Source organism: Vipera berus (genome assembly GCF_964194415.1).
Source record: "Vipera berus genome assembly, chromosome: 5".
NCBI classification, from domain to species: Eukaryota; Metazoa; Chordata; class Lepidosauria; order Squamata; family Viperidae; genus Vipera; species Vipera berus.
Genome location: NC_138207.1, coordinates 4302839 through 4444295, shown reverse-complemented (window position 1 = coordinate 4444295; position 141457 = coordinate 4302839). Strand labels below are relative to the sequence as shown.

The following is a 141457-nucleotide window of genomic DNA, read 5'->3' as shown; positions in this document are numbered from 1 at the left end:
ACGAACACTTTTGGGACCCCTGTTAAATTGTTTTAATTTGGGCGTCCTCCTTGCGAAATCTCCATAAATAAGTCTAGAAATGCACAAACATCTTCTTGGGGGCATTAATTCCAAATCTTAGATTCCAACTTAATTTCACCATCGGTCAGGTCAGTCTTTCCGGCCCGGCTTTTTTTGGTTTTGCACACAACGGCCCGCCCAAAGTTTCCGGCACCTGAATGAGTGTTTCTCTCTTCAGACCCCTGGATACGTCCTCCTTCGACATGTAGGCTTCAAATATCTTCTTCCGCGTGCGAGTGGCTTTGCTCCAGTTCTTCCTCTCTCCCGGGGTGGAGGAAGCAGCATAAGGGGCTCCTGAAAGCAAAGTCACCATCAATGGCCTTCTCGCTTGTAACAGTCAAAGAGAATGACTTTACAAAGCTTAAGTAGGCAATGGGTGTTTTCTCCCTTTAGGGTTTTTTTTTTAAAACAACAACAACAACAACAAGAACAACACCATTGAAATTATGTGGAGGATTCCCTGAATATGAATTATGGTGAAGATTAACGAGTCAGCAGAAGGTACAGATTATTCCCCACAGCAAAGAGAAGCAGAGACGGTCAAACCGATCCTTTTATCCAAAGAAGAGACTATATATCTCAACCCTGCTTCAGTTCCGGATTTTGTGCTTGTAATGAAAAAGATAAAAAAAATGAAACCCTGATTCCGTTTCTGCTAATTAGACAGGTTTATGGTGACAGAAGTGTGGTGTGAAAGCAAAAAGTTGTGCTTGGAAGGTTGTCATCTTCTGCTGTGCTAAAGGGAGCCAGAACTTTTCTTTGCCCTTCCCCTTCTTCTACGTTTCGATTACTTTCTTGGATTTCTCTTTGTATTTTGTATTTTGACAAACCAATAAAACTATTATTAAAAAACAAAAAAAGAAGGCAATTCAGACATCGCGCCTGAAGGCAAGACAAGAAACAACGGATGGAAACTCATCAAGGAGAGAAGCAACCTAGAACTAAGGAGGAATTTCCTGACAGTGAGAACAATTAACCGGTGGAACTCCTTGCCCCCAGAAGCTGTGAGTGCTCCAACACTGGAAGTCTTTAAGAAGAGACTGGACAGCCATTTGACTGAAATGGTGTAGGGTTTCCTGCCTGAGCAGGGGGCTGGACTAGATGACCTCCAAGGTCCCTTCCAGCTCTATTCTGATTGATTGATTGTGACTCACAACATGCCCAATTTTATAACCCTTTTTTGCCACGGTTGTTAAGCAAATCACCGCCGTTCTAAAGCGAGTCATGTGGTCATTAAATAAATCCAGCTTCCCATATCGACTTTCCTTGTCGGAAGCCAGCTGGAGAAGGCCGCGAATGGCGATCAGATGATCTTCCAGAAGTCAACTTTTAGCCCAAAGGTGCTTTTTTTCAGGAGGCAACTGGACTTTCTTGTTTTCCTTTGAAGACGTTTCGCTTCTCAACCCAGAAGCTTCTTCAGCTCTGACTGAATGGTGAGGAATGGGAGGATTTCTACTCCTTGCAGACAGCTGGTCATTTGCATCCTTTTAGAGAGGAGTTGAGTCTATTTGGAGGTTTACCTGTGTCCTCAGGATCACCTGAGTAGTGCAAAGGTGTGTGGAGCCTTCTTAGCTGCAGGACGTTTTCTGCCCAGAGTAGAATTAGAATTAGAATTAGAATTAGAATTAGAATTAGAATTAGAATTAGAATTAGAATTAGAATTAGAATTAGAATTAGAATTAGAATTAGAATTATTAGAATTAGAATTAGAATTAGAATTACATGGCTACATGGCTTAGGCCCGGGATATTTGCAGGACCGTCTGCTGCCAGGAACGACTGCCCATCGCCCTGTGCGCTCACACAGGGAGGGCCTCCTCAGGGTGCCGTCGGCCAGACAATGTCGGCCGACGACCCCCAGGGGGAGGGCCTTCTCTGTGGGGGCACCTGCCCTGTGGAATCAGCTCCCCCGGGGAGCTCCGGATGTTCCCCCGGATCTCCGTTCCTTTCGTCGCGACCTTAAAACATGGTTTTTTCAGCAGGCCGACCTGGACTGATGATAATGGGGTTTTAATTATGATTTTAAATGTTTTTATTGGTTTTAGTGGGACTTCGACATAATTTAATTCTTTTTTAATATTTGTATTTATTGTATTTTATTGTTGTTAGCCGCCCTGAGTCCTTCGGGAGATAGGGCGGCATACAAGTCTCATTATAAATAAATAAATAAATAAATAAATAAATAAATAAATAAATAAATAAATAAATAAATAAATAAGAATTAATTAGAATTAGAATTAGAATTAGAATTAGAATTAGAATTAGAACAGAATAGAACCTTGGAGGTCTTCTAGTCCAGCCCCCTGCTTAAAGCAGGAGAACCTATACCGCCACAGACAGGTGATTGTCTAGTCTCTTCTTAAAAATTTCCAGTGATGGAGCGCTCAAGATTTCTTGTGGCAAGCGGTTCCACTGGTTGATTGTCCTCACTGTCAGGAAGTTTCTCCTTAATTCCAGGTTGCTTCTCCCTTTGGTCAGTTTCCAACCATTGTTTCTCGTCCTTCCCTCTGGTGCTCTGGTGAACAACCTGCCCCCCCACTCTGCCTTGTGGCAGCCCCTGAGATATTGGAATGCTGCTATCATGTCTCCCCTATTTCTTCTTTTCTTTAGACTAGCCCAGGGGTAGGCAACCTTGGCTCTTTTATGACTAGTGGACTTCAACTCCCAGAATTCCTGAGCCAGCTATGCCAGCTATGCTATGCTGGCTCAGGAATTCTGGGAGTTGAAGTCCACTAGTCATAATAAATGAGCCAAGGTTGCCTACCCCTGGACTAGCCAAACCCAAGTCCCGTAGCCGTTCCGTTCAATCCTTCCCTTCCCCACCATCCAGTCAGAGCTGAAGAAGCTGCTTGGATGAGAAGGGAAACATCCTCCAAGAAAAAGAGGAAAATCCAGTTGCCTCCTGAAAAAGAAAAAAAAAAGCACCTTTGGGACAATCGTGATTGGGATGACTGAGAATCCCCGCCAACTTTTAATTGGGGTTCTAACACGTCTCTTGCATTGTAAAAATGAAGGCTAATGAATAGCAGGCAACCTTGGGGTTCCACGCTTAACAAAGCCGAGCGACGTTTTCTTCAAAGCACCCCGACACGGAGAGAAACGTTCCAGAAAGGGACCCTCCGTGTGCCGGAGACATCCGACAGCTGCTTTTCCGAGGGCATAAAATGCGGAATTAGCGTCAGGGAACAATGGAAGGCCTCCCAGCCCTGAGGGGGCCGGTGGGGCCACGGAAGATCAGAGAAGGACAAGGAGTCCAGCAGCTGAGGAGAACCTTCAGCCAAAGCCGCAAAGCTGGCAGCCGAGCGCGAGGAGACAGGTGCGAACGGATCACCTCTCTGAGAAGGCGCCTGGGTCCAACTTATGAGTCAGGCTGACACCGGCTGGGCGGAAAGCTAGAACGCCGGCCTAGATCCACCTGGATCCGAGGCCTTCTGGGCCCTCTTCCTCCACTTCCCGGCGGTGTTAATAGACAGCCGAAGAAGGCAATGTGGGACAATTCAGTTATTTAAAAAAAGATTAAAACATTATTTTAATTTTTGTCATTCACTTTCCATTCGGCCCCTTCTTTGCCGTTCTTTCTTCAACGATTCTATTCTACTATTCAATATCAGTGTCCCGTGGCAAGTTGTCCCGTGGCAAATTTTCCTGTGGCGAGTTCCCCCGTGGTGAGTTGTTCTGTGGCAATGGTGAGTTGTTCCGTGGTGAGTTTTCCCGTGGCAACTTATCCCGTGGCAAGTTTTCCCATGCTGAGTTTTCCCATGGTGAGCTGTTCCGTGGTGAGTTGCCCTGTGGCAAATTGTCCCGTGGCATGTTTTTCTATGCTGAATGGTGAGTTGTTCCATGGCAAGTTTTCCCGTGGCAAGTTTTCTCGTGGCGAGTTTTCCCATGGTGAGTTGTTCTGTGACGAGTTTTCTCATGGCAAGTTATCCCGTGGCAAGTTTTCCCATGCCGAGTTGTTCCGTGGCGCGTTTTCTTGTGGCGAGTTGTCCTGTGGCAAATTGTCCCATGGCAAGTTTTTCTATGCTGAATTTTCCCACGGTGAGTTGTTCCGTGGCATGTTTTCCCCTAATGAGTTGTTCTGTGGCGAGTTTTCCCGTGGCACGTTGTCCCACGGTGAGTTGCCTGTGGCAAGTTGTCACAGACCCTCAAGGGTCTGTGAAATGACGGCTGTATTTGGTACATCTAGCCAGCCACGCTCCATAATTAACTGCAGTTTGGGTAATTGGGTTTAATTCTGGTGGTTGAGTTCATTTTGTGTGTTTTTTTTTAAAAAAAAATCTTAAGTTATTAAGATGTTAAGCTGCGCCAGTCGAATAAAACAGCAGAATTCAAAAGGCAAAGTTAGAAACGTAAATTGCACAATCCAGCATAGCTGTACTAAACAACCCTAACTCCATCTCATCTTTTATTAGTGTCTGCCATTTTTAAAAAAAAAAAAGTGCTGCGTGGATCCTACCTTTAGAAGTTCCTTGATGTCGGAAGTTCATCCTGCAATCGGAGCTGCTGGCAGTGACAACCTGAGATTCGGACAGTTGTCGCCTCCTGTCCACGTGTGGCGGGGCTCGGGTTGATTCAGAGTTGTTCCTGGCCCTGGCCGAACCTCGCTTGTCTGCATGGGGAAGAATCGAAACACAACATTTTTCAGTCTCAAGCAGACGAGCAGGAAAGTCTCTTCTTGAAATAATAATAATAATAATAATAATAATAATAATAATAATAATAATAATAATAATATTACTACGAAACACAAAACTGGGATACCCCATCTCAAGCCAGCATGGCAAGATAAACCATCTACTATACATGGATGACTTAAAACTGTATGTGAAAAACCACACTGAACTTGAATCAATACTCAACGCAGTTCAACTATTTAGTAGCAACATCAGAATGGACTTTGGACTTGGAAAATGTGCTATGTTATCCATGCAACGAGGAAAAATGGGAAAAATAGAAGGAATAGAAATGGGAAACGGAAGTGTTATGAAAGCACTAGCAAAGGATGATGGTTACAAATACCCAGGCATATCGGAAGCAGATAACATCTTGAATGGAAAAGTCAAAGAGTCAACACAAAAGGAATACATCAGGAGAGTCCGCAAAATACTAAAATCAAAGCTGAATGCTGGAAATATAATTAAAGCCATTAATACATGGGCAGTCCCAGTGATACGCTACCCAGCTGGAATTATCAACTGGACATTGGCCGAATTGGAAGACCTAGACTGGAAAACGCATAAACTTTTGAACATGCACCATGTTTTACATCCACAAAGTGACATCGACAGACTGTACCTGCCCAGAAGAATAGGGGGCAGAGGGCTACTGCAAACCCACCAAACTGTAGAAGAAGAAAAACGAAGTTTGAATGTCTATGTGAATCAAAGTACAGAAAAATTGCTGCAGGCTGTGAAAACAGAGAGCATTATCAAAATAACAGAAACCAAGGCAGAATATAAGGAAAAATGGCTGGATGATAGATTAAATAGATGGAAAACCAAAGCTTTGCATGGACAACATTTGAAAAACATTGAAGGAAAATGTGATAACAACTTGACATGGGCATGGCTTAAGATGGGAACCATCAAGAAAGAAACAGAAGGCTTAATACTGGCTGCTCAAGAACAAGCACCACAAACTGACACCATGAAAGCGAAGATACAAAAATCTACTGACAATCCAAATTGCCGACTTTGCAACGACAAAGTTGAAACTGTTTCACAGTTAATATGTGAGTGCAGCAAAATCGCGCAAACTGATTACAAAGCTAGACATGACCGAGTTGCTAAACTAATCCACTGGGCATTGTGTAAAAAATACGACTTGCCTGTGTCCGAAAAGTCATGGGAACATAGGGTGGAAAAAGTTGTGGAGAATGAGAGGGTGAAGATCTTGTGGGACTTCCGAATACAGACAGATTGCCATGTGGAACACAACACGCCAGATATCGCAGTCGTAGAGAACCGAAGCGTACAGCTGATTGATATCGCTGTACCAGGAGATGCCAGAGTCGAAGAAAAAGAACTGGAAAAAATTATGAAATACCGCGACCTGGCCATCGAAACTGCGCGACTATGGATAAAACGCGTAACAGTCATCGGGGCACTGGGAACCATGTCCAAAAACTTTGCAAAACACATCAAGAAATTGCAGCTTCCTGCAATAACCCCAGCAAAGCTACAAAAAACTGTGCTACTCGGAGCATCTTACATTTTAAGGAGATACCTGGTTGATACCTAGGATGCTGGCAGCAACCCGTGTCAACCATCAGCGCCAGTCAGTTTGAGTGTTCAGTTCATGTTTTATGAATGGAGGAGGAGGAGGAGGAGGAAGACGAGGACGAGGAGGAGGAGGAGGAGAAGGAGAAGGAGAAGGAGAAGAAGAAGAAGAAGAAGAAGAAGAAGAAGAAGAAGAAGAAGAAGAAGAAGAAGAAGAAGAAGAAGAAGAAGAAGAAGAAGAAGAAGAAGAAGAAGAAGAAGAAGAAGAAGAACAACAACAACAACAACAACAACAACAACAACAACAACAACAACAACAACAACATCTTTTCATCCATTACAGGAGGTTCTGCTTCGGGGTGATGCTGAGTTCAGAACGTTTGAAAACTATTGCAGGTTAACAGAGTAAAATGCCCATTTATTTTGGTACATTTCTATCCCTTTAAAATTGCAGATAATCACGCAAAGAATATAAATCCTTCCATTCCCCACCGGTCAGTTGGAACCAAAAAAGCTTCTTGGATGAGAGTGGTAGGCGTGAGCTTAAAGGGACTCCAGAAGACAATAAGAGGACAGGAAGGCCTGGAGGAACATCATCCATGGGGTCGCCAGGGGTCAGACACAACTTCGCCACTAACAACTACAAAGCAGCCATCCCGATTACCGCAGCCCAGATTGGATAGGCAGTCCTCGATTTACAACCATTGAAAGTTACAGCAGCACTGAAAACAGTAGCTTTTAACCGGACCTCGCACTTACAACCACTGCAGCATCCCCATGGCCATGTCATCAAATGTGGACCCTTGGCAACTGGCATGTATTTACAATGGGGGCAGTGTCCCAGAATCATGTGATGGCCATTTGCAACCTTCTCAGATGGTTTCTGATATAAGCAAAGTCAGTGTGTGTGTGTGTGTGTATGGGGGGGAGACGGATTCCCTTAATGACTGTGTGATTCACTTAAGTTAAGTTTAAGTTTATTAGATTTATATACCGCCCTTTTCCCGTAGGACTCAGGGCGGTTTACAAGGTGTTTAAAACATCAATACAATAAAAAAATTAAAAACAATTAAAATAAATTAAATGACCGCTTAATGACCACTGCAGTGATTCGCTTAACAACTATTGCAAAAGAGGCTGTAAAATCGGGCACGCCTCGTTTAGCAAATTCTGCTCCCAACTGTGGTGGTAAGTTAAGGGTTTTCTGTAGGTCAGACTTAACCGTTCAACCATGCAGTGTCAGCCGTGCCACACACAAGCAGGGAGCTTTGTTGGGTGTGCTTCGCACAACTGTACCTCTCTGGTATTGGGAGGTACCCGAATCTTGATAGCTAATTACACCCAAGATGCGTTCAGGAGTATCCCTGTCACCAACTCTCATTCTTCTCGGCACACCCTGGATTTCCATACCTTCACGTGCTAAATAACTGCCACACCTGGAATACTGCGGACAATTTTGGGCACCTTATCATAAAAAAGATGTTGAGAGTTTGGAAAAACTTCAGAGAAGAGCTAACTAAGACGATCCAAGGCCTGGAGACCAAAACATACGAAGAACGGCTGCAGGACTTGGGTTTGGTGAGTTTAAAGGAAAGAAGAAATAGGGGAGACATGATAGCAGTGTTCCAGTATTTGAGGGGCTGCCACAAAGAAGAGGGGGGGTGTCCAAATATTTTCCAAAGCACCAGAGGGCAGGACGAGAAACAATGGTTGGAAACTGACCAAAGGGAGAAGCAACCTGGAATTATGGAGAAACTTCCCGACAGTGAGGACAATTAACCAGTGGAACCGCTTGCCACCAGAAATCTTGAGCGCTCCATCACTGGAAATTTTTAAGAAGAGACTAGACAATCACCTGTCTGTGGCGGCATAGGTTCTCCTGCTTGAGCAGGGGGCTGGACTAGAAGACCTCCAAGGTCCCCTCCAGCTCCTATCCTATGCTCTATTTTCTAATACTCAGAGCAAAATCCAGAAAGCTGAGAGGGAGGCCCAAGAATTAGAAACCCAGCCACTGAATTCACTAGCAAATTAAAAATCTGATAAACTGATTATTACAATAAAAAGACACCAGGGACAAGATGCAAACATTATAAAGATGCTGAGACTCTGGCAAGAGTGCAGAGAAGAGCAACAGAGAGGATTAGGGGACTGGAAGCTAAAACATACGAAGAGCAGTCTCAGGAATTGGGAAGGTCTGGTCTAGTGAAGAGAAGGACAAGGGGAGACATGATAGCAGGGCTCCCATATTTGAGGGGCTCCTAAAAAGGCGAGGGGATCAACCTATTCTCCAAAGCGCCTGAAGGCAGGACGAGAAGCAGCAGATGGAAAGTCATTTAAGGAGAGAAGCAACCTGGAACTAAGGAGGAATTTCTTAACAGTGAGAACAATTAACCGGTGGAACAACCTGCCTCCAGAAGTTGTGGGTGCTTCAACACTGGAGGCTTTCAAGAAGAGACTGGACAGCCATTTGTCTCCAATGGTATAGGGCAGCGGTCTTCAAACTTGGCCCTTTTATGACTTGTGGACTTCAACTCCCAGAATTCCTCAGCCAGGCACGCCAAGCACGCCTGGCCGAGGAATTCTGGGAGTTGAAGTCCACAAGTCATAAAAGGGCCGAGTTTGAAGACCCCTGGTATAGGGTTTCCTGCCTGCGCAGGGGGTTGGACTAGATGACCTCCAAGGTCCCCTCCAGCTCTATACTGATTGATTGATTGATTGATTGGATGGATTGACTGATTGACATGATAGCAGTATTCTAGTATTTGAGGGGCTGCCCGAAAGAAGGGGGGGGTCAACCTATTCCCCAAAGAACCAGAAGGCAGGACAAGAAGCAACGGATGGAAACTGATCAAGGAGGGAAGCAACCTGGAACTAAGGAGAAACTTCCTAACGGTGAGGACAATCAACCAGTGGAACCGCTTGCCTCCAGAAATTGTAGGTGGTCAAACACTGGAGGTTTTTAAGAAGAGACTGGACAGCCACCAATCTGAAAGGGTACAGGATCTCCTGCTTGAGCAGCGGGTTACTAGAAGACCTCCAAGGTCCCCCCCCAACTCTATTGTTCTGCTGTAAAGGCATTTGGTAATAAACACAACAAATCCCAGGATCCTATCACAGTTCCAACAGAGGAAGAGGAGGGGTGGGAGCTTACAAACCTACCCATCCACCCCTGATATGTTCTCCGTCAGGAAGCCCACCGTTGTTGTTGTTGTTTTTTTAAGCCCACCGTTTTTTAACAGCCAATTCTCAACTGCTGATGAAAAGCGTTCGTTTTCTCTGCCCCTCCCCTTCCTGATTCTATCTGGGAGGGGTCTCTGTCCTCCCAGCAATTACACACACACACACACACACACACACACACACACACACACAAACAGGGCTTCAATGGCAAGCCAAGCGACCAGATTCCAGATGGCTATAAGCTCAAAGCACACACGTCCCCAAATTGTCGGACGTAATTTTGTGTTTTTTTTTAAGAAACAATTCTGAAAAGGATTTTTTTTTAAAAAAATAGATTTTGAACAGCTGGAGAAAGGCGACTTTAGATTTTTCTCCCATTTTTTCTAGCCAGGAGGATCGGAAATAGTTGAATTTTCTCATTCATTCATTCATTCATTCATTCATTCATTCATTCATAAATAAAATCCCACCCTGTTGGGGTCTAGCCAGAACCCACCCAAGAGAGTAGCTGTCAGAACTTGGAAATTCGAATCTGGGCCATAAGTACCTTTTATGGCAGGGATGGGTTATTGTAATCTTAAATGGCCACTAAGCGAATCGTCGTAAGTTGACGGCTTACCTGTAATATATTCTGAAACTGAGACTGCACAGACTGACAGCCGTTCGTTTCGTGACCGTTCAAATTTGCGACGGCACTGAAAAGAAGCAACCTGCCTCCGCGTTTCACACTTACGACGGTTGCGAGCGTCCCCGTGGTCAAAATTCAGACGCTGGGCAACTGACTCGGATTTACGACAGTTGCAGTGTTCCCGGGGGAGCGGGGGGAATGACGTGATCCCCTTTTGCGACATTAGGACACGCAAAATCAATGGGGGGGGGAGCCAGATTCACTTAACAACCGTGTTACTAACTGAACAATTGCAGCGACTCGTTTAACACCCGTGGCAAGCCGGGGGGGGGGGAGGGGGGATAGAGTGGGACAAAACTTAAGAACTGTGGCAAGAAATGTCGTAAAACGGGGCAAACCCCACTTAAGAACCACCTTGCTCAGCAACAGAAATTTGGGGCTGGGTCGTAAGTCGAGGACCACCCGTAATCCACTCTGCTCATTGTGAGTAATTCTCTCCTCAGAATTAGTGAGGCCTTTCTCAGCATTTACCTGAACACCTTTTTTTTTACTTTATTAAATTTATTATTTAAAACATTGGACACGGTACAAACGGACTGACATACCTTCTTGTCTACAATATTCATATATATATATATATATATATGTACACATAAAATACACTTAAAATACAAATCAATTAAATATAATACAATACTTAGAACAATCTTTTTTCCCCCGGCTCCAAAGATGGCGGACGTGCTGGGGAGAGCTCCGTAAGCCCCCAACGGTAAGGCGCCCCCCAGGAGCCCCCAGGGATGTCTCTGGACCCCTGTGGTGGGGTCAGAGACTTGGGCTATTGAGTTGGGCAATGTGCCGCCCGCTGCCCCCCCGGACCAGCTGTAGGGGCACCGGGCCATCTCCGGCCCGCCCCCTGGGCCGTTGGCGGCCGTTGTGAGTGGGTACCAGCGTCCCCTCGGCCTGCCCTTGAAGAATCGCCGCAGCGGAACCGGCCCTTGAACAAATTGCCGCAGATCAGCTGTGCGGCGGAATCAGCCCCTGAACAAAGCGCCGATCAGCTGTGCGGCGGAATCGGCCCTTGAACAGATCGCCGCAGATCAGCTGTGCGGCGGAATCGGCCCCCTGAACAAAGCGCCGATCAGCTGTGCGGCGGAATCGGCCCCTGAACAAAGCGCCGATCAGCTGTGCAGTGGAATCGGCCCTTGAACGTATCGCCGCGGATCAGCTGTGCGGCGGAATCGGCCCTTAACAATTCGCCGCAGATCAGCTGTGCGGCGGAATCGATCTTGAACATATTGCCGCGGATCAGCTGCGCGGAGGAAGCGGCCCTTAACAAATCGCCGCAGATCAGCTGGGAATCGGCCCTAACAATTCACCGCAGATCAGCTGTGCGGCGGAATCGGCGCGGATCAGCTGTATGGCGGAAACGGCGGCAGCGAGGGCAACGGCGTCGGTGACAGCTTCTCCGGCCCCCGATCGAGCCGCGGGCCAGCTGATCAGTGAAGACACCATCGACGATGATGGCGACGGCGGCAACATCGACAACAGCATCCCCGAGCTCCTGGGACGCGGCATGGTCCGCCTTCTTCGAGGCGCGTGGAACGGAGGCAGCGACATGGGACTCCCGTACCTCTGGGAGGCCGAGCTCTGGACGGTCCCCAACCAACAGGGGCCTATGGAGCTGCGGCCCCGGTCGACCACTTTTTACCACGAACCTTCGACGGTAGCATTAATAGACGCGGCGTGGCCTCTCCGGCCCGCACCCTGGGAGCCGACGGTGTCTCCGTGCCGATCCTCAACCAAAAAGACGCCACGATCCAGCTGATCAGTGGAGACAGCGGCGACTGGACCACCGAAGCCGTCATCACCTTGCCTCTACCAACTCTCAACCTCCCTGCCCACTCTCTCCCCACAGGACATGATGGGCCTGGGTGCAAGCCACGGTGGCAGAGTGGCTTGACCTTACACCTGCAGCCCCATAGAGGTGAGAGCTCTATGGGGTATGCTTCACCCAGAGTGGGTTCTGGACCACCCCCGGAAACAGAGTCACAACCCATCGTGAGAGGATGGGGAGTGGCCTGCTTCTGGGGTTCACCCAGCCAAGTGGCAGTGGCTGGGTGACGGTCAGATACCCACCCACCCGACTCGACCCTCCTGCCAATTCTCCATCCAGGGGGCTGCCTTCCCAAAAACCCTTGTAACTCTATGCTACTCCAATATTCCAGCACAGACCTACACGCCCTCAGGGGTTCCCCCCTCTCCTGGGTGCGACCCGCCTATACTACATCCAATCTCGATGACGGGCCAGACCATTGGGCCTCTGAGAGATGGCCGGGCAGGGTCAGGGGCCTCCAGCATAAGTCCAACAAGAGGCCCCTGGTTAAGTTCCTAGTTAAGTTCTTTGTCGGGTTAGGGAGGGGGGCGGGAAAAGACTATGGTTGTTCGGTGAAGGGGGCCCTTCCAACTACCATAGCGCAGGCCGGGCCTACGACCGTTCACGAAGGTGAGGAACGTGGGCCAGTCGCCGACAAAGCCCAGTGGCGAGCTGACGAACAACCAATTCCCAGGATGGTGGGGAACGGCAGAAGGTGCACAAGCAGAGGGCCGTATCGACACCGGGAGGGTCATCTCCGCTCTGTACAAGCGGTGAGACGCTCCGACCCTCTGTACTTCCCCCGAGGACCCGGGAGCGAAGATGTGCAGCCTCCTAAGCTCAGGCTGGTCTACCTAAATGCCAGGTCCGTTGCTAACAAGGCTCACCTTGTTCGTGACCTAGTGGAGAGCGAGCATGCGGACCTGGCTTGCATCACGGAAACCTGGCTGGGCCCAGAGGGTGGTGTTCCTCTGGTTGACCTCTGCCCACCAGGTTTCCAGGTGCTGCACCAGCCTCGGGCTCATGGGAGGGGCGGGGGAGTGGCAGTTATCATCAGGGAATCCCTTAGCCCGCGAGAGACCACCGTCCCTCAGATGGTCGGGTGTGAGTCTCTCCTACTGAGATACGGCCCAGGGGCACAGTTGGGCCTGCTGCTGGCGTACCTACCACCTAATCGTGCAGCGGCGGCCCTGCCCGAGCTACTCGATGCCCTCTCAGGGTTGGTGGTTGAATTCCCAAGACTCATGGTCTTGGGCGACTTTAATCTACCGTCCCTGGGAGGATCGTCCGAACTGGCTCGGGAGTTCATGGCTTCCATGGCGGCCATGGACCTGTCGCAAATAATTTCTGGACCGACTCATGAGAGAGGCCACACCCCAGACTTGGTGTTCTTGTCTGGACGGTGGCGTGATGATATCGGTGGGGGTACCACAACTGTTACGCCCCTGTCATGGACCGATCACCACCTCCTGCGGCTAGACTTCCCCCTTGCCACCCCCCACCGTGGGTGCACGGTGCCAGTCAGATGGTACCGCCCTAGGCGCCTAATGGACCCTGATAAGTTCCAGGCAGCGCTTAGGGACACGCATGCACTCCCTGCTCACAGCTCGGCGGATACCTTAGTGGAAGCCTGGGAAAAGGCAGCCACGGAGGCTCTGGACCGAGTTGTACCCTTGCGGCCTCTGACCCGGCGCAGATCCCAGCGAGCCCCATGGTTCACCGAGGAGCTCCGGGAGATGAAGCGTCGGAGACGGGGCCTAGAGAGCCGTTGGAGATCCAGTCGATCCGAATCCGACCGATTGCGACTAAGAATCCTCACCAGGTCTTATCTCGCTGCGATAAGGGTGGCAAAATCCAACTATTTTTCCACCCTCATCGCGTCCGCAGATAATCGCCCGGCTGCCTTGTTCAGGGTGACTCGCTCCCTATTAAACCAAGAGGTGAGGGAGGAACCCTTGCAGGGTCGAGCCGAGGAATTCGGTCAATATCTGCTGGATAAAATTGCTCGGATTCGAACTGGCCTGGACTCCAACTGGGCTGAGATGGAAGAACAAGACATGGACAGTCTTGTCGACGTCATCTGGGAAGAATTTGATCCTGTAACTCCTAAGGAAGTGGACAGGATTATGAGAAGGTTGAGCTCCTCCACATGCTTACTGGACCCGTGCCCTTCCTGGCTGGCCTATGCAGCTCGAGAGGGGACACGAGGCTGGTTCCTAGCGGTCATCTCTGCTTCTCTGAGTGAGGGTCACTTCCCCACCGCCTTGAAGGAGGCGGTGGTGAGACCTCTCCTCAAGAAGCCCACCTTGGACCCATCCTCTTTGAATAACTTTCGTCCAGTCTCCAATCTTCGCTTCCTTGCGAAGGTTGTTGAGAGCGTGGTGGCGCACCAACTTCCTCAGATCTTGGATGAAGCGGTTTATCTAGACCCGTACCAATCGGGTTTCAGGCCGGGCTACAGCACGGAGACGGCACTGGTCGCTCTGATGAATGATCTCTGGAGAGCCCGGGACAGGGGCCATTCCTCTGTCCTTGTCTTATTAGACCTCTCGGCGGCTTTCGATACCATCGACCATGGTATCTTGCTGCGACGCCTCAGGGGACTGGGAGTGGGAGGCACGGTTCTGCGTTGGTTCTCCTCCTTTCTCCAGGGTCGCTCGCAGTCGGTGCTGACAGAGGGACAGAGGTCGACCCCGAGGCCTCTCGCTTGCGGAGTCCCTCAGGGGTCGGTCCTCTCGCCTCTCCTGTTCAACATCTACATGAAACCGCTGGGTGAGATCATTCGCAGTTTTGGAGTAGGGTACCATCAGTATGCTGATGACACCCAGCTTTTTATCTCAACTCCAAACAATATCAGTGATGCCCTAGACGTGATGTCCCGCTGCCTGAAAGCGGTCCGGGAATGGATGGGGAGGAACAGGCTTCAACTGAACCCGGACAAGACTGAATGGCTGTACGTTCCGGCAAGCCAGGATATTCAGAACGTCCCATTGCTTAACATCGGGGACAAGTTACTACCCCCTGTTGATAGGGCCCGCAACCTGGGTGTCCTCCTAGACTCGCAGCTCTCCCTAGAAGACCACATAGGAGCTGTGACCAAGGGGGCCTTCTCCCGGGTTCGACTAGTTCGCCAACTACGGCCTTATCTGGACCTGGATTCCTTACGTACAGTCACCCATGCCCTTGTGACCTCTCGCCTAGACTATTGTAACGCTCTCTACATGGGGCTGCCCTTGAGATCCACTCGGAAGCTTCAACTGGTGCAAAGTGCAGCGGCACGGACACTCTTGGGAGCCTCCCGATACTCCCATATCACACCTCTCCTCTGTGCGCTGCACTGGCTTCCGGTTGCCTTCCGTGTGAAGTTCAAGGTGCTAACAATGACATACAAAGCCCTACATGGCATGGGTCCGGACTACCTACGGGAGCACCTTCTGCCAATGTCAGCACCCCACCGTCCTGTGCGCTCCCACAGAGATGGCCTCCTCAGGGTGCCACCGCTCAAGGAATGTCGGCTGGTGGCCCCCAGGGGGAGGGCATTCTCAGTGGGTGCGCCAGCCCTCTGGAACAGCTTACCAACCGAAATCCGGATGGCCCCTGACCTCCGTACCTTCCAACGCGACTTAAAAACTTTCCTGTTCCAGCAGTCCGGCCTGGCATGATAGCGTTAATTGGGGTCCCAGTTTGTTTTCACTATTGTTTTTATTATTTTTATTGTTCATCTGTATACCTTCCTTCCTCTGTACACCGCCCCGAGTCCCTCGGGAGAAGGGCGGTTTATAAAAACTAATAAATAAATAAATAAATAAATAAATCAACCAATCTATAAGTTCTAATAGAGACCTTCCTTTTGTTCCCGCCAATGATAAAATTTATTCCAAATTTTGTAGTAACCTGATTGGTCTTTATTTTTAATTTCCAAAGTTAATGTGAACACCTTTCAATGGGGCTGAACTGCTGAATCTTCAACTGAGGCAGCTCAAAGCGGGCGATAACTTAAACGTGATCCAGCTGTGTGCAGCAGCCGCCAAAAAAGCCAATACAATCCTGGGTTCTATAAACACGCGACATATTAGGACCACTTTACAAAACCTTAGTAAGGCCACACCTGGAGCACGGCATCCAGTTTTGGTCCACACATTACAAAAAAGATGTTGAGACTTTTTTTTAAATAAAAAAAAGTGCAAAGAAGAGCAATTAAGATGATTAAAGGCCTGGAGACTAAAACATATGAAGAACGGCTGCAGGATATGGGAATGGCCATTCTAGAGAAAAGAAGGAATGCTCCAACACACTGGAAGTTTTTAAGAAGAGACTGGACAGCCATTTGTCTGAAATGGTATAGGGTTTCCTGCCCGAGCAAGGGGTTGGACTAGATGACCTCCAAGGTCCCTTCCAACTTCACCATCATCATCATCATCATCATTATTATGGACTAGGGGGGACATAATAGCAGTCTTCCAGTATTTGAGGGGCTTCCACAAAGAGGAGGGTTTCCTGCCTGAGCAGGGGGTTGGACTAGATGACCTCCAGGGTCCCTTCCAACTTTACTATTGTGATTATGATTAGGGGGTCAACTTATTTTCCAAAACACCAGGAGGCAAGACAAGAAACAACGGATGGAAAAACTAATCAAGGAGAGAAAGCAACCTGGAATTAAGGAGAAACTTCCTGACAACGAGGACAATTTAACCAGTGGAACGACTTGCCACCAGAAGCTGTGGCTGCTCCATCACTGGAGGTTTTTACAAAGAGACTAGACCGTCACTTGTCCTGAAATGGTCAAGCATCTCATGCTTCAGCAGTGGGCTGGACTAGAAGACCTCCAAGGACCCTTCCAGCTCTATTCTGATTCTGATTCTGAAAATGCAAAGCCACAACATTGTGTGACCGGATTGCTCACTGACCCCAATTCCGGTGGGCCAGACACATATTCCCGGAAAAAACCTTTAAACTTTTAATTTTCAGCCTTCAACCTGACACGCAGCTCCATCAAGTGCTTCCACCCTGAGACACACCAGGAGCCAAAGTCTGGGAGAGAAAGGAAAAGTTGTTGTTGTTTTTTTGTGTGTCAGCATTCACAACCTTGACATTGAAACCTGGGTTGTTTTTAGGTGTCAATGAACTTTCGGTGTGTTTGCGCTGTGGTTGTTTACGTCTTCAAAATAGGTCTCCAAGGAAAGAGGAACCACACAAGGCCACTAATAGTGGTATCTGATTTCTCGGGTAACAAATTGCCCCACCTTTCACAAAGTTGTACTTCCACGGTGTTGAGTCACAACCTTGAATTGTTCCTTTCGATTCCAAGCAATTCTTGTTGGATTTTATTTCTTTCTTTCTTTCTTTTTTAAAGGGCAGTTTCTCACTGTTTAGTACAGGGGTGTCCAACCCCCGATCAGTGGACCGGTACCGGGCCGTGGCATGCCAGCAACTGGTCCGCACAAACAAGCAAAGGCCCATCCGCGGGATGCAGGCAGCACACAAAACCACGCACTCTCCGGTCCACGGAAAAACCTCTCTCCACGGAACTGGTACCTGGGGCCCAAAAGGTTGGGGGAACCTCTGGTTGAGTAAGCTTCCTATCAAAATGCTCCCCATCCACTTCTTACCAAGGCCAGCCCGTAACTACAGATAGTCCTCGACTTACGACCGTAACGTACGACATTTCTGCTGCTAAGCGAGACAGTTTTTAAGTGAGATTTGGGGGGGGGGCTATTTTACAGCCTCTCTTGCCACAGTTGACAAGAGAATCGCTGCAGTTGTTAAGTTGACAATACGGTTGTTAAGTGAATCCGGCTACTCCACCGACTTTGCTTGTCAGAAGGTCGCAAAAGGGGATGACGTGACCCCCCCGGGCACACTGCGACTGTCATAAATATGAGTCGGTTACCAAGTATTAGCAGCGCTTTATGAAACCCTAGCGAGGCCACACCTGGAATACTGCAGCCTGTTTTGGTTGACCATATCACAAAAAAGATGTTGAGAGCTTGGAAAAAGTTCAGAGAAGAGCAACTAAGATGATCCAAGGCCTGGAGACTAAAACATAGGAAGAACGGCTGCAGAATTTGGGTTTGGCTAGTCTAAAGGAAAGAAGGAACAGGGGAGACACGATAGCAACCTTCCAGAATTTGAGGGGCTGCCACAAAGAGGGGGTCATGTTATTCTCCAAAGCACCAGAGAGGGGAGGAACTGACCAAAGAGAGAAGCAACCTGGAATTAAAATTAAAATTAAATTAAATTAAGGAGAAACTTCCTGACAGTGAGGACAATTAACCAGTGGAACAGCCTGCCACCAGAAATCGTGGGCGCTGCATCACTGGAGATTTTTAAGAAGAGACTGGACAGTCACTTGTCTGAGATGGTATAGGTTCTCCTGCTTGAGGAGGGGGCTGGAATAGAAGACCTCCAAGGTCCCTGAACTTCGATCATGTGACCATGGGGACGCTGCAAGTGTGAAAAATGATCATAAGTCGCTTTTTTTCAAGTGCCGCTATAACTTTGAGCCGTCACTAAACGAATGGCTGTAAGGACTACCTGTATGGATGCAGCCAAAGGTCCAGGTAGTCCTCGACTTACGACCGCCACTGAGCCCCACATTTTTCTTGCCAAGTTTAAACATTTGTTAAATGAACTTTGCCCCATTTTACGACTTTCTGAGCCACAGTTGTGAAGTGAAACACGGCAGTTGTTCCGTTAGTCACACGGTTGTTAAGTGAATCCGGCGGCTTCCCCATTGACTTTGCTTGTCAGAAGGTCACAAAGGGGGACGCCGCAGCGGACATAAGTACGAGTCAGTGGCCAAGCGTCCGAATTTTGATCCGAGGACCAAGGGGAGGCTGCAACGTTTGTACATGCGAGGATTGGTCACACGTCACTTTCTTCAGGGCCGTTGGAACTTCGGTCACTAAATGAACCGTTCTAAGCCGAGGACTACCTGTGTATTGGATCCCTCCACGTTTCCCCCCCCCAAAAAAATTCCCAATTTGCCATGGATGTAAAAGGGGTATCCACGGTTCTTTATTCCCTAGTTCAGTGTTTTTTGCAACCTGAGGTAAATTTTAAGAGTCCTGGACTTCAACATGCTGGCCAGTGGAATTCTGGGAGTTGAAGTCCACGCCTCTGAAAAGATGCCCAGGCTGAGAAAAAACGCTGCCGTAGCCCGGAGAACAGACAATTTGCTTTCGATGCCTGACGTAACCTGTTCTCCTTAAATGGCAAAAGAAATGAAAACGTAGTTATTAGTTCCCCTTCGAAATTAAAAGGCATCAGTTGGGTTTGAGTGATGTCCCAAGCAGACTGTTTAATTAGCACATCCCAGATGTTTTCAATTTCATAAGCGGTTGCTCGGCTTCTTTGGATGCAGGAAAGGACTCACTAAGGGTGTGTTGTTTTCGTCGTGCACAGTGCGCACAATAAAAGCGGAGAAGGGAAAGCCAGAGAGAATTTGCCCCAGGAGGGAAGGAAGAAGATAAGAGCCAAGATCGGTAAAAGGTCAAAGAAATACAAAATCACAGCTCCATGTTGCTGCCATTGCAGCTGCTAACATTATCAAGAAGCTTCAGGAACGTGGGATGGGAGCCAACCTCGCTGGGCCACGAAAGTTAAAAAAAAACGGACTCCAGATTGAGCGGGGTGGGGTGGGGGGGGGAAGACTTCAAAGAGGGAAACTTCCAAACAGATCCTAGCTCAGATCAAGATACAACAATATCAGGTCACCCCATTCGTTGCTATCTGGCAAAAAGTAGCCTCCGTGGTAGAAGATCCAAGAAGATTCCACTTCTGGAAGCCAAAAAAAAACAACAACCCAAAAACCCAGAGTTTGCCAAAAAAAAAAAAGAGTATCTTTTAGCAAGGGGTGGCTGGGGAATTCTGGGAGTTGAAGTCCGCCCGTCTTCAAGCTGCCCAGACTGAGAAACATACCTATACCGGTAGATATTGTAGGCCAGGGGTCTTCAAACTTGGGCCCTTTGATGACTTCTGGACTTCAACTCCCAGAATTCCTCAGCCATCAAGATGTTATGGGCGCTCCATCACTGGAGGTTTTTAAGAAGAGACTGGATAGCCACTTGGCTCTTTTATGACGCGTGGACTTCAACTCCCAGAATTCCTGAGCTAGCCTGGCTCCACGCGTCATAAAAGAGCCAAGGTTGCCTACCCGACTTTAGGGTCTCCTGTTTGAGCAGGGGTTGGACTAGATGGCCTCCAAGGTCCCTTCCAACTTTTTATTATAAAACTTGTATTCATTAAACATGAAACTCAGTCAACTGAACATTCAAACTGACTGGCACTAATGGTTGACACGGGTTGCTGCCAGCATCCTAGGTATCAACCAGGTATCTCCTTAAATAATAATAATAATAATAATAATAATAATAATAATAATAATAATAATAATAATAATAATAATAATAATAATCAGGGCTTTTTTTCTCATAGAATGCTCAGAACGGAGTTCCGGCACCTTTTTTGGATGGAACCTTGTAGGGTAGGCAAAACGGGTTGTATGACATGTGTGAGTTCCGGCACCTTTTTCTTTTACAAAAAAAGTACTGATTATTATTATTATTATTATTATTATTATTATTATTATTATTATTATTATTATTATTATTGCCATTCAAAAATAATTGGATAATTATTACCTTCCCTTAATAACTGGATAGTAATTCCTTCCCTTTATTTGCTATTTCTGTTTTTTTCCTTTGTATTGTATATATATTACATAAAAGAAAATAAATATCAATTATTCCTTTGATATGACATTATTGTTGTTTTGTCGTTTGTTGTTGGTTATTATTGCTATTATTATACAAGCTACCTTGTCCAACTCTTGAAACTGGAGGGAACTAATTATTAGCCTGTCAGGAATTACAGGTACAATATATAAATTTTAAAACTGCTGCTCAGGCTGTTACCTCCACCAATTATGGTGATTATTGAGGGCGATGTAAGGAGCCGTTCATTTAATAATTAAAAATGCCTCCGCAGATGATTAAAAGGCACCTGTGGTTAATTGGAACTCTTTCCAAATGAGTCACCACGTTAAGTCCTTGGTAGCATCTTGACCAATGTCTCTTTAAAGAGGGGGGGGGGGGGTCATGTTGTTCACCAGAGCACCAGAGGGCAAGACAAGAAACAATAGTTGGAAACTCATCAAGGAGAGAAGCAACCTGGAACTAAGGAGAAACTTCCTGACAGTTAGAACAATTGACCAGTGGAACAGCTTGCCACCAGAAATCGTGGGCGCTCCCATCAGTGGAGGTTTTTAAGAAGAGATTCGACAGTCATCTGTCTGAGATGGTATAGAGTCTCCTGCTTGAGCAGGGGGCTGGACTAGAAGACCTCCAAGATCCCTTCCAGCTTCTGTTCTGTTCTGTTCTGTTCTATTGTCTGTTTTCTATTCTATTCTATTCTAGCATCCTCAACAGCTTGGCCGCTGGTTCATACTTATGACAACTGCAGCGTCCCGGGGTCACGTGATCGCCATTTGTCACCTTCCCAGCCAGCTTCCAGCAAGCAAAGTCAATTGGGGGGGAGGGGAATGCCAGATTCGCTTAACGACCGCACGATTCACTTCACGGCAGCGGCGATTCCGCTTAACGGCGAGAGTCACGTGTCTCCCCTTTTGCGGCCTCCTGACGCGCAAAGTCCACGGGGGAGGCCAGGTTCCCTTAGCGCCCCCCCCCGGTTCCCAACTGAACGACTGCAACGATTCGCTTAACGACCGGGGCGAGGAAATGGCGCAAAACTCACTCAACCGCTGTGGAAACCTGGGGATTGAATTGTGGTCGTTAAGTCAAGGACCCCCTTTTTTTGCAGCCAAGCGAGCCCGCGCCGGGGTGCCTTAACGCTTTCAGAAGACCACCACCACCACCCCCTTGAGCCTCTGCGCCCGACTGCCCGACGGGGTGAACCTCAGCCAGATTCGCAAGAGCCAAAGATGCTGTTCATTATTTGGCAGCCGGAGGAGGGAGATTTGGCCCCAAAAGCCGTTTAGTAGCAGGAGGGCTAAACGTTTATCCAAATAATCTCTGGGCCTCTGGCAGGGCTGCAACCTCTGCATTGGCAGGGAAGGAGGGATGGAGGCCCACCAGCAGTTCGGCCGGACTCTCCGTGAACCGGCTCCACCCAGCTGCTGACCCCCAGGCCACCTCTTCTCCCTGCCTCCAAAGCCTCTTCCTTTCCCTTCTGTCAAGAGATGTTGATCCAGCTGCCACACATCTGCCACCCCCTGCTTGCTGCAAGACACCGTAAACGGGGGGGGGGTGTTTCCCCCCCCTCCTTCTACTCCGGGCAGGCGGAAGGGAAGGCCCGCTGGGCTATAAAAAGATCCAGAGATGTTTTAGAACAGACTGCAGAGGGGGGGGTGTTGGAATTGGTGTTTTTTTTAAAAAAAGGAAAGGAAAGGAATAACACGGTTAAAAGATATTGTTTCTTTGCTAGCTTTGGACAAGTGGTGGTGGTGGGGGAAACTGCGGGCAGCTTTTGAGCAACTTTGAGAGAAAGCAAGCAGACAAGACGGGGCGGCATCCCAAAGGGGCTTTTTCAAAAGGCCGCTTTTTCAAACGTCCTTGAAGACGTTTCACTTCTCACCCAAGAAGCTTCTTCAGTTCTAACTGAATGGTGGTGGAGGATGGAAGGATTTATATGCTTTGCAGTCATCTGGTCTTTGGTACTCTCTCTGAGGGTTGTGGAGGCCACCTGGAGGTTTATCTATGCCCTCGGGGTCACCTGAATAGTGCAATGGGTTGTTGCATAGATAAGCTTCCAAGTGGCCTCAACGATTCTCAGAGGGAGTGCCAACGACCAGATGGCTGCGAGGAAAATGAATAGGAGAGGAGAGGAGAGGAATAGAATAAGGAAAAGAATAAGGAATAGAATAGAGTAGAATAGAATAGAACAGGGAATAGAATGGAATAGAGTAGAGTAGAGTAGAGTAGAGTAGAGTAGAGTAGAGTAGAGTAGAGTAGAGTAGAGTAGAGTAGAGTGGAATGGAATGGAATAGAATAAGGAATAGAATGAATAGAATAAGGAGTAGAGTAGAGTAGAGTAGAATAAGGAATAGAATAGAATAAGGAATAGAATGGAGTAGAGTAGAGTAGAGTAGAGTAGAGTAGAGTAGAGTAGAGTAGAGTGGAATGGAATGGAATAGAATAAGGAATAGAATGAATAGAATAAGGAGTAGAGTAGAGTAGAGTAGAATAAGGAATAGAATAGAATAAGGAATAGAATGGAATAGAGTAGAGTAGAGTAGAGTAGAGTAGAGTAGAGTAGAGTAGAGTAGAGTAGAGTAGAGTAGAGTAGAGTAGAATGGAATGGAATAGAATAAGGAATAGAATGAATAGAATAAGGAGTAGAGTAGAGTAGAATAAGGAATAGAATAGAATAAGGAATAGAATGGAGTAGAGTAGAGTAGAGTAGAGTAGAGTAGAGTAGAGTAGAGTGGAATGGAATGGAATAGAATAAGGAATAGAATAGAATAGAATAGAATAGAATAGAATAGAATAGAATAGAATAGAATAGAATAGAATAGAATAGAATAGAATAGAATAGAATAGAATAGAATAAAATAGAATAGAATAGAATAGAATAGAATAGAATAGAATAGAATAGTGAACAGAATAAGGAACAGAACAGAATAAGGAACAGAACAGAACAGAACAGCATAGAATAGAATAAAGAATGGAATGGAATAGTTGGAAGAGACCTTGGAGATCATCTTCTAGTCCAGGGGTGTCAAACTCACAATGTCACGTGACGTGTCATGACGTATCACGACTTTTTTTGCCACTGCCGGGAATGGGGTCGGCGCAATTTCTTTATCATGCATCCAGCCTGCGAGTCTAGTTGGACTGTTCTAGTCCAACCCCCTGCTCAGGCAGGAGACCCTACACCATTTCAGACAAATGGCCGTCCAGTCTCTTCTTAAAGACTTCCAGTGTTGGAGCATTCACCGCTTCTGGAGGCAAGGAGTTCCACTGGTTCATTGTTCTCACCGTCAGGATGTTTCTCCTTCGTTCTAGGTTGCTTCTCCCCTTGATTCGTTTCCATCCATTCTTTCTGGTCCTGCCCTCAGGACAAATACTTCCATTCTCCTCAACATTCAGTCAAAACTGAAGAAGCTTCCTGGATGAGAAGTGAAAGGTCTTCAAGGAAAAACAAAGCCCAGTTGCCCTTTGAAAAAGCACTTTGGGGACAACCACCGCCTGGATGACTGAGAATCTCCATACACAGATGAGGTGTCAGACCGACTGATGGATGGATCTGGCCGCAGGTGAAATCAGCCTTTCCATAGGGACAAAAGTCAGAGAAGGGAAAGGAGGTGTCAATCAGCTCCAGAGGACCGGCCATTTTCATGTACACTGTGAGCTTCTGCATCGGAGACAAATTCCTTGTGTGTTTAATCACACTTGGCAAAATAAAGCTATTCTAATTATTCTATTCTATCCTATTCTCTCTTCTATTATTATTCTATTCTATTCTATTCCTTTTCTCTATTCTATTCTATTCTATTCTGTAATTCAATTCTATTCTATTCTTTATTCTATTCTATACTATTCTCTATTCTATTCTGTAATTCTAATCTATTCTCTATTCTATTCTATTCTAATTATTCTATTCTATTCCTTTTCTCTTTTCTATTCTATTCCATTCTATTCTATATTCTATACTATTCTATATACTATTCTCTATTCTATTCTATTCTGTAATTCTAATCTATTCTATTCTATTTTAATTATTCTATTCTAATTATTCTATTCTATTCTATTCTATTCTATTCTATTCTATTCCTTTTCTCTTTTCTATTCTATTCCATTCCATTCCATTCCATTCTTTATTCTATTCTATTCTACACTATTCTCTATTCTATTCTATTCTGTAATTCTATTCTATTCTATTCTATTCTATTCTATTCTATTCTATTCTGTTCTGTTCTGTTCTGTTCGGTTCTGTTCTGTTCTCCATTCCATGCTATATTCTGTATTATAGATAGATAGCTGGACAGACAGGCAGACAGAATTATCATTAATAATAATAATAATAATAATTTTATTTATATACCGCCCTTCTCCCGAAGGACTCAGGGCGGTGAACAGGGCAAGTATATAAAAATACAAAAATACAAAAGTTAAAAAAGAATTAAATACAGTGCCCAAACTAAAAGAGTAAATACATATATTAAAAAACAACAATAAAATCCCAAACCCATCCCCCCATCAGGCCAGGCCGGCTTGTTAACCTTCTCATCGTCTCTACTACCGCCTTTGTTGGTATCATATTATAGTAGTTATCACTCCGTTGCTTGGTGTGTACCCTGAGACCTCCCTTGTCTGTCCAATCACCCTTGGCCAAATAAAGTATTCTATTCCATTCTTTAGCTACCTGGGAAGCACCGGAGGCAACGGAGCAAACTAAAGATTCATCCACCTCACACCTGGGTTAATCTGCGCAGGTGACTCCCCAACAGAAAGACACAAAACATGAGGTTGTTCCACCCATCGCAAGGTGGACTTGTAAAACCCAAACTGCGCCTCCACACATTTCGACCGGCTGCGGACTCAAAGGAGAAGCAAATGTCGTGAATTGAGGGGGGGGAGGGGGGGCTGCTCTGATGCACTTGCATGGGGCATGTCCCGTGCAAAGGTTTCTGGGTCCCTGTCCTTATTTGACCTTGCATTTGGGGACAAATTCAAGTGAGAGGCGATTCCCGGGCAGTCCCTGGACTTAAAACCACAGCTGGACCCAAAATTTCTGCTGCTAAGCGAGACGGTTCTCGAGCGAGCTTTGCCCCCTATTTTGTTCCCCTTTCTTCCCGCCGTTGTTAAAACCAATCGCTGCGGTTGTTAAGCGAATCTCGGAGTTGCTAAAGCGAGTCTGGCTTCCCCCGCTGACTTTGCCTGTCGGAAGCTGGCCGGGAAGTTGGCAAACGGGGATCACCTGACTCCGAGACGGGGCAACTGTCGTTAAGTACACGCCAGTTGCCGAGGGTCCAAATTTTGATCGCGTGACGGCGGGCACGCTCCAACGGTCGCCAGTGTGGAAAACGGCTTGTTTGTCGCTGCCGTCGTAACTTCGAAGGTAAGTGGAAGATGTGGTGGAAATCACATCCCAGAATTTGGCAGCTGTGAGGGACCGTATGGGAAAATCAAACCAAGTCGAAAGAGGGGCTGTTCGCTCGGAAGCCAACGGATCCTGAGATCCCACCCTCTTTGGCTCTTGATGCTCCTCGGACTAGAATTAAATGCCACCTTAATTTTATGAAAGTCAAGGCGGCCGTATGTACTATTCTCACCCCGTATTCTTCCCCACTGCAAATCCCGCAATCTCTTTCACCGGAGAAGATACACAACTGTGGTTGTTGGCAGGGCTAAACGTAAGAGCAGGCACTTGCCGGCCACTTTGAGAGGCTTCCTAGCCAAGAAAATAAGTTTGAACGTGGAGAAAAGCAAAGTCTTACATTTAGGCAGGAAAAATTAAAAGGCGAAACTACAGATCGGGCGAGATCTGTAGTCCTTGGAGTCCCAGTGGACGATCACTTGACTACGAGCCAGCCCTGTGCAGCAGCCGCCAAAAAAGCTAATACAATCCCGGGTTGTATAAACATAGAATCAAGATCACACGGAGTTATAAGTACCGCTTGACAAAACCCTAGTCAGGCCAGGCCTGGGACACTGCAGCCAATTTTGGTCACCGTATCACAAAAAAGATGTTGAGACTTTGGGAAAAGTACAAAGAAGGGCAGCTAAGAAGGTTAAGGGCCCGGAGACAAAGACACAGTATGAAGAATGGTTGAGGAATTCGGTATGACCAGTCTAAAGAAAAGAAGGACTGGGGGCTGGGGGGGGGGGAGAAAAGATAGCAGTGTTCCAGGATCTGAGGGGCTGCCACAAAGAAGAGGAGGGGTCAGGTTGTTCACCAGAGCACCAGAGGGAAGGATGAGAAACAACAGATGGAAACTGACCAAAGAGAGAAGCAACCTGGAATTCAGGAGAAACTTCCAGACAGTGAGGACAATTAACCAGTGGAACAGCTTGCCACCAGAAATCGTGGGCGCTCCATCACTGGAGGTTTTTAAGAAGAGGCTAGAGAGTCATTTGCCAGAGGTGGTATAGGTTCTCCTGCTTGAGTTGGGGGCTGGACTAGAAGACCTCCAAGGTCCCTTCCAGCTCTATTCTATTCTATTCTATTCTATTATTATTATTTATTCCTCTATTCTACTCTATTAATATTATTCTATTCTATTCTATTCTATTCTAATCATTTATTCCTCTATTCTATTAATATTATTCTATTATCATTTATTCCTCCATTCTATTCTATTAATATTATTCTATTCTATTCTATTCTATTCTATTCTATTCTAGTCCATTATCCTATTATATTATTCTATTCTATCTCCGAGTCTCACAATTTTTCATAAGCAGGTCTGGATTGAGGACAGATTCCTCCTGGAGCACTGATGATATAACCAAGATGGGTAATGAAAATGTTTTCTCGGTTGCAAGAAAACCACCAAGTTCAACAACAACCAAGGACCCCACAGTAAGTTTTTAGATCCCGCCGGAAGGAGCGAAGGTCGGGGGCCATCCGGAGCTCAACCAGCAAGCGGTTCCACAGGTCTGGCGCGCCCACCCGCCCGAAAGTGGTCAACTCTGGCAACCTTTCTCTCCCCTGCTTTGTTTTGTGTTTTTTTTTGCTTGACACTGGCTTTGCCAATCTGGTAGATGTAGTCCTCAACTTATGGAGCCAATCTCAATTGCAGTCGTAAGTCAGGAACTACTTGAATATACAAACAGGCAGCAAACCCAACTTCCTACTAGCACTGATGGTGTTACCTAGTTGGGCAATGAAATGTCTGCAGAAAAACCACCAAGATCAAAGAGCATCAAGGATCCCATAGTACTCCTCCTCCTCCTCCTCCTCCTCCCTTCCACCACTGATGATGTTACCTAGTTGGGTCATGAAATGTCTGCAAGAAAACCACCCAGCTCAGAGAGCACCAAGGACCCCACATTCCTCCTCCTCCTCCTCCTCCTCCCATTCCCTTCTAGCACTGATGGCGTTACCCAGCTGGGTAACAAAACGTCTGCAAGAAAACCACCCAGCTCAGAGAGCACCAAGGACTGCACAGTTCAACCCCGAGCTACAAATAGCCTCTTCTATTAGATTCCTCTCAATCGCCCAGCTGGAAGAGTTGCTAAGACCCTCGGTGCTGCGCAGCCGTTAAGCAAACCTCACGGCACAATCACAGCAACAATGGTGGGTCCCCAACTAGGCTCTGGAAAGCCAGGGCTTCTCACCCAAACCAATAAATCTTGGCAGCCGCTCGAGACGCCATCAACTCACCACAGATCTGCCAAGGCGATGCGGAAGGCAGCTCCAGGCTTGGTGGTCCTGCCGGCGGACAGACGCCGCTGCCATCCATGGGAGCCAAAGGGCTGCTGCCTTTGTCTTTCCAAAGCTCCACTTTGCTTCTGTCTCCAGAGCTGGGGGTCTTCTGCGGCGGTCTGGACAACACCTCCTGCCCGCCCTCTTGGTGAAGCTTGGTTCTCAAGAAGCCTAATGGATCTGCAGGTCGATTAGGAAGGACCTCCTCTTCTGCTGCTGCTGCTGCTGTCGCCTCCTCCTCCTCTTCCTCCTCCTCTTCCTCCTCCTCCTCCTCCTCCTCTTCCTCCTCTCTCTTCCCAGCACCAGGAGTTCCTTGGCGGGGCTGCTGCCCGCTGACCGTAGGCTCCTCTTTGCTGCTTCGCAGCCCCTCAAAGTTTCTCAGCTCCGGCTGGAGGAACTGCAAGGTTCCAGCGGGTGGTCCCCGGGCTGGCTTCGTGCCGTTCTTCCCCGGGGTTTCTCTCCCGGGTCCCCTTTTTGGAGACGGCTCCACCTCGGGACCCAAGTCCTGGAAGAGGTTCCCCTCCAGCTGCAGCTTCTGGGCGATGTGGTTCAGGTAGGAGCGGAAGCGGCCACTGTGGTGCTTCTGCACAAGCCTGGCGTAAGCGTTCTTGTACGGCCTGCCGGGCCCGTCTTTGCCGGGATGGGCAGCGGGGCTGTGGACACCCCCGTGCGGCTCCATACTCCCAAGACACTACTGGCTGAAAAGGAGCACAAATATAAAGAGACGCTATACATCGTTCACCCTACATGAGTTCGACTCTCGTCCTGACCTGCCGACAAACCGTTACGGGGAGTCCTCAACTTACGGCCACCGTTGAGCCCAACTCCAGGGCTAAGCAAGACCGGCGTGAAAGGGAGGGTTGCTCCATTTAAACAACTTTTCTGAATCAGTGCAGTTGTTAAGCTACGGACGCGGCTGTTAAGCGGTCCTGGCTTCCCCTCTCCCCCCCCCCCCGCCCTTTACGTTGCTTGTCAGAAGGTCGCAAAAGGGGAATCAGGTGACCCCGGGGACATTGGAACCGTCATAAATAGGAGTCAGTTGACAAGCATCTGAATTTGGACCACGGGACCAGAGGCAGGCCGCAGCGGTCGTAAGTGTGGAAAAACGGTCCTAAGTCACTTTTTTGGCAGTGCCGTTGTAAACGGTCACAGGACCCACCGTTGTAAATCGAGGACTAAGTCCATTCGTTCTTTAGTTTTGCTATATAAGCTCAAAGGAGATGCGGTGCTAAATGCAGAGGAACAACCTTAAGGCTGTGTCAGTTTTAAGATGTGTGGACTAGGGCAGGGGTCCCCAAACCCCAGTCTGTGGACCGGTACCGGGCTGCAGCATACCAGCAACCGGTCCACACAAACAAGCAAAGCCCCATCCACGGGATGCAGGCAGCACACAAAATCATGCACTCTCCAGGTAATCTATCTATCTATCTATCTATCTATCTATCTATCTATCTATCTATCTATCTATAGATAGATACAGCACGGAGACGGCATTGGTCGCGCTGATGAATGATCTCTGGCGGTCTCGGGACAGGGGTTGTTCCTCTGTCCTAGTCCTATTAGATCTCTCAGCGGCTTTTGATACCATCGACCATGGTATCTTGCTGCGACGTCTCAGGGGGGTGGGAGTGGGGGGCACTGTTTTGCAGTGGTTCTCCTCCTACCTCTTGGGCCGTTCGCAGTCGGTGTTGACAGGAGGGCAGAGGTCCGCCCCGAGGTCTCTCGTTTGTGGAGTTCCTCAGGGGTCGGTCCTCTCTCCCCTCCTGTTCAATATCTATATGAAGCCGCTGGGTGAGATCATTCGTGGTTTTGGGGTGGGGTATCATCAGTACGCCGATGATACCCAACTTTTTCTCTCCACCCCAAACCAACTCAGTGATGCCCTCAACGTGATGTCCCGTTGCCTGGAGGCGGTTCGGGTTTGGATGGGGAGAAACAGGCTCCGACTCAATCCTGCCAAGACTGAGTGGCTGTGCGTACAGGCATCTCGAGTGAACCACTCTTCTCCATCTTTAATGATGGGGGGTGAGGTGTTACCCCCCGTCGATAGGGCTCATAACTTGGACGTCCTCCTGGATTCACGGCTCAGCCTTGAAGATCATATAGGAGCCGTGACCAGGGGGGCTTTTGCCCAGGTTCGCCTGGTGCGCCAGTTGCGGCCCTATCTGGACCGAGATGCCTTGCGCACGGTCACTCATGCGCTCGTGACCTCCCGGTTAGACTACTGCAATGCTCTCTACATGGGGCTGCCCTTGAGGACCACTCGGAGGCTTCAACTGATGCAGAATGCAGCCGCGCGAGTTGTGATGGGGGTCTCCCGATACTCCCATGTAACGCCTCTACTCCGCGAGCTGCATTGGCTCCCGGTTGCCCTCCGGGTGAGATTCAAGGTGCTGGTGATGACCTATAAAGTCCTAAATGGCTTGGGTCCGGGATATCTGAGGGAACACCTGCTGCCGGCATCAAGTTCCCTTCGTCCTGTGCGCTCCCACAGGGTGGGTTTTCTCAGGGTGCCGCCGGCAAGGGATTGCCGGCGGGTAACACCCAGGGAGAGGGCCTTCTCTGGAACCAGTTACCCGTAGAGCTTAGGACTGCCCCTGATTTTCGTTCGTTCCGCCGGGACCTGAAGACCTGGCTCTTTGAGCTTTCCGGCCAGGACTGAGGATTTTTTAATTTTTTTTAACTTATTGTAATTGGGTTTTTAATCAGAGATATACGGGTTTTAGATTTTAATCAAGGAAAATTTAATCTATTTTAATTGCTATTAATTTTTGTATTGTAATGTTGTTTGAATTGCCTTGTGAACCGCCCTGGGTCCTACGGGAGAAGGGCGGTATATAAGTTTAATAAATATAAATATAAATATATAGATGATCATTTCACTATGAGCCAGCAGTGTGCAGCAGCAACCAAAAAAGCTAATACAGTCCTGGGTTGTATGAACAGAGGCATACAATCAAGATCATGTGAAGTAATATTACCGCTTTACAAAGCCCTAGTAAGGCCACACCTGGAATACTGCAGCCAATTTTGGTCACCACATCACAAAAATGTTGAGAGTTTGGAAAAAAAATTCAGAGAAGAGCAACTGAGATGATCCAAGGCCTGGAGACCAAAACATACGAAGAACGGCTGCAGGACTTGGGTTTGGTTAGTCTAAAGAATAGAAGGAACAGGGGAGACATGATAGCAGTTATACCAGTATCTGAGGGGCTGCCACAAGGCACAGGGGGGCAGGTTGTTCACCAAAGCACCAGAGAGAAGGATGAGAAACAATGGATGGAAGCTGATCAAAGAGAGAAGCAACCTGGAATTAAGGAGAAACTTCCTGACGGTGAGGACAATCAACCAGTGGAACAGCTTGCCACCGGAAATCGTGGGCGCTCCATCACTGGAGATTTTCAAGAAGAAACTGGACATTCACCTGTCTGGGGCAGTATAGGTTCTCCTGCTTGAGCAGGGGGCTGGACTAGAAGACCTCCAAGGTCCCTTCCAGCTCCATTCCATTCCATTCCATCCATCCATCCATCTATTCATTTTATTTTTTTATTTTTTTATTTTTTTTATTTTTAATTCCATTTATATCCCGCCCTTCTCCGAAGACTCAGGGCGGCTTACAAGCTTAGCAGTAGCCTTCATTCTATATATATGCCTGCTTATTAGGGCTCCCCCCCCCCAAGCGGCATTATTACAAAGTCAGCTTATTGCCCCCAACAATCTGGGTCCTCATTTTACCTACCTCGGAAGGATGGAAGGCTGAGTCAACCTTGAGCCTGGTGGGACTCGAACCTGCACTAATTGCAGGCAGCTGGTCTTACCTAAGGAGGCATTAGCCCACTGCTCCACCAAGGCTCATACTAATAGGAATAAAATACAGGCCTTCCTAAAAAGTAAAATTGATAACCATTTACCAGGGGCAGGACAACTGAAGTCCAGCTTTCAGCCTTTTGGGGTTATATTTTAATGACTGGTGAGCATTTTTGCTTTCAACTCCACACACTATTCTCTTTATAATGAGACAGAAGAAGTCTCAGTTTCCCTTTGTTATGATATGCTTGAAGCCGGTCTCAGGAATATTATGCTAGTGCCATCAGATAACAAAAGTCGTATCATGCATCCTGTAACAAACAACTGGCTCCTAGTCTACGTGCATAAAATTGTCCCATTTGCAGGCAGTCCCCGACTTACAACAGTTCATTTAGTGACCATTCAAGGTTACAACTTCGCTGAAAACAGTGGCTTACGGCTGTTTTTCCACACTTACAACCGTCGCAGCATTCCCCAGGGTCACGTGATCAAAACTCAAGACAGTTGGCAACTGACTCACATTTATGACAGTCACAGTGTTTCCCGGGGTCCTGTGATCCCCTTTTGCGACTTTCTGACAAGCAAAGCTCTGTGGGTTAAAACAGAATAGCTTAACAGCTGTGTGTCTGCAATCATTCGCTTAACAACGGTGTCAAGAAAGGTCATAAGATGAGGCAAAACTCACTTAACAAATGTCTTGCTTAGCAACAGAAATTTTGGCTCCATTGTGGTCGTTAAGTCGAGGACTATCTATATTTTCATCAACCTTGGGTCGTTTATGAACAAACAAACCATAGTCACGTACTAAAGCGTTAGACTGCAGCACAACTCATTTTTATATTGCTAATTTACTGCAGTATAAATGGAGGATCTAATTATAAAGGAATTTATCATTACTTTTTCTAGTTCTTTGCGAAAGTATTCCTTTTACTTTACAATCTGAGTGTCAACAGAATTGCCTTATTTTATTTATACCTTTCTTGCCACAGTTGTTAAGCAAATCATTTAGTGACACGGTTGCTAAGTGAAGCTGGCTTCCCCATTGAACTTTGCATGTCACAAGGTCACAAAAACAAATCATATGACCCCCGGGACACTGCAACTGTCATAAATACAAGTCAGTTGCCAAGCGTCTGAATTTTGATCACATGGAGATGGTGAGTTCTAGTTCCACCTCAGCCATGAAAGCCAGCTGGGTGTCTTTGGGCCAGTTACCAGGAGACAGTGAGTTCTAGTTCCACCTTAGGCAGGAAAGCCAGCTGGGTGACTATGGGCCAATCACCAGGAGATGGTGAGTTCCAGTTCCATCTTAGCCATGAAAGCCGGCTGGGTGTCTTTGGGCCAGTTACCAGGAGACAGTGAGTTCTAGTTCCACCTTAGGCAGGAAAGCCAGCTGGGTGACTATGGGCCAATCACCAGGAGATGGTGAGTTCCAGTTCCATCTTAGCCATGAAAGCCGGCTGGGTGTCTTTGGGCCAGTTACCAGGAGACAGTGAGTTCTAGTTCCACCTTAGGCAGGAAAGCCAGCTGGGTGACTTTGGGCCAGTCCCTCTCTCTTAGCCCAACCCACCTCCCCAGGTTGTTACTGTGGGGAAAATAGAAGGGGAAAGTATTAGGTACGTTCGCTGCCTTGTGTTATTTGTCCAATTAATAAAAGCAAAATAGATAAATGCAGAAAAGTTTAGCCCCAGCCATTTCTGAGGCTGTCTTTCCCCTGTCTTCCAGACCTAAGCCCAAAGTGGGGGGGGGAGAGGAGAAGAGAGATTTCCCAGGGGTCTCCCCTCCACTTCCCACCCATTCAGCTGTCAAACTCGCCACATGCAAGGGAACGCCAGCCACCAGCCCTGTCCTGCCCTGGATTTTGGCTTGGCTGGCTTTGCCTCTAACCCTCCCCGCCCTCCCCCTCCCCTTCCCCCTCCCCCATTGTGCTCATGGCATTTTTATTTTTATTTATTTTATTTTAATTCCATTTATAGCCTTCATTCTATGTATATGCCTGCTTATTAGGGCTTTCACACACACACCCCAAGCGGCATTATTACAAAGTCAGCTTAATTGCCCCCAACAATCTGGGTCTTCATTTTACCTACCTCAGAAGGATGGAAGGCTGAGTCAACCTTGAGCCTGGTGGGACTTGAACCTGCACTAATTGCAGGCAGCTGATGTTACTTTTTATTTATTTATTTTTTATTTTAATCCCATTTATATCCCGCCCTTCTCCGAAGACTCAGGGCGGCTTACAAGCTTAGCAGTAGCCTTCATTCTATGTATATTTATTTTTTTATTTTATTTTAATCCCATTTATATCCCGCCCTTCTCTGAAGACTCAGGGCGGCTTACAAGCTTAGCAGTAGCCTTCATTCTATGTATATGCCTGCTTATTAGGGCTTTCACACACACCCCAAGCGGCATTATTACAAAGTCAGCTTAATTGCCCCCAACAATCTGGGTCCTCATTTTACCTACCTCAGAAGGATGGAAGGCTGAGTCAACCTTGAGCCTGGTGGGACTCGAACCTGCACTAATTGCAGGCAGCTGGGGTTACTTAAGGAGGCATTAGCCCTCTGCTCCACCAAGGCTCTTTTACTGGGGAAGCTGCCTCCATTTCCCCCTCATTTGAAAGGCACCCAGGAGGACCTCTGGACGAAGAGAGGTTGGAGGGAAGGGGGCCGAGGGGTGTGGCGGGGGAAATAACCCCACAGGGGTTTGCAAGGGAGCCTATGAGGGTCTCTCTACCCCCCCCCGCCCCTTATAGCCTCGCCTGGCAACCTGGCAGGGCTTCCCTATGGGGAGGGGGGGAGGCTAGGCAAGCCCACCCCCGGAGGAAGGAAGGAGGAGGCGAGCGGAAGGAGACTCTCCCCGCCCCCCCCTCCAGTCCCAGCCCCAACGGGCCAAGGGGAGCCCCCCAACCCCCCACGCTCACCTGCCCAAACTCCGCACCGGCCTCGGCATCGGCTTCAACTTCCCCACTTCCGGTTCGCCTCTCCTTCCGGGTCTCGCGGCCGGCCTTCTACGGGTGCCGGCGAGGCCTTCCCAGCTCGCGGAGAGCGAAGCCGAAGCGTCGCGCCGACAGCCGCCTTCGGCGAGGCCGGCTGGTTGGCCGCGGCGACGCCGAAAGCGCATGCGCGCGCCTGGCTGCGGGGGTTTTCCGCGGTGGCACCTGTGGTTGTGCCGTTTGTGTGTGTGTGTGTGTGTAAAAATATATAGAGCAAAATGTATATAGATATGTGTCTATGTGTGTGTGTCTATGTGTGTGTGTAAAAATATATAGAGAAATGTATATAGATGTGTGTGTGTGTGTGTGTGTGTGTGTATATGTATATATATGTATATATATGTATATATATATATATATATATATATATATATATATATATATATATATATATATATATATATATATATATATATATATATATATATATATATATATAATGTGTCTGTGTCTGTGTGTGTCTGTGTGTATTATATATATGTGTGTGTGTACACACAAACATCTTTGAACAATAATAATAATAATAATTTTGGTCCTATGCCTTTTATCAAAGGGCAGGTTGCAAATATATCAAATACATACACATAGTCCCTGAGTTGCAACCATTGGTTTAATGACTGTTCCAAGTTACAACGGCACTGAACAATGTGGTTTATGACCAGTTTCCACCTTTACGACCAGAGTCACTTGATCAAACTCGGTTGCAGCATTCCAGGCTCCTGGGACTGTCAGCTGCAACCTTCCCAAGGCGCTTCTGACAGGCAAAGTCAATGAGGGAAGGCAGGTTTGCTTAATGACTGCATGATTCATTTAATGACAGTACTGATTTTGCTTAACAATGGCAAACAGGTGGCAAAATGGGGACTGACTCATTTAACAACTGCCTTTCTTGGCAATGGTGCGGTCGTAGGTTAGAACAATTAATCAGTCTCCCCAAGTTCTAGGTGTCCCAATACTGGAGATTTTTAAGAAGAGAGTGACAGCCACTTGAATGGTAGAGGGTCTCCTGCTAGAGCAGGGGTTTGGACTAGATGACCTCCCAGGCCCCTTCCAACTCTGTTATTCTATTCCAGGGGTCTTCAAACTTGGCCCTTTTATGACTTGTGGACTTCAACTCCCAGAATTTGAAGACCCCTGTTCTGTTCTAAGGCGAGTATTATCTACTCACCCATTCTTCTAACTGCTCCAATTGCCAGCTGATCTGGAATGACAGGTGCAAAGCGGGCGATTCGCAGCTGTGGTGACTGGAGGTTTGCAGGACTCAGCCTGCTCTGATCATTGGGCTAAACCAGGGGTAGAGGCGTAAACTACAATTGGTTGCATTGGTGTGATATATTAAGCCATAAACTTTGTATGGCTTCTCACAAGGCATGAAACTTTAACCAGGGCTGGCTGAGGAATTCTGGGAGTTGAAGTCCACAAGTCTTAAAAGTGGCCAAGTTTGAAGGCCCCTGCTGTAACCGTTCTTTGTATGTTTTAGCCTCCAGGCCTCTCCAGCAGAGCCACCTTCCCCCAAACCATCTATTGAATTGATTTATTGCATAACTATTCCCTTCAGTTACTACTAGTTACTTGCAAAAGGGACAATCTGTACCTTTTCCAAGGTACCTGTGGCTGTTCTGCTAGCTAAGTGTTCAGCGCTGCCTATTTCTTGACAGCCTGGGCCTTTGCCGTTTATTTTTATTTTATTTTTATTTATTTTAATTCCATTTATATCCCGCCCTTCTCTGAAGACTCAGGGCGGCTTACAAGCTTAGCAGTAGCCTTCATTCCATGTATATGCCTGCTTATTAGGGCTTTCACACACACCCCAAGCGGCATTATTACAAAGTCAGCTTAATTGAACCTTGGTGGAGCAGTGGGCTAATGCCTCCTTAAGTAACACCAGCTGCCTGCAATTAGTGCAGGTTCGCATCCCACCAGGCTCAAGGTTGACTCAGCCTTCCATCCTTCCGAGGTAGGTAAAATGAGGACCCAGATTGTTGGGGGCAATTAAGCTGACTTTGTAATAATGCCGCTTGGGGGGGGTGTATGAAAGCCCTAATAAGCAGGCATATACATGGAATGAAGGCTACTGCTAAGCTTGTAAGCCGCCCTGAGTCTTCGGAGAAGGGCGGGATATAAATGGAATTAAAATAAAATAAAATAAAATTAATTGCCCCCCAACAACCTGGGTCCTCATTTTACCCACCTCGGAAGGACAGAAGGCTGAGTCAACCTTGAGCCTGGTGGGATGCGAACCTGCACTAATTGCAGGCAGCTGGTGTTACTTAAGGTGGCATTGATGGTTGATCCTCAAAGACAGAAGATCTCCACCACTTCGATAGCCTCAGAAACCACTATCCTTACATTCCTACGCCATGCGATTGTCATCTGCGAGTAACCTTCAATTTACGACCATTTATTTAGTGACTGTTCAAAGTTACGACGGCACTGGGGGGGAAAAAGTGACCTGGGACTATTTTTCACACTTAACGACCGTTCCAGCATCCCTGCGGTCATGTGATCCAAATTCAGATGCTTGGCAATAGATTCGCATTTACGACGGTTGCAGTGCCCCGGGGTCACGTGATCCCCTTCTGCATCCTTCCGACAAGCAAATTCAAAGGACAAGACAGATTCACTGCACAATCATCGGACTACCTTCACAACTGCAGTGATACACGACGAAACAACTGTGGCAAGGAAGGTCGTAAAACGGGGCAAAACTCACTTAGCAAACGTTTCACTTAGCCACATAAATTTTGGGGCTCAGTTACGGCCGTACCTCGAGAACCACCTGTAGCGATTTCTGGTTCACTCACCGTACTAAAGTGAGGGCTGGGTCCCCAGCACTGGAAGTAGTCATAAGTCACCTCATTTATTTTTAAAAAATATGTCTTATTGATTTTTAATATACACCTTGATATTTGGTAAACATTGCGTTTGGGTTAGTGTTTGGAAAACAATAACAATAATAATAAAGTTGGAAGGGACCTTGGAGGTCATCTAGTCCAACCGATTGCTCAGGCAGGCAACCCTGTACCATTTCAGACAAACGGCTGTCCAGTCTCTTCTTAAAAACTTCCAATTTCTATAATTCTACAGTCCATATAATACCTTTGCTTGATTTCCTCTTCTTCCAATAATATTCTCTTTTTTGCCAACCTTCAGTTGATGCAGTTCTTTTTTGAATAAATGACCGGTAAACGTAAACATTTTTCTCAGGTTTCTGCAAGTAATGAACCGCATCAATATTTAAAGCTGCTTTTCACGGATCGTCTTGATCGCCTGGTCACGAATCCTGTTTCCATTCTTATTTAAATTTGTTTTCCCCACAATACTCAAAACATTCTGACCGGTTAGGAGGTCGTATAATTCACTTGAATCAAAGTCATTAAACAAATGGTGGCAGGTCAAGGACTAATATATAGTCCTTGGGTTAGGCCAAAACAGGAAATAAGATTTGTCCCATGTTTGTGGCCTAGCAAGGTATTCCAAATACGTACTTAACAAACACTTAACACATATCTCCCTTGCTTCTCAGCTAACAAAGTGAGAAAGAGCCAGTGGCCTAAAGGTTAGAACAATTGCCTAAGGTGCAATCGGCCAAGGTTCGAATCTCAGAAGGGTATGGCTGACTGATGAGAACAAGTAAGTTTGAAATGCCTATCAGTCTCCCTTTAATTCTTTGTTAGCAATCCAAAAAATGTACACAAATCTGTGCTGTCACTGTTGTGACTACTGCCTGTGGATGGCCTTGGGTTAGGCCGAAACAGAAAATAAGATTTGTCCCATGTTTGGAGCCTAGCAAGTTATTCCAAATACTTAACAAACATTTAACACATATCTCCCTTGCTTCTCAGCTAACAAAGTGAGAAAGAGCCAGTGGCCTAAAGGTTAGAACAATTGCCTAAGGTGCAATCGGCCAAGGTTCGAATCTCAGAAGGGTATGGCTGACTGATGAGAACAAGTAAGTTTGAAATGCCTATCAGTCTCCCTTTAATTCTTTGTTAGCAATCCAAAAAATGTACACAAATCTGTGCTGTCACTGTTGTGACTACTGCCTGTGGATGGCCTTGGGTTAGGCCGAAACAGAAAATAAGATTTGTCCCATGTTTGGAGCCTAGCAAGTTATTCCAAATACTTAACAAACACTTAACACATATCTCCCTTGCTTCTCAGCTAACAAAGTGAGAAAGAGCCAGTGGCCTAAAGGTTAGAACAATTGCCTAAGGTGCAATCGGCCAAGGTTCGAATCTCAGAAGGATATGGCTGACTGATGAGAACAAATGAGTTTGAAATGCATATCAGTCTCCCTTTAATACTTTGTTAGCAATCCCAAAAATTTACATATATATATATATATATATATATATATATATATATATATATATATATATATATATATACATGCATGCTAGTCGTTTCCGACTCTAGGGGCCGGTGCTCATCTCCGTTTCAAAGCCGAAGAGCCAGCGCTTGTCCGAGGACGTCTCCGTGGTCATGTGGCCGGCATGACTAGACGCCAAAGGCGCACGGAACGCTGTTACCTTCCCACCGTAGTGGTCCCTATTTTTCTACTTGCATTTTTACGTGCTTTCGAACTGCTAGGTTGGCAGAAGCTGGGACAACTAACAGGTCTGTTATGCGGCACTCGGGATTCGACCCGCCAAACTGCCGACCTTCTGATCGACAAGCTCAGCGTCCTAACCCACTGAGCCACCGCGGCCATATATATATATATATATATATATATATATATATATATATATATATATATATATATATATATATATATATATATATATATAATATAAATAGGAAAGGCGAGAAAATTGGCATCAAGTTAAGTCGAGGAAAGATGGAGGGTGAGCTGGAAGGAGAGTGAAATTTATTTCCATTTTGTTTTGTTTGTTGGAAGCCGGCGGCAGCTGGTTATTAAAGGGAAAACATGAGCCCAGCCGTAGGAAGTGGGTGTCTATCTCGGCATATTTCAGATTGCCCTTGGAGATTGTGCTAGATAGCCAACTGGAAACGCCAAATAATTGTTTCCTCACAGGTCAACATGTTTGGGAGAAGCAAGCCTGAGTAATTTTCAGACAGGACAGAGCAGTTCTATGGGGTAAATCGTCCAGATTTTCCAGTTAATATCCCTGCTAACGTGGAGGACGTCACCATAAATATTTCAAGAATGCTGGTTTTTTGCTCCTGAGAGTTATAGAGTTTCTGTAATTTTTGTTCCACTAACTTTTTTTTAATAAAGTTTTATTGATTTTTTTAACAGAGTTCAGTAATAAATATTCAACAAAAACGTGTTGTCTGAGTATCTTATTCACTAATACAAATTGAATTCCTAATCCCTAAATCTTTTCTCTAACCCAGGGGTCTTCAAACGTGGCCCTTTTATGACTTGTGGACTTCAACTCCCAGAATTCCTCAGCCAGAGGGGGGGAACTATGGGCCCTTTTATGACTTAATTTAATTAAATTTAATAATTTGATTTCTATACCGCCCTTCTCCCGAAGGACTCAGGGCGGTGAACAGGGCAATACACAATAAAAATCAGATACAAAAATTAAAAAACCATTAAAAACCAATTAAACATCATGCCCATAAAATCAATACATATTAAGTTAAAAACTAATTTTAAAAACCCAACCCCATCCCATCAGACCAGGCCAGCTTGTTCGAAAAAGAATGTTTTAAGATCGCGCCGGAAGGAGCGAAGGTCGGGGGCCGTCCGGAGCTCAACCGGTAAGCTGTTCCAAAGGTCTGGCGCGCCCACAGAGAACGCTCTCCCCCTGGGGGTCGCCAATCGGCATTCTTTGATCGGCGGCACCCTGAGGAGGCCCTCTCTGTGGGAGCGCACTGGACGGAGGGACGTTGACGCCGGTCGCAGGTAGAACTTGTGGACTTCAACTCCCAGAATTCCTCAGCCAGAGGGGGGGAACTATGGGCCCTTCATGACTTGTGGACGTCAACTCCCAGAATTCCTCAACCGGGGGGGGGAACTATGGCCCCTTCATGACTTGTGGACTTCAACTCCCAGAATTCCTCAGCCAGAGGGGGGGAACTATGGCCCCTTCATGACTTGTGGACGTCAACTCCCAGAATTCCTCAACCAGAGGGGGGGGCAACTATGGCCCCTTCATGACTTGTGGACTTCAACTCCCAGAATTCCTCAGCCAGAGGGGGGGAACTATGGCCCCTTCATGACTTGTGGACTTCAACTCCCAGAATTCCTGAGCCAGCATGGGGAACTATGGCCCCCTACATGACTTGTGGACAATAAAGGCTTACCTCAGGGGTCTTCAAACATGGCCCTTTTATGACTTGTGGACTTCAACTCCCAGCGTGCCTGGCTGAGGCATTCTGGGAGTTGAAGTCCACAAGTCATAAAAGGGCCACGTTTGAAGACCCCCCTGCTCTAACCATGGATAAAATAGATCCCAGATTTGAAAATGTTCTGTTTCTTCCTTTTCTTTCAACCTTAAAAGCAAGTCTGTCCATTTCTGCAGTCTCGTATTTTTTCGATTATTCTTCTGGTGGTGTTTCTTTGTTCTACCAGTAATGTGCAAATATAATTCTTGCCGCTGTTATCACATGTAGAATCAAATATGTACTTTGCTTATCAGAATTTTCTGGCATTATACCTAGTTTAAAAAAATCAGGTTTATAGTCTATGTGTTTCTCTAACAGTTTTTCTAACCAAGTGCTAATTTTTGTCCAATATCTCCTTGCTTTAACACATGTCCACCACACGTGATAATAAGTACCTGGTTTGTGTTTACATTTCCAACCTTTCTCTGACATATTTTTAAATATTTTTGCTAATTCTGTTGGCAGCAGGTGCCATCTAAAGAATATTTTGTATGGGTTTTCTTTATATGAAGCTGATGTTGTCAATTTATAGTTTCTTCCCCACAGACTTTGCCACTTCTTTGCTCCACTAACTCTTGTTCATTTATAGGGAACAGTTGCTGGAATTGGATATGTGTAGTTTAATGAAGAGAAGGGTGAGGGGTGACATGATAGCAGTGTTCCAATATCTCATGGGCTACCACAAAGAAGAGGGAGTCGAGCTATTCTCCAAAGCACCTGAAAGCAGGACAAGAAGCAACGGATGGAAACTAGTCAAGGAGAGAAGCAACCTAGAACTAAGGAGAAACTTCCTGACAGTTAGAACAATTAACCAATGGAACTACCTGCCTCCAGAAGTGGTGAATGCTCCAACACTGGAAGTTTTTAAGAAGAGACTGGACAGCCATTTGTCTGAAATGGTATAGGGTTTCCTGCCTTAGCAGGGGGTTGGACTAGATGACCTCCAAGGTCCCTTCCAACTACTACTACTACTTCTTCTTCTTCTTCTTCTTCTTTTTCTTTTTATTATTATTATTATTATTATTATTATTATTATTATTATTATTATTAATTATTATTATTATTATTATCCATCAACTCAAAGCAACATCCGCAGCTCTCTGGCCTCTTAATTTTCCTCACAACAACCCTGCAAGATAGGTTGGGCAGCTTCTGACAAGCCACGTTCACGGGGAAGCCTGATTGAGTGGTCAACCCCGTGCCTAACTTAACGACTGCAGCGATTCACTTAACGGCTGTGGCAAGAAAGGTCGTGAAATGGGACAAAACTCATTTAACCCGTGTCTCGCTTAGTGAGAGAAATTGTGGAGCTCAGTTGTGGTCGTTAAGTATTCCTTTTCTATATTCTTCTATTCTATTCTATATTCTATTCTATTCTATATTGCAGACATGTCAAACACAAGGCCCGGGGGCCAGATCCGGCCCGCGAAGTGGTTTCATGCGGCCCGCAAAGCCATCCTGGAAACAGTGAGGGAACGGCCCCCACTGCCTTGGCCCTGGCCCAGAGACCCTCAGATCTGTCCCACTCCTGCCCAGGCCCCCATAGGCACCCTTGATGCCAACGATGCAGAGCTGGCCACGCCCACCCAGTAGGCCATGTGCACTCTGGCCACGCCCACCCAGTAGGCCACGCCCACCCTGGCCATACCCACCCGCCCCCCTGAGGGCAACTGCAATGCTGATGCGGCCCTCAATGAAATTGAGTTTGACACCCCTGCTATATTGTATTGTATTGTATTGTATTGTATTGTATTGTATTGTATTGTATTGTATTGTATTGTATTGTATTGTATTCTATTCTATTCTATTCTATTCTATTCTATTCTATTCTATTCTATTCTATTCTACTGTACTATACTAATACTAATACTAATACTAATACTAATACTATACTATTTCTATTCAGGTCTTGGAGGATCAGGGTATTAATAACTATAATATGACGCCTTTTAGCTATGTGCAGCTCCACTCACACAAGAGAGAAGCTTTGGGCTGCCGTTCGCAGTAGTGGGGACGCTCGTGCACCGGCCCACCACTCACATGGCCCTGTGGCAAATAGGCCGGTAGTGGGCCACAGAACCCACAGATTGGGGACCCCTGCTCTAAAGGATTCAATAGATCCCATGGGACAGAGGCTGAAGTAGTCAAGACTGATAACGCTGGAGATCCCTTGTTTGTCCAATCTCCTACGCAGGATGGGAAGATCTAATTCCAATGCTAAGCAAGCAGAGATGGTTAGCTCTCCACATAGAATCCGTCATTTGTAAAATACACATGCCCCATATTTCTGGAAAATAAGACCGGGTCTTATATTAATTTGTGCTCCAAAAGGCACATTAAAGCTTATTTTCCAGTTAGGGCTTATATTCGAGGAAATACGGTCCGTCTGGCTGATGATCTGAACTGGGGCTTACTTTGGGGGCGGGGCTTAGATTACAAGCATCCTGAAAAATCACGCTGGGGCTTATTTTCCAGTTGGGACTTATTTTAGGGGGAATACGCTAGTCCTCGACTTAACGACAACAATGGAGTCCAAGCTTTCCTTTGCTAAGCAACTTTTGCCCCATTTTTACGACCTCCCTTGCCACAATTGCTAAGCGAAACACTGCAGTTGTTAAGCGAATCATGCGGTCATTAAGTGAATCTGGCTTCTCCCATTGACTTCGCTTGCTCGGAAACCAGCTAAAGGAAGATCGCAGAGTGTGATTACGTGACCCCGTCACAAATGCTTGCCATTGCTTAGTGCCCCAAATTTTGATCACGTGACCATCTAATCATATTACATCTAATCATATTGCCCACGATTTCTGGTGGCAAGCTGTTCCACTGGCTAATTGTCCTCACTGTGAGGAAGGTTGCTTCACTCTTTGGTCAGTTTCCAACCGTTGTTTCTCGTCCTCCCCTCTCTGGTGCTTTGGAGAATAACTTGAACCCCGTCTTCTTTGGGGCAGCCCCTCAAATACTGGAACACTGCTATCATGTCTCCCCTATTTCTTCTTTTATTTAGCCTAGCCAAACCCAATTCCTGCAGCCATTCGTCACATGTTTTAGGAAGCTCGGGGGCTTTGCAAGGCCTGCCAGCCGGTGCCAACAGCTGGACATTAAGTGTGAAATTCTCCTTGGCGGAGCTTAAAGCTATGGCTTTCTGTGTCTGGCAGTGGGGGGGGGAACGATCCAGGTGGGGATGAGTTACCTCTAGTTGGGACTGGCCAAGAGTCAGGAATTTATCCGTGGTGACCTCATCCAGGAGCCAGATGAGCCATGACTATTGGGGGGGGGCATTTTACAGACACAGACACAGACACACACACACACACACACTCCTTTCCTTGCTCAGAATTGGACCAGTCAAAAGTGCGTATAGTCAAGGCTATGGTCTTCCCAGTTGCAATGTATGGCAGTGAAAGTTGGACCATAAGAAAGGCTGAGCGCCAAAGAATGGAGTCCTTTGAACTCCGGTGCTGGAGAAGACTCCTGCGAGTCCCTTGGACTGCAAGGCGATCAAACCGGTCAGTCCTAGAGGAGATCAACCCTGACTGCTCTTTAGAAGGCCAGATCCTGAAGTTGAAACTCAAATACTTTGGCCACCTAATGAGAAGGAAGGACTCACTGGAGAAGAGCCTAATGCTGGGAAAGGTTGAGGGCAAGAGTAGAAGGGGACGACAGAGAATGAGGTGGCTGGATGGAGTCACTGAAGCAGGAGGCGTGAGCTTAAATGGACTCCAGAAGATGGTGGAGGACAGGAAGGCCTGGAGGAACGTTGTCCATAGGGTTGCGATGGGTCGGACATGACTTCGCAGCTAACAACAACAACAAAATTCCAGCTGGCTTGAGAGGCTCATATTCAGGTAGTCCTTGACTTACAATCGTTCGAGGCCACCAAAGCATGGGAAAAAGTGACTTACCACTGGTCCTCACACTTACAGCCAGTCCTCGTGCTTACAACCAACACAGCATCTCTGCGGTCAGGTGATCAAAATTCAGGGCAACCGGCATATATTCCCCATGGCTGCAACCTCCCAGGGTCACGTGGTGGCCATTTGCAACCTTCCCAGCCAGCTTCAGACAAGCCAAGCCAAGCTGGATTCGCTTAACGACTGTGACACAAATTGAGTACAATTCATTTAACAACCGCCTGGCTTAACAATGGAAATTCTGGTCCCAGTTGTGCTCAGTTTTCAACCTCTGATCAAACACCCCAAATGAGATAGGCTTTCCTGAATTTGGTTTTTCACCCGTTGTGTTCCTTCTATGGCTGTACAGGTAAGTCCTCGGCTTACGACAGCTCATTTACTGACTGTTCGAACTTACAACAGCTCTGAAAAAAAGTGACTGGTGGCCGTTTTTCAGACTTAGGACCATTGCAACATCTCCGTGGTCAGGTGGGAAAAAATTCAGACGCCTGGCAACAGACTCATCTTTACGATGATTGAAATTGTCCCAGGGTAGGGGAGTGGGGGAGGGTCACCTGATCCCCTTTTGTGTCCTTCCGACAAGCAACGTCAACGGGGAAGCCGGATTCATTTAACAACCACGTTCTTAACAACTGCAGTGATTCACTTAACGGTTGTGGCAAGGAAGGCTGTCAATGCTGCTAACATCGGATGTTTTTGCACTGACAACAGCTGGAGATGCAGCCATTTTCTTCTTTTTGCTTTTAGAGTTAGATGGTGCTAGGGGGAGGAATGTGCACGAGAGTCTAACTAGACATAATAACACTGAACCTAGTGTGAGAACCAAGGTTATTGAAATAAGAGATGATAAAGAATTGGCGGGCTGGAGAACTGGAGGGGAAGCCTGCATTTCAAACTAATGGGGAATGTGATTTATGACTGTAAATTGGAGGAGGGAATTGTGCTTTGATACTCTGTGCTCAGGGGAGAGGAATTCAGATTTTGGCTTAGACTATGTAAGCGCCGATGCCATGCTTCTCAAATAAAGATTCTTTAAGGTAAACAATGCCTCGAAGTTCTTTGAGGACCACCTGTATACACAATGAGGTCTGCTTTCCTGAATTGTGACGGTCGCCTTTACTCCTTCGTGGCCCTCTGATCGTGTTTTTCCACTACATTTTTCCTGTTACGACAATGTTGTTCTTTCATGACGCTTCCCAACACTGTTTTCCACAATATGATCTCATGATTAAAGAAGAAGAAGGAGAAGGAGGAAAAGAAGAAGAAGAAGAAGAAGAAGAAGAAGAAGAAGAAGAAGAAGAAGAAGAAGAAGAAGAAGAAGAAGAAGAAGAAGAAGTAGTAGTGATGGTAAAATAAAAGCAACCCCATCAACTGCCGTCTGAAATACTTACCTGAGAAAAAGTCCTGTTGGAAATATTTTCTTTCTTTTGATGAAGGTGTTGTGACTCTGGAAAGAGGGCAGAGAAGAGCAACGAAGATGATTAGGGGATTGGAGGATAAAACATATGAAGAACAGTTGCAGGAACTGGGCATGGCTAGTCTAGTGAAGAGAAGGACTAGGGATGACATGACAGCACTCTTCCAGTATTTGTCACAAAGGAGAGGAGTGGGGGGTCCACCTATTCTGCAAAGCGCCCGAAGGCAGGACAAGAAGCAATGGATGGAAACTGATCAAGGAGAGAAGCAACCTGGAACTAAGGAGGAATTTCGTAATGGTGGGAACAATTAATCAGTGGAACTGCTTGCCTCCAGATTTGTGGGTATTCCAGCATTGGAAGAGATGTTGGACAGCCCCTTGTCTGAAATGGTATAGGGCTTCTTGCCTGAGCAAGGGGTTGGACTAGATGACCTCCAAGGTCGCTTCCAACTCGCTTATTCTGCTTAGAATCCCACTGTGAATCCCTGTGTAATTGTTGTAAGGTGTCAGTCTGGAGACACTGGATTGTCTAAATTTCTTAAGATCCCCCTTTTTTTTTGGCAACTTTGCAGGACATTGGGACATGGAGTCCAATCCCTGCTCTGTCTAGGACTCCACAGAACCGTTTCCAGGACTATTTTTGCGAGAATGAAGGTTATCGAGACATTTCTGCCATGAGCTGCGTCTTCTAGCAGAGTTTATTTCAAACTTGGCCACTTTTTTTCCAAACATTGCTGTTGGCTGGGAAGTTGGAGCCCACCCATCTTAAAAGTTGCTCAGGTTTGGAAAACCCTGTTCTAAGCAAGGGTGTGTGGACTTGTGGACTTCAACACCCAGAATTCCATGCTGGCTGGGGAATTCTGGGAGTTGCAGTCCAGGCCTCTTAAGGACTGGGAAGCCCTGCTTTAGAGTGTGTACTCACCTACCCGATTTTGGATCATGTGCAGTTTGGATAATCGTTCTTTCCACTTCCTCCTAAAAGCCATTAATTTTTTCCCCAAAAAATGCAGGCTTGAACCTCATGGCATTTCACAGCGCATTCCACTCTGTTGAGGAGCTATTGATGTGCCCGGTTTTGTGAGTAATGTTCACGCCAAGCTTCACATCCATTGTCCCTGATATGTCCTTCAGCCCACACTGACTTGCTGGTCAGAGTGTCACCTTTGTCAAGGGCTGTGCTGAAATCCAGATATATTACACTGGCAACGTTCCCACTATCTACCAGGGAAGTATCTTGATGAAGAAACAAGATAAGGTTCACCTGGGGAGATTTATTATTGGCAGAGACCTAGTAACCACTAATAATTACTCCACTGTTTACGGAGTGCTTGCACATAAGGTTGCTGGGTGATCTGCTGAACATCCTCCCAGCTAGACTGATGTCACCCTGAGTGGTCTGTAATTCCAGGATCCTTTTATTTCTCTCTCTCTCTCTTTTGAAAGTAGGGATTTCATTTCAGGCGGCTGCAGAATTTCTGCGGAATTTTTGAAAGATTCATAACGATTCATCCCAGCCAGCAGCAATAGCCTTTATTAGGCAAGGCAGCAATTTATATATTTGAAATTCATTTAAAGCCGAGGTGTTTCGATAGAGATAGATAGATAGATATAGATAGAGAGAGAGAGAGAGAGAGAGAGAGAGAGAGAGAGAGAGAGAGAGAGAGAGAGAGAGAGAGAGAGAGAGAGAGATAGATAGATAGATAGATAGATAGATAGATAGAGATAAATAGATAGACAGCCAATCTCACTGTACACATGTTGTACTTTGATAATAAAGGTTCATTCATTCATTCAGACAGAGATAGATGATAATGTGGCTGGCCAATAAAGCTATTCTATTCTATTCTATTCTATTCTATTCTATTCTATTCTATTCTATTCTATTCTATTCTATTCTATTCCATTTCTTATTCTATTTCTATTCTATTCTTTCTCCTGTTCTATTCTATTCTATACTATTCTTATTCTATTCTATTCTATTCTATTCTATTCTATTCTATTCTATTCTATTCTATTCTATTCTATTCATTCTTTATTCTATTCCATTTCTTATTCTATTTCTATTCTATTATTTCTCCTGTTCTATTCTATTCTATTCTATTCTATTCTATTCTATTCTATTCTTATTCTATTCCTATTCTATTCTATTCCATTCTACCAGTATATTGATGAATAGATAGATAGAAATTACAGAGAGAGAGAGTTAGAGAGAGAGTTAGAGAGAGAGAGAGAGAGAGAGAGAGAGAGAGAGAGAGAGAGAGAGAGAGAGAGAGAGAGAGAGAGAGAGAGAGAGACTGACTCCTGACCCCAGCCATCTCTGGGATGGAGAGTGCTTTCCAGGAGCAGGGCGCTGCCAGAGTCATTCATCAGTCCCGAGTTCAAGCACAGGCCTTCCCCAGACAGAGCCCTGCCTATTCTTCTTTCTCGCTCGTGGGGCTGACTCCATTGTTATTCTGTCTGGCTGCAAAGCGAGTCGTTTGTGCCCCCGAGCACGTCGCAGGCCTGGGCCGCCGAGAGAGCCAGCCGGGAGGAGCTGTCCACCACGGCTCAGGGGGCGCGCCCAGGCCAAGCTCCATCTCGGGATGGGACGGGAAGCCCAGCTGCTTTGTTTCTCAGGCACGTTGCAAGCCCCAAGGACCCTCTCTCTCTTATCAGGAGGGGACATTCGTGCAGGGGCTGCTGCGAGCAACATCTGGAGCTCATAAATCTGCTTGGGCCGCAGCCCCTGGGCTTCCCCGTTGATCCTGGGCCATTTGGCCAGGCTGCGAGGGGAGGCAGGTGCAGGAGGGGGGGCAGGCGGGGAGGGGGTGACTGCTACACCTTTCCCCAACATAAAAACAACAATAAGGGGAAAAAAAGAATAAAGTTTCTTTGTGCAGCTCTCGCTTTTCCAGGTTCAGTCTACGTGACAAGCTGCACAGGCGGGGGAGAAAAAACCGTTTTCGGCGAATAAACATATCAAACAGGGTAAACAGAGCCAGGAATGGTGGCTAAGGGTGAGATAAATCTTATTTGGGGCGAAATTCAAGGAAGAAGGCCCCCAGAGACTTGCAAATGATTTGTTTTTTAAAAAATATATAAATACTGTATACTGTTTTTAGGTTTTAATGCTTTCTTTCTCACCAAGCAGAGTGCCCCCCCCCCAGTGATGGGCAGTTTCAAAATTTAATAAATAAGTAAATAAATAAAGACTTGTTTCAATTTCTCCCCTCAGGACGCGACTACAGGGCCTTGCATGCCAAAACAACTAGACACAGAGAAAGTTTTTTCCCCTCATGCCATCCCTCTGCTGAACACCCAATTCCCCCTTGTCTTATCTTTAAGGATATTTACCCATGTAGTAAGGGTATATTACTGTTATCCTTCTCATCTTTCCTACTGCCTTCTCCTACTGATAGCTTATTACTTGTTGTTTGTATCTTATGATTTATGATCTATGACTTATCACTTTGTTGTTTGTATGTTCACTGAGAGCTTCTGCATTGGAGACAAATTCCATGTGTGTTTAATCACAATTCTATTCTATTCTATTCTATTCTATTCTATTCTATTCTATTCTATTCTATTCTATTCTATTCTATTCTATTCTATTCTATTCTATTCTCTATTCTATTCCATTTTCTGTTCTATTCTATTCTTATTCTATGTTCCATTCTATTCTATTCTATTCCATTCCATTCCATTCCATTCCATTCCATTCCTATTCCTATTCCTATTCCTACTCTACTCTACTCTACTCTACTCTACTCTACTCTATTCATTTCCAATACCTATTTTCTATTCTATTCTATTCTATTCTATTCTATTCTATTCTATTCTATTCTTATTTGTAATTCTATTCTATTCTATTCTATTCTATTCTATTCTATTCTATTCTATTCTATTCTATTCCATTCCATTCCATTCCATTCCTATTCCTATTCTTATTCCTACTCTACTCTACTCTACTCTACTCTACTCTACTCTACTTTATTCATTTCCAATACCTATATTCTATTCTATTCTATTCTATTCTATTCTATTCTATTCTATTCTATTCTATTCTATTCTATTCTATTCTATTCTATTCTATTCCATTCCATTCCATTCCATTCCAATTCCTATTCCTATTCCTACTCTACTCTACTCTACTCTACTCTACTCTACTCTACTCTATTCATTTCCAATACCTATTTTCTATTCTATTCTATTCTATTCTATTCTATTCTATTCTTATTTGTAATTCTATTCTATTCTATTCTATTCTATTCTATTCTATTCTATTCTATTCTATTCTATTCTATTCTATTCTATTCTATTCTATTCTATTCTATTCCATTCCATTCCATTCCATTCCTATTCCTATTCCTATTCCTACTCTACTCTACTCTACTCTACTCTACTCTACTCTATTCATTTCCAATACCTATATTCTATTCTATTCTATTCTATTCTATTCTATTCTATTCTATTCTATTCTATTCTATTCTATTCTATTCTATTCTATTCTATTCTATTCTATTCTATTCCATTCCATTCCATTCCATTCCATTCCATTCCTATTCTTATTCCTATTCCTACTCTACTCTACTCTACTCTACTCTACTCTATTCATTTCCAATACCTATTTTCTATTCTATTCTATTCTATTCTATTCTATTCTATTCTATTCTATTCTTATTTGTAATTCTATTCTATTCTATTCTATTCTATTCTATTCTATTCTATTCTATTCTATTCTATTCTATTCTCTATTCTATTCCATTTTCTGTTCTATTCTATTCTTATTCTATGTTCCATTCTATTCTATTCTATTCTATTCTATTCTATTCTATTCTATTCTATTCTATTCTATTCTATTCTATTCTATTCCTTTTCTATTCTATTCCTTTTCTATTCTATTCTATTTCCTATTCTATTCTATAAATAGACAGACAGCCAATCTCACTGTACACATGTTGTACTTTTGATAACAAAGGTTCATTCATTCATTCAGACAGAAAGATAGATGATAATATGTTGGCCAATAAAGCTATTCTATTCTATTCTATTCTATCCTATCCTATCCTATCCTATCCTATCCTATCCTATCCTATCCTATCCTATCCTATCCTATTCTATATCCTATATCCTATATCCTATATCCTATTGCCAATTCTATTCTATTCTATTCTATTTTCTGTTCTATTCTAGATAGATAGATAGATAGATAGATAGATAGATAGATAGATAGACAGACAGACAGACAGACAGACAGACAGACAGATAGATGCAGTAGCTAGAGACAGACAGGACAGACAGATAAATCTAGAGATAGATAGATAGATAAATAGATAGACAGAGACTGACAGCATTCCTCTTTCAATCCCCTGTAATTTTCTAGGATTATTGAGTATTGAGCCCATCTCCCTGCTCACGAGGGAGTTCACTGCATGCTAACAAGATGGCCTCCCACAATGTGGTACCAATAAAATCACAGAGTTGGAAATCTGTCCCACCTTCACAGATACGTTTTCTCCCAAAGCACAGGTTCCTTTTCCTTATCTAGCTACATATGCGCAATATTTATTTCCCGCCTTTATTATTTGTACAAACAACCCAGGTCGGCAGACATACATAACCCAACTTCCTCTTCCAATTTTCCCCACAAAAACAATCCGGTGAGTTGTGTTGGGTTGGGAAAGACAGGGACCGGCCCAAAGTCACCCAGCTGGGTTTTGTGGCTAAGGCAGGACTTGAACTCATGGTCCAAACTCTGGCTTTCTACAAGGACTGCCTTAACCACTAGTTTAAGGAGGCCCAACCTCGGCTTCTTTAAGACTTGTGGACTTCAACTCCCAGGATTCCCCTGAGACCAGGCAACAGAATTTCTTTTTTTAATGTGGGCTCATAGTAAATAAATGACAATAAAGGCTTACCTCAGGGGTCTTCAAACTTAGCCCTTGGATGACTTGCGGACTTCAACTCCCAGAATTCCTCAGCCAGCATAGGGGAACTATGGCCCCTTCATGACTTGCAGACTTCAACTCCCAGAATTCCTCAGCCAGCATGCCTGGCTGAGGAATTCTGGGAGTTGAAGTCCACAAGTCATAAAAGGGCCAAGTTTGAAGACCCCTGGCTTATCTGATCTTTATCTTATCTTGTCATCCCTTTTCTTGGCTAGGGGGCAGTAGCGAGCCAACTGAAAAGCTAAGCAGAGATGCCAAAAAAAGCGATCACTGCTGTAGGCTAAACTTGGTTTAAAACAAAAAAAAACCATTTTGTATCCCTGGCAAGGAAATTGCTTGAAAGTTGATGCTGTTTTTCTTTCTGAAGCCAGATTCATGGCTTTGTATCAGGGGTCTTCAAACTTGGCCCTTTTATGACTTGTGGACTTCAACTCCCAGCGTGCCTGGCTGAGGAATTCTGGGAGTTGTGGTCCACAAGTCATAAAAGGGCCAAGCTTGAAGCCCCCTGCTTTGTATGATTCTATTGCCCAACTCCATGAGTTTAAAAATTCCTCAGCCAGCTTGCTGCCTGGGGAATTCTGGGAAATGAAGTCCACACATCTGACTATGGTTGAGATTGAGAAGCTCTAATGGAACAATCCGGAATAGTTCTGAAAAAGATGGTGGATTTCTTAGAGTAACAAATACCAAAGGAATGCTTATATGTTGTTCATTGCAGTGACATTTTTAAACTGATGGGGGGGAGGGAGGCTCTTTATATATTACCTATCTCAAAGCTTTTGTTCATTGTTGCCTGCGTTGCCCTCTGCTTTGCGCTTGGTGGAAAAATAGCGGTAGTTAAAATTTGGTTTACGGTCATCTCTATCCCAAAAACATGCTTTTGCACAAATTCTTAACATTTTGTTTTACTTTACTTTACTTTAACTTTAACTTTATTTTACTTTAACTTTAACTTTATTAACTTTAACTTTATTTTAACTTTAACTTTACTTGACTTTACTTTAACTTTACTTTAACTTTAACTTTAATTTTACTTTACTTTTTGTTGCTGTTAGTTGCGAAGTCGTGTCCGACCCATCGCGACCCTATGGACAACGTTCCTCCAGGCCTTCCTGTCCTCTACCATCTTCTGGAGTCCATTTAAGCTCACGCCTGCTGCTTCAGTGACTCCATCCAGCCACCTCATTCTCTGTCGTCCCCTTCTTCTCTTGCCCTCAACCTTTCCCAGCATTAGGCTCTTCTCCAGTGAGTCTTTCCTTCTCATTAGGTGGCCAAAGTATTTGAGTTTTAGCTTCAGGATCTGGCCTTCTAAAGAGCAGTCAGGGTTGATCTCCTCTAGGACTGACCGGTTTGATCACCTTGCAGTCCAAGGGACTCGCAGGAGTCTTCTCCAGCACCACAGTTCAAAGGCCTCAATTCTTGGGTGCTCAGCCTTTTTTATGGTCCAGCTTTCACTGCCATACATTGCAACTGGGAAGACCATAGCCTTGACTATACGCACTTTTGTTGACAGGGTGATGTCTCTGCTTTTTAGTGTGCTGTCTAGATTTGCCATGGCTTTCCTCCCCAGGAGCAAGCGTCTTTTAATTTCTTGGTTACAGTCCCCATCTGCAGTGATCTTGGAGCCCAGGAAAATAAAATCGGTCACTACCTCCATTTCTTCCCCATCTATTTGCCAGGAATTGAGAGGGCCGGATGCCATGGTCTTGGTTTTCTTAATGTTTAGTTTCAACCCAAGTTTTGCACTCTCCTTCTTCACCTGCAACAAGAGGCTCTTTAGTTCCTCTTCACTTTCTGCCATTAGAGTGGTATCATCTGCATATCTTAGGTTGTTGATGTTTCTTCCGGCAATCTTAATTCCAACTTTTGATTCATCTAGCCCTGCCTTTCTCATGATGTGCTCTGCATATAAGTTAAATAGGCAGGGCGACAGTATACAGCCTTGCCGGACTCCTTTCCCAATTTGGAACCAATCAGTGGTTCCGTGTCCAGTTCTCACTGTTGCTTCTTGACCCGCATATAGGTTTCTCAAGAGACAAATAAGATGGTCTGGTACGCCCATCTCTTTAAGGACTTGCCACAGTTTGTTATGATCCACACAATCAAAGGCTTTAGCATAGTCAATGAAGCAGAAGTAGATGTTTTTCTGGAACTCTCTAGCTTTCTCCATGATCCAGCGTATGTTAGCAATTTGATCTCTAGTTCCTCTGCCTCTTCGAAATCCTGCCTGTACTTCTGGTAGTTCTCGATCCACATACTGCTGGAGTCTAGCTTGTAGAATTTTAAGCATAACTTTACTAGCATGAGAAATGAGTGCAATCGTGCGATAGTTTGAACATTCTTTGGCACTGCCTTTCTTTGGAATTGGAATGTAAACTGATCTTTTCCAATCCTGTGGCCACTGTTGAGTTTTCCAAATTTGCTGGCAAATTGAGTGTAGCACTTTTACTGCATCGTCTTTTAAGATTTTGAATAGCTCAGCTGGAATACTGTCACCTCCACTAGCTTTGTTGTTGCTCAGCTTTTCTAAGGCCCACTTCACTTCACATTCTAGGATATCTGGCTCCAGGTCAGTGACCACCTCATTGTGGTTATCAGGGATGTTAAGCTCTTTCTTGTATAGTTCTTCTGTGTAATTTTGCCACCTCTTCTTAATCTCTTCTGCCTCTGTTAGCTCCCTGCCATTTTGGTACTTTATCATGCCCATTTTTGCATGTAACGTTCCTTTCATCTCTCCAATTTTCTTGAAAAGATCTCTGGTCCTCCCTATTCTATTGTCCTCCCTATTCTTTCTGTCTCCTGGTAATTGGTGCGAAGTCCCCCGGCCAGCTTTCATTTCTAAGACAGGACTAGAACTCACCATCTCCCGGTTCCTAGTCTGGTGCCTTCACCTGGCTAAAATTATGCCGGGAGAGCGAAAGGTTGAAGCGAGCCAAGGGCTATGGGAGAAAACTCTGCTAAATGCAAGCATACACACACATACACACATGCACTCACTAACCAGGATTTAACAAACCACAGGTGCATTCAGAGAGATCATAAGCTCCTGCGCTGCAAACTGCACAGAGTCAGTTCAAAGGGAGAAGGGGGCGGCAAATAAATGTAATAAATAAATCAACAAGAAAGTCCCACTGTGGCTGCACTCATACCACCAGTTTAACCAAGCCAGGTCAGGTTAAACTCAGTGCTTGGCTTTACACAAAAGGCAAAGCTAAAGGTGGTTTAAGCCTCACCTTGGTTACTGAAGGGTGCAAGCTATTAGCCAACCCCGAAGGTAGAGTACATCAAGAACCAGTCAAAGCGTCCTGCAAGGTAAGCTGGCTTCGTCATCATTTCAGAATAACAAGAGTTGGAAGGGACCTTGTAGGTCATCTAGTCCAACCCCCGCCCAAGCAGGAGACCCGGCCTACACCATTTCCAACCGATGGCGGTCCAGTCTCTCCTTGACAGCTTCCTTTGATGAAGCTCCCACAACTTCTGGAGGCAACTCCTGTTCCACTGCTTGATTGTTCTCACTCATTTGATGACCTGCAGATGGTAGCTGGCTTCCCACAACCACTAAGCCCACCCTTGGGTTAGCCAGGGGAGACGGGCTCGCACCCGCAACTTGTGAGAATCACAGCAGCCGATCTTGGAGCCGATCTCATCTTGCTTCCCCACCTCCCAATTTTTATGGCAGTCAGGATACTCTGGGTCTTGGGATTTTGCAGTGTGTGGTCCACAATGTTTGTGCGTACGTGTGTGTGTGTACACAGAATCCCTGGAAACAGCTTAATCCTAATCCTAATAGTAAAGTTGTTGAGGTCCTTTACTTAGGATCTCGCCATCCTCCTTTCTCGCTCCTTGGATCCCCTGAAGACAAAAAAGGGTTGGGAAGGGGGGAAATGAGCAATCTACGATACCTCAGTCAAGATTCCCCCTTCCCAATTACTGATCCCTGGCCGGGGGGGGGGGGGCAGACACTGGGAATTTCCCAACCAACAATTGGGGAGAACAACCTCCCTCGAGTCAACGGGAATTTAATCCAATTTTTAAGTATCCCCCACCCCACCCCTGGAATTTGAGACATTAGGGGAAAAAAGGAGGGAAAGAAAGAGAGAGAGAGAGAGAAAGAGAGAGAGAGAGAGAGAGAGAAAGAAAGAAAGAAAGAAAGAAAGAAAGAAAGAAAGAAAGAAAGAAAGAAAGAAAGAAAGAAAGAAAGAAAGAAAGAAAAAAAGAGGAGGGAGAAAAAGAAAGATTTTAAAAGAAATAAATTGGAAGGAAGGAAGGAAGGAAGGAAGGAAGGAAGGAAAAGATTTTAAAGAAATAAATTGAAAGAAAGAGAAAGAAAGAAAGAAAGAAAGAAAGAAAGAAAGAAAGAAAGAAAGAAAGAAAGAAAGAAAGAAAGAAAGAAAGAAAGAAAGAGGAAGGAAGGAAGGAAGGAAGGGGAGGGAGAAAAAGATTTTAAAAGAAATACATTGAAAGAAAGAAAGAAAGAAAGAAAGAAAGAAAGAAAGAAAGAAAGAAAGAAAGAAAGAAAGAAAGAAAGAAAGAAAGAAAGAAAGAAAGAAAAGAGGGACGGAGAAAAAGATGTTAAAAGAAATAAATTGAAAGAAAGAAGCAGGAGAAAAAGACTGCAAAAGGGGGGGGAAGAAGGGGTTTCTCAACCCCAACTTTCTGCCAGCCTTCCCCAACTCAAAGCGTTTGCAAGCGTGGGATGGACTCCCACGCCCATGGTGCCCGGCCGTGCGGGGATCTCGAGCGCGGAAAGCCAGGTCGGAGGAGGAGGAGGAGGAAGAGGCGCCGGCTGAGCTTCGGCCGCAGAGCGCCCCCTCGGGGCCCGTCCCGCCCCCCCCCCCCAGGCCAGGAGAAGGCGGGCCGGCGAGCGATTGATGGCTGGATCACGACGGCTCCCCCCTCCTCCTTCCCCCCCCCACCCCCGCCGGCCGGGGCGGAGGATGCCGTCGGTGCGTCACCTGCAGCTGGCTTATATAAGGCGCGGACAGCGATGCCGGCGCTGCGAGCGAATCCGGCCAGGCAGGCAAACGCGGCTAGACGAAACGCTCCTGCGGCAAAGCGCCCGGCTCGGCTCGGCTCCGTTCGGCTCCGCGGTCCGCGCCTTCGAGGATTCTCTCTCGCTCTCTCTCTCTCACTCTCCCAGTGGCTCTGCCGGCGCCTGCGCAACCCGGGATGTTCGTCTCCCGTCCGGCGGCCAGCGGGCTGCTGCTGCTGTCCCTGCTGGCGCTCTCCCTCGACGGGAAGCCGCTGCAGCAGAAGTGGCTGGGTCCTCAAATCCCGCCGCTGCCGCAGAAGTGGCGGGGGCCGCTGCAACCCGAGGGACCGCCGCTGATGCAGCCGCACCAGGTGAGTCGTCGGCGGGCTCCGCCGGTTCGCTTGGGCTTTCCTCGACGGGGGAGCCGGGTCTGCTTTGGCTCCGTCTTGAGCCGGGGGGGGGGGGGGAAGAGACGGGAGGGCCCTTTGCGGCGCTTGGCGGGTCGGGCGATGGAGGGGGGGGGAATCCCGGGCGAGAAGCGGAGAGGGGACTACACATCCCATCGGCTCCTCTTCACTTGGCCATTGCAGCCGGGGAGCGCCCGGATGGAGCGAAGGGGCCGGTGGGTGGTGGGAACGGACGGCGGGACCGCCCCTCGCCTTTTTCCCCCTGCACCCGCCCCGTCTGATCCGTTTTCCTGCAAACCCCCTGCACGACCCCCCCCCGCCTTTCCTCCCCGCTCTCCTCCCCCTCCCCCCTGGCGATCCAGCCTTCGGGCAACGGGCGTCCCTCGTCCCGGGATCGGGCTGCCGTCGGGGGGGGGGGCGGCGGCTCTGCTGCATGACTGCCGTTGCCTTGCAGCTGTCGGCGGGCGGCACGACGGCCTGGCGGGAGGAGCTGAGCCCGAGGGCAGAAGCGGCGTCGGGCCCCGCGGCTGCGGCTGCTGCTGGCGGCGGCGGCGGCAGCTCCTCGAAGGCGGCCGTTGCGCTCCCGAAGCCGCCGAAAGCCAAAGGAGCGTCGTCGTCGTCGGCGTCGCGGCTGATGCGGGACTTGCGCACCGACGGCAAGCAGGCGCGGCAAAAGTGGGGCCGGATGGTGCACCACGAGCAACAGCGAGGAGGCGACGGCGGAGGATCGCGTCGTCAGAAGGGGCTGCCCAAGAAAGGGGGGGCCAACGGCTGCTTCGGCCTCAAGATCGACCGCATCGGCTCCATGAGCGGCCTGGGCTGCTGAAGACGTCGAGGGCGGCGCGGAGGCGGCACCTGGCGGCGGTGAGTGGGAGCGCGCCTGGCCTCAGTGGCTCCGGCGGCACAATGGGTCGAGCGGCGGGGAGGAGGGGAAAGTGGGGGGGAGGGAAAACCCACAAAACGATCTGGGCCTGGCTGAATCAACGTGGAGGGTTTCAGTCGAGGGTTTCAGCTCAGTGGTATCCGAAGCAGAAAGATTCAGTCACAGCTTTGTTCCATACAGTATCAACCTTGGGAACTCTAAAGCTTCCTCCTCCCGTTATGTATTTAATAATAATAATAATAATAATAATAATAATAATAATAATAATAATAATAATAATAATAATAATAATAATAGAGTTGGAAGGGACCTTGGAGGTCATCTAGTCCAACCCCCTGCTCAGGCAGGAAACCTTATACCATTTCAGGCAAATGGCTGTCCAGTCTCTTCTTAAAAACTTCCAGTGTTGGAGCATTCACCACCTCTGGAGGCAGGTTGTTAATAATAATAATAATAATAATAATAATAATAATAATAATAATAATAATAATAATAATAATAATAATAATAATAATAATAATAGAGTTGGAAGGGACCTTGGAGGTCATCTAGTCCAACCCCCTGCTCGGGCAGGAGACCCTATACCATTTCAGGCAAATGGCTGTCCAGTCTCTTCTTAAAAACTTCCAGTGTTGGAGCATTCACAACTTCTGGAGGCAAGGAGTTCCACTGGTTCATTGTTCTCACTGTCAGGAAATTCCTCTTTAGTTCCAGGTTGCTTCTCTCCTTGGTTAGTTTCCATCCGTTGCTTCTTGTCCATTCAAGATGGACAGTGATAAATATTTATATGTTACTTATATGTAAGGGTGTAGGTCTATACATACGTTGTATATAGTATGTTTAAATGTGTGTTATGTAGGTGTACACTTCGAAAGCAAGCAACTAAATTTCATTTTTAATGTGTGCCATTGTGCTCACAGTAAAAAAATGACAATAAAGCTTTATCTATCTATCTGTCTATAGCTATCTATCTATCTATCTATCTATCTATCCTATCTATCCTATCTATCTATCCTATCTATCTATCTATCTATCTATCTATCTATCTATCTATCTATCCTATCTATCCTATCTATCTATCCTATCTATCTATCTATCTATCTATCTATCTATCTATCTATCTGTCTATCTATCTATTTGTGGGTCTGCTGTTTGTCGTCGGGATAGAGAACTTTAGGGAGGTTGGTGATGGGGGGAGGGGCACTGAAAAGACCTGGGGGGTGGAGGGGGCTGAGTGTTCAGACAATGTGATTTTTCCCTGTTTCCCGAATCTGTTTTCAGGGTTCGCACACAATTTATTTACAGGCAGTTCTCAATATCTCGTCCGCAATGGAGTCCAAAACTTCCTTTGCTAAGTGAGACATTTATGTTAAGGTGAATTTGGCCCCATTTTACGACCTTTTGGGCCGCAGTTGTTAAGTTAGTAAGGCGGTGAGTCTGGCTTCCCCATGGGCTTTGCGTGTCAAAGAAGGTCAAGGAAGCGGGACACTGCGACCGTCGTAAATAGGAGTCACTGGCCAAGCGTCTAAATTCGGATCGCCTGACCGTGATCAAACTGCCTGGTGGTTAAGTGTGGGGGAAAAATGGTGTTTTTTTCCCCCAGTGTTGTTGTAACTTAGAACGGTCTCTAAGTGAACTGCTGTAAGTTGAGCATTACCTCTGTTATTTGTTTGTTTATTTATTAAATTTATTAGCTGCCCATCTCCTTGCGAAAGGATTCTGGGACAATGGGACTGTAAAATAATGAAGTCACTTAAGGTTTGCCCGGCCGTAAAGCTGGAAGGAATCCAAGCTAGGCATGTTGGGAAGTAGCTGTTAACCGACCTGGGTTAAGTGTGTTGTGTGAATGGAGCCTGGGAGTGTGTTATGTTCCATCCAGCTCTGGATGGTCCATTATCCTACCTTTCTTGTAGATGATAGTATTGCAATGGGGAGAGAGACATTGGTGTGTCAAACGATGGACCGTGTAGTTTTTAAGCTACAGAGTGTTTTTCCCGTGCAATTGTTAAAACCCGCTGGGAATGCTGGGAGTTGAAGTCTTGAACAACTGGAAGGATTCAAGTTGTGGAAGCTGGGCAACTTTAAGATGGGTGGACTTCACCTCCCAGAATTCCCCAGCCAGCACAGCTTTAACTTTCCCCTTTTTCTTCCTTATTTATGAAATTTATTTGCTGCCCATCTTGTATCCAACAACTCCGGCTGGCTTACCAGTATAAAAATATGAAAGCAAACAAAATGTTTTGGCCCAGCGGAGGAAAAGGAACATTGAGAAGGAACCCCAATTCGTCTGTTCCCGGAGCTGAATAGCTGTGCGAGCTGCCAATCCTGATTTTAGTGTGTAAAAACTCTGGCTAGAATGAGCTGAAGTAAGGAGACGCGGTGGCTGCGTTCACATGATACACTGACTCGGGTTATATAAACACTCTGTTGCCGGCACTTCTCCAGTTGTTTGAGTGACAGGTTTAGAGACTGACAGCCGAGTTTTCTCTGTACACATTTCTGCACAGGTAGTCCTTGGCTTACGACGGTTCATTTAGTGACGGTTCAAAGTTTACAAAAAAAAAAGTAACTTAGGATCATTTTTCTCTTAACCCCTGAAGTCTAATTAAAGATGTTTAAATTAAGATGAACATTTCACAAGTAGTCCTCAACTTACAACAATTCGTTTACCGTTTGAAAGTACAGTGGCATTGAAAAAAGGGTCTTATGACCGTATCTCACACTTACAACCGTTGCAGCAACTCAGAATTCAGTCCCCTAGCCACTGACTCGTATTTATGACGGTTGCAGTGTCCCCGGGTCGCGTGATCCCCTTTTGCGACCGTCTAACAATTGAAGTCAACAGGGAATCCAGATTCGCTCAACCTGCATCACTAATTTAGCCACAGATTAACAAATGTGGAAAGAAATGTTGTAAAATGGAGGAAAATTCACTGAAGAAATGTCTCACTTAGCAACAGAAATTTGGGGCTCAGACGTGTACAGGATTTGTGAGCAAATAGTGTGCTTTGCCACAAGTTGTTTTCCTTCCAATCCTTCAGGCGCCGAACGACAAAGTTAAATCCGCTCCTCTCATCCCACCGGTTTTTATTAATTTTTTAAAATTTATGTACCGCTCATCCCGGTCAGCCTGCAAGCCTCGTTAAAAACAAGGTGCAAAGCATTAAATATTAAAATCAGAGATTATGAAATAAGGTGTTTTTAAAAAAAAAATTTAAAAGCCAATTTTAAGATAGAACACACATTTCTCTTTGAATTGAAGGCCGGGAGCTCTGCAGCTGGCAGAGCCAATATGCAAGTTATTTTATAGCCTGTTCAATCTTGCTAGGCAAAACCGCTGCCAGTTTTGCACCAAAACTCTCGATTCTCCCCAAAGATCCTTAAAGGGAAGCCGATAAAATTTCTCCAGGGCTGGAAGACTCAGTAAGAAGGGCTTCCCACCCCAGAATTTGGGGTCCCAGATACTTTTTCGAGCAATGTCTCGAATCCCAAACCACAACTGTGCGACAGGGTGGCGCAATTATTATTTTTTTCACCCCTTAAAAACAACCTTCTGATTTGGCCTCCACCTGTTTCTGGCTAAATGAGGCACTGGGCATAATTATAGTTGTCGGCCTGGTTAGCTTTCTAACCAGCCAGCTGGAAAAAGTTTATTTCTCAATTTAAAATAAAATACGTATAAATATATGCAGACGGCTTTGCGAGAGCTTCTTGCACATCTGCTGCATAGCAGAGATGGCTCCAGCCCCAAATCGGCGTGAGAGGAAAAAAAAACCCTAAACAAACGAGGACTGATCCCAGCATGAAAATGTCTTATTGGCTGCATTTATTTTATTAATTGTTTATTTTAAGCGTTTGCTTGCCAGGCTTCCCGCCTAGATTCTCCCATCATCCTCAGATAATGCCGTTGTGCATGATGGGAACGGTGATCAAGGATATTAAGCAGATCCGGAAATCCTGCAGTGCAGATTTACTTCCAGTAAAACTCCCACTAGGCAGAGATTAGGAATACAGGTAGTCCTCGCATTACGACCGCAGTGGAGCCCAAAACGTATGTTGCTAAGCGAGACATTTGTTAAGTAAGTTCTGCCCCCATTGGACGATCTTTCTTGCCGCTGTCCTTAAGTGAGTCGCTCCAGTTGATAACTTAGTAACCTGGTTGCTAACTGAATCTGGCTTCCCCCCTTGACTTCGCTTGTCAGAAGGCCGCAAAAGGGCACACAACCCCGGGGCACGGCAACCCCGTCATAAATAGGAGTCTGTTGCCAAGCACCCAAATTTTGATCACGTGACCACAGGGGGGCTGCGAGGGGCGTTAAGTGGGGGAAAAAATGGTCGTAAGTCACTTTGTTCAGTGCCGTTGTGGTTTCAGTTAAGGAATCGTTGTAAGTCGAGGACTAGGGAGTATTTCCATTCGTTCTGTAGTGCGGTAGTCCTCAACGTACGACCACAATGGACTCCAAAATTTCTCTTGCGACGTAAGACATCTGTGAAAGGAGCTTGGCCCCATTTGAAGGCCTTCCTCGCCACAGTTGCTTCCCCCTTGACTTCGAACCGTCACTAAGTGAACGCGAGAACTGCCTGTAGTGCCTCTTTAAGGAAGCTTCTCCACTTGTTTTTTTTTCCCATGACTCAAGACCAAACTAATTTCTTTTAAGCTTCCAAATTGCCAGGTTTTATTATTATTTTTTTGTTCGTTTCTTTGTTTCTCATAGCGATGCCTTCAGAACCTCTGGACGGGTGCTTCTCTAATCCTCCCCACGGAGGTTATTCTGGTTTGTTTTTTTTAGGTCTTAATTAAGTCTTTATTAAAAGGTTGCCGAATATTAATACAGCTTTTTATAGCTGCAAATCTGGTTTGGGAAAAGCCCTGGCAAAGCAGGAAAAGCTTAAAAACGGGGTGGAATGAAATATTGAGCAAACATCTGGAAGGAAGGTCAGCCTATACCTGGGTTTTCCAAACCTTGGCAGTTGAAGATGGGTGGACTTCAACTCCCAGAATTCCCCAGCCAGCTACAGCTGGGGGGGAATTCTGGGAGTTGAAGTCCACCCATCTTCGCAGCTATGGTTGAAACAAAAATGTTGGTGTAGACCAGGGGTCTTCAAACTTGGCCCTTTTATGACTTGTGGACTTCAACTGTGGCTGGCGGAGGAATTCTGGGAGTTGAAGTCCACAAGTCATAAAAGGGCCAAGTTTGAAGACCCTTGGCGTAGGCTGTTATTAACCTACCTGTAGTCCTCGGCTTATACAAATAAAATTATTATTATTATTATTATTATTATTATTATTATTATTATTATTATTATTATTATTATTATTATTATTATTATTAACCACAATTGAGCCCGACATCTCTGTTGTTAAGCGAGACATTTGGCAAGTGAATTTTGTCCCATTTTACTACCTTTCTCTCTCCCCCCCCCCTCTGTTGTTAAGTGAACTATTGCAGCTGTTAAATTAATAACACAATTGTGACGGGAATCCGGCTTCCCCATGGACTTTGCTTGTCAAAAGATCACCAAAAAAAGGGGATCCTGTGATCTGCTGGGGACACTGCAAGCCGTCATAAATAGGAATCTGTTGCCAAGCATCGGGATTTCGGTCACGTGACCCTGAAGATGCCACAACGGTTGCTAAGTGCAGGGAAAAAAGTCCCTTTTTTAAAAAAATGCCCTTGTAACTTCGCAAGTCCCCTTTTTTCAGGCCCGTTGCAACTTTGGTCACTAAATGAACTGTTGTAAATTGAGGAGTAGCTGCATTCAGTTCGACACAGGGAAGATTTGATTGTATTGGAGAGAAACCGCAAAGCAAAACAGGAGTGGCATGCGAGCATCCTAAATTTAGGGCCTCTTCATCAAGCAGGCTGATGCCGGGAGCGAATTGCTTTGCCTTAGCAACCGCTTGTGCACAAAAGATTGTTTGTCTACGGAAGGTCCCTGTGTGAATTGGACATGTTTGTGTGTGTGTGTGTGTGTGTGTGCACGCGTGCGTGTGTGTGTCGGTAGAACTTTTTGAAAAGAGTAGGGATTGCATTCACGATTCCCTCTTTGGATAAAAGGAAGAGGCTCTTTGTCGGGGGGGGGGAGGGAATTAACCATGCTCATGTGCTCAGTGTCATTGTTGCGACGTAGTTGTTAGTGCAAATTGTTAACCTGCAATGCTCAGGAGGATGAACTCTGCCTTCTCAAGGGTTAATCCATTAGCATTCAGGGTCTCTGGGACACACATTTTCCCACTTCATTAAAAAATTAGGTAACCACAACTTCGGAGGTGGTTCATCACTGGAGGTTTTTAGAAGAGACTGGACAGCCACATGTCTGGAATGGTAGAGGGTCTCCTGCTAGAGCAGGGGGTTGGACTAGAAGACCTCCAAGGTCCCTTCCAGCCCTGTGATTCTATGATTCTGAGATAAATAAGATGAAGGAACAGCATGCCTCCAGAAGTTCTGGGTGCTCCAATACTGGAGGTTATTAAGAAGAGACTGGATAGTCACTTTCATGAAATGGTAGAGGTCTCCTTCTTGAGCAGGGGGGCTGGACTAGAAGACCTCCAAGGTCCCTTATAACTCTGTTATCGTATTAATGATTTGTGTGCATAGGGATGTGGGGATGAAGTCAATTGAAGGGGCTTTTAGTGACTTGCAATCTCATGAGACCTGATGGAGAAGGTTCAGCTGTGGAGGGGGTTGGACTAGAGGACCTCCAAGACCCCTTCCAGCTTCTCTTCTGATTGATTAAACTCTTCCCCCGCAGAATGCAAGCAAGCAAGCAAGCAGTTCTCTGGGTGCACATCTCCTAACCAGGGGTAGGCCACCTTGGCTCTTTTATGACTCGTGGACTTCAACTCCCAGAATTCCTGAGCCAGCATGGCTCAGCTTAGAAACCTCTCCCTTTCCCCTCAGCATGGCTTGCTCAGGAATTCTGGGAATTGAAGTCCACAAGTCATGAAGGGGCCATAGTTCCCCCACGCTGGCTGAGGAATTCTGGGAGTTGGAGTCTGTAAGTCATGAAGGGGCCTTAGTTCTCCCACGCTGGTTGAGGAAGTCCTAAAAGGGCCAAGTTGGAAGACCCCTGTTTTAAAGCAACACAAAACAAAATGTTGAAATTGACTCATGTTTATGAGGGTCGCACTGTCCCAGGTTGTTGTGTTGTGATCCCCTTTTGCGACCTTCTGACAAGAGAAGTCAATGGGAGAAGCCAGTTTCGCTTAACAACTGTGTTGCTAACTTAACAATTGCAGGGATTTGCTTAACACGTGTGGCAAGGAAGGTCCTAAAATGGAGCAAAATCCACTAAAAATAAAAAATGTTTTGCTTAGCAAGAGTTAAAACTTGCTGACTTAGCAAGGGCAAGTTGTGGTTAAGTCGAGGAATGACACAAGATTGGAGCGCCTCCTGATTTTCACGAGGGCCATGGACCTCTTTCTAGCCCTAAATCTTATAAAAATTTATAAAATGTAATCTAGAGTTATAAATAAATAAATAAATGAGTAGAGATTGGGATGAAGCTGCAAATCAGAGTTATCCAACCCGCGTCACACTTGCCAGGCGTCAAATTTGTATAAATGAAAATTCTTAAAGACACTTTTTACCTCAGCGCCACACGTATAAAATAGAGGAAGGTCCTAAAATGGAGCAAAATCCACTAAAAATAAAAAATGGACACCAATAAAGCTATTCAGACTGGTAGTCCTCAACTTAAAACAGTTCATTTAGTGACCATTCAAAGTTATGACAGCACTGGAAAAAAGAGAGTTATAGCAGTAGGTGGGATTCAACCGGTTTGCACCACTTCGGCCCAGAATGGACTTCCGGAAGCGGCATCCACACAGAGAGCCGGTTGTTCACGTATTTGAATCCCGCCACTGAGTTATAGTCATTTTTTTTCACTCATGCTCCATCGCAGCATCCCTGTGGTCATGTGATCACGTGATATTATTTCAGTCCAGTCTCTTCTTAAAAACCTCCAGTGATGAAGCACCTACAAAACTTCTGGTGGCAAGCTGTTCCACTGGTTAACTGTCCACCCTGTTAGGAAGTTTCTCCTGAATTCCAGGTTGCTTCTCTCCTTGTTGGAAGCTCTTTATGACTATTTTGATGCTTTTCTTCCAGGTCATTGAAGGGACACCCCACCCCATCCGCAAACATTTCTGGACATCCCCTGCAATTCATCCAGGGCCCCATTGGCGGGACCCCAGAGCCACACAGCCTGTCTCCTGTTGGTACGAAGACTTGAAGCAGAACCGGCCATTTTTGAGCGGGAGGGGTCTGGGTAGGGTTGGATCGAGTTTTGCTCCCCCCAATCTTCCTATCTTCCCTAATATATACATAGACGCCATATATATCAATAGATACAAACACACCCAACACAAAAACACACCCGCCCACAACTTCTTCCCCGCGACAAAGGACCATTTCGGGAGACTGAGTAAACCAGCTGCGTATGCCATCCAAATTGCTGTTTGTACATTCGTGTCACGCATAAATGTATTTAAGTTGTAAAAGCTATTTATATATTGTTTATAAAGAGATATTTATAAAAAATATTTTATTTATGTAAACGAAATGAAAAGGGGCCGAGCATTGTAACTTTTTTTTTTTCCCCTCTCAACCTGAATCGTCGGAAAAAAAGAAAGAAAAAAAATCACGGACGATTGCATTTTAATCGGACGCCATCTTTCTTTCCGAAATGGGTGGTTTGAACAAGGCGTTTAGCTACCACGGATAAGAGTAAATGTATTTGTAAAGAAATCGCAGGCTATCTACCAAAGGTTTAAAAGAACCCAAATGCGCCGTTTTTGTCATTTTTATCAGAATTTCAAACCACTTTTCCAAAATGTCCTCATAATTAAACTTGCTAGTCTGGAGGTGATTTTTGTTTTGTTTTTTTTCGTAACGCTACGGCAGCATCGAGTAATTTCTTTGAGAGCTGGTGAATATGGTCCTCTTTGAATGACCTTGGCTCTTCTTTAAAGCTCAAGGGTCCAATCTAAATACAGGTAGTCCTTGACCTACGACCACAAGGGAGCCCAAAATTTCTGTCGTTAAGTGAGACATCTGTTAAGTGAGTTTTGCCCCACTTTTTCCTGCCACAGTGGCTACGTGGATCACTGCAGCTGATAGGTTAGTGACCAGTTGTGAACAGCTGGCTTCCCCGTCGACTTTGCTCGACAGAAGTTCGCAAAAGGGGATCACGTGACTGGCACACAGCAGCGGTCATAAATTTGAAACGGTGGCCAAGAAGCTGAATTTCGATCACGTGAGCATGGGGAATAGGCCGTAACTGTGGAAAATGGTCATAAGTCACTTTTTTGAGTGCCGCTGTAACTTTGGACGGTCACTAAGTGAACAGTTTTAAGTCAAGGACTACCTATTGCTTACAACAGGGTTTCCCCAACATGGCAACTTTAAGTGAGGTTTGCTCCGTGTTTATGTACGGGAGCTTTCCCTGCCAGCGTTGACGGGGATGTGGATTTCTCCTCGGTAGTTCCTTGATTAGGGTATTATTTTCACTGGTTTGTTTGTCTGGGGTTAATTCCTGCTTATCTGGGCATCGGCTGCTGGAGGTGATGGGATCTGATCTTGTTTCCTTCTTAGTTTTTTTTATTGTCTTTCCAACGGTGTATCAACGTGGTTTATCTCTAGGTGTCTACCACACCCCAACCAACATTGGCAGGGCAAGCCACTGTATGTTATTAACAGGGAGCAAACACTAGTCCTGATGATGTTACCTGGTTTGGGTGATGAAATGTCTGCAAGAAAACAGCCAAGCTCAGAGAGCACCCCACAGTCCCCCTCCTCCTCCTCTCCGCAAACCCCCCTCCCTTCTAGCACTGATGATGTTCCCTAGTTGGGTCGTGAAACGTCTGCAGGAAAACAACAAAGCTCAAGAGAGCACGAAGGATCCCATAGTCCTCCTCCTCCTCCTTGCTACACATGCCACTCCCTTCTAGCACTGATGATGTTGCCTAGTTGGGTTATGTAATGTCTGCAAGAAAGCAATCAAGCTCAGAGAGCACGAAGGATCCTATAGCCGTCCTCCTCCTCCTCCTCCTTGCTACACATGCCACTCCCTTTTAGCACTGATAACGTTCCCTAGTTGGGTCATGAAACGTCTGCAAGAAAACCACCCAGCTCCGAGAGCCCCAAGGACCCCACAGTTCAACCCTGAGCTACAAATACTCTCTTCTTTTGGTACCCGTCCATCCAATTGATAAGACCACCCATCTCATATGGCCGACTCAGGCTGCTTGCAATTAAAACAATAAAAACAACCAGAGACACCAAAAATGACATTAAAAACAGCTCACAAATGATACAGACGCATCCGTGCTATCAGGGCTTCTGATTTGATGGCAAAACCAGTTGTTTAGTGCCCTGTGAACAGCCAAGGGGGGTTGGGGCAAAGTCTAAATGAAGAGGGGGTCAAATTATTCTCCAAAGCACCAGAGGGCAGGATGAGAAACAATGGTTGGAAACTGATCAAAGAGAGAAGCAGCCTGGAATTAAGGAGAAACGTCCTGGCAGTGAGGACAATTAACCGGTGGAACAACTTGCCACCAGAAATCGTGGGCGCTCCATCACTGGAGATTTTTAAGAAGAGACTACACGATCACCTGTCTGAAATGGTATAGCTTCTCCTGCTTGAGCAGGGGGCTGGACTAGATGACCTCCAAGGTCCCTTCCAGCTCTATTCTATTCTCCCTTGTGCCCTTGAGGGAGACACCACCGGGGAAAGAGCTGGGTCCCACCAAAGTTTTATTCTGCAAACTAACCCAGAAAGTGGGTTAACGCCGGGGCCAGGTGAAGCGTCTGGTATGTAAACGAAAGGTATCCAACCTTGGCAACTTTGTAAGACTGGTGTGGACTTCCCATTGTGTCATCTTTTCTCATACTGAAGATGCTCCGTTCCTTCTCTTTTCCTCCCAGTGTTTTTCGGTTGGTAACTTTTTAAGATAGGGAGACTTCAACTCCCAGAATCCCCTGGGGCAGCACTGAAGTCCTCATACCTTAAAATCGACTAGGGGAATTCTGGGAGTTGAAGTCTGCACACCTTCAAGTTGCCACGGTTGAGAAACTCTGCCCCAGGGGATGAGACAAGCAGTAGCTTCAACAACCTGGTTTGACCGGAGATTTCTTATCTGTGTCCCCTTCTGTTTTGTTTCTTGGGGGGGGAGGGGAGAGAGATAAAAAGGTGGTGTCCACCATTTCTGCTACTCCAAAGAAGCTCCAGTGCCCTTCTCGTCTTTACTATTGTACAGGCCGCCCTCGACTTAACGACCAAAACGGAGCCCAAAATTTCCCCAACGGTGAAGTGAGTTTTGCCCCGTTCGACACCTTTTCTCGCCACAGCTGTTAGGTGAATCGCTGCGGCTGTGAAGTTAGTCACACGGTTATTACGTGAATCCGGCTCCCCCAGATTCTACTTGTCCGAAGGTCGCAAAAGGGGATCCCCTGATCCCTGGGAAACGGCAACCATCATAAATCTACATGGAGGGAAGTGTGTAGTAGGGTGCCCCAGGGCTCTGTTCTGGGCCCAGTGCTCTTCAACATCTTCATCAACGATTTGGACAAAGGGATAAATGGGGAACTCATCAAATGTGCAGACGACACCAAGCTGGCAGGAATAGCCAACACTCCAGAAGTTACAGGCTTAAGATACAGGAAGATCTGGACAGACTTGAACACTGGGCGCTAGCTAACAAAATGAAATTCAGTGGTGAAAAAAGTAAGGTTCTACATTTAGGCAAGAAAAACCAAATGCACAGGTATAGTATAGGGGGTACCTTGCTCAACAGTAGCGACTGTGAGAGGGATCTCAGAGTCCTAGTGGACGATCCCTTAAATATGAGCCGGCCGTGGGCTGCAGCTGCCAAAAAAGCCAACACAGCGCTAGGCTGCATTAACAGAGGGAGAGAATCAAAAGCAGGTGAAGTGTTAATACCACTTTACAAGACCTTGGTAAGGCCACACCTGGAATACTGCATCCAGTTTTGGTTACCACAATGTAAAAAAGATGTTGAGACTCTAGAAAGAGTGCGGAGAAGAGCAACAAAGAGGATCAAGGGACTGGAGGCTAAAACATATAAGGAACGGTTGCTGGAATTGGGTATGGCTAGTTTAATGAGGAGAAGGACGAGGGGAGACATGATAGCAGCATTCCAGTATCTCAGGGGCTGCCCCAAAGAAGAGGGAGTCAAGCTATTCTCCAAAGCGCCCGAAGGCAGGACAAGTAGCAACGGATGGAAACTCATCAAGGAGAGAAGCAACCTGGAACTAAGGAGGAATTTCCTGACAGAACAATTAATCAGTGGAACTCCTTGCCTCCAGAAGTGGTGAATGCTCCAACACTGGAAGTTTGTAAGAAGAGACTGAACAGACATTTGTCTGAAATGATATAGGCTTTCCTGTCTGTGCAGGGGGTTGGACTAGAAGACCTCCAAGGTCCCTTCCAACTTTATTAAGTGAATTGCTGCAGCTGTTAAGTTAGTAACACGGTTGTTATGGGAATCCGGCTCCCCCACTGACTTTGCTTGTCCGAAAGTCGCAAAAGGGGATCCCGTGACCCCTGGGAAACGGCAACCGTCACAAACACGAGCCAGTGGGCCAGCAACTGAATTTTGATCATGTGACCACGAGAATGGCAGAAAGCAGTGAGTGTGAAAAACGGTCACTTTTTTCCTGTGCCCTTGTAACTTTGCTCACTAAATGAACGGTGACATGAGGCAAGGAAGCAGCTAGGCAGACCAAAGGAAGCTTTGGGGTGTGGGTAGGGGGGCAGGCTAAAGGCCCAAGTGGACCCCTTTTCTCCTTTTCTGCCAGAGAAGACGTAAACTCTGTAGCCAGACCAAGAGCTTCGCTTCTTCGCAGGAGGGCAAGGAGACCCAAAGGTGCTTTTTTTCAGGAGGCAACTGGACTTTCTTGTCTTTCTTTGAAGAGGTTTCGCTTCTCAACCCAGAAGCTTCTTCAGCTCTGACTGGATGGCGGGGAATGAGAGGATTTATACTCCTCGCAGAGAGCTGGTCGTTTGCCTTCTTTCAGAGAATCGTTGAGGCCACCTGGAGGTTTACCTGTGTCCTCAGGGTCACCTGAGTGGTGCAAATGGGTGTGGAGCCTTCTTGGGACTGCGGAAAGGACTGTTTTGTGGACTGAAGATAGGAGGTGTCGTATCCCTCCCCCTCTGTTGAGGGAGGGCTGTTCAGTTTTGAGATAGATGACCACCTGTTCTCACTGTCACGAAGTTTCTCCTTAGTTCTAATTTGCTTCTCTCCTTGATTAGTTTCTCCATCCATTGCTTCTTGTCCTGCCTTCTGGGGCTTTGGAGAAGAGCTTGACTCCCTCTTCTTTGGGGCAGCCCCTGAGATATTGGAACGCTGTTATCCTGACACTCCTTGTCCTCCAATTAATTAAACTAGACATGCCCAATTCCAGCAACCATTAGCCTCCAGTCTCCTAATCATCCTTGCTGCTCTTCTCTGCACTCTTTTTTTCTAGAGCAGGGGTCTTCAAACTTGGCCCTTTTATGACTTGTGGACTTCAACTCCCAGAATCCCTCAGCTAGGCATGCTGGCTAAGGAATTCTGGGAGTTGAAGTCCACAAGTCATAAAAGGACCATGTTTGAAGAACCCTATTCTAGAGTCTCAACATCTTTTTGACGTCGTGGTGGACCCGCCCGCGCCGGCCAATCGCCGCCCGCGGATGGTGACGGGCGTCAGCGGAGGCCAATCAGAGGGCGAGGAGAGGCTTAGCGGCGCCCCACCCCGTCGCTATGGAAGGGATTTCCCACACAGACATACACAAAGACCATTCAAAGCAACCGCGGGCAGCTAGAGACGGGTGTCGCCTCGGGACAATCTTCTCCAAAAGGCGAAGGCCAGCGCAGAGTCTTGCTCGCAGTGTGGGAGACGAGGCGAAGCGCGCCCCCTGGCGTCGAGAGAGGGGGTGGCAAGAACAGCGGGGCGTTTGCGCCTTCTACGCCTGGGCTGCCCGTTCCCACGTTGCCCCGAGATACGTCCCTTCGTGGTTACTAATGAAGGATTTAGCGCAGGGGGTGTCCAGCTTTGGCAACTTTGAGACCTGCGGACTACAACTCCCAGAATGCTGGTGACTGGGAATCCTGGGAGTTGACGTCCGCTGGTCTTAAAGTTGCCAAGTTTGGACACCCTTGCTGGGGCAACTCCGGTTGGAAAACTCCATATGTGCCCCTTAGAATTTCCCCCCATTCTTTTAACTTTTCAATATTTTTTTTAAAACCCCATCTTTCCCCCCCCCCTCTAAAGGGGTGGCTGGCTTTATTCATTTCCTTAACAATTATATCTCAATATTCTAGTTTTGGATACATTGCTCCAAGCATCCACATTAAAACGGAAAAGAAAAAATAATGGAAATTCCAGGTATCCACCCACCCAAATATTAGGTAGCAACATAAAGCCATTAAGTGCTCTTAGGGTTTAACATACAAACAATACTGTATTATCTTTCAGAATCGACAGGTAACTGAGGCTGTGTGGCATGTTGCGGGTGTGTGTGTGTGTGTTTGCTGATGGATTAGAGACCATCCCATTTCTTCCCCATGTGCAATTTTGCTCCCTCCCTCACCCTCCTGCTTAGTTTAAATCATTTTTTTAAAATTGAAGATCCTCATTGTTTTTATTGTTTATACTGCATTCTCTTCAATAACTGTAAGCCAGCCAGATTTGCTTTTTGGCAATATGGGCGGCATATAAGTTTGATAAATAAATAAATGTGGCTGACCTTTAAAAAAACATTGCCATTCAAAAGCAGTAATCTTCAAAAGATTACACAACAATAAAATTGTTAGCTGGGGCTGCATTTGTTTAATATGTTTTAGCCATAATTAACTTATCCATGGTTTGTTAATGAACTCAATTTCCTGGTAGCAATTTTCCCCAGCTTCCAAGTTGTTGCTCCTGTTCCTTATTATTAAAAGGGCAACACTGACCAAAAAGAAAAAAAAGAAAAGAAACAAACAAAAACTTAATGTCACAACGCAACAGAATTTAAGAAAATAGCTTTAGCAGCCTCCTGCTGTTTTTACCCATCGCTACATGAACAATTATTAAAATTAAAAGACGCTTGCTCCTTGGGAGGAAAGCCATCAGAAATCTAGACAGCACACTAAAAAGCAGAGACATCACCCTGTCAACAAAAGTGCGTATAGTCAAGGCTGTGGTCTTCCCAGTTGCAATGTATGGCAGTGAAAGTTGGACCATAAGAAAGGCTGAGCGCCAAAGAATTGAGGCCTTTGAGCTATGGTGCTGGAGAAGACTCCTGCGAGTCCCTTGGACTGCAAGGCGATCAAACCGGTCAGTCCTAGAGGAGATCAACCCCGACTGCTCTTGAGAAGGCCAGATCCTGAGGCTAAAACTCAAATACTTTGGCCACCTAAGGAGAAGGGGGGACTCACTGGAGAGGAGCCTAATGCTGGGAAAGATTGAGGGCAATAGAAGAAGGGGACAACAGAGAATGAGGTGGCTGGATGGAGTCACTGAAGCAGGAGGCGTGAGCTTAAATGGACTCCAGAAGATGGTAGAGGACAGGAAGGCCTGGAGGAACGTCCATAGGGTCGCGATGGGTCGGACATGACTTCGCAGCTAACAACAACAACATGAACAAATAATTGACTAGAACTCCGGGCAACCATCAAAAAGCAGATATTTCTAATGTTGGCCCCAAGAGACGGATCAATGATGAATTTGATGCTGTTGTTCTGTAAGAGCCAAATTAACCCAGCCTGCTTACCTGAGAAGTCCTGGATCAGAGGCCCCCAACCTTTTGGATACCAGGGACCGATTCCATGGAGAGAGGTTTTTCCACTGCCGGGGTGTGTGTGTGCATGATTTTGTGTACTGCCTGCATCCCACAGATGGGGCTTTACTGGTTTGTGCAGACCGGCTGCTAGCATGCCGCGGCCCGATATTGGTCCACGGACTGGGGGTTGAGGACCCCTGTCCTAGATGTCATAATATTCTTAGTTGCTACAGATGTTAACTGAAAGTTAAAGAGACCAGCTAATGTTCTGGGATGCAGAGATTTATTTATCTATCTATATTTAAAATGCATAAGGCTGTCGAACTCCAACAATGAGATGCTGGGTGAAATCAGTACTTTTGTTAAATTCCTTATGAACAATTTGGTCTAAGGCAGGGGTCTCCAACCCACAGTCTGTGGACCGGTACCGGGCTGTGGCATGCCAGCAACTGGTCCGCACAAACAAGCAAAGCCCCATCTGCGGGATCCAGGCAGCACACAAAACCACGCACCTGCCGGTCCACGGAAAAACCTCTCTCCACGGAACCAGTCACTGGTGCCCAGAAGGTTGGGGACCTCTGGCCCAAGGGGTGAGGAGAAAAATTGCAAGTTTGCAGGTGACACCAATTATAGATTGTTAAAATATTGCAAAGAAATGCAGGGAGACTCCCCAACAGGAAGAGCTGTAAATCAAATAGCAAACCCAAATAATAAATAGCCTATATAGTCATGTCAACCCTTTAGAGTAGACCAAACTAGGAGGCCAAGTCAGGCAGCCAATATTGCTTTTATTATAAAGCTACAATAACGGAATCTGGCAAATCTCAAAGCATTATTATTTATTTATTTATTTTATTTATTTTATTACATTTATATACCGCCCTTTCCCGAAGGACTCAGGGCGGTTTACAGGGTGATTAAAAAACCAAGATACAAAAGTTAAAAACATCTCTCTCTGTGTATAGGTAGTCCTCAAATTATTAACGTAACTGAGCCCCGAATTAACAAATGTAAATTGTGGTGGTCATTAATCAGATGACGACATGATACATGACGTTTTGGGGGGTGATGCTTAAATGAAAGCCACAGTCATTAAGTGAATGCTGCGGTTATTAGCACATCCATTTTCTTCAATGGCCCCCCCTTTTTTTGCCAAGAACTGGAAGTAAACACCAGAAATCAGTAAAAAAAAAATCCGAAAATCATGACTCTGGGATTCTGCAAATGTGCCCAAAATGCAGTCATGTGACTTTGGAGGAGACGATATGGGCTGTTGGAATTTCGGAACATAAGTAGGTCTGGTGAGGTCTGTAACAACTTTGAGTGGTCGCTAAACAATCAGTCATTAAGTGAGGACTACCTGTATATTTCGGAGAACTAGGAAGGGGTTTGTCTGCAACACTTTCTTTGGGAACGGGCTGGCTCAGGAATTCTGGGAGTTGAAGTCCACCAGTCATAAAAGGGCCAAGGTTCCCCAACCCTGGCCTAGTCCAGGGGTAGGCAACCTTGGCTCTTTTACGACTCGTGGACTTCAACTCCCAGAATTCCCGAGCCAGCATGGCTCAGCATGGAAACCTCTCCCTTTCCCCTCAGCATGGCTAGCTCAGGAATTCTGGGAGTTGAAGTCCACGAGTCATAAAAGAGCCCAGGTTGCCTACCCCTGGCCTAGTCTAATGAAAAGCAGGACTAGGGATGAAAGCTGGGGAATCCTGGGAGTTGAAGTCCGCCCATCATGTGGCGAAACACTGAAGTTTTTTTTTAAAGGGGGGATCCAAGCGATGTGCATCATGGGAGGCCAGCCCGATTCTCAAAAGGCGGCTCCCTCCCCTCCCCCACCGCAATTTCTCCTTCAGCCCCTCAGGAAACCTCTTGAGCGGAACGTTTGTGTCGGGGGACGCAGTTTCCGGCCGGGCCGGGGGACGAACGGACCGTGGGACCCCCTTGCGAGCGGCGCCCGTTTGGGCACGGCGGCTGTCATGGCGGCCTGAGGCGCGCTGCAGCCGAGCAGAGAAGCCGCCGGGGGAGAACGGCAGCTGCCCGGTGAGGACCGCGGCCCTAAGCCCGGCATGGAGAAGGGCGCGACCTCGGGGGCCGGGAAAGTCCCTCGTTCGGGGCGCCACGGGAGGCGGGCGAGCCGGCAAACGGGCAAGGAGGCGTTTGCCTTCGCTGCCGCCGTTCCTCTGTCTCTCCGGAGCCTCCCTGGCTCCCTCCACGCTGCCATGTGGGAATGATGGGATTTGGAGTCCAAACGGCTTTGCGGGGAGAGGGGGGTGGGGAGGTTGACGAGCCAGGGGAATCAGGCCAGATGAATGGCCTCAAGAAAAGAAAAGATGATGGGCGTGGTAGGGGATGATGGGCGTGGTGGCGGGCGCCCGTTTAGCCGGAGTTTCTGCCTCCTTTCCCTCTCATGCCGGCTCTAGGCTGCAAAGCTCCGGGCGACCGCTAGAGGGCGCCAGTTAAGTGCCTACCGAGCTGTGGCTGCCCCCTGGTGGCCTGGTGGAGTTTTTGCAGGCCAGATTTGGAACGCTTCTCTTGACTTATCCCAAAGGTGCTTTTTTTCATAAGGCAACTGAACTTTCTTGTTTTTCTTCGAAGACGTTTCGCTTCTCATCCCAGAGGCTTCTTCCGCTCTGACTGGATGGTGGGGGATGGAAGGATTTATAGTCCCTTGCAGACAGCTGGTCATTCGCCTCCTTTTAGAGAAACGTTGAGCCCACCTGGAGGTTTATCTGTGTCCTCGGGGTCACCTGACTAGTGACTTCAGCTATCTCCAGTCTTCAACACAGTCCTTTCAACAGTTCCAAGAAGGCTTCACACCCATTTGCACCACTCAGGTGACCCCGAGGACACAGGTAAACTTACAAGTGGCCTTAACGACTCTAAAAGAAGGCAAATGACCAGCTCTGTCTGCAAGGAGTATAAATCCTTCCATTCCCCACCATTCAGTCAGGGCCGAAGAAGCTTCTTGGATGAGAAGCAAAACACCTTCCAAAAAAAAACAACAACCAAGGAAGTCCAGTTGCCTCATGAAAAAGCACCTTTGGGGTAACTATGACCTGGATGACAGAATCTCCACAGACAATTCTCTTGACTTGTGTCCTTTCTCTTGCAGGGAACATGTGCAGCCATCAACTCCCTTAAATGCAGCCGGTTATGTGGTAACCAGTTGTGTGTGGTAACCAATTTTTCTCCTAGTCTGTATTTCTGAGCACACTGGAGCCTGAAATAACACTGGTTATTTCTGTTCACTGCCACTGGGATACTTGGACAGAAGACTCTGCTTCTACAATATCCAGTGGAGACCCTCCTCACTCTCTTTGTAAGTCCCTGAGTGGTATGTACGTTACTTATTTATGAACTCCCAAGTGTATAATCAAATTTTGGAAACTTGGCAGTTGGCTCATGTTTATGACAGTTGCCGTGTCCCGGGGACACGTGATCCCCTTTTGTGACCTTCTTACAAGCAAAGTCAATGGGGGAAGCCAGATTCACTTAAGAACCATGTTACTAACTTAAAAACTGGCAAGAAAAGTTGTAGAATGGGGCAGAACTCACTTGCTTAGCAACAGAAATTTTGAGCTCAATTGTTATAAGTTGAGAACCACCTCTATGTAAAAACAATGAAAAACCTCTTTTCCCAGTTGAAAAGATGTGTACTTTAGGGTTTTTTTTTCTCCTTTAGGGTTGACATAAATTGCTTCTTTAGGACAATGCTTTTTTTTAGACATGAAGTAAAGCTGAAGTGCTTTCATTCATCAGGCTGGCCGCTGTCTGAATATTCCTTTTGAACCAAAGATTGAATGGCAACTGTGACGCTCCTGTTTTGCAGTGTTAACAACTGAGAATGGCAGGGGAGCAGAAACCAGCCTGTAATCTCCTGGAGCAGTTCATTTTATTAGCCAAAGGCACCAGTGGTTCAGCTCTGATCGCTCTCATCAACCAAGTCCTGGAGGCTCCAGGGGTTTACGTATTTGGAGAACTACTGGAATTACCTAATGTGCGAGAGGTAAGCGTTGGACTTGTTCCTTTCTTCATTTGTTTCTATGCTGGAGCAAGAAGTTACAGTAAGATTCCAATCGAAGAGAATCTCTGGGTTGAACTGTGGGATCCTTGGTGCTCTCGGAGCTTGCAGACGTTTCATGAGCCAACTAGGTGACATCATCAGTGCTGGAAGGGAGGGGGGTTTTTGGAGAGGAGGAGGAGGAGGACAATGATGACTATGGGGTCCTTGGTGCTCTCTGAGCTTGGTGGGTTTCTTGCAGACATTTCATGACCCAACTAGGTGACATCATCAGTGCTAAAAGGGATGGGGGGTTGTGGAAAGGAGAAAAGAACGACAATGATTGTGGGGTCCTTGGTGCTCTCTGAGCTTGGTGGTTTTCTTGCAGACATTTCATGAGCCAACTAGGTGACATCATCAGTGCTGGAAGGGAGGGGGGGTTGTGGAGAGGAGGAGGAGGAGGACAATGATGACTATGGTAACATCATCAGTGCTAGCAAGCGTGGGTTTTTCTTTCTGTTTTTACACAGTAGCTTGCCCTGCCAGTGTTGGTAGCGGTGTGGCTTTCTCCTTAATAGCTTCTACTCCGGCACCAGCATCCAGATAAACAGGGATGAATACCAGACAAACAATGAAACAAAAGGGAATACAGGTAGTGACTGAGAAGAGTTCGTTTAGTGACGATTTGAAGTTGCAACAGCACTGAAAACAGTGAGGATTGTTTTCACCCTTAGGACCATCGCAGCATCTCCTGGGCCCGTGATCAAAATTCAGAGACTTGGCCGCTGACTCGTATTTATGACAGTTGCACTCTCCTGCAGGGTCACGTGATCCCCTGAGAAGCCAAGCCAATGGGGAAGCCAGATCCACTTAACAACCATCTCATTAACTTAACTGCAGTGGTTCACTCAACAGCTGTGGCAAGAAAAGCCGTAAAATGGGGCAGAGCTCACTGAACAAATGTCTCGCTTGGCAACAGAAATGTGGGCCTCAATTATGGTCATATGTAGAGGACTTCCTGTACCCTCTCCCTTCCCTATCAAGGAGCATCAGGTTGAAGTCATCAACCCGCTCACCAGATTCCTGGAAAGACAGAGAAGGTGAAAGGTAGTGTATCTCCTTGCCTTTTTCACTGCTTCTTGTTTGCTGAACTGGCCCAATTTTCTTACTCTTTGAGATAATAACAACAACAACAATAGGTAAAGTTAACGGTTCCCCCGCACATGCGTGCTAGTCGTTTCCGACTCTCGGGGCCGGTGCTCATCTCCGTTTCAAAGCCGAAGAGCCAGCGCTTGTCCGAGGACGTCTCCGTGGTCATGTGGCCGGCATGACTAGACGCCAAAGGCGCACGGAACGCTGTTACCTTCCCACCGCAGTGGTCCCTATTTTTCTACTTGCATTTTTTACGTGCTTTCGAACTGCTAGGTTGGCAGAAGCTGGGACGCGTAACAGGCGCTCACTCTGTTACGCGGCACTCGGGATTCGACCCGCCAAACTGCCGACCTTCTGATCGACAAGCTCAGCGTCCTAACCCACTGGGCCACCGCGTCCCTTCTTCAACAACAACAACAATAATAATAATAATAAAAGTTGGAAGGGCCCTTGAGGTCCTCTAGTCCAACTCTTTGCTCAGGCAGGAAACCCTGTACCATTCCAGACAAATGGCTGTCCAGTCTCTTCTTAAAAACCTCCAGTGTTGGAGTATTCACAGCTTCTGGAGACAGGTAGTTCCCGTGACTGATTGTTCTCACTGTTAGAAAATTCCTCCTTAGTTCCAGGTTGCTTCTCTCCTTGATGGGTTTCCCTCCGTTGCTTCTTGTCCTGCCTTCAGGCGCTTTGGAGAAGAGCTTGACTCCCTCTTCTTTGGGGCAGCCCCTGAGATACTAGAACACTGCTATCATGTCCCCCCTCGTCCTTCTCTTCATTAAACTAGATGTTTGGAAGGGATGTTTGGAAGGGATCTTGTGAGGTCTTCTAGTCCAACCCCCTGCTCAGGCAGGAAACCCTATATCCTTTCAGACAAATGGCTGTGCAATCTCTTCTTGAAAGCCTCCAGTGTTGGAGCATTCTGGAGGCAGGTTGTTCCACTGGTTAATTGTTCTAACTGTCAGGAAATTCCTCCTTAATTCCAGGTTGCTTCTCTCCTTGACTAGTTTCCATCCGTTGCTTCTTCTCCTGCCTTCGGGCGCTTTGGAGAATAGCTTGACTCCCTCTTCTTTGGGGCATTTCCTGGATACATAAAAGCCATAACACATGAGATATGCACAACACAGTTAAAAAGTTAAAAAGAGAAAAGGTAGTATAATAGTAAACAGACTTAGCCTGTGGTGGGAATTCATCTGCTAATTCTTATGTGACCTTGTTAAGTGTGTTGTGCAGCTAATTATGTAGTATTAATGGAGCATTTGGGACCTGTTGTACTTCTTTAATGGGAAAAAGGCATTTAAAAAGGCAAGGAGATGCCTACTCTTCAGTCTGTATACTCCGGCTAGTTGCCTGGTGTTTTGAATCTGGTTTCCCAAGCCAATAGCAATAGCAGTTAGACTTAGATATCGCTTCACAAAAGTGGTTTACAAAGTCGGCCTATTGCCCTTAACAGTCTGGCTCCTCATTTTACCAACCTCGGAAGGACGGAAGGCTGAGTCAACCTTGAGCCGGTCAGTATCGAACTCCTGGCAGTGGGCAGAGCCAGCCTGCAATGCTGCATTCGAACCACTGTATCACCACAAAAAGGAGGGAGGGAGGGAGGGAGGAAGGAAGGAAGGAAGGAAGGAAGGAAGGAAGGAAGGGCAATAGCAGTTAGACTTATATACCGCCCACATTGGATGGAAGGCTGACTCAATCTTGAGCCGGTCAGGATCGAACTCCTGGCAGTGGACAGAGCCAGCCTGCAATGCCGCATTCTGACCACTGCGCCACCCAGGCTCTCGCTAAATGACATCCCAACCAGCCTTGGTTAAGTATGGAAGACTCTGTAATTGCAGATGAGGGTCCTCAGCAAGGCTACCTCAAGTAAAATTCCACTCTCGATTCCCCACAGCAGGGGTAGGCCACCTTGCCTCTTTTATGACTCGTGGACTTCAACTCCCAGAATTCCTCAGCCAGCCACGCTGAGGGGAAAGGGAGAGGTTTCCAAGCTGAGCCAGGCTGGCTCAGGAATTCTGGGAGTTGAAGTCCACGAGTCACAAAAGAGCCGAGGTGGCCTACCCCTGCCCCACAGTTTGTAAACTGACACACTCCCTGTGCCAAGGAGTGGCATCTAAACCAGGGCCATGTGGTGCTGCTCCCTCTATTTGAAGTCTAGCACTGAAGGCGGGGACCTGTGCTACTGAAATACGGGTAGTCCTCGGCCACCGTTGAGCCCAAACGTCTGTTGCTACATGAATCACGTGTTAAGTGAATTTGGCCCCATTTGACGATCTTCCCTGCCACCCTTGCGAAGTGAATCACTGCGGCTGTTACGCTGGTCACACGGTCCTTAAGTGGACCTGGCCCTCCCCTTCCCCCCCACCCCCAATTGAGTTGGTTCTCAGAAGGTCGCAAAAGTGGGTCCTGTCTCCCCGGGAGAGTGCAACCGTCTTAAACACGAGTCAGTTGCCAAGCGTCCGAATTTTGATCGCGTGACCGTGGGGATTCTGCCACGGCCGTTAAGTCTGAGAAACAGTCACGAGTCCCTTTTTCCAGTGCCGTCGCGACTTCAAACGGTCACTAAGTGAACTGTGGTGAAGTCGAGGACTGGCTGTCGCAGCCTTTGTGCCTTCTCTTGACTCGGCTCTCTGTGCCGACAGGGATAGGCAACCTTGGCTCTTTCATGACTGGTGGACTTCAACTCCCAGAATTCCTGAGCCAGCCACGCTGAGGGGAAAGGAAGAGGTTTCCAAGCTGAGCCAGGCTGGCTCAGGAATTCTGGGAGTTGAAGTCCACCAGTCATAAAAGAGCCAAGGTGGCCTACCCCTGGCCTAGGCCCCTTCATGACTTGTGGACTTCAACTCCCAGAATTCCTGAGCCAACCATGCTGAGGGGAAAGGGAAAGGTTTCCCAGCTGAGCCAGGCTGGCTGAGGAATTCTGGGAGTTGAAGTCCACCAGTCATAAAAGAGCCCAGGTTGCCTACCTCTGGCCTAGGCCCCTTCATGACTTGTGGACTTCAACTCCCAGAATTCCTGAGCCAACCATGCTGAGGGGAAAGGGAGAGGTTTCCCAGCTGAGCCATGCTGGCTGAGGAATTCTGGGAGTTGAAATCCACGAGTCACGAAGGGGCCATAGTTCCCCCATGCTGGCTGAGGAATTCTGGGAGTTGAAGTCCACGAGTCATAAAACAGCCAAGGTTGCCTACCCCTGGCCTAGGCCCCTTCATGACTTGTGGACTTCAACTCCCAGAATTCCTGAGCCAGCCATGCTGAGGGGAAAGGGAGAGGTTTCCCAGATGAGCCAGGCTGGCTGAGGAATTCTGGGAGTTGAAGTCCACCAGTCAGGTTGCCTACCCCTGGCCTACCCCGAGCCCTGGCTTAGTCTGTTCTGTTGGCCATGTTTTAACAGCACACGAATAACTCCTTTTGCTTTTCTGTGTCTCCAGATTGCTGAAGGGCCCAATGCTGCTTATTTTCAGCTGCTGAATCTATTTGCCTATGGAATCTATCCAGATTACGTTGGTGAGGATCTGCTTGAACTGTAGAAAACTTTGACCTGATGCAAGTAGCAGCAATAATAGTGTTTTCCCCCCAAATAAGATCCGGTTTTATATGGGGTTTTTTGCCTCCAAAAGAGGCATAAGGTCTTATTTTGGGGGGGTGTCTTATTTTTCCCCCACTGTCTTGCCTCAGGGCGGTGGCACCAACAGCCCCATCCAGCAGGACCCCCCGTGGCCGTCCCCAGCCCATTTCTTCTGCAGCCACTCACTGACCATTAGTGTGTGTCGCCCCCAGCCTCCGTTTCGCCGGCAGGAAAGGCCTCTGCAGCCGACAACGGAGCCCTAGGATGACACACACGTGTGTGTGTTTGTGTGTGTGTGTATGTATGTATGTAAAATAGAAGCTGGAAGGGACCTTGGAGGTCTTCTAGTCCAGCCCCCTGCTCAAGCAGGAGAACCTATACCATCTCAGACAGGTGACTGTCCAGTCTCTTCTCAAAAATCTCCAGGGATGGAGCGCTCACAATTTCTGGTGGCAAGCTGTTCCACTGGTTAATTTTCCTCACTGTCAGTTTAATTCCAGGTTGCTTCTCTCTTTGGTCAGTTTCCAACCATTGTTTCTCGTCCTTCCCTCTGGTGAACACCCTGGCCCCCTCTGCCTTGTGGCAGCCCCTCAGATACTGCAATACTGCTATCATGTCTCCCCTATTATTTCTTTTCTTTAGACCGGCCATACCCAAGTCCCGCAGCCGTTCTTCGTATGTTTTGGTCTCCAGGCTTTGGATCGTCTTAGTTGCTCTTCTCTGAATTTTTTCCAAACTCTCAACATCTTTTTTATGATAAGGTGACCCAAACTGGCTGCAGTATTCCAGGTCTGCTCTCACTAGGGTTTTATAAAGCGTTACTAATACTTTGCGTGATCTTGATTCTACGCCTCTGTTTATACAACCCAGGATTGTATTAGCTTTTTTGGTTGCTGCTGCACAGGGCTGGCTCTTAGTCAAGTGATCGTCCACCGGGACTCCAAGGTCCCTCTCACAGTTACTTTTTTTGAGTCAGGTCTCGCCCAGTCTGTATTTGTGCCTTTTGAGTTTTCCTGCCTAAACGTAACACTTTGCTTTTCTCCACATTCTCCAGCAGAGGCCTTCAGGATAGGTCTTATTTTGGGGGAAACACAGTGTCTCTCTCTCTCTCTCTCTCTCTCTCTCTCTCTCTCTCTCTCTCTCTCTCTCTCTCTCTCTCTCTCTCTCTCTCTCTCTCTCATAATTGGGGCTTGTTAGTTTAATCTTTTTTAACGTTTGTATTATTGTGTTTTATTGTTGTTAGCCGCCCTGAGTCCTTCGGGAGATAGGGCGGCATATAAGTCCCAAAAATAAATAAATAAGTAAATAAGTAAATAAGTAAGTAAATAAATAAATAAATAAATAAATAAATAAATAAATAAATATAGCTGCTCATCTCATTAAAGGCTACTATGGGTGACACAAAACTGCCTTTTTAAGCTGGCAAATTTCTTTCTCAAAATATCCACTTATGGTCCAGTAAAGAAAGATCACGCAATATGCCTGTCGCTTTCACCCTAGTAGGCATAATCTGTTGTCCAGAATGTCTTTGCTGATTGAGTGCGATAAAGGACAGGGTGCTCCTATCTGCAGGTTACAACTTTTCATCTGCCAACATTTAAGGTTCAGCATCGTAACCGCTGGCGTTTAGAACAGCGTAGAATTCCAGGTTGACCCTGGAAGCGAGTGACACTGTCTGCATTTTGCTTTACATGGGTGGTCCTCCTTTAACGACCGATTCCTCAGCAACTGCCCAAACCGGTAGCCGAGCTGAACAAGCGGCGCTTGCGACTCGCACGTTTGGCTGGCAGTTGTGACGCTGCAGAATCCCACCTTCCCATCGTCGCCCTTCTGTGCCAGCTTCCTCCAAGCAAAATGGGCGGGGCAACAGTAGGCGGTTGATATGTCCCCCACTTAGCAACCCAGGGTGATTCGCTGAACGGCGGCAACCAGGATTTCCATTCTCGTAAGACTGTCGCGGTTTCTATGGCTGCGTTGGCCGGTCCCCAGGTACCCTCGTGAAGTGAGGACCGCTCGTATTTGCAAGCCTTTGTTTCTCCCACACACACACACACACTTCTCTTCCTGTTGACAACCACGTCCCCCCCTCCCCTACTGATGTGGCAATCTGTGCCGCTCTCTTCCGAAAGGGCCTCGGGTTGACCGTCTTTGCCGTTTGCCAAGGGTGATAAGGGGAAACGGGAAGACCCCCAAATGCACTGAATTGAATCCCTAATCTGAAGGCGTTGTTGAATTTTGATCTCTCGGACAGCAAACCAGAAGAACTTGCCAGCATTGACGGGGCTCCAGAGGAACAAGTTGAAACACTTGACCATCGTCAGCTTAGCTTCCAGGATGAAGGTAAAGCAGTGATGCGCTGAGTTAAAACCCCGGTTATTTTCCGCAGGCGGAGCCGGTGACCAACGTGCATGCTGAGATGACGGTGATGGCTCTGCTCTGTCCCACCCAAATCTAGACGTTCTAGAGTAGACGCCCGTCCAGGATTTCTGTAGGGAAATGGACAGATCGGGAACGTGGATGCCTCAAGTATTGCCCTTCTCTTTAGCATTTGGGCCTGGGCACGTTAGACACTCTTTCTTTCTTTCTTTCTTTCTTTCTTTCTTTCTTTCTTTCTTTCTTTCTTTCTTTCTTCCTTTCTTTCTTCCTTCCGTTCCTTTCCTTTCCTTTCCTTTCCTTTCCTTTCCTTTTTCCTTCCTTCCTTCCTTCCTTCCTTCCTTCCTTCCTTCCTTCGTCTTTCTCTTTCGTTTCTCTCTTTCCCTCCCTCTCTTTCTTTCTCTTTCTCTGTTTCTTTCTCTCGCTCTCTTTGTCTTTTATTCTTTTTCTTTCTTTCTTTCTTTCTTTCTTTCTTTCTTTCTTTCTTTCTTTCTTTCTTTCTTTCTGTCTTTCTGTCTTTTTCTCTTCCTCTCTGTCTTTCTTTTTCTGTCTTTTTCTCTTTCTCTTTCTCTTTTCTGTCTGTCCCTTCCTTCCTTCCTTCCTCTTTCTCTTTCATTTCTCTTTCCCTCCCTCTCTTTCTTTCTCTTTCTCTGTTTCTTTCTCTCACTCTTTGTCTTTTATTCTTTTTCTTCTTTCTTTCTTTCTCTCTTTCTTTCTTTCTTTCTTTCTTTTTCTTTCTTTCTTTCTTTCTTTCTCACTCTCTCCTCGCTATTTCTCTCTTTGTCCTTCATAGAGTGATTGGGCATTATACATAAAACCATGAAGATACAAAAGCAAGCCATATTTAAATATTACAATTAAAAACAGTTAAAAACAAGAATAAAATAATTGAAATTTAAAGGGTGGGGGAGGGGCTTCAGAGTGCTAACCAGCCTTAAGCCCCCTTGCCGGTTGGCATAGATTGCTAGCTAGCTGTGGTCAGGATATTCCTGGCTAGTTTCTCTCTTCTTCTCAATGGGGGGAAGTTATTCGATTAGATTGATCCCCTCCTGATGTACTCAGACCAAAATGTTTACCCCACCCAAGCATGGACTTGTAATTCCAAGGAAGTTGGAGGACTTGAGGCGGCGTGAGATTCCTATGAACCGGTGTTTTCTTGTGGATTGATTTTAGGGAACTCTCGAACTGGGTAGGGAAGAAATTCCAACTTTATTTTCACTAGCTAGCTGTGGTCAGGATATTCCTGGCTAGTTTCTCTCTTCTTCTCAATGGGGGGAAGTTATTTGATTAGATTGATCCCCTCCTGATGTACTCAGACCAAAATGTTTACCCCACCCAAGCATGGACTTGTAATTCCAAGGAAGTTGGAGGACTTGAGGCGGCGTGAGATTCCTAAGAACCGGTGTTTTCTTGTGGATTGATTTTAGGAAACTCTCGAACTGGAAGAAATTCCAACTTTATTTTCACTAGATACTGGCTAGAATTTAACTTTGCGTTCCACGGAAGGCAGGCGGCGGTAAATCATACGCGGCTGTGCGACTCCGAAAATGTTGGTTAGCTCTAATAAATCTCACTATCTAAAAGGATTTAATGTGCTGTAATATTTTGAGGGACGCAGTGGCTCAGTGGGTTAGGACGCTGAGCTTGTCAGTCAGAAGGTCGGCAGTTTGGCAGGTCAAATCCCGAGTGTCGCGTAGCAGAGTGAGCGCCTGTTACTCGTCCCAGCTTCTGCTAACCTAGCAGTTCGAAAGCACGTGAAAATGCAAGTAGAAAAATAGGGACCACTACGGTGGGAAGGTAACAGCGTTCCGTGCGCCTTTGGCGTCTAGTCTTGCCGGCCACATGACCACGGAGATGTCCTCGGACAAGCGCTGGCTCTTCGGCTTTGAAACGGAGGTGAGCACCGGCCCCGAGAGTCGGAAACGACCAGCACGCGTGTGCGGGGGAACCTTTACCTTTAATATTTTGAGAACTGTATTTGAGCGCGATTGGTTTGCTTGGTAAGGCAGCCCTCAGTCTGTCAGTGTTGTTTTTTATGAGGGGTCCTTGGTGCCCTCTGAGCTGGGCTTGTTTTCTCGCCGCTCTTTCGTTACCCAAAGGAGGAGACCATCATCAGTGTTAGCTTATTCCCCGTTCGGTTATTTTATGCATTGAAATGCAATTTTGTCAGAAGGCGGGGGGGAAAAAGACCAGGAACCCTTCCCAGCCCTCTTGTGAGATTCACGTGGGGCTTTAAAGTTAGAATAGTAGCATGAGATTCTACTTCTCAACTCTGCCCAAACTTTAGGCACCTCCAGGAGGATCACGTTTGCCTTCATGTGCAAGCAGCAATGGGAGACGCTGCCTCCTCGGGCTTCTCCTGTGCAACTTCGCCTCGTCTCTCTTGCCAGTGTTGATTCCATGTTAATGCCACCTAGACCAGGGGCTCCACAACTCCACACGGCCCGAGCGGAACCGGGCTGGGCGAGTGGCGGGTGAGCGTACGTGCGTGCGCACGGACGCAGTTCCATTCGTGCGAGCGCCGTGTGAGTGCGTGCATGTGTGAAGTCCCATTTCCTCAAGTGATGCAGCTCGCGCAGAACTATCCCCTCTCTCCCCCCGACACACACACACACACCCTTCCCCTCTGGCCCGTCAAGCCGGAAAGGATGGGGAACGCTGATCTAGATCGTAGGACTTCAAACCTGGCCCTTTTATGACTGGTGGACTTCAACTCCCAGAATTCCTCAGCCAGCAATGCTGAGGGGAAAGGGAGAGGTTTCCAAGCTGAGCCACGCTGGCTGAGGAATTCTGGGAGTTGAAGTCCACCAGTCATGAAGGGGCCATAGTCCCCCCACACTGGCTGAGGCATTCTGGAAGTTGAAGTCCACAAGTCATGAAGAGGCCAAAGTTCCCCCACGCTGGCTGAGGCATTCTGGGAGTTGAAGTCCACAAGTCATGAAGAGGCCAAAGTTCCCCCACGCTGGCTGAGGCATTCTGGGAGTTGAAGTCCACAAGTCATGAAGGGGCCATAGTTCCCCCACGCTGGCTGAGGCATTCTGGGAGTTGTAGTCCACCAGTCATAAAAGAGCCCAGGTTGCCTACCCCTGGGCTATGCCTCCAGGTCGACTCAGCCTTCCGTCCTTCCGAGGTCGGTAAAATGAGGACCCAGGTTGTTGGGGGGCGGGCAAGACGCTGGCTGTGTAAACCACTCAGACAGGGCTGCAAGGCCTTGTGGAGCGGGTTTACAGGTAGTCCTCGTCTTACGGCCACAATGGAGCCCCAAATTTCTGTTGTTAAGTGAGACAGTTGTGAAATGAGTCTTGCCCCAATCTACCAGCTTCCTTGCCCCAGTCATTAAGTAAGCCACTGCAGTTGATAAGTGAAGTCACTAAACGAACAGTCGTACGTCGAGGGCTGCCTGTATAAGTCTTAAGTGCTGCTGCTATGCCTCATCTGGGCAGTGGCTTCCCTTCCGACCTTCCCTCTCTCCCCTGCCCCCCTCCCCCTCCCCAGTGCATCCCTTATTCGGTGCTGCTGAAAGACCTGGACATGCGCAACCTCCGGGAGCTGGAGGACCTGATTATTGAAGCCGTTTACACTGACATCATCCAAGGCAAACTGGATCAACGGAACCAAGTGCTAGAAGTGGATTTCTGCATCGGGCGGGACATCCAAAGGAAGGACATCAGCAACATCATTAAAACCCTCAATGAGTGGTGAGTTCTGCCCCTCCCTCTCTCCCGCCTCCCTCCCTCCCTCCAGCCTCCCTCCCTCCCTCCAGCCTCTCCCTCCTTTCCTCTCTCCCGCCTCCCTCCTGCCTCTCTCCCTCCTTCCCTCCCTCCCTCCTTCCCTCCCTCCAGCCTCCCTCCCTCCTTCCCTCCCTCCAGCCTCCCTCCCTCCCAGCCTCTTCCCTCTCTCCCGCCTCCCTCCCTCCCAGCCTCCCTCCTTCCCTCCCTCCCTCCAGCCTTCCTCCCACCCTCCATTCTCCCTCCCTCCTCCCTCCAGGCTCCCTCTCTCCTTCCCAGCCTCCCTCCCTCCAGCCTACCTCTCTCCCTCCCTCTGGTCCAACAGGTGTGTGTGTGGGTCTCTCCTGTCCCCAGTTTAGGCAGCATGGCTGCCTTTTCCGCTCCTCCCTTCCCTTCTCCTTAACTGTGGGAAGTTTTTGTGTCGGCAGGTGCGACGGGTGTGAGGCTGTCCTGTTAGGAATCGAACAACAGGTCCTCAGAGCCAACCAGTACAAGGAGAACCACAACCGAACTCAGCAACAGGTGGAGACGGAGGTAGGCGCCTCACAAGAGCCGGGGTGGCGCAGTGGTCAGGATGCAACATTGCAGGCTAATTCTGCCGACTTCCAGCAGTTCGATTTTTCACTGGCTCCAGGTGACTCTGCCTTCCCTCATTTCCCAGGTCGGTAAAACGAGGACCCAGATGGTTGCATTCTTAGCCACTGCGCCACCGTAGCAAAGAGGATTTCTGAGGTAGGCACGAACTGTGGTGGCGCAGTGGTTAAGAATGCAGCGTTGCAGGCAAAGTGCCCACTGCCAGGAGTTCGATCCTGACTGGCTCAAGGTCGTCAACTCAGCCTTCCCTCCTTCTGAGGTTGGTAAAATTAGGATCCAGATTGTTGAGTGAGGGGCAAGATGCTGACTCTGTAAATCACTCAGAGACGACTGTGAAGCACTATGAAGTGGTATATAAGTCTACATGCTATTTTTCCTCCCTCCCTTCTGTGGTGGCTCAGTGGTTAGAATGCAGTATTGCAGGCTAATTCTGCCGGCTGCCAGCAGTTCGATCCTGACCGACTCAAGGTTGACTCAGCCTTCCATCCTTCCGAGGTCGGTAAAATGAGGACCCGGATTTGTGAACTACTTAGAGACGAATGCAAAGCACTGTGGGGTGGTATATAAGTCTCAGGGCTATTGCTATTGCTAGGTGGATGATTCCCCTCAGGAAAGTGAACAAGAACCTCCATTTTTTTGAGACGTCGTCGCACAAGTGCTTCTCAACTTCCGCTCGCCCCCTCGCCTCACTTCCTTCACCTCCTATCCTAGAAGCCTGGGGGCAATCTCAGCATGTCAGAAATTCGGGAAACGCCTAACTTGGGTGGAGCATCCTAAAAAACGGGGACAATTCTTTACACACAGGCAGTCCTTGATTTACAACAGTTCATTTTATTTATTTATTTATTTACTTACTTATTTATTTATTAGTTGGATTTATATACCGCCCTATTCCCGAAGGACTCAGGGTGGTTCACAGGGCAGTTAAAACAGTACAAAAAGAGAATAAAATGGCATTAAATTAGTACAGGCCCACAATTCATAATAACAATAAAATTGAAATTTTAAAATTAATTTAATATAATTTAATATAATTTAATTAAATACTTTAAAATTTAAAATCCCTCAGTCCAGGCCAGACAATTCAAACAACCAGGTTTTTAAGTCCCGGCGAAAAGAGTGAAGGTTGGGGGCAGTCCGAAGCTCCATCGGCAGTTCGTTCCAAAGGGTGGGCGCACTCACAGAGAACGCCCTCCCCCTGGGAATCACCCGCCAGCAATCTCTAACTGGCAGAACCCTAAGGAGGCCCTCCCTGTGGGCACGCACAGGACGATGGGAAGCTGATGCTGGTAGCAGGTGTTCCCTAAGGTAATACGGACCCAAGCCACTTAGGGCTTTATAGGTCATCACCAGCACCTTGAATCTCACCCGGAGGGCAACTGGAAGCCAGTGCAGCTCACGGAGAAGAGGTGTTACATGAGAGTATCGGGACACTCCCATTACTACTCGCGTGGCTGCATTCTGCATCAGCTGAAGCCTCCGAGTGGTCCTCAAGGGCAGCCCCATGTAGAGAGCATTGCAGTAGTCTAACCGGGAGGTCACGAGCGCATGAGTGACCGTGCGCAAGGCATCCCGGTCCAGATAGGGCCGCAACTGGCGCACCAGGCGAACCTGGGCAAAAGCCCCCCTGGTCACGGCACCTATATGATCTTCCAAACTGAGCCGTGAATCCAGGAGGACGCCCAAGTTACGAGCCCTATCGACGGGGGGGGGGTAACACCTCACCCCCCCATCATTAAAGATGGAGAAGAGTGATTCACTCGAGATGCCGATACGCACAGCCACTCAGTCTTGGCAGGATTGAGTCGGAGCCTGTTTCTCCCCATCCAAACCCGAACTGCCTCCAGGCAACGGGACATCACGTCGAGGGCATCACTGAGTTGGTTCGGGGTGGAAAGAAAAAGTTGGGTATCATCAGCGTACTGATGATACCCCACCCTGAAACCACGAATGATCTCACCCAGCGGCTTCATATAGATGTTGAACAGGAGGGGAGAGAACCGACCCCTTAGGAACTCCACAAACGAGAGACCTCGGGGCGGACCTCTGCCCTCCCGTCAACACCGACTGCGAACGGCCCAGGAGGTAGGAGGAGAAACACCGTAAAACAGTGCCCCCCACTCCCAACCCCCTGAGACGTCGCAGCAGGATACTATGGTCGATGGTATCAAAAGCCGCTGAGAGATCTAAAAGGACTAGGACAGAGGAACAACCCCTGTCCCGAGCCCGCCAGAGATCATTCATCAGTGCGACCAATGCCGTCTCCGTGCTGTACCCGGGCCTGAAACCCGATTGGTACGGGTCCAGATAATCAGTTTCCTCCAGGAACAGAGGAAGCTGATGCGCTACCACACTCTCAACAACCTTCGCCAAAAAGCGGAGGTTGGAGACCGGACGATAGTTATTCAGAATGACTGGGTCCAGGGCAGGCTTCTTGAGAAGGGGTCTCACCATCGCCTGCTTCAAGGCGGCAGGAAAGACACCCTCACTCAAAAGAGGCAGATATCACTGCCTGGAACCAGCCTCGTGTCTCCTCCCGAGCTGAATAAACCAGCCAGGAGGGGCACGGGTCCAATAAACAGGTGGTAGAGTTCAGCCTCCCCATAATCCTGTCCACCTCCTTGGGAGTCACAGGATCAAACTTAGTCCAGATAATACAACTCTCAAGACCGCTTGATTCCTCCCCGTCAGACTCTGCCCAGTCAGAGTCCAAACCGGTCCGAATCTGAGCAATTTTGTCCGCCAGATGCTGGCTGAACTCCTCGGCCCGCCCCTGTAAGGGCTCCTCCCTCACCTCCTGATTAAGGAGGGAATGAGTTACCATAAACAGGGCGGCCGGGCGATTATCTGCGGACGCGATGAGGGCCGTGAAGTGATTAGACTTCGCCATCCTCATCACTGCGAGATAACACCTAATAAAATATCTTAGTCGCAATCGGTCAGATTCAGATCGGCTGGATCTCCAACAGCTCTCCAGACTCCATCTCCGACGCTTCATCTCCCGTAGCTCCACAGAAAACCATGGAGCCCATCGAGATCTGCGCCGGGTCAGGGGTCGCAAGGGTACAACACGGTCAAGTGCCTCGGTGGCGGCCCTCTCCCAAGCCTCCACCAAGGCATCGGCCGGGCTGTGAGTGAGGGAGATAGGTATAGACCCAAGCGCTGTCTGGAACCGTTCTGGATCCATCAGGCACCTGGAGCGGAACCACCTGGTCGGCTCCGCAGCCCAGCAGCGAGGGGTAGCATATTGGAAGACCAGCCGTAGGAGGTGATGATCAGACCATGACAGGGGGACAATATTTGGCGAGCCCCCTCCCAGATCATCAAGCCATTGCCCAGATAGGAAAACCAGGTCGAGAGTGTGACCCCTTCCATGGGTCGGACCCTGAATTATCTGGGTCAGGTCCATGGCCGTCATGGAGGCCATGAACTCCCGAGCTAACTCTGATGACCCGCCCAGGGATGGAAGGTTGAAATCACCCAGAACCATAAGTCTGGGGAATTCAACCACCAGCCCTGAAAGGGTGTCGAGAAGCCCGGGCAGGGCCGGTTCAACACAGCTGGGCACCAGGTATGTCAGCAACAAGCCCAACTGAGCTTCAGAGCCACACCTCAGGAGGAGCAACTCACTCCCACCAATCTGTACGACTGGTCTCCCGCGGGTATAAGGTCTCCCTTATAACCACCGCCACACCCCTGCCCCTACCCTGAGCCCGCGGCCGGTGTAGCACACAAACCTGGAGGGCAAAGCTCAGAGGGACACCTCCCTCTGGGCCCAACCAGGTTTCCGTAATGCATGCCAGTTCCGCGCGTTCCTCCTTGATCAGATCTTGGACGAGGGGAGCTTTGTTCACCATGGATCTGGCACTGAAATACACCAGCCTAAGCTCAGGGACCCGATCTCCCTCACCCCTGGATAAATGGGTATCAACCGGAAGGTCGGAGCACGCTACCGCTTGGAGACAGCGGGGGCGTGATCCCAGATGTTGGTATGGCCCTCCGTGCAGCCGCCTGCTACCATTCAAAATTACAACGGCCCTAAAAAAAAAAAAAAGACGACCGTTTTTCATGCTTACGACTCTCGGGCTTGCAACTCTCGCAGCATCATCCCCCACGGTCAGCTGATCAGAATTCAGACGCTTGGCAACTGGTTCATACTTGCGACGGTTGCCGTGTCCTGGGGTCGTGGGATCCCCTTTTGCGGCCTTCGGACGAGCAAATCAAGGGGAAAGGCAGATTCGCTTAACAACCGTGTGTCATGGTTCCGACAGATGAAACTCTTCAAAAGAACTTTGAGGCATTGTGTACCTTAAGGAATCTTTATTCGAGTAGCATAGCATCGGCACGTACACGGTCGAAGCCAAAATCTGAATTCTCCTCCCCTGAGCACATAGTATCAAAGCACAATTCCCTCCTCCAATTAACAGTCATAAATCACATTCCCCAGTTAGTTTGAAATGTGGGCTTCCCTCACTTCCCCTCTGATTCTTTATCATCTCTTATTTCAATAACCTTGGTTCTCACACTAGGTTCAGTATTGTTATGTCTAGCTAAATTCTCATGCACGTTCCTCCCCACCCCAGCATCATCTAACTGTTAACTCTAAGAGCAAAAGCAAAAGAATAAAAAGGTTGCATCTCCATCTGTTGTCAATGCAAAAACATCCAATGTTAGCAGCGTTGACACCGTGTTAATAGCTTAACAACTTACGTGGCAAGAAATGTTGTAAAATGGGGCAAAGCTCATTTCACCCCAGAAACCTGGGGCACAACTGTGACCGTAATTCGAGGACAGTCTGTGCTTCGAAAAATTAGGCTCATCGTCGCTTCCATGGGTTATTTCCCCCCAGAAAGAAAGAGACATCGGCTGAAAATCATGCTGACCCAATGCCCAGTTTACCTTTTCCCTTCTTTCTTAAATTTTATTAGCTTTTATAGGATTAGGAATGAGGTGGGGTTGGGGTTTGGGATCTGGGTTAGGGTTAGGATTAGGGTTGGGGTTAGGGTTTTTCCCAAATAACATTCTCAATATTTAGCAAACAGCACCATGTCTGGGTTCATGGGTTTAACAAAAAACAATGGATAATAGTTATCACAAACAATATGTTAATTAATCGCTCGGTGGTCATCTTAATGCTGCCCTTCATTTCCTCCACCTCCTGGGGCCTGTATACCTAGCCCAGCTCTCGCCCTGACTTTCCTGGGGGAGCTGTTTTATTTAGAATATATTTAATAATAACAATAGCAATAGCACCTAGACTTGTATACCGCTTCCCGGAGCTTTACAGCCCCTCTCTAAGCGGTTTACAGAGTCAGCCTGTTGCCCCCAGCAATCTGGGTCCACATTTTACCGACCTTGGAAAGATGGAAGGCTGAGTCAATCTTGAGCTGGTCAGGATCGAACTGCTGGCAGTGGGCAGAGTCAGCCTGCAATGCTGCAGTCTAACCACTGCACCACCATGGCTCGAAGGAAGGAACGAAGGAGGATGCAAGGAAAAAGAGAGGGAGGGAGGAAGGAAAGGAAGGAAGGAAGATAGCAATAAACTTATATACTACTTCAGAGTCCTTTACAGCCCTCTCTAAACCACCTCAGAAGGATGGAAGGCTGAGTCGACCTTGAGCCGGTCAGGATCGAACTGCTGGCAGTGGGCAGAGTCAGCCTGCAATGCTGCAGTCTAACTACTGCACCACCATGGCTCAAAGGAAGGAAGGAACGAAGGAGGATGCAAGGAAGAAGAGAGGGAGGGAGGGAGAAAGGAAGGAAGATAGCAATAAACTTATATACTACTTCAGAGTCTTTTACAGCCCTCTCTAAACCACCTCGGAAGAATGGAAGGCTGAGTCAGCCTTGAGCCGGTCAGGATCGAACTGCTGGCAGTGGGCAGAGTCAGCCTGCAATGCTGAATTCTAACCACTGCCACCACAAAAGGGAGGGAGGAAGGAAGGAAGATAGCAATAGACTTATATACCGCTTCACAGTGCTTTACAGCCCTCTCTAAGCAGTTTACGGAGTCAGCCTGTAGCGCCCCCCCCAAAACAACAACAACAACAAAAAGAAACAAACCAATCTGGGTCCACTTTTTACCGACCTCGGAAGGATGGAAGGCCGAGTCGGCCTTGAACCCGGTCAGCATCGAACCGGGGTGAGCAGTGAGTGAGCCTGCAATGCTGTGGTTCTGACCCCTGCGCCACCACGACTCCTAAACTTCACTACGGTTTCCCTGGCAATCCTATCCTGAAATGATTGGTAATAAAATATAACTTCACAGGCAGATTTCTTCCCTTGCTGCTGATTGTAGGAGCGGGATAGATTCGGGAGGGGGAAAGGGGTCAGGAAAATACTGTGGGCCTTTCGGGTTTTTCCCCCCCCCCACCATAAAGAGAGTTTTGACTCCTGTGTCCCAGAAGGTGGCGCTATGCCCAAATATAAAGGAAGGTGGCTTATCTTTGGCTTCCTGAAGCAACCTGGAACTGTGGAGAAACTTCCAGACTGTTAGAAGAATTAACCAGTGGAACTCCTTGCCTCCAGAAGCGGTGAATGCTCCAACACTGGAAGTTTTTAAGAAGAGACTGGACAGGCATTTGTCCGAAATGGTGTAGGCTTTGCTGCCTGAGCAGGGGGTTGGGCTAGATGACCTCCAAGGTCCCTTCCAACTATTATTATTATTATCTCTCTCTGTAAAACATCCAAAGCTGCCGAGTAGACCCACCTCCTGGCTCTTGCGCTGCTTGGTTGTTTTTTTTTTGCCGGTTTATGCTCCATTCCTTCCATGCAGGTAGTTCTCGACTTACAACCATTCCTTTAGTGAGCAAAGTTACCACGGTAGTGGAAAAAGGGACTCCTGACCGTTTTTTGCACTTAATGACCGTTGCAGCGTCCCTGTGGTCGTGTGATCAGAATTCAGAGCCTTGGCAACCGGCGTGTATTTACGACAGTTGCAGTGTCCCCTGGGGGGGTGTCACGTGATCCCCATTTGTGACGTTCTGACCGGCAAAGTCAATGGGGGAAGCCGGATTCACTTAAGAACCGGGTTGCTCACTTAACAGCTGCAAGCGACTCACTTAACAACGGTGGCAAGAAAGGTCGTAAAACGGGGCAAAACTCACTCGACAGCTGTCTCACACTTGCAAGAGGCCTTTTGGGCTCCGTTGTGGTCTTAACGGTCGCGGACTAACTGTAACTTGGAACAAGTCGCTAAGGGGCTGGCCGTAAGTTGAGGACTACCTGCCGAGGGTCGGGGCAGGTGAGGTCTGTTGCCTTCTCCGTCTGAAAGTGAGGAGGCCCATCATGACTGGCCAGGTCTCTCTGCCCTCTGTCACCTGGGTCGAAGGGATGGAGGGGCCTGGCGGTGGTTCTCCTTCAGAGAAACGTGGCTTGCTCCCAGCGTCCCTGCTTTTGCTTTCCCTTCCAGGTCCTGAACATCAAGAAGACCTTGAAGGCCACCGCGTCCTCCTCCTCTTCTACCCAAGACATGGACCAGCAGCTGGCCGAGCGGGAGTGTCCTCACGCAGAGCAGAGGCAACCCACCAAGAAGGTCTCCAAGGCCAAAGGGCTGGTCTCCAGTCGCCACTAGTGCCCAGAGCTGCTGCCGGGGGTGGGTTGGGGGGCAGTTGCCGAAGGCCCTCAGTGACTCTGGAGGAAAGGGGTTCCTGGCCTCTATGGTCTGCCTGCTTCCTCCTCCCCCCCTCCCCACAACCCCCTTCCATCAGCTTCTGAGCCACTCGACACTGCCAACGTTGTCTCCCAGAGCTTTGCGTTAGGACTTTGGTGTGTGTGGGGGTTTCCCTGTATTTGGAGGGTCAGATGGCCACCCTTTGGGGTTGCTCCCACTAGGAGTTTTGTTCCTTGGCAGCAGCGCGCTTCCCCGTGTGGTGGCGGGGCGGGGCAGGGTTGGGAGGTCGGGTTTTCCGGCCAAAGGCCAGAGGGAGCATGTGACATCCCTGCCTTCGCTGCTCGTTCTTCATCTCTTTGGCCTTGATCTTCGAAGTCAACTGTCTACCTCAGTGGTCCCCAACCGTTCCAGCAAGCAGCAGGGGTGGGGGAGAGAAGAGGGGACGGTTCTGGGCAAGCGGCGGGCGAGCGTGAGTTCGGCTCCCTTTGCACGAGCCACAGGTACGAGCGCCCGCCTCTCGCGCAATTGGAGCTGCATTCGTGCGCTCGCCCATCCATTCTGTTGCCCGGTTTTGAATGGGCCACGGCCCGGTAAATAACTGGTCCACAGCCCAGGAGTTGGGGACCCCTACTCTACCTCACGCTGGCGGGCGCCGGGCATGTTTACTCACCATCTGTCAGGCTCTCCTTTGAAGCCCAGTCGCTCCTACCTGTGGCAGCTCGGGTCCCTCCCTTGACGCCGAGGAGGGGGTGGTGGTGAAAAAAGCTGCTATTTCAACCTATCCAGCCCCACTTCTGTACCTTGGACCACCAAAAGGCAGGGCTGACCAAATAAATAGCGCCCCGTTCCTCCCTCATTATCCTCTCCGCCTCGTGTTCTGCGCTACCAGTTTGCTCCTTGCTGCAGCTCCTTGAAGGTGGCACGTGGGGCGCCGGGGAGATCCAACTAAGATCCTTCCCGCCCACCCATCCTTTTCTGATCCAGAACCCTTAGTTTGGGCAACGGAGGAGAGGTCCTTTCGGAGGCTGAGAACTTGAATTCCTTTCTAGTTGTCTTTCACACACACACGCACACACACACACACACACACACACACACCTTTTGTACATTTCTTCAGACGGTTTGGAACATTTCAGCTTTTTTTGTTTTTTTTTAATATTTGATACCTGTTACAGACTCGCGCAAGGTGACTTGATCCGAAGGATTGTTTTCTATTAAAAAAAATGAGTCACCCCTGAAACTTCACCCCGTGGTGAGCTTGTGTGGGTTGGTTTTTTTCAGCAAAATACATCTGGATTTGGGCGCTGCGTACAGAAGCGAAGGGCCTCCGGTGGGCGGTGCTCTCTCTCCTTCCTGATCTTCTCCAGGCAGCCCGAAACATTCCCCCCCCCCCGTTGTCAGCCCAGGGTTCCCCCCATCCAGTCACCTGTTCAGATACAGGTAGTCCTCACCTTACGGCCGGTCGCTTAGCGTCTCGAGTGCATGGCAGCCGGCCTGCATTAACAGCTGTTTGCAGCATCCTGAGGGAATGTGGCCGTGATTGACAAGGTTTTCTCAAAACAAACCGCGGTCTGCATAACAACTGTTGCATTTCCTTAATGGGCCCTCCCCCCCCCAAAAAAAGCTCATAAAATCAGGCAGGTTCTGCAGCGGCCTGCTTTATGACCGTCACGACTTAACGACTTTCATTGCCAGGGTCACTTCTGCTAGTTTTCTAAGGACTATCCGTGTTCAAGGTGTTTTGAAAATGCCAGCCCCGCTCAACCATTTACAGCTAGTCCTCGACTTATGAGTACAGGTAAGTCTTCAGCTTATGACCCCAATCGAGCCCAAAATGGATGTTGCTAAGTGAGAAATTTGTGAAGTGAGTTTTGCCCCATTTTTATGACCTTTCGTTAGGCGAATTGCTGCAGTTGTTAAAAAAATTCGTAACAACAGTCATTAAGCGAATCTGGCTTCTCCCTTGACTTTTGTTTGTCAGAAGGTCACAAAAGGGGATCAGGTGACCCTGGGATGCTGCAACCGTCATAAATGTGAGTCAGTTGTCAAGCGTCCGAATGTAAATCACGTGACCGTGGGGGATGCTGCAACGGTCATAAGTATGAAAAGCTGAAAAAAGTCACTTTTTTCAGTGCCATTGTAACTTTGAACGGCCCCTAAGCGAACTGTTATAACTTGAGGACTACCTGTACAGTTGAGAATTCCCTTTGCTGAGCAAGGCAATCGTAAGTGAGGGGCATCTGGTGTTGCAGCCTTTTGGCTCTTTTATAACTGGTGGACTTCAACTCCCAGAATTCCTGAGCCAGCCAGGAATTGTTTTAATTGCAAGCAGCCTGAGTCGGCCATATGAGATGGGTGGTCTTGTCAATTGGATGGATGGACGGATAGCAAAAGAAGAGAGTATTTGTAGCTCAGGGTTGAACTGTGGGGTCCTTGGTGCTCTTGGAGCTGGGTGGTTTTCTTGCAGACGTTTCATGACCCAACTAGGCAACGTCATCAGTGCTAGAAGGGAATGGCATGTGTAGCAAGGAGGAGGAGGAGGAGGACTGTGGGGTCCTTGGTGCTCTCTGAGCTTTGTTGTTTTCCTGCAGACGTTTCACGACCCAACTAGGGAGCATCATCAGTGCTAGAAGGGAGGGGGGCTTGTGGAGAGGAGGAGGACTGTGGGGTCCTTGGTGCTGTCTGAGCTGGGTTGTTGTCTTGGAGAGCCGATGCCCAGATAAGCAGGAATTAACCCCAGACAAACAAACCAGTGAAAATAATACCCTAATCAAGGAACTACCAGGAGAAATCCACACACCCCCGTCAACGCTGGCAGGGAAAGCTCCTGTACATAAACAGGGAGCAAACCTCACTTAAAGTTGCCATGTTGGGGAAACCCTGTTGTAAGCAATAGGTAGTCCTTGACTTAAAACAGTTCACTTACTGACTGTCCAAAGTTACAGCGGCACTGAAAAAAGTGACTTATGACCATTTTCCACAGTTACGGCCTGCTCCCCACGTGATCGAAATTCAGCTTCTTGGCCACCTTTTCAAATTTATGACTGCTGCTCTGTGCCAGTCACGTGATCCCCTTTTGTGAACTTCTGTCGAGCAAAGTCGACGGGGAAGCCAGCTGTTCACAACTGGTCACTAACCTATCAGCTGCAGTGATCCACTTAGCCACTGTGGCAGGAAAAAGTGGGGCAAAACTCACTTAGCAGATGTCTCACTTAACGACAGAAATTTTGGGCTCCCTTGTGGTCGTAGGTCAAGGACTACCTGTATTTAGATTGGACCCTTGAGCTTTAAAGAAGAGCCAAGGTCATTCAAAGAGGACCATATTCACCAGCTCTCAGAGAAATTACTCGATGCTGCCGTAGCGTTACGAAAAAAAAACAAAACAAAAATCACCTCCAGACTAGCAAGTTTAATTATGAGGACATTTTGGAAAAGTGGTTTGAAATTCTGATAAAAGTGACAAAAACGGCGCATTTGGGTTCTTTTAAACCTTTGGTAGATAGCCTGCGATTTCTTTACAAATACATTTACTTTTATCCGCGGTAGCTAAACGCCTTGTTCAAACCACCCATTTCGGAAAGAAAGATGGCGTCCGATTAAAACGCAATCGTCCGTGATTTTTTTCCTTTCTTTTCTTTTCTTCCGACGATTCAGGTTGAGAGGGGGGAAAAAAAAGTTACAATGCTCGGCCCCTTTTCATTTAGTTTACATAAATAAAATATTTTTTATAAATATCTCTTTATGAACAACACATTTATGCGTGACACAAATGTACAAACAGCAATTTGGATGGCATACGCAGCTGGTTTACTCAGTCTCCCGAAACGGTCCTTTGTCGCGGGGAAGAAGTTGTGGGCGGGTGTGTTTTTGTGTTGGGTGTGTTTGTATCTATTGATATATATGGCGTCTATGTATATATTAGGGAAGATAGGAAGATTGGGGGGCGCAAAACTCAATCCAACCCTACCCAGACCCCTCCCACTCAAAAATGGCCGGTTCTGCTTCAAGTCTTCGTACCAACAGGAGACAGGCTGTGTGGCTCTGGGGTCCCGCCAATGGGGCCCTGGATGAATTGCAGGGGATGTCCAGAAATGTTTGCGGATGGGGTGGGGTGTCCCTTCAATGACCTGGAAGAAAAGCATCAAAATAGTCACAAAGAGCTTCCAACAAGGAGAGAAGCAACCTGGAATTCAGGAGAAACTTCCTAACAGGGTGGACAGTTAACCAGTGGAACAGCTTGCCACCAGAAGTTTTGTAGGTGCTTCATCACTGGAGGTTTTTAAGAAGAGACTGGACTGAAATAATATAGGGTGTCCTGCTGGAGCAAGGGGTTGGGCTAGATGACCTCCAAGGCCCCTTCTAGCTCTATTCTGATTAATTGGAACTTGGAATCCTTGAAACAACAGATCTCATTCGCCCAGATTAAAGCCGGATTCGCTTAGCAATTGCACGCTTCACTTAAAAACCATTGCAAAAAAGTCGCAAAAGCAGGCAAGAGTCACCTGTCGAAGGACAGCGGCAAGAAAGATCGTCCAATGGGGGCAGAACTTACTTTAACAAATGTCTCGCTTAGTAACATACGTTTTGGGCTCCATTGCGGTCGTAAGGCGAGGACTACCTGTATTCCTAATCTCTGCCTAGTGGGAGTTTTACTGGAAGTAAATCTGCACTGCAGGATTTCCGGATCTGCTTAATATCCTTGATCACCCTTCCCATCATGCACAACGGCATTATCTGAGGATGATGGGAGAATCTAGGCGGGAAGCCTGGCAGGCAAACGCTTAAAATAAACAATTAATAAAAGAAATGCAGCCAATAAGACATTTTCATGCTGGGATCAGTCCTCGTTTGTTTAGGGTTTTTTTTTTCTCTCACGCCGATTTGGGGCTGGAGCCATCTCTGCTATGCAGCAGATGTGCAAGAAGCTCTCGCAAAGCCGTCTGCATATATTTATACGTATTTTATTTTAAATTGAGAAATAAACTTTTTCCAGCTGGCTGGTTAGAAAGCTAACCAGGCCGACAACTATAATTATGCCCACTGCCTCATTTAGCCAGAAACAGGTGGAGGCCAAATCAGAAGGTTGTTTTTAAGGGGTGAAAAAAATAATAATTGCGCCACCCTGTCGCACAGTTGTGGTTTGGGATTCGAGACATTGCTCGAAAAAGTATCTGGGACCCCAAATTCTGGGGTGGGAAGCCCTTCTTACTGAGTCTTCCAGCCCTGGAGAAATTTTATCGGCTTCCCTTTAAGGATCTTTGGGGAGAATCGAGAGTTTTGGTGCAAAACTGGCAGCGGTTTTGCCTAGCAAGATTGAACAGGCTATAAAATAACTTGCATATTGGCTCTGCCAGCTGCAGAGCTCCCGGCCTTCAATTCGAAGAGAAATGTGTGTTCTATCTTAAAATTGGCTTTTAAATTTTTTTTTTTAAAAAAACACCTTATTTCATAATCTCTGATTTTAATATTTAATGCTTTGCACCTTGTTTTTAACGAGGCTTGCAGGCTGACCGGGATGAGCGGTACATAAATTTTAAAAAATTAATAAAAACCGGTGGGACGAGAGGAGCGGATTTAACTTTGTCGTTCGGCGCCTGAAGGATTGGAAGGAAAACAACTTGTGGCAAAGCACACTATTTGCTCACAAATCCTGTACACGTCTGAGCCCCAAATTTCTGTTGCTAAGTGAGACATTTCTTCAGTGAATTTTTCTCCATTTTACAACATTTCTTTCCACATTTGTTAATCTGTGGCTAAATTAGTGATGCAGTTGTTAAGCGAATCTGGATTCCCTGTTGACTTCAATTGTTAGACGGTCGCAAAAGGGGATCACGCGACCCCGGGACACTGCAACCGTCATAAACACGAGTCAGTGGCTAGGGGACTGAATTCTGAATTGCTGCAACGGTTGTAAGTGTGAGATACGGTCATAAGGCCCTTTTTTCAATGCCACTGTACTGTCAATGGTAAACGAATTGTTGTAAGTTGAGGACTACTTGTGAAATGTTCATCTTAATTTAAACATCTTTAATTAGACTTCAGGGGTTAGGAGAAAAATGATCCTAAGTTACTTTTTTTTTTTTTGTAAACTTAGAACCGTCACTAAATGAACCGTCGTAAGCCAAGGACTACCTGTGCAGAAATGTGTACAGAGAAAACTCGGCTGTCAGTCTCTAAACCTGTCACTCAAACAACTGGAGAAGTGCCGGCAACAGAGTGTTTATATAACCCGGGTCAGTGTATCATGTGAACGCAGCCACCCCGTCTCCTTACTTCAGCTCATTCTAGCCAGAGTTTTTACACACTAAAATCAGGATTGGCAGCTCGCACAGCTATTCAGCTCCGGAAACAGACGAATTGGGGTTCCTTCTCAATGTTCCTTTTCCTCCGCTGGGCCAAAACATTTTGTTTGCTTTCATATTTTTATACTGGTAAGCCAGCCGGAGTTGTTGGATACAAGATGGGCAGCAAATAAATTTCATAAATAAGGAAGAAAAAGGGGAAAGTTAAAGCTGTGCTGGCTGGGGAATTCTGGGAGGTGAAGTCCACCCATCTTAAAGTTGCCCAGCTTCCACAACTTGAATCCTTCCAGTTGTTCAAGACTTCAACTCCCAGCATTCCCAGCGGGTTTTAACAATTGCACGAGAAAAACACTCTGTAGCTCAAAAACTACACAGTCCATCGTTTGACACACCAACGTCTCTCTCCCTATTGCAATACTATCATCTACAAGCAAGGTAGGATAATGGACCATCCAGAGCTGGATGGAACATAACGCACTCCCAGGCTCCATTCACACAACACACTTAACCCAGGTCGGTTAACAGCTACTTCCCAACATGCCTAGCTTGGATTCCTTCCAGCTTTACGGCCGGGCAAACCTTAAGTGACTTCATTATTTTACAGTCCCATTGTCCCAGAATCCTTTCGCAAGGAGATGGGCAGCGAATAAATTTAATAAATAAACAAGCAAATAAATAACAAACAGAGGTAATGCTGAAATTACAGCAGTTCACTTAGTGACCGTTCTAAGTTACAACAACACTGGGGGAAAAAACACCATTTTCCCCCCACACTTAACCCCCAGGCAGTTTGATCACGGTCAGGCGATCCGAATTTAGACGCTTGGCCAGTGACTCCTATTTACGACGGTCGCAGTGTCCCGAGGCCCATGGGGTCCGCTTCCTTGACCTTCTTTGACACGGAAAGCCCATGGGGAAGCCAGACTCACCGCCTTACTAACTTAACAACTGCGGCACAAAAGGTCGTAAAATGGGGCCAAATTCACCTTAACATAAATGTCTCACTTAGCAAAGGAAGTTTTGGACAGTTTTGGACTCCATTGCGGACGAGATATTGAGAACTGCCTGTAAATAAATTGTGTGCGAACCCTGAAAACAGATTCGGGAAACAGGGAAAAATCACATTGTCTGAACACTCAGCCCCCTCCACCCCCCAGGTCTTTTCAGTGCCCCTCCCATCACTAACCTAAACCTAACCCTAACTCGCAAATAGATAGATAGATAGATAGATAGATAGATAGATAGATAGATAGATAGATAGATAGATAGATAGATAGATAGATAGATAGATAGATAGATAGGATAGATAGATAGGATAGATAGATAGGATAGATAGATAGGATAGATAGGATAGATAGATAGATAGATAGATAGATAGATAGATAGATAGATAGATAGATAGATAGATAGATAGATAGATAGATAGGATAGATAGATAGGATAGATAGATAGATAGATAGATAGATGATAGATAGATAGCTATAGACAGATAGATAAAGCTTTATTGTCATTTTTTTACTGTGAGCACAATGGCACACATTAAAAATGAAATTTAGTTGCTTGCTCTCAAAGTGTACACCTACATAACACACATTTAAGCATACTATATACAACATATGTATAGACCTACACCCTTACATATAAGTAACATATAAATATTAATCACTGTCCATCTTGAATGGACAAGAAGCAACGGATGGAAACTCATCAAGGAGAGAAGCAACCTGGAAATAAGGAGAAACTTCCTGACAGTGAGGACAATTAACCAGGGGAACAACCTGCCTCCAGAAGCTGTGAATTCTCCAACACTGGAAGTTTTTAAGAAGAGACCGGACAGCCATTTGTCTAAAATGGTATAGGGTTTCCTGCCTGAGCAGGGGGTTGGACTAGATGACCTCCAAGGTCCCTTCCAACTTTATTATTACTATTACTACTACTGCTACATTATTATTAGTATTATTATTAGTATTATTAGTATTATTATTAGTATTAGTATTATTATTATGAAATACATAACGGGAGGAGGAAGCTTTAGAGTTCAGAAGGTTGATACTGTATGGCACAAAGCTGTGACTGAATCTGGTTTTCTGCTTCGGATACCCCTGAGCTGAAAGCCTCGACGTTTTGTGGTTTTGTCTTTTTTACCTCCTTCCCCCTTAATCATGGTCGTCGACCTTATTGCAGCCAAGGCCGCTTACGGAGCCGATGCGGTCGATCTTGTGGCCGAAGCAGCTGTTGGGCGGCACTTTCTTGGGCGGCTCATTGTCAGCACGCCATCCTCCGCCGCCGCCTCCTCGCCGTTCCTCGTGGTGCACCATCCGGGCCCACTTTTGCCGCGCCTGCTCGCCGTCGGTGCGCATATAAATGGAATTAAAATAAAATAAAAGAATAAATAAATCAGCCGCGACGCCGCCGACACTCCTTCCGCCCTCGGGCTCAGCTCCTCCCGCCAGGCCGTCGTGCCGCCCGCCGACAGCTGCAAGGCAACGGCAGTCATGCAGCAGAGCCGCCCCCCCCCCCGACGGCAGCCCGATCCCGGGACGAGGGACGCCCGTTGCCCGAAGGCTGGATCGCCAGGGGGGAGGGGGAGGAGAGCGGGGAGGAAAGGCGGGGGGGGGGGTCGTGCAGGGGGTTTGCAGGAAAACGGATCAGACGGGGCGGGTGCAGGGGGAAAAAGGCGAGGGGGGGTCCCGCCGTCCGTTCCCACCACCCACCGGCCCCTTCGCTCCATCCGGGCGCTCCCCGGCTGCAATGGCCAAGCGAAGAGGAGCCGATGGGATGTGTAGTCCCCTCTCCGCTTCTCGCCCGGGATTCCCCCCCCTGCGAGCCCAACCCGACGGCGCCATCGCCCGACCCGCCAAGCGCCGCAAAGGGCCCTCCCGTCTCTCCCCCCCCCCCCCGGCTCAAGACGGAGCCAAAGCAGGCCCGGCTCCCCCGTCGAGGAAAGCCCAAGCGAACCGGCGGAGCCCGCCGACGACTCACCTCGTGCGGCTCCATCAGCGGCGGTCCCTCGGGTTGCAGCGGCCCCCGCCAGTTCTGCTCCAGCGGTGGGATCTCAGGGGGCCGCCTCTGCTCCAGCGGTGGGATCTCAGCATCGAGCCACTTCTGCTCCAGCGGCGGGACCTTAGGACCCGGCCACCTCTGCTCCAGCGGCGGGACCTTAGGACCCGGCCACCTCTGCTCCAGCGGCGGGACCTTAGGGCCCGGCCACCTCTGCTTCAGCGGCTTCCCGTCGAGGGAGAGCGCCAGCAGGGAGAGCAGCAGCAGCCCGCTGGCCGCCAGGCGGGAGACGAACATCCCGGAGTGCGCAGGCGCCGGCAGAGCCACTGGGAGAGTGAGAGAGTGAGAGAGAATCCTCGAAGGCGCGGACCGCGGAGCCGAACAGAGCCGAGTGGAGCCGCCTTTGCCTGCCTGGCCGGATTCGCTCGCAGCGCCGGCATCGCTGTCCGCGCCTTATATAAGCGAGCTGCAGGCGACGCACCGACGGCATCCTCCGCCCCGGCCGGTTGGGGGGGTGGGGGGGGAGGAGGAGGGGGGAGCCGTCGAGATCCAGCCATCCGTCGCTCGCCGGCCCGCCTTCTCCTGGCCTGGGGGGGGGGGCGGGACGGGCCCCGAGGGGGCGCTCTGGGGCCGAAGCTCAGCCGGCGCCTCTTCCTCCTCCTCCTCCGACCTGGCTTTCCGCGCTCGAGATCCCCGCACGGCCGGGCACCATGGGCGTGGGAGTCCATCCCACGCTTGCAAACGCTTTGAGTTGGGGAAGGCTGGCAGAAAGTTGGGGTTGAGAAACCCCTTCTCCCCCCCTCCGCACTCTTTTTCTCTTTCTTTCTTTCTTTCTTTCTTTCTTTCTTTCTTTCTTTCTTTCTTTCTTTCTTTCTTTCTTTCTTTCTTTCTTTCTTTCTTTCTTTCTTTCTTTCTTTCTTTCTTTCTTTCTTTCTTTCTTTCTTTCTTTCTTTCTTTCTTTCTTTCTTTCTTTCTTTCTTTCTCCTAATGTCTCAAATTCCAGGGGTGGGGTGGGGGATACTTAAAAATTGGATTAAATTCCCGTTGACTCGAGGGAGGTGGTTCTCCCCAATTGTTGGTTGGGAAATTCCCAGTGTCTGCCCCCCCCCTGGCCAGGGATCAGTAATTGGGTAGGGGGAAACTTGACCGAGGTATCGTAGATTGCTCATTTCCCCCCTTCCCAACCCTTTTTTGTCTTCAGGGGATCCGAGGAGCCAGAAAGGAGGATGGCGAGATCCTAAGTAAAGGACCTCAACAACTTTACTATTAGGATCAGGATTAAGCTGTTTCCAGGGATTCTGTGTACACACACACACACACACACACACACACACGTATGCACAAACATTGTGGACCCCACACTGCAAAATCCCAAGACCCAGAGTATCCTGACTGCCATAAAAATTGGGAGGTGGGGAAGCAAGCCTGGAGATCGGCTCCAAGATCGGCTGCTGTGATTCTCACAAGTTGCGGGTGCGAGCCCGTCTCCCCCGGCTAACCCGAGGGTGGGCTTAGCAGTTGTGGGAAGCCAGCTACCATCTGCAGGTCATCAAATGAGTGAGAACAATCAAGCAGTGGAACAGGAGTTGCCTCCAGAAGTTGTGGGAGCTTCATCAAAGGAAGCTGTCAAGGAGAGACTGGACCGCCATCAGACAGAAATGGTGTAGGCCGGGTCTCCTGCTTGGGCGGGGGTTGGACTAGATGACCTACAAGGTCCCTTCCAACTCTTGTTATTCTGAAATGATGATGAAGCCAGCTTACCTTGCAGGACGCTTTGACTGGTTCTTGATGTACTCCACCTTCGGGGTTGACTAATAGCTTGCACCCTTCAGTAACCAAGGTGAGGCTTAAACCACCTTTACACCTTTTGTGTAAAGGCAAGCACTGAGTTTAACCTGACCTGGCTTGGTTAAACTGGTGGTATGAGTGCAGCCACAGTGGGACTTTCTTGTTGATTTATTTATTACATTTATTTGCCGCCCCCTTCTCCCTTTGAACTGACTCTGTGCAGTTTGCAGCGCAGGAGCTTATGATCTCTCTGAATGCACCTGTGGTTTGTTAAATCCTAGTTAGTGAGTGCATGTGTGTATGTGTGTGTATGCTTGCATTTAGCAGAGTTTTCTCCCATAGCCCTTGGCTCGCTTCAACCTTTCGCTCTCCCGGAATAATTTTAGCCAGGTGAAGGCACCAGGCTAGGAACCGGGAGATGGTGAGTTCTAGTCCTGTCTTAGAAATGAAAGCTGGCCGGGGGACTTCGCACCAATTACCAGGAGACAGAAAGTTCTAGTCCCGCCTTAGGCACGAAAGGCGAGTGGGTGATTTGTCAATCATTAGGAGATCGTGAGTTCTAGTCCCACCTTAGGGATGAAAGTTACGTAGCTGGGTGACTTTGGGCCAATCATCAGGAGACAGTGAGTTCTAGTCCCGCCTTAGCCACGAAAGCTGGTTGGGTGATGCCAATTGCCAGGAGATGGTGAGTTCTAGTCCCTTAAGGATGAAAGCTGACTGGCTGATTTCTACCAATCAACAGGAAACAGTGAGTTCTAGTCCCGCCTTAGCTGTGAAAGCCAACTGATTGACCTTGGGCCAGTCCCTCTCTCTCAGCCCACCTCACAAGGTTGTTGTGGCAAATTTAGGAGGAGGAAGGTAAGTTCATGTTCACGGCCATGTTCACGGCCTTGAGTTATTTGTTAAACTAATAAATGCGGGATACAAACAAACAAATAAAAACAATTTCCTTTGCGAAGCAGCTGCTGCCTTGGAGAGACAGCCATAGAAAAGCAAAAATCGATTGGACCATGCGGGTCCTTGGTTGGGAGACCACAAGGAGATCCCAGAGTCCCGGTAGAAGGCCGGAGTACCCATATCCACAAATGCTGCTGAGATCTATCTGGATATCTTTCATGAAATCACCAGCCTGGAAGGTCTACTCAAGAGGAAATTTGCCTTCTAATGAGGCTCCTGTTCTGATCCAAATTGTCTCCCCCCATCAATGGGAAAACGGGCTTCAGGATTATGAAACTACTGCTGTCTTACAACAGGGGTCTCCAAACTGGGCGACTTTACAACTTTTGGAACTTATTCCTCAGCCAGGAATTATGGGAGTTGAAGTCCACAAATCGTAAAGTCGCCCAGTTTGAAGACTCTTGTCTTAGAACAGGGGTTTTCAAACTTGGCCCTTTTATGACTCGTGGACTTCAACTCCCAGCATGCCTGGCTGAGGAATTCTGGGAGTTGAAGTCCACAAGTCATAAAAGGGCCAAGATTTAAGACCCAAGAACCTCATTTTTTTTCATCTTTCTTTCCCGGTTAGACAAAGTAAAGTTTACAACCAGTGGTGGGAAATTGGCTTGGCCTTTTTTGGTGCTTCCTGTCCCCCACTTCCTTGTAGGAGATTCTGCGTATCACTTCCCAGAGCTCCTGATGCTGTCACCGCTGCCCCTTATCTAGAATTGCCCCCATAGGGGTAAGGGGGGGGTGGCTTTACGAAAACCAGTTGAGGTCAGAGGTATTTGCAGAGCAACTGCCCCGGGGCAGTTAACATCATTCCCTTAAATTGGACAGGGCAGGAGAGGCAAAGGGAACGAGCTGTGGTTGTGTGTGCATAAGTGTGCAATTAACATCCAACCTCTGTGTGTGTGTGTGAGAGAGGGGTGGGGGCGCAGGGGCAATAGGAATGAAGGGAAAACGGCCTGGTGCAAAAGCAGGGCTATCAGCCTATCAGAAAAAAACGTTTTTGACGTACATTTTAAAAGTGTTTTACTTTTAAGACTATCTTTCTTATATTGTTTATAGGTGGTGTACAGTTTTAGCTTTTTCATGCAAGGAGCCCTTGACTAACAACCACACCTGGGCCCCAGAATTTATATTGCCAAGCAAGACCTTTGTTTGTGGAGTTTTTGCCCCGTTTGGACAGCCTTTTTGTGCCAAAGTTGTTAAGTGAAGCACTGCGGTTGTTGAGTTAGTGAAACCGTTGTTAAATGAATCAGGCTTCTAACCCCCCGCCCTTGACTTTGCTGGTCAGGAGGTCGCAAAAGGGGGCCACTCGATCCCTGGGGTTACTGTAAAGCTAAAGTAAAGTAAAAGTAAAATTAAAGTTAAAGTCAAGTCAAGTTAAAGTCAAGTCAAGTAAAGTTAAAGTTAAAATAAAGCTAAAGTAAAGTAAAGTTAAAGTAAAGTAAAATTAAAATTAAAGTTAAAGTAAAAGTTAAAGTAAAGTTACAGTAAAGTTAAAATAAAGTAAAGTTAAAGTAAAGTTAAAGTCAAGTAAAATTAAAGGTAAAGCAAAGTTAAGGTTAAAATAAAGTAAAGTTAAAGTAAAGCTAAAGTAAAGTAAAGTTAAAGTTAAAGTAAAATTAAAGTTAAAGTTAAAGTTAAAGTAAAGTAAAATTAAAATTAAAGTAAAATTAAAATTAAAGTTAAAGTCAAGTTAAAGTCAAGTCAAGTTAAAGTTAAAGTTAAAATAAAGTTAAAGTAAAGTAAAGGTAAAGTAAAGTAAAATTAAAGTTAAAGTAAAGTTAAAGTAAAGTTAAACTTAAAGTTAAAGTAAACTTAACATTATGAAAACCAAGATCATGGCATCCGGCCCTCTCAATTCCTGGCAAATAGATGGGGAAGAAATGGAGGTAGTGACAGATTTTATTTTCCTGGGCTCCAAGATCACCACAGACGGGGACTGCAGCCAAGAAATTAAAAGACGCTTGCTCCTGGGGAGGAAAGCCATGGCAAATCTAGACAGCAGACTAAAAAGCAGAGACATCACCCTGTCAACAAAAGTGCGCATAGTCAAGGCTATGGTCTTCCCAGTTGCAATGTATGGCAGTGAAAGTTGAACCATAAGAAAGGCTGAGCGCCAAAGAATTGAGGCCTTTGAACTCTGGTGCTGGAGAAGACTCCTGGGAGTCCCTTGGACTGCAAGGCGATCCAACCGGTCAGTCCTAGAGGAGATCAACCCTGACTGCTCTTTAGAAGGCCAGATCCTGAAGCTAAAACTCAAATACTTTGGCCACCTAATGAGAAGGAAGGACTCACTGGAGAAGAGCCTAATGCTGGGAAAGATTGAGGGCAAGAGAAGAAGGGGACGGCAGAGAATGAGGTGGCTGGATGGAGTCACTGAAGGAGGAGGCGTGAGCCTAAATGGACTCCAGAAGATGGTAGAGGACAGGAAGGCCTGGAGGAACATTGTCCATAGGGTCGCGATGGGTCGGACACGACTTCGCAACTAACAACAACAAAGTAAAACAAAATGTTAAGAATTTGTGCAAAAGCATGTTTTTGGGATAGAGATGACCGTAAACCAAATTTTAACTACCGCTATTTTTCCACCAAGCGCAAAGCAGAGGGCAACGCAGGCAACAATGAACAAAAGCTTTGAGATAGGTAATATATAAAGAGCCTCCCTCCCCCCCATCAGTTTAAAAATGTCACTGCAATGAACAACATATAAGCATTCCTTTGGTATTTGTTACTCTAAGAAATCCACCATCTTTTTCAGAACTATTCCGGATTGTTCCATTAGAGCTTCTCAATCTCAACCATAGTCAGATGTGTGGACTTCATTTCCCAGAATTCCCCAGGCAGCAAGCTGGCTGAGGAATTTTTAAACTCATGGAGTTGGGCAATAGAATCATACAAAGCAGGGGGCTTCAAGCTTGGCCCTTTTATGACTTGTGGACCACAACTCCCAGAATTCCTCAGCCAGGCACGCTGGGAGTTGAAGTCCACAAGTCATAAAAGGGCCAAGTTTGAAGACCCCTGATACAAAGCCATGAATCTGGCTTCAGAAAGAAAAACAGCATCAACTTTCAAGCAATTTCCTTGCCAGGGATACAAAATGGTTTTTTTTTGTTTCTTTTAAACCAAGTTTAGCCTACACCAGTGATCGCTTTTTTTGGTATCTCTGCTTAGCTTTTCAGTTGGCTCGCTACTGCCCCCTAGCCAAGAAAAGGGATGACAAGATAAGATAAAGATCAGATAAGCCAGAGGTCTTCAAACTTGGCCCTTTTATGACTTGTGGACTTCAACTCCCAGAATTCCTCAGCCAGGCATGCTGGCTGAGGAATTCTGGGAGTTGAAGTCTGCAAGTCATGAAGGGGCCATAGTTCCCCTATGCTGGCTGAGGAATTCTGGGAGTTGAAGTCCGCAAGTCATCCAAGGGCTAAGTTTGAAGACCCCTGAGGTAAGCCTTTATTGTCATTTATTTACTATGAGCCCACATTAAAAAAAGAAATTCTGTTGCCTGGTCTCAGGGGAATCCTGGGAGTTGAAGTCCACAAGTCTTAAAGAAGCTGAGGTTGGGCCTCCTTAATCTAGTGGTTAAGGCAGTCAGGGTAGAAAGCTGGAGTTTGGACCATGAGTTCAAGTCCTGCCTTAGCCACAAAACCCAGCTGGATGACTTTGGGCCGGTCCCTGTCTTTCCCAACCCAACCCAACTCACCGGATTGTTTTTGTGGGGAAAATTGGAAGAGGAAGTTGGGTTATGCATGTCTGCCGACCTGGGTTGTTTGTACAAATAATAAAGGCGGGAAATAAACAAATATTGCACATATGTAGCTAGATAAGTAAGAGGAACCTGTGCTTTGGGAGAAAACGTATCTGTGAAGGTGGGAGATGCTACAGGCGAGTGCAGCTGTTTGCCTACACAATTTTTACAACATTTGAAGGAGTTGGATTGCCAGCTCTTTGCAAAAGGATGTTCCGTTAAGTGGCCTTTAGCTCGATCTTGACAAACGAGGTGTTCCTCTATTCTGTTTTGTCAGTGATAATCCGTCAAAAACAGGTTGCAGAATCTGCTCTCTTCCTTTCTTCGGCTCTTCCTCCTGGTTAAAGTATTCGTATTAATGTTAGCAGGGAAATATCTTCATTTGCAGGATCAAGTAAGAACTAATGAGGTGTTGGAATTCGATTATCAGCAAGGGAAAGCATTTCTTAAAAGCTAGGCCTGATTCTGGAATCGTTTAATTTTATTTTATTTTGATAGATAATTTTTGGTATAGATCAGAGGCCTTCAAACTTGGCCCTTTTATGACTTGTGGACTTCAACTCCCAGAATTTCTGGGAGTTGGCTGAGGAATTCTGACTGGCTGAGGAATTCTGGGAGTTGAAGTCCACAAGTCATAAAAGGGCCAGGCTTGAAGACCCCTGCCATATTCTCCTTGCAGCTTTGGCTTTTTATAATAGCTTTAGCTTTTTATAATAGTTTTATGGAGGATCTTACTAAGTGCCTTATTTGCAACCGAGCCATTATTAGTCAGTTTTGCCTCAGTAGGAAGCGGCCGCTGGTTTCTATTTCGACTTTCTGGTAACACATTAAAGCAACTCCTTTGCTGAAATCTAATTTCAATGTTTCCTTCTTTTTTTCTCTTAAGGGACCCCTGAGGATAAACCCCAAGAAATACCATGATGCCTTCATTCCTTCCCCAGTAAGTAATTCTGTAAACCTTAGCAATGGGGGGGGGGGGGTTCACGTGAGATGAACATCCCTCCCGTCTTGGATTGATGGAGGAGCAAGAGATGAACTGGACTTTCATGGGTTTTTTTTCCCCTTGAAAACATTTCTCATCCAAGAAGCTTCTTTAATTCTTCAGAAGAAGCTTCTGAGCTGAACTAGAATACTTAATAATGATGATGGCGGTGATGATGATGATAAAGTTGGAAGGGACCTTGGAGATCATCTAGTCCAACCCCCTGCTCAGGCAGGAAACCTTATACCATTTCAGACAAATGGCTGTTCAGTCTCTTTTTAAAAACTTCCAGTGTTGGAGCATTCACTGCTTCCGGAAGCAGGTTGTTCCACTGGTTAATTGTTCTAACTGTCAGGAAGTTTCTCCTTAGTTCTAGGTTGCTTCTCTCCTTGATGAGTTTCCATCCATTGGTTCTTGTCCTGCCTTCAGATGCTTTGGAGAATAGCTTGACTCCCTTTTCTTTGGGGCATCCCTTGAGATATTGCAAGACTGCTATCATGTCCCCCCTCGTCCTTCTCTTCATTAAACTAGATATACCCAATTCTAGCAACTGTTCCTTATGTGATTTAGCCTCCAATCCCCTAATCATCTTTGTTGCTCTTCTCTGCACTCTTTCTAGAGTCTCAACATCTTTTTTACATCGTGGTGACCAAAACTAGATGCCATATTCCAAGGGTGGCCTTAACCTAGGCCTTGTAAAGTGGTATTAACACTTCGTGTGATCTCGATTCTATCCCTCTGTTGATGCAGCCTAGCACTGTGTTGGCTTTTTGGCAGCTGCAGCACACGGCTGGCTCATATTGAAGTGATTGTCTACTAGGACTCCGAGATCCCTCTCACAGTTACTACTATTGAGCAAGGTACCCCCTGTACTATACCTGTGCATTTGGTTTTTCCTGCCTAAATGTAGAACCTGACTTTTTCCACCATTGAATTTCGTTTGGCCAAGTGCGATTCGACTCACAAAGGAATGTGTCTCCGGTGCAGAATCTCTCAGTGTACATTCAAAACAACAGAGTATTAGTAATAATAATAATCACCATATAATGGTGCCAATAGGAGAAGGAAGTGGAAAAGACGAGAAGGAGAATAGCAATACAGCCATCAAACCCGGGTAAATATACTTGGACATAAAACAATATTGTGAGGATTAGGTGTTCAGCCGAGTGATGGCACGGGGGGGGGGAAACCCAAACACCTGTCTTTGTGTCTAGTTGTTTTGGCATGCAGTGCCCTAAGCTGGTGTCCCGAGGGCAGGAGGTGAAAGAGTTTATGTCCAAGGGGTCTGTAGATGCTTTCTCAGGGCTTTTTCTGACCCACGCAATATACAAGTCCTCAGTGGAAGGCAGGCCGGTTGCTAATGAAGAAGCATCTCGAATGAGAAGCAAAACGTTTTTCACGATTAAAAAAAAGCAAAGTCCAATTGCCTTTTGGAAAAGCACCTTGACCTGGGCGGTTGAGAATCTCCATAGGCAGCAAGCGATGAGGGTGCAGGAAATGCACCCAGCTTGGCAAAACTTTTGCTTGCAACTCATCCAGTCATGCTCTCTCGGTCCGCTTTAGATTCCAAGGGCCTTCTCTGAAAGAAATGCAAAAAAAATATGGTACAGACTAATGGCGTCAAGAGAGGGACAGAAATCAAGCTCACGCGACGTGTTAATACCACTTTACAAGGCCTTGGTAAGGCCACACTTGGAATCCTGCATCCAGTTTTGGTCACCACGATGTAGAAATGATGTTGAAACTCTAGAAAGAGTGCAGAGAAGAGCAACAAAGATGATCAGGGGACTGGAGACTAAAACATATAAGGAATGGTGGCAGGAATTGGGTATGTCTCATTTAATGAAGAGAAGGACTAGGGGGGGGTGACATGATAGCAGTGTTCCAGTATCTCAGGGGCTGCCCCAAAGAAGAGGCAGTCAAGCTGTTCTCCAAAGCGCCTGAAGGCAGGACAAGAAGTCACAGATGGAAACTGACCAAGGAGAGAAGCAATCTAGAAATAAAGAGAAATCTCCTAACAGTGAGAACAATTAACCAGTGGAACAACCTGACTCCAGAAGTGGTGAATGCTCCAACACTGGAGGTTTTTAAGAAGAGATTGGACAGCCATTTGTCTGAAATGGTATAGGGTTTTCTGCCTTAGCAGGGGGTTGGACTAGATGACTTCCAAGGTCCCTTCCAACGTTGTTGTTGTTATTATTATTATTATTATTATTATTATTATTATTATTATTATTATTATTTATTATTATTGTTGTTGTTATTGTTGTTTCTGGCTTATTTCTCTTGGCACTTCTGAAATCGTCCTGCTGAAACCCTGCTGCGTTTTTAATTTCCCCAACAGGCATGTGAATGATCTGAATGAGCAGTATTTGAGAGGCTGCCACAGAAAAGAGCGGGGTGGGGTGGGGGGGGGGGTGTCAAGCTATTTTCCAAAGCACCAAAAGGCAAGACAAAAAAAAACACCAATGGAAACTAATCAAGGAGAGAAGCAACCTGGAAATAAGGAGAAATGTCCTGACGGTGAGGACAGTTAACCGGTGGAACAGCTTGCCACCAGAAACTGTGGGTGCTCCAATACTGGAGGTTTTTTTAAGAAAAGACCGGACAGCCCCTTGTCTGAAATGGTATAGGGGTCTCCTGCCTGAGCAGGGGGTTGGACTAGAAGATCTCCCAAGGCCCCTTTCCAGCTGTATTCCGACTTAATGAAACTATTAACCAGTGGAACTCCTTGCCTCCAGAAGTTGTGAGTGCTCCAACACTGGAAGTTTTTAAGAAGAGACTGGACTCTGAAATGGTATAGCGTTTCCTCCCTGAGCTGGGGGTTGGACTAGATGACCTCCAAGGTCCCTTCCAACTCTGCTACTCTGTTCTGTTCTAGGTCAAGGGCTGCTTGTAGAGTCTAAACGGGGTGGGTGGGTGTAAGAGGGAGACTTCGTCCGCCCCTCGCAGCTTTGTTGCAGCGAGTTAGCGAGAGGGAAATTCCTAACCCAGCTAGAAGAAACGGGTGAACGAATCCACTAACCAGATCAACTCTTTGTGAAAAAAGCTGCAACGTGAAGCCAGTGTTAGTTTCCTGGAGTGCGATTTAAGGGAAGCACAAAACGAGAGCGAGCGGGGCAAAAGAAAACCTCCTTTTGTTCCGTCCCTCTCCCCTCCCCCCCATGGCAGGTCCCAACCGGGGTGCCGAGTGATGTAACTGTGCGGTGGGATTACTGCCGGGGGGGGCGGCGGAGAGGGGTGAGGGGGTGGGGGGGACGGCAAAGCCGAAATCTGGCTTGATTTAGTCCAACAAGCTTTGCAATTTTTCGGCATCTCATCATGGGAGGCAACTTTGCGCCAGCTGTCGATCTCCTTCCCCCCCCCCCCACGGTGGGCTTGGTACCCGGCACTCCATAAAGGATATATATATATATGTGTGTGTGTGTGTGTTTTTGTGTGTTAAACGTTTGTTAAGTATTTAGATTACCTTGCTAGGCACCAAACATGGGACAAATCTTTATTGCCTGTTTCAGCCTAACCCAAGGCCATCCACAGGCAGTGGTCACAGTAGTGACAGCTCATATTTGTGTAAATATTTTTAGATTGCTAACAAAGAATTAAAGGGAGACTGATATGCATTTCAAACTTATTTGTTCTCATCAGTCAGCCATACCCTTCTGAGATTCGAACCTGGGCTGATTGCACATTAGGCAGTTGTTTTAACCTCTAGGCCACTGTGGCCAATATATATTGCTCAGAAAAATAAAGGCAACACAAGCTAAGACATCCTACTATTAAATACAGTACATTGTGTTGTTTAAGTGTTCCCTTTATTTTTTTGAGCAGTATATATATATATATTTGTGGACGCACAAGAGCCCTGAGCTGTCGCAGGGTGGGTGGGGGTCAAGTACATTTTCCTCGGTGGGAACCTCATGATGGGAAGATATCCCGGTCTCTTTCTAGCCGCTTCTGACCCCGGCCGTTGCAATTCGGCACGTAGGACGCCCATTTTTCTCAGGAGCACCTGTTAGCTGCTGCTGCTGCTGACATCAGCCGAGTTGGGAGCCGTGGAGTTTTTCTCCCCCCGCCCCCCGTGTCCTTGTTTGAGAGATTCAGCAGGAAGATTTGGGAAGCGTGGCCAGCTCTTCCTGTACACGACTCTCGGTTTTCTACGCTTTGTCCAGAAACGCATTTTTTATTTTTTTGATTTTGGCTTCCAAAAACGTGCTTTGGTCTCAGTCAGAAGTGTCCAACCTTGGCAACTTTTCAATCAGTCCGAATAGAGCTGGAAGGGACCTTGGAGGTCTTCTAGTCCAACCCCCCCACCCCCGCTCAAGCTGGAGATCCTGTGCTTTTTCAGATAGCTGACTGTCCAGTCTTCGCTTAAAAATCTCCAGTGATGGAGCACCCACGACGTCTGGAGGCAAGCGGTTCCACTGGTCAATTGTCCTCACTGTTTTAGGAAGTTGCTTCTCTCCTTGATTAGTTTCCATCCGTTGCTTCTTGTCTTGCCTTCTGCTGCTTTCGGAAACAACTCGACCCCCTCCTCTTTGTGGCAGCCCCTCAAATTTGGAGCACGGCTATCGTGTCTCCCCTCGTCCTTCTCTTCATTAAACTGGACATCCCCAATTCCTGCAACCGTTCTTCGTATCTTTTAGCCTCCAGTCCCCTGATCCTCTTTGTTGCTCTTCTCTGCACTCTTTCTAGAATCTCAACACCTTTTTTTTAGCAGTGTGGTGACCAAAGCTGGATGCCGTATTCCAGGTGTGGCTTTACTAAGGCTTTTTATTAAGTGGTCCTTAATACTTCATGGGAATTTGATTCTGTGCCTCTGCTTATACAACCAAGGATTGTTCAATCCTCATTTGTGCCACTTTAAGACTTGTCAGACAGTTCTTGTATCAAAGACACAACGCACATCTGTACAATGATTTATTGATGTATTGATTTATTGATGTATTGGTATTGATGTATTGATTTGCATCATCATCATCTTCATCTAGTTAGAAGGGACTTTGGAGGTCATCTAGCCCAACCCCCTGCTCAGGCAGGAAACCCCTATACCATTTCAGGCAAATGGCTGTCTAGTCTCTTCTTAAAAACTTCCAGTGCTGGAGCATTCACCGTTTCTGGAGGCAAGTTGTTCCACTGGTTAATTGTTTTAACTGTCAGGAAGTTTCTCCTTAGTTGTTAGTTGCTTCTCTCCTTGATTGGTTTCCATCCGTTGCTTCTTGTCCTGCCTTCGGGCGCTTTGGAGAAGAGCTTGACTCCCTCTTCTTTGGGGCAGGCCCTGAGAGATTGGAAGGCTGCTATCATGTCCCCCCTCGTCCTTCTCTTCGTTAAACTAGACCTACCCAATTCCAGCAACCGTTCCCTATATGTTTTAGCCTCCAGCCCCCTAATCATCTTTGTTGCTCTTCTCTGTACCATTTCTAGAGTCTCGACATCTTTTTTACATCGTGGTGACCAAAACTGGATGCAATATTCCAGGTGTGGCCTTACCAAGGCATTGTAAAGTGGTATTAGTACTTCACTTGATCTTGATTCTATCCCTCTGTTAATGCAGTCTAGCACTGTGTTGGCTTTTTTTGGCAGCTGCAGCACACTGCTGGCTCATATTGAAGTGATTGTCTACTAGGACTCCGAGATCCCTCTCACAGTTACTGTTAGATGTTTTTGTGCCAGCCATGGCAGCTTCTTGAAAGGTCACCAGATGGGAGCAAAGAGGCACCTTTGCTCCCACTGGTGGGTCAGGGGTCTCCGGCCCCTGCAGTCCCATTGGAGAGAGTTAATGGCCCTCCGGCCCCCTCACTCTTATTGGTAAGGGAGGGGCCGGGGACCCCCATAAAAAACCTCTGCACAGGGGCTGCTCTTTAGCTCTTGTTCTAGCTCCCTTTGGGACTGATCCATGGGCTCAATCCAGGCATGGGTGCCTCCATGCCAGGGAACTCTTTCTCTTTGCTTTATATCTAAATAAAGCTTCACCTGATTGCATCCCTGCGTGCTGCCTTTTGCTTGGAAGCGCCTCAACGAGCCATCGGTCTTGTGAGGCCTCTCACAGTTACTACTATTGAGCAAGGTACCCCCTGTACTATACCTGTGCATTTGATTTTTCCTGCCTAAATGTAGAACCTTACTTTTTTCACCATTGAATTTCATTTTGTTAGATAGCGCCCAGTGTTCGAGTCTGTCCAGATCCTCCTGTATCTTAAGCCTATCTTCTGGAGTATTGGCTCTTCCTGCCAGCTTGGTGTCGTCTGCAAATTTGATGAGTTCCCCATCTATCCCCTCATCCAAATCGTTGATGAAGATGTTGAAGAGCACTGGGCCCAGAATAGAGCCCTGGTGCACCCCACTACACACTTCCTTCCATGTAGATGCAGTTCCATTGAGGACCACACGCTGAGTACGGCCTCTCAGCCAGCTACGAATGCATCTGGTGGTGATTCTGTCTAACCCACATTTTTCTATCTTATCAAGTAGTAGGTTGTGATCTACTTTATCAAATGCCTTACTGAAGTCCAAGTAAATTATATCTACAGCATTCCTCTGGTCCACTAATTTTGTCACTTGGTCAAAGAATGCAATAAGGTTTGCATGATCTGTTTTTGACAAACCCATGTTGACTTTTAGTGATGACTTTGTTTGCATCAAGGTGATTTGTTGTTTGGTTATCTTTTCCAGAATCTTCCCAGGTATTGAGGTCAGGCTGATAGGTCTGTAGTTTCCTGGATCCATTTTTTTTCCTTTTTTTGAAGATGGGAACTACATCAGCTCTCTTCCAGTCCTCTGGTAGTTCCCCAGTGCTCCAGGATCTTTGAAAAATATAGTTCAGTGGTTCTGAGATCAGGTCTGCCAGTTCCTTGAGAACTTTGGGGTGTAATCCATCTGGTCCTGGACAGGTGTTCACTTACCATTTTTTTGCCTATCTTAACTTGCGTTTCTATTCTGTTTTTTATGGCACTGGTTTTGGTAGGTTGGACTGTTTTTTCCCTTTGTGTAAAGACAGATGCAAAAAACGAGTTAAATAGTTCTGCTTTCTCCCTATTGCTTGTCACCTTCTTGCCACTTTCCCCCACTAATGGACCAATCATTTCCTTAACTTTTTTCTTGTTTTTTATATGTTGAAAGAAGCATTTTTTGTTATTTTTGACTTTGGTTGCAAGCCTTAGTTCATTTTGAGCCTTAGCTTTCCTCACTTCATCTTTGCAGGCACGGGCTGTTTGCTGATATTCTGACTTAGTTCTATTCTATTCTATTCTATTCTATTCTATTCTATTCTATTCTATTCTATTCTATTCTATTCTATTCTATTCTATTCTAATTTCTCTATTCTGTTCTATTCTAATTTCTATATTCTATTCTATTCTATTCTATTCTACTCTACTCTAATCTACTCTACTCTACTCTACTCTACTCTACTCTACTCTACTCTACTGTACTCTACCCTACCCTACCCTATCCTATCCTAATATTATTCTATTCTATTCCATTCCATTCCATTCATATGCTACCCTACTCTACCCTATTTTACCCTCCCGTACTCTATTCTACTCTCTTAAAAAGAGAATCACTGAGTTATATCTTGTGATTTATGGTGAATGTATTTTATGATTGTAATCATCATTTATTACTTATTGCTTGTATGTACACTAAGAGCTTATGCACCGGAGACAAATTCCTTGTGTGTCCAATTCCACTTGGCCAATAAAAAATTCTACTTCTACTTCTAACTCTATCTCTAACTCTAACTGTAATTCTAAATTAACTGATTATATAGCTCTGCTGTTAATTACCCAGCCTACTATGATGGGCATGTGTGTGATTCCAACTTTGCAATCCCTGAGTGGTTGAAGGAGCTCACCTGGAAGCGGAAGCTGTGTCACCTGTGGCTCTGCTCACAGGTGTTAGCTCAGGTGTCTGTTCCCAAAAAACACAAAGCTCCACGATAACCTTTGGTTGGTTTCCAAGGGTTCCGGGTTTTTCCCCATTGTTGTGTTCTTTCCATCAGCCTGGGCTGATCCCAGGGGTGGGTGTTGTGTGTGCCCACCTCCGTTTGTTCTGGATCGGCAATACCTTCCTGGAATCAGCTGCCAAAGAAAACCCAGCAGTCTCGACGCCTGTCAGAAATGCAGGAACTAGCAAAGGGGAAATTGTTAATTTAATATTTAAAGAGTTGAAAAGCTTTTATAAAATGTAGATTTATATAGCCCCGGCCCAGTATCGGGCAGTGATAATGGCGGAGATATTTCTGACCAGCAAGTCATTCTTTGACCTATGAAGAACCTATGAAGAATGGCTGCTGGAATTGGAAATGTCTAGTTTAATCAAAAGAAGGACTTGGGGTGACAGGATAGCACTGCTCCAATATCTCAGGGACTGCTACAAAGAGTAGAGTAGAGTAGAGTAGAGTAGAGTAGAGTAGAGTAGAGTAGAGCTGGAAGGGACCTTGGAGGCCTTCTAGTCCAGCCCCCTGCTCAAGCAGGAGAACCTATACTGCCCCAGACAGGTGACTGTCCAGTCTCTTCTTGAAAATCTCCAGGGATGGAGTGCCCACGATTTCTGGTGGCAAGCTGTTCCACTGGTTGATTGTCCTCACTGTCAGGAAGTTTCTCCTTAATTCCAGGTTGCTTCTCTCTTTGGTCAGTTTCCAAACATTGTTTCTTGTCCTTCCCTCTGCCTTGTGGCAGCCCATCAGACACTGGAACACTGCCCTCCTGTCATGGGCTCAGCCTATTCTCCAAAGCACCTGAAGGCAGGACGAGAAGCAACGGATGGAAACTCATCAAGGCGAGAACCTATCTACAATTAAAGGAGAAATTTCCCAACAGTTGAAAAAAAAATGAATCAACGGAACATTTTCCCTTCAGAAGTCGTGGGAGCTCCATGACTGGAGGCATTTAAGAAGAAACTGGACAGCCACTTGTCTGAAATGGTATAGGTTCTCCTGCTTGAGCAGGGGGTTGGACTAGAGGATCTCCAAAGTCCCTTCCAACTTTCTTCTTCTTCTTCTTCTTCTTCTTCTTCTTCTTCTTCTTCTTCATCTTCTTCTTCTTCTTCTTCTTCTTCTTCTTCTTCTTCTTATTATTATTATTATTATTATTATTATTATTATTATTATTATTATTATTCTGTGTCTATGTATGTGTACAAATCAGTCCCAGAGGGTAACATAAATGTTGGTTAGTTGTTTGAATAGGGCCACATTCGAAGTGAATACCCTCATAATACAAGGAGAATCCCCCATTTTCACATGTTATCTGTAGTTCTAGCCCAGGGATAGGCAACCTTGGCTCTGTTATGACTCGTGAACTTCAACTCCCAGAATTCCTGAGCCAGCCATTCTGAGGGGAAAGGGAGAGGTTTCCAAGCCAAGCCATGCTGGCTCAGGAATTATGGGAGTTGAAGTCCATGAGTCATAAAAGAGCCGAGGTTGCCTACCCCTGATCTAGATCAAGGGCCTTCAAACTTGGCAACTTTAAGACTCGTGGACTTCAACTCCCAGAATTCCTGAGCCAGCCATGCTGAGGGGAAAGGGAGAGGTTTCCAAGCTGAGCCATGCTGGCTCAAGAATTCTGGGAGTTGAAGTCCACAAATCTTACTAGACCAGGGGTAGGCAATCTTGGCTCTTTTATGATTCGTGGACTTCAACCCCCAGAATTCCTGAGCCAGCATGGCTCAGCTTGGAAACCTCTCCCTTTCCCCTCAGCATGGCTGGCTCAGGAATTCTGGGAGTTGAAGTCCACGAGTCATCAAAGAGCCAAGGTGGCCTACCCCTAGCCAGACCAGTGTGCATTCTGTTTAAACATCTCCAGACCTTCCAGGCCCACCTCTGCAACTCCAGGAAGCTCCTCATGCACTTCTATCCGATTATGAAGAGGTTTTCCTTGAAATTTCCATTTGTTAAAATCGGTCGGTTTGAGGTTCTCTGTGTCAGCTTAAAAAAAAATTCTTTGATTTCCGTTTTTTTTTGGTAGGGTTTACAGGGCCAAATAATGGGCAAGCCGGATCACGTAACACCTTTCCATATTCCATATTTTCTTCCACACTCTTTCTGACATAGGAACTGTCTCTTGTAAACCCAGCAAAAGGCAATATATTTTTAAAAAATATGTTTTATTGTTGTTTTTTAACAGAATCACATTAATATTTGGTAAACAGCGTGTTGTCTGGGTTTATATTTAAAAAACAACAACAGTTAGTTTCTACAACTCTATAGTCCACATAATAGCTGTTCTTGATTTTCTCTTCTTCCAATGATATTCTCTTTTGCCAACCTTGAACTAATACATTTATTATTTGGATAAATAACAATTAAATATAGACATTTTTCTAATATTTCTGCAAATAATGACCACATCAATATAAAGCTTCTTTTCTAACTGATCATCTCAATTGCCTCGTGATAGATCCTGTTTACAAAATTCTGATTTAAATTTGTTTTCCCCACAATATTCAAAACATTCTTACCGATTAAGATTTTCTCAAAGTTAATTACAGTTAAGTATTTAAGTCTTTTTTCCTCATACAGGCCATCCCAACACTTTTACATTTCTCATCTTAAAAAGAAGAGAGAGAGAGAAGAAAAAGAAATAAGAAGATAGTATACTACGTAAAATACATGACGCTCTTAGGCTAAGGTACATTTATATTCAGATTTTTTCCTCTTCTTTTTAACCATATTCAAATATATGTTTAAATGTTCCATTTAATAAATCCAATTATCTAATCTTTTAGGTCTGTTCAAAACATTTTTGTCCTTTTGAAATTTTCTCAAGATCAATTCCACTTAAGCATCTAAGACATTTCCTTTCTATAAACCTTCGCAACATTTTTGTATTTCTCATGTCAAAAAACAAAACACAAAGGGAAAAAGAGAGAAAAATAAATACTATTTTACTTGAGGAGGAGTGGCCGGCATTTTCTTTTAGGATCCTTTTTTGCAAGGCAGGGAGAAAATTGGCATATTTACCGTTCTTGGATCAATAATCTGTATACAAGTAGTCCTTGATTTACGAAAGTCTATTGAGTGACCGTTCGAAGTTACAGTGGCGCTGAAAAAAGCGAATTATGATCATTTTTCACACTTACGACCATTGCAGCATCCCCATGGTCACGTGATTGAGGTTTGGATGCTTGACAACTGGTTCATATTTACGACAATTGCAGTGTCCCCCAGGGTCACGTTGATCCCTTTTTGTGACCTTGTGACCAGCAAAGTCAATGGGGGAAGCCGGATTCACTTAACAGCCGTGTTGCTAATATAGCCACTGCAGTGATTCACTTAACGACCGTGGCAAGAAAGGCCGTATCATGGGGCAAAACTCACTTAACAAATGTCTCACTGAGCAACATAAATTCTGGGCTCAATTGCAGTCGTAAGGTGAGGACTACCTGTACGGTAGACCGAAGTTTCTCGACCTTGACAACTTTAAGAGGAATGGACTTCAACTCCCAGAATTCCCCAGCCAGCCTGCTGGTGCTCTGTCAGTGTTACTCTTTGATTGTTTGCCTGAGTTGATAGTTTCTTGACTGGGGTGTTCTTTAGAGCTTGGTTGTTGGTCTGGGGTTAATATTGGTATAAATGTCTTCTTATCTGGGAATACTAATACTAATACTAATAATAATAATAATAATAATAATAATAATAATAATAATAATAATAATAATAAAGTTGGAAGGGATCTTGGAGGCCATCTAGTCCAACCCTCTGCTCAGGCAGGAAATATACCAGGCATGTCAAACTGCCGGCCCGTGGGTCGGCTGCATCACACTGAAACCGCACCCACCCCATTGCCGGCAATGGGGAAAAGGTTGCGGTATGTTACACGACGTCACATGACGTCGCAAGTTTGACATGCTTGCCCTATACTATTTCGGACAAATGGCTGTCCAGTCTCTTCTTAAAAACTTCCAGTGTTGGAGCATTCACAGCTTCTGGAGGCAGGTTGTTCCACTGGTTAATTGTTCTGTCAGGAAATTTCTCCTTAGTTCCAGGTTGCTTCTTTCCTTGGTGAGTTTCCATCCGTTGTTTCTTGTCCTGCCTTCAGGCGCTTTGGAGAATAGCTTGACTCCCTCTTCTTTGGGGCAGCCCCTGAGATATGGAAACACAGCTATCATGTCCCCTCTCATCCTTCCCTTCATTAAACCGGACATACCCAATTTCACCAACCATTCCTGTTTTAGCCTCCACTTCTTCCTCTTTTTCTAATACTACCACCACTACTACTTCTTCTTCTTCTTCTTCTTCTTCTTCTTCTTCTTCTTCTTCTTCTTCTTCTTCTTCTTCTTCTTCTTCTTCTTCTTCTTCTTCTTCTTCTCCTTCTCCTTCTCCTTCTCCTTCTCCTTCTCCTCCCTGCAAAGTCCCCTTCCTTCTAACCTTGATGATGTTACCTAGTTGGGTCATAAAATGTCTGCAGGAAAACAACCAAGCTTTGAGGCACCAAGGTTTCCCACAGGTGAAACCTGAGCTACAAATACTTTTGGGGGTGGGGATGATTTATTCTTGACAACTGAGTGGAAAAGACAATGAACATTGTCCCGGAAGTGACAACCTGTGGAGGAGAACGTTCTTCCTGGTCTTCCCAATGATGTCCGCCTGTTCAAAGTAGAAGAGAGGAAGCTGGTCTACAAAGACCCCCTGAACAGTTTCTGATAACTGTATTTCTGGTGGCAAGCTGTTCCACTGGTTCATTGTCCTCACTGTCAGGAGGTTTCTCTGTAAAATTCCAGGTTGCTTCTCTCTTTGATCAATTTGCAACCACTGTTTCCTGTCCTGCCTTCTGATGCTTTGGCGCATAATTTGACCCCCCTCTTCTTTGTGGCAGCCCCTCAGACACTGGGACGCTGCTATCATGTCTCCCCCATTTCTTCTTTTTTTTTTTAGACTAGCCAAACCCAACTCCCGCAGCCGTCCTTGGTATGTTTTAGCCTCCAGGCCTTGGATCATCTTAGTTGCTCTTCTCTGAATTCTGAATACACACATACATCTGAGACGAGAAAACCCGGGCTGGAAATAGTCCTTGACCATCTGGGTCCTCAACAGTACTGAAATTGGGGAATTAATTTTATTTTTAATTTTATTTTTTTAATACCTGCACGTGTTTCTGGCTCACAGGTTCTCCCAGACAGACAGTTGGCGTGGCACCCGTGTCTCTTCCCTTGGTGAACCTTTCAGAAGCTTGACAAGGAGACGGATACGTCAATCCAGTTCTGACATTTCCAGAACGATCAATCAAAAATGTCCTCCTGTCATGGGTTGTTGTTTTTTTGTGGGTTTTTTTTGGTCGTCCAATAAACAAGCCAGGCAGACTTCTTGGGCGTCCTCAGCTGATGTTTTCCTTTCCATAGGAAAAAATCGGATGACTCTTTTCCAAGTTCCGGGCCTTTTGGTAAATATTAGTGTAGCTGTCAAGCTTCTCAAAAGGCAAAGAATGAAAACTGACAGGATCACGGATGCGATATCCTGTTCGTCATTGAACCAATTGGAAAGAGGATTATTACGGAATTGCTTCTGTGGGAAAAAACAGACAAATCTCGCCGGCGAATGGCAATGGTAGGGAAGAAATCAGGTAACAGATAAGAATCTCAATTCTGGCCACAGTTGAGCCCCAAATTTCCACTCCAGTCGTTCAGTGAGTTTTGCATTTCGTGACCTTCCTTTGCCAACGTTGTGAAGCGAATCACTGCAGCTGTTAAGTTAGCAATGTGGATGTGAAGTGGATCTGGCTTCCCCCATTGACTTTGCTCAGGAGAAAGTTGCCACAAGAGGATCCCGTGAGCACGGAGATGCTGCAGCAGTGAGGAACAGCCATAAGTCTCTCTCTTAAGTGCCGTTGTAACTTCAGACAGTCATTAAACCAGTGGTTGTAAGCCAAGGACTCTCTGTAAAGCAGGCGTCCCCAAACTTGGCGACTTTAGGACTCGTGGACTTCAATTCCCAGAATTCCTCAGCCAGCATTCTGGGAGTTGAAGTCCACGAGTCCTAAAGTAGCCATGGTTGGGGACCTCTGCTGTAAAGTATTTATTGTGCCTTCACTACTCACAGTCCAAAACGTTAAAACTTTTCCCATTCTGGCATTATTGATTTCTTAGCCTCTTTAGTATCTTCGTTGTTGTTTTCCCATGTCTTTCTTGAGCTCTGGAATATCCTTTTGGGATATCAAATCCTCACAGCTGCTACCTTTTCTCTCAGATAGGGCAAAGAATCTTTCTGGCACCAAGACCTTAATTGACAGGTGCTCAAGAGGATGGAAGTTGATCAAGGAGAGAAGCAACCTAGAACTAAGGAGGAATTTTCCTGACAGTGAGAACAATTCAGCAGTGGAACTGCTGGCCTCCAGAAGTTGTGGATGCTCCAACACTGGAGGTTCTCAAGAAGAAATAGGAGAACGCTTTGTCTGAAATGGTATAGGGTCTCCTGCTTGAGCAGGGGGTTGGACTAGAAGACCTCCAAGGTCCCTTCCAACTCTGTTATATAGATCCAGCTCTTAAAAAGAAGATTAGGGGGCTGGAGGTTAAAACCTAGAATGTACTGTTGCAGGTGATGTAATTGCAGTCTTCCAATATCTGAGGGGCTGCTACAAGGAAGACGGGCCTCAAGCTATTCTCCAAAGCACCAGAAGGCAGGAGAAGAAGCAACAGATGGAAACTAATCAAGGAGAGACGCAACCTAGAACTAAGGAGAAACTTCCTGACCATGAAAAAAATCAGTGGGAAGACAATAATAATAACAACAACAGAAGAAGAAGAAGAAGAAGAAGAAGAAGAAGAAGAAGAAGAAGAAGAAGAAGAAGAAGAAGAAGAAGAAGAAGAAGGAGAAGGAGAAGAAGAAGAAGGAGAAGAAGAAGGAGAAGAAGGAGAAGAAGAAGGAAGTTTGAATGACTGTAAATCAAAGTACAGAAAAATTGCTGCAGGCTGTGAAAACAGAGAGCATTATCAAAATAGCAGAAACAAAGGCAGAATATAAGGAAAAACGGCTGGATGACAGATTAAATAGATGGAAAACCAAAGCTTTGCATGGACAGCATTTGAAAAACATTGAAGGAAAATGTGACAACAACTTGACGTGGGCATGGCTTAAGATGGGAACCATCAAGAAAGAAACGGAAGGCTTAATACTGGCTGCTCAAGAACAAGCACTACAAACTAATGCCATGAAAGCGAAGATACAAAAGTCTACTGACAATCCAAATTGCCGACTTTGCAACGATAAAGTTGAAACTGTTTCACAGTTAATATGTGAGTGCAGCAAAATCGCGCAAACGGATTACAAAGCTAGACATGACCGAGTTGCTAAACTAACCCACTGGGCATTGTGTAAAAAATACGACTTGCCTGTGTCCGAAAAGTCGTGGGAACATAGGTGGAAAAAGTTGTTGAGAATGAGAGGGTGAAGATCTTGTGGGACTTCCGAATACAGACAGATCGCCATTTGGAACACAACGCTCCAGACATCACAGTCATAGAGAACCGAAGCGTACAGCTGATTGATATCGCTGTACCAGGAGATGCCAGAGTCAAAGAAAAAGAGCTGGAAAAAATTACGAAATAACGCGACCTGGCCATCGAAACTGCACGATTATGGATGAAACGCGTAACAGTGATACCCATTGTCATCGGGGCACTGGGAACGATGTCCAAAAACTTTGCAAAATACATCAAGAAATTGCAGCTTCCTGCAATAACTCCAGCAAAGCTACAAGAAAACTGCGCTACTCGGAACATCTTACATTTTAAGGAGATACCTGGTTGATACCTAGGATGCTGGCAGCAACCTGTGTCAACCATCAGTGCCAGTCAGTTTGAATGTTCAGTTGACTGAGTTTCATGTTTTATGAATAATAATAATAATAGTAATAGTAATAATAATAATAAGTTGGAAGAGACCTTGGAGGTCATCTAGTCCAACCCCCTGCTCAGGCAGGAAACCCTATACCATTTCAGACAAATGGCTGTCCGGTCTCTTCTTAAAAACTTCCAGTGTTGGAGCATTCAAAGCTTCTGGAGGCAGGTAGTTCCACTGGTTAATTGTTCTGTCAGGAAGTTTCTCCTGAGTTCTAGGCTGCTTCTCTCCTTGGTTAGTTTCCCTTCAGAAGTTGTGGGTGCTCCGTCACTGGAGGTTTTTAAGAAGAGACTGGACCGCCATTTGTCTGAAATGGGATAGGATCCCCTGCTTGAGCAAGCGGGTTGGACTAGAAGACCTCCAAGGCCCCTTCCAATTCTGCCGTGAAGCTAACCAAGCTACACTTGGGCTCCTGGGCTGGATGGAGGCTACTCGTGACTTGACTTTCCACAGGAGAACAGATCGTCTGCCTTGGCTCAGGGCCTCGGTTTTTTCCAACCCGACTGCGAAAGGCCCGGGGCAGATGGCAGCAGAGCGGAAAGGGTTACTCCTCTGAGTTAAACCAATTTGGGTCGCGACAGTTGAGAAACGAAAGCCAGAAGCCTGGTGGGGTGACCGCCAAAGGCCCACAAGCCTGGCCTTTAATGTTGGCTGGGACACACCTTCCTCGGTAAGCGCAGACGTCAAGACCGAAGGCCCGGTGACGTCCCGTCCCAGGGACCTGTCCCCTCTTTCATGAAGAGCAACCTTAAACAGGTGAGGGCGAGGCCGCCATGATGCACGGGGCTTGCGTCGTTTTCATTTCCATGGCCGCAAAACAGTGGTGGGGATTGCGTGCGCATTCGGCTTCCCAACGCAGAGACGGACAAGCCGACATCTCTTCCCTTTGCTAAGCCACCCAAAAGCTTCCAGTCTGCATCCCGACGTCCTTTGCGCCAGACCTGGTGTGCAGGTATGGGCAGATGCATGTTTCGCATGGACGTGCCTGCACACACACACGCACATGCGCGCGCGCACACACACACACACAAATACACACACAGAGCTAGATGTTCTGAAGGGCTTCTGTAGCATCTCTGATAGGTCTGCACAACGTGCCTTGTGTTAGTGTTGTTGCAACGGGACTCTAGTGTTCCTCAAATTTGGCCAGCTGAAGATGGGCGGGTCTCAATTCCCAGAATTCCCCAGCCGGCGTTGCTGGCTCTCTGAGCTTGTTTCTTTGCTTGCGGATGTCTTGTTACCCAACTAGGTAACCTCATCAGTGCTAGAAGGGAGTGGGCCTATATTGTGTATTAAACAGAGAGCAAAGCCCACTCCTTTCTAGCACTGATGAGGTAACCTAGTTGGGTCATGAAACGTTTGCAAGAAAACTGCCAAGCTCAGAGAGCACCAAGGACCCCACAGTCCTTTTTCTCCTCTTCCTCTTCCTCCTCCTCCTCCCCCTCCCCCCCTCCTCCTCTCTGCAAATCCCACTCCCATCGAACACTAAGGATGTTACCTTGTTTGGGTAATGAAATGTCTTCAAGAAAACAACCAAGGTCAGAGAGCACAAAGGACCCCACAGTTGTCAATCACCACCTCTTCCTCTGCAAACCCCACTCCCTTCCCACATGATGTTGTTACCTAGTTGGGTCATGAAACATCTGCAAGAAAACAACCCAGCTCAGAGAGCACCCACAGTCGTCCTCCTCCTCCTCCTCCTCCTCCTCCTCCTCCTCCTCCTCCTCCTCTCTGCAAACCCCACTCCCTTCCCACATGATGTTGTTACCTAGTTGGGTCATGAAACATCTGCAAGAAAACAACCCAGCTCAGAGAGCACCCACAGTCGTCTTCCTCCTCCTCCTCCTCCTCCTCCTCCTCCTCCTCCTCCTCCTCCTCCTCCTCCTCTCTGCAAACCCCATTCCCTTCCAACATGATGTTGTTACCTAGTTGGGTCATGAAACATCTGCAAGAAGACAACCCAGCTCAGAGAGCACCAAGGACCTCACAGTCCTCCTCCTTCCCTTCCCCCTCCCCTCCCCCTCCCCCTCCTCTGCAAACCCTACTCCCTTTTCACATGATGATGTTACCTAGTTGGGTAATGCAATGTCTGCAAGAAAACAGGCAAGCTCAGAGCACCAAGGACCCATAGTTCTCCTCCTTCCCGCTTTCCTCCCCTCCCTCTCCTCCTCCTCCTCCTCCTCCTCCTCTCTGCAAACCCCCCCTCCCTTGGGGCACCGATGAAGGGACCGATTTGGGTCATGAAACATCTGCAAGAAAACAACCCAGCTCAGAGAGCACCCACAGTCGTCTTCCTCCTCCTCCTCCTCCTCCTCCTCCTCCTCTCTGCAAACCCCACTCCCTTCCCACATGATGTTGTTACCTAGTTGGGTAATGCAATGTCTGCAAGAAAACAGGCAAGCTCAGAGCACCAAGGACCCATAGTTCTCCTCCTTCCCGCTTTCTGTCCCTACCTCCATTTCTTCCCCATCTATTTGCCAGGAATTGAGAGGGCCGGATGCCATGATCTTGGTTTTCTTAACGTTAAGTTTACTTTACTTTAACTTTATTTTACTTTAACTTTACTTTACTGTAACTTTAACTTTATTTTAACTTTAACTTGACTTGACTTGACTTTACTTTAACTTTAATTTTATTTACCTTTACTTTACTTTACTTTACTTTACTAAATAAATAAATAATCAGCCACCCCTCTATCACAAAGTAACTCTCGGCGGCTTTTAATACAAGTAGTCCTGAACTTATGACAGTTTGTTTAGTGACCATTCAAAGTTACAACGGCACTAAAAAGTGACTTTTGACCATTTTTCACACGACCATTGTGCCATCCCCACAGTCAGGTGACCCAAATTGAGACACTTGGCAACAGGTTCGTGTTTATGACGGTCACAGTAACCCCAGGGATCGAGTGGCCCCCTTTTGCAACCTCCTGACCAGCAAAGTCAAGGGCGGGGGGTTAGAAGCCTGATTCATTTAACAACGGTTTCACTAACTCAACAACCGCAGTGCTTCACTTAACAACTTTGGCACAAAAAGGCTGTCCAAACGGGGCAAAAACTCCACAAACAAAGGTCTTGCTTGGCAATATAAATTCTGGGGCCCAGGTGTGGTTGTTAGTCAAGGGCTCCTTGCATGAAAAAGCTAAAACTGTACACCACCTATAAACAATATAAGAAACATAGTCTTAAAAGTAAAACACTTTTAAAATGTACGTCAAAAACATTGTTTTTTTTTTCTGATAGGCTGATAGCCCTGCTTTTGCACCAGGCCGTTTTCCCTTCATTCCTATTGCCCCCGCACCCCCACCCCTCACACGCACACACACACACACACACACACAGAGGTTGGATGTTAATTGCACACTTATGCACACACAACCACACAACCACAGCTCGTTCCCTTTGCCTCTCCTGCCCTGTCCAATTTAAGGGAATGATGTTAACTGCCCCGGGGCAGTTGCTCTGCAAATACCTCTGACCTCAACTGGTTTTCGTAAAGCCACCCCCCCCTTACCCCTATGGGGGCAATTCTAGATAAGGGGCAGCGGTGACAGCATCAGGAGCTCTGGGAAGTGATACGCAGAATCTCCTACAAGGAAGTGGGGGACAGGAAGCACCAAAAAAGGCCAAGCCAATTTCCCACCACTGGTTGCAAACTTTACTTTGTCTAACCGGGAAAGAAAGATGAAAAAAAATGAGGTTCTTGGGTCTTAAATCTTGGCCCTTTTATGACTTGTGGACTTCAACTCCCAGAATTCCTCAGCCAGGCATGCTGGGAGTTGAAGTCCACGAGTCATAAAAGGGCCAAGTTTGAAAACCCCTGTTCTAAGAAAAGAGTCTTCAAACTGGGCGACTTTACGATTTGTGGACTTCAACTCCCAGAATTCCTGGCTGAGGAATTCTGGGAATTGAAGTTCCAAAAGTTGCAAAGTCGCCCAGTTTGGAGACCCCTGTTGTAAGACAGCAGTAGTTTCATAATCCTGAAGCCCGTTTTCCCATTGATGGGGGAGAGAATTTGGATCAGAACAGGAGCCTCATTAGAAGGCAAATTTCCTCTTGAGTAGACCTTCCAGGCTGGTGATTTCATGAAAGATATCCAGATAGATCTCAGCAGCATTTGTGGATATGGGTACTCCGGACTTCTGCCAGGACTCTGGGATCTCCTTGTGGTCTCCCAACCAAGGACCCGCATGGTCCAATCGATTTTTGCTTTTCTATGGCTGTCTCTCCAAGGCAGCAGCTGCTTCGCAAAGGAAATTGTTTTTATTTGTTTGTTTGTATCCCACATTTATTAGTTTAACAAATAACTCAAGGCCGTGAACATGGCCGTGAACATGAACTTACCTTCCTCCTCCTAAATTTGCCACAACAACCTTGTGAGGTGGGCTGAGAGAGAGGGACTGGCCCAAGGTCAATCAGTTGGCTTTCACAGCTAAGGCGGGACTAGAACTCACTGTTTCCTGTTGATTGGTAGAAATCAGCCAGTCAGCTTTCATCCTTAAGGGACTAGAACTCACCATCTCCTGGCAATTGGCATCACCCAACCAGCTTTCGTGGCTAAGGCGGGACTAGAACTCACTGTCTCCTGATGATTGGCCCAAAGTCACCCAGCTAACTTTCATCCCTAAGGTGGGACTAGAACTCACGATCTCCTAATGATTGACAAATCACCCACTTGCCTTTCGTGCCTAAGGCGGGATTAGAACTCACCGTCTCCTAATGATTGACAAATCACCCAGTCGCCTTTCCTGCCTAAGGCGGGACTAGAACTTTCTGTCTCCTGGTAATTGGTGCGAAGTCCCCCGGCCAGCTTTCATTTCTAAGACAGGACTAGAACTCACCATCTCCCGGTTCCTAGCCTGGTGCCTTCACCTGGCTAAAATTATGCCGGGAGAGCGAAAGGTTGAAGCGAGCCAAGGGCTATGGGAGAAAACTCTGCTAAATGCAAGCATACACACACATACACACATGCACTCACTAACCAGGATTTAACAAACCACAGGTGCATTCAGAGAGATCATAAGCTCCTGCGCTGCAAACTGCACAGAGTCAGTTCAAAGGGAGAAGGGGGCGGCAAATAAATGTAATAAATAAATCAACAAGAAAGTCCCACTGTGGCTGCACTCATACCACCAGTTTAACCAAGCCAGGTCAGGTTAAACTCAGTGCTTGCCTTTACACAAAAGGCAAAGCTAAAGGTGGTTTAAGCCTCACCTTGGTTACTGAAGGGTGCAAGCTATTAGTCAACCCCGAAGGTGGAGTACATCAAGAACCAGTCAAAGCGTCCTGCAAGGTAAGCTGGCTTCGTCATCATTTCAGAATAACAAGAGTTGGAAGGGACCTTGTAGGTCATCTAGTCCAACCCCCGCCCAAGCAGGAGACCCGGCCTACACCATTTCCAACCGATGGCGGTCCAGTCTCTCCTTGACAGCTTCCTTTGATGAAGCTCCCACAACTTCTGGAGGCAACTCTTGTTCCACTGCTTGATTGTTCTCACTCATTTGATGACCTGCAGATGGTAGCTGGCTTCCCACAACCGCTAAGCCCGGGGGAGACGGGCTCGCACCCGCAACTTGTGAGAATCACAGCAGCCGATCTTGGAGCCGATCTCCAGTCTTGCTTCCCCACCTCCCAATTTTTATGGCAGTCAGGATACTCTGGGTCTTGGGATTTTGCAGTGTGGGGTCCACAATGTTTGTGCGTACGTGTGTGTGTGTACACAGAATCCCTGGAAACAGCTTAATCCTGATCCTAATAGTAAAGTTGTTGAGGTCCTTTACTTAGGATCTCACCATCCTCCTTTCTGGCTCCTTGGATCCCCTGAAGACAAAAAAGGGTTGGGAAGGGGGGAAATGAGCAATCTACGATACCTCGGTCAAGATTCCCCCTTCCCAATTACTGATCCCTGGCGGGGGGGGGGGGACAGACACTGGGAATTTCCCAACCAACAATTGGAGAGAACAACCTCCCTCGAGTCAATGGGAATTTAAGCCAATTTTTAAGTATCCCCCACCCCACCCCTGGAATTTTTTTTTTATTAAAGAGTTTTACAAAAAAAAATTTACAATACTGTACATATCCCCAAAACCCACCCACCCCAAACCACCCCCCTCCCCCCCCCCCACTTCCCAGAGCTGAATACAGGGTCATAGATATAATAATCATATTCTAACTAAAATTATCCATTATAAAATTAACCAAATTCATAATGTTCTTTAACTAAATAATAAATTTAATAAATTTAAATAATAATAAATAAACTCCCCTTTAACATTGATACATTCAAATTATTAAAAACATAATAATAATAACTTAAACAAAAATATAATCAATACTAATACTAAAATTAATAACAATCTAAAATCTACTCATAAGCTAAATGGAACTTTTTAGTCCCATATTTATTCTGAATATAATCTATCCATCTCCTCCAAACTGAAGTATATCTTTCTTGCGAATGATCCTTCAAATAAGCAGAAATCTTAGACATTTCTGCAAGATTCGATACTTTAAACACCCATTCTTCTATAGTAGGCAAACTATCCTTCTTCCAATATTGTCCCACCAGTAACCGTGCTGCTGTTATCAAGTTCAACATCAAATTGATTTCTTTAGTATCACAATCTACAACAATACCCAATAAAAACAATTGTGGAGAAAACTTTATCTTTCTCTTAAAAATCTTTTGAATGTTCCACCAAATTTTAATCCAAAAAGCTTTTATATTTCTACAAGTCCACCACATATGAAAGTAGGTGGCATCTAAACTACCACATCTCCAGCATTTAGACTGTAGGTTAGGATACATGTTAGACAACTTTTTGGGATCCAAATGCCATCTATAAAACATTTTATAAAAATTTTCTCTTAAATTTTGAGCCTGAGTAAATTTAACATTTCTGACCCAGATTACCTCCCAAGTATCCAACGGAATTGGTTCCTGTATGTCTTGTGCCCACTTTATCATACAATCTTTAACTAATTCCGTTTCCGAGTCCAATTCAATTAAAACATTATATATCTTCTTTATATGTGCACGATTTAAATCTCTAATTTGTTTTACTAAGTTTTCATCTGTAATTGTAATGCCAACCTTCTGATTCAGCTTCCACCTCGCTTTCAATTGAGTATATTGGAACCAAGAGTAACTTATGTTTTCTTGTCTTAACTCCTCTAATGATTTAAGTTGCCAATCATTCCCTTCCAATCTAAGTAATTCCTTATAGGAAAACATATCCAAACTCACTCCCATAGATACACCTTCTATCGCGTGTCCAGGAAGTCCCCAAATCGGTATTTTATAATTTAACTTATAATAATACTTTTTCCAGACACGCAGCAAGGCACTTCTAAGAATATGAGATTTAAAAGCCCTGTCTACCTTTTTATCATAAAGCAAATATGCCTGCCATCCATATACCAAATCCCAACCCTCAAGGTGAAGTATTCTTTTATTAGTTAAATTAAGCCAATCGCTAACCCATGTCATAACCACCGCATCATAATAAAATTTCAAGTTAGGCGCCTTGAGTCCCCCTCTTTCCCTAGCATCTTGCAGAATCTTAAATTTAACTCTTGGTTTCTTCCCCGCCCAGATAAATTTATTAATACCCTTCTGCCATTCATCAAGGTTGGCATCCTTTTTCAATATAGGTATCATTTGAAACAAAAAAAGAAACTTCGGCAAAACATTCATTTTAACAGCTGCGATTCTTCCCAATAGAGATAATTGTAATTTTTTCCAATTACGGTATTTAAATCCTTTTGTATCTTCAACCATAGTGTTTCATAGTTATTCTTATACAATTTTGCATTTGAAGCTGCAATATACATTCCTAAATACTTAACCTTTTTTACTATTTCAAAACCTGTTAATTTAATTAACATTTCCCTTTCACTCATGGACATATTCTTAGACAATATCTTAGTCTTATTACTATTTACCTTAAACCCTGAAACCTTACCATACTGAGTTATAATTTCCATCAAATCTATAACCGATTGTATCGGTTGAGATAATGTCACAACCAAGTCATCAGCAAAAGCTCTCAATCTATAATCATTCTGTTTTATTTTAATTCCCTTTATCATAGAAGACTCTCAAATTTTAATTAATAAAATCTCTAACGTTAATACAAACAATAATGGTGATAGGGGGCATCCCTGTCTTGTACCTTTTTCAATTTTAAACATCTCTGTTAACCCCCCATTAATTATAATTTGTGCAGTTTGTTGTTGATATATAGCTTTAATAGAATGTAAGAATCCTTCTCCAAAATTCATTTCCTCAACAACTCTCAATAAGAATTGCCAATTCAGTTGATCAAAAGCTTTCTCTGCATCCAAAAATATCAATGCTGCAGGGACTTGGTTGTTCTTATCCAAATATTCAAGCAAATTTACAATTTGTCTTACATTATATTTCATATACCTTCCAGATATAAATCCCGATTGATCACTATGAATCATTTGCTTTAAAACTTGCATTAATCTAGTAGCCAATACTTTAGCAAAAATCTTATAATCTGTATTCAAAAGCGATATAGGTCTATAATTTTTAGGTTGAGTAAGGTCTTGATCCTCCTTTGGAATCAATGATACAAAAGCTGTCCTCCAAGATGGACGAACTGCTCCTCCAGTCTGAATTTCATTAAACAACATCTTTAAAGGTTCAATCATTTCAACCAACAACATTTTATAATAAATTGCTGTTAATCCATCTGTTCCCGGGGCCTTGCCCACTTTCAACTGTTTAATAGCTAAAGAGATTTCCTCTGATGTTATTAAGCGGTTCATCTCAAGTTGTTCTTTTGAAAGTCTAGGAAAATGTGCTTCCTGTAAATATTTATCTATATCTAAAGCTTGTATGTTTTCTCTAGAATATAATTTCGAGTAAAAATCTAAAAAACTCCTCTTAATCAATTTTTGTTGATAGACTTCTTTTCCTTTATATTCTATTTTATCTATAGTACGTAATTTCTGTTTCTTCCTTAATTGATAAGCCAGCCACCTACCAGGCTTATTAGCGTTACAAAAAGCATTATGCTTAACATAACGCAAATTAGTTGCTATTTGGTCAGCCGTTAGCATACTAAATTGTTCTTTCAATAAATGTATCGAGGTCCTTAAATTATTATCCAATGGATTCAAAATAAAATCTTTCTCCTTAGATTTAATCTCTTCCTCAAGATCTTTACATGTTTGCATTTGCTTACGCCTATAAGCATTATTCATATAAATCAAGACCCCTCCCTTGTACGCTTTACTAGCATCCCAAACCATTCCCATCAATGTACCTTTATGCATATTTATAAAAAAAAATTCTGGAATTTGAGACATTAGGGGAAAAAAGGAAGAAAGAAAGAAGAAAGAAAGAAAGAAGAAAGAAAGAAAGAAAGAAAGAAAGAAAGAAAGAAAGAAAGAAAGAAAGAAAGAAAGAAAAAGATTTAAAAAGAAATAAATTGAAAGAAAGAAAGAGAAAGAAAGAAAGAAAGAAGAAAGAAAGAAAGAAAGAAAGAAAGAAAGAAAGAAAGAAAGAGAAAGAAAGAAAGAAAGAAAGAAAGAAAGAAAGAAAGAAAGAAAGAAAGAGGAGGGAGAAAAAGAAAGATTTTAAAAGAAATAAATTGAAAGAAAAGAAAGAAAGAAAGAGAAAGAAAGAGGAAGGAAGGAAGGGGAGGGAGAAAAAGATTTTAAAAGGAATAAATTGAAAGAAAGAAAGAAAGAAAGAAAGAAAGAAAGAAAGAAAGAAAGAAAGAAAGAAGAAAGAAAGAAAGAAAGAAAGAAAGAAAGAAAGAAAGAAAGAAAGAAAGAAAGAAAGAAAGAAAGAAAGAAAGAAAGAAAGAAAGAAAGAAAGAAAGAAAGAAAGAAAGAAAGAAAGAAAGAAAAGCAGGGGGAAAAGACTGCGAAGGGGGGGGAGAAGAAGGGGTTTCTCAACCCCAACTTTCTGCCAGCCTTCCCCAACTCAAAGCATTTGCAGGCGTGGGATGGACTCCCACGCCCATGGTGCCCGGCCGTGCGGGGATCTCGAGCGCGGAAAGCCAGGTCGGAGGAGGAGGAGGAGGAAGAGGCGCCGGCTGAGCTTCGGCCGCAGAGCGCCCCCTCGGGGCCCGTCCCGCCCCCCCCCCCCAGGCCAGGAGAAGGCGGGCCGGCGAGCGATTGATGGCTGGATCACGACGGCTCCCCCCTCCTCCTTCCCCCCCCCACCCCCGCCGGCCGGGGCGGAGGATGCCGTCGGTGCGTCACCTGCAGCTGGCTTATATAAGGCGCGGACAGCGATGCCGGCGCTGCGAGCGAATCCGGCCAGGCAGGCAAAGGCGGCTCCACTCGGCTCTGTTCGGCTCCGCGGTCCGCGCCTTCGAGGATTCTCTCTCTCTCTCTCTCTCTCACTCTCCCAGTGGCTCTGCCGGCGCCTGCGCACTCCGGGATGTTCGTCTCCCGCCTGGCGGCCAGCGGGCTGCTGCTGCTGTCCCTGCTGGCGCTCTCCCTCGACGGGAAGCCGCTGAAGCAGAGGTGGCTCGGTCCTGAGATCCCGCCAATGGAGCAGAGGTGGCCGGGCCCTAAGGTCCCGCCGCTGGAGCAGAGGTGGCCGGGTCCTAAGGTCCCGCCGCTGGAGCAGAGGTGGCCGGGTCCTAAGGTCCCGCCGCTGGAGCAGAGGTGGCTCGGTCCTGAGATCCCACCGCTGGAGCAGAAGTGGCCAAGTCCTAAGGTCCCGCCGCTGGAGCAGAAGTGGCTCGATGCTGAGATCCCACCGCTGGAGCAGAGGCGGCCCCCTGAGATCCCACCGCTGGAGCAGAAGTGGCGGGGGCCGCTGCAACCCGAGGGACCGCCGCTGATGGAGCCGCACGAGGTGAGTAGTCGGCAGGCTCCGCCGGCTCGCTTGGGCTTTCCCCGACGGGGGAGCCGGGCCTGCTTTGGCTCCGTCTTGAAGGGGAGGGAAGAGACGGGAGGGCCCTTTGCGGCGCTTGGCGGGTCGGGCGATGGCGACGTCGGGTTGGGCTCGCAGGGGGGGGGATCCCGGGCGAGAAGCGGAGAGGGGACTACACA

General features: G+C 46.6%; 5 protein-coding genes and 3 long non-coding RNA genes across 22 annotated transcripts in view; 4 read left to right on the top strand and 4 right to left on the bottom strand.

The window, feature by feature from the left end:
• Positions 1–35145, bottom strand: part of DIS3L2 (DIS3 like 3'-5' exoribonuclease 2) — a 214049-nt gene extending 178904 nt beyond the window's left edge. The window contains exons 1-4 of the mRNA XM_081329970.1: positions 35078–35145; positions 28306–29045; positions 4516–4668; positions 215–354 (exon numbers count right to left, since the gene is read on the bottom strand). Coding sequence (XP_081186096.1) covers positions 215–354; positions 4516–4668; positions 28306–29026 — 1014 coding nt within the window. The 5' untranslated portion in view covers positions 29027–29045; positions 35078–35145. The remainder of the gene's footprint in view (positions 1–214; positions 355–4515; positions 4669–28305; positions 29046–35077) is intronic.
• Positions 35146–57772: 22627 nt separating this feature from the next.
• LOC308669043 (C-type natriuretic peptide-like) lies at positions 57773–59009 on the top strand. Its single transcript, XM_081329507.1, has 2 exons — positions 57773–58113; positions 58604–59009. The coding sequence occupies exons 1-2, from the start codon at positions 57940–57942 to the stop codon at positions 58973–58975; spliced, it is 546 nt and encodes a 181-aa protein (XP_081185633.1). The 5' UTR covers positions 57773–57939; the 3' UTR covers positions 58976–59009.
• Positions 59010–76758: 17749 nt separating this feature from the next.
• On the top strand, positions 76759–97977 carry LOC308669036 (COP9 signalosome complex subunit 7b-like). Of its 2 annotated transcripts, XM_081329487.1 has the most exons (8): positions 76759–76843; positions 77916–78137; positions 78633–78809; positions 83378–83453; positions 85766–85854; positions 89383–89585; positions 90044–90149; positions 97621–97977. In XM_081329487.1, exons 3-8 carry the CDS (start codon positions 78648–78650, stop codon positions 97780–97782), a joined length of 798 nt encoding a protein of 265 aa, XP_081185613.1. In that variant the 5' UTR covers positions 76759–76843; positions 77916–78137; positions 78633–78647; the 3' UTR covers positions 97783–97977. The 2 variants fall into 2 exon arrangements, with proteins under 2 accessions (XP_081185613.1, XP_081185614.1); XM_081329488.1 differs by lacking the exons at positions 76759–76843; positions 77916–78137; positions 78633–78809 and adding an exon at positions 79687–79910.
• On the bottom strand, positions 86194–87453 carry LOC308669051. Its single transcript, XR_014026661.1, has 2 exons — positions 87362–87453; positions 86194–87113 (listed from the first exon to the last, which is right to left on the bottom strand). It is a non-coding gene; the product is annotated as an uncharacterized lncRNA (long non-coding RNA).
• A 3233-nt stretch (positions 97978–101210) lies between the features above and the next one.
• Positions 101211–107568, bottom strand: LOC308669044 (bradykinin-potentiating and C-type natriuretic peptides-like). Of its 4 annotated transcripts, none has more exons than XM_081329510.1 (4): positions 107226–107568; positions 107106–107156; positions 106269–106462; positions 101211–101948 (listed from the first exon to the last, which is right to left on the bottom strand). In XM_081329510.1, the coding sequence occupies exons 1-3, from the start codon at positions 107418–107420 to the stop codon at positions 106280–106282; spliced, it is 429 nt and encodes a 142-aa protein (XP_081185636.1). In that variant the 5' UTR covers positions 107421–107568; the 3' UTR covers positions 101211–101948; positions 106269–106279. The 4 variants fall into 4 exon arrangements, with proteins under 4 accessions (XP_081185636.1, XP_081185637.1, XP_081185635.1 ...); XM_081329511.1 differs by having other exon boundaries at positions 107106–107177; positions 107247–107568; XM_081329509.1 differs by having other exon boundaries at positions 107106–107298; positions 107335–107568.
• Positions 107569–107612: 44 nt separating this feature from the next.
• On the top strand, positions 107613–120975 carry LOC308669049. Of its 2 annotated transcripts, XR_014026658.1 has the most exons (5): positions 107613–109769; positions 109874–110047; positions 110919–111018; positions 114502–114544; positions 120739–120975. It is a non-coding gene; the product is annotated as an uncharacterized lncRNA (long non-coding RNA). The 2 variants fall into 2 exon arrangements; XR_014026659.1 differs by lacking the exon at positions 120739–120975 and having other exon boundaries at positions 114491–114516.
• Positions 120976–132794: 11819 nt separating this feature from the next.
• LOC308669048 lies at positions 132795–136179 on the bottom strand. Its single transcript, XR_014026657.1, has 3 exons — positions 134759–136179; positions 134481–134654; positions 132795–133573 (listed from the first exon to the last, which is right to left on the bottom strand). It is a non-coding gene; the product is annotated as an uncharacterized lncRNA (long non-coding RNA).
• A 4503-nt stretch (positions 136180–140682) lies between these two features.
• LOC308669040 (bradykinin-potentiating and C-type natriuretic peptides-like) overlaps positions 140683–141457 on the top strand; it is a 3634-nt gene continuing 2859 nt past the window's right edge. For 2 of the 10 annotated variants that reach the window (XM_081329502.1, XM_081329497.1), the window contains exons 1-2: positions 140684–141119; positions 141189–141260. In XM_081329502.1, the coding sequence (XP_081185628.1) occupies positions 140838–141119; positions 141189–141260 (354 nt within the window). In that variant the 5' untranslated portion in view covers positions 140684–140837. Of the gene's footprint in view, positions 141120–141155; positions 141261–141457 lie in introns of all 10 variants that reach the window. The other 8 variants (XM_081329500.1, XM_081329496.1, XR_014026654.1 and 5 more) reach the window with 7 other exon arrangements.

What these genes read in the sequence shown, in the direction of transcription:
- LOC308669044 (XM_081329508.1), bottom strand. Translation starts at nt 107,420, where the DNA reads ATGTTCGTCTCCCGCCTGGCGGCCAGCGGGCTGCTGCTGCTCTCCCTG. An exon ending in CGCTGATGGAGCCGCACGAG is followed by an intron (nt 106,463 to 107,105) that starts GTGAGTCGTCGG and finishes GACGGCGAGCAG; the next exon opens with GCGCGGCAAAAGTGGGCCCG.
- LOC308669036 (XM_081329487.1), top strand. Translation starts at nt 78,648, where the DNA reads ATGGCAGGGGAGCAGAAACCAGCCTGTAATCTCCTGGAGCAGTTCATT. An exon ending in AATTACCTAATGTGCGAGAG is followed by an intron (nt 78,810 to 83,377) that starts GTAAGCGTTGGA and finishes CTGTGTCTCCAG; the next exon opens with ATTGCTGAAGGGCCCAATGC. An exon ending in AGCAACAGGTGGAGACGGAG is followed by an intron (nt 90,150 to 97,620) that starts GTAGGCGCCTCA and finishes TTTCCCTTCCAG; the next exon opens with GTCCTGAACATCAAGAAGAC.
- LOC308669043 (XM_081329507.1), top strand. Translation starts at nt 57,940, where the DNA reads ATGTTCGTCTCCCGTCCGGCGGCCAGCGGGCTGCTGCTGCTGTCCCTG. An exon ending in CGCTGATGCAGCCGCACCAG is followed by an intron (nt 58,114 to 58,603) that starts GTGAGTCGTCGG and finishes GTTGCCTTGCAG; the next exon opens with CTGTCGGCGGGCGGCACGAC.